This window comes from Rhinatrema bivittatum, chromosome 1 (assembly GCF_901001135.1).
Source record: "Rhinatrema bivittatum chromosome 1, aRhiBiv1.1, whole genome shotgun sequence".
In the NCBI taxonomy this organism is placed as follows: domain Eukaryota; kingdom Metazoa; phylum Chordata; class Amphibia; order Gymnophiona; family Rhinatrematidae; genus Rhinatrema; species Rhinatrema bivittatum.
The window spans coordinates 757,554,791-757,698,969 of record NC_042615.1 but is presented as its reverse complement, the minus strand read 5'-3'; the positions used below and the strand labels follow the sequence as shown (position 1 = coordinate 757,698,969).

Here is a 144,179-nt window from a genome sequence, read left to right as displayed (position 1 = left end):
AGGGTTCCCCATTTCAATCATTTCATTAATTGCATTTACATGCCGCTATATACACCAGGCCCTAGGCAGCTTACAACATCGCATGCATAATAAAGTTAATCAGGGAAGGACCCAAAAAGCACAAAGGAAGGCGATCTATGAAAGCCGTTAGGAAATACAAAGAGATAGATGCCTGTAGTCTTTTTCAATTCCTTTATTGAAGTGGAGAAGTAAAAAATAATAGCCCGACTCTGGCCGAGTTTCGCCGCTTGTGATGGCTGCCTCAGGGGCTAAAAAATGAATAATATAAAACAATGTTACAAAGAATCCAATCATACAACAATAAATGAAGAAATTAATAGATACAAGAATTCAAAATTTGTATATAAAAACTTTTTTTTAAGGATATTGTAAAAACGGTGACATATGGAAAAGTCTATAGTAAATCTTAAAAAGTCTTCACGGTTAATACAAATGTACTAACTAAATAAAACAACCACAATTAACAAATAAGTTCATGACTTGAACTAAATCAAGAGCCCATGATTGTACATACAAGGTAATATAGTCCCTTAGTATTCGGATGATTGTATTAATACACAATACCAATATTGTTTTATTTAGTTAGTACATTTGTATTAACCGTGAAGACTTTTTAGATTTACTATAGACTTTTCCATATGTCACCGTTTTTACAATATCCTTAAAAAAAAGTTTTTATATACAAATTTTGAATTCTTGTATCTATTAATTTCTTCATTTATTGTTGTATGATTGGATTCTTTGTAACATTGTTTTATATTATTCATTTTTTAGCCCCTGAGGCAGCCGTCACAAGCGGCGAAACTTGGCCAGAGTCGGGCTATTATTTTTTACGTCTCCACTTCAATAAAGGAATTGAAAAAGACTACAGGCATCTATCTCTTTGTATTTCCTAATAAAGTTAATCATACATAAAGCAATATTACAATTCTGTACAAAAATCCGTAAAAACAGCACTGAGGGAAAAACAATATTTAATGGATCTGCTTAAAAAAAAAAAAAACCCTCATAAAAAAAGCCTGTCTGAAGAAATAAGTTTTTGATAACCCCTTGAATGACTCAGTACACATTGTAAGCCAAAGTTCTTGTGACAGGGAATTCCAAAATACTGGGGCAGCAAATGAGAATGATCTCTCTTTAGTTTTAGCTAGATGGGCCTGATGCACCAAAGGGCCATCTAGCAAACCTCGTTGAGATGACCATGGTTGTCTAGTAGGATTATAAACATGTAAGACGGCATTGACCCATGGGAATGAGTCCAAAGATAAGAAATTATGGACCAGCAAAGCAGTCTTGTACTTGATTCGCCACTCGACTGGTAACCAGTGAAAATCAGACAGGTTTGGGGTGATATGGTCCCACCTGCTAACCTTAGAGATTACTCAAGCAGCAGCATTTACAAAATGCTGTTCCCCACCAGCTGACTATCGACCATGGCCCATGGCACTATCCATCAGGAAGTGTTGACTGGTGCAAATCTAACAGGCATAATACAAATATGAGAAATATTTCTCCTATTGACTATATCCTGCTGGAAATTTTCTTTATTTCTAACTAAAGTGCTTTTCCTTTGGGTGCATTTGTGAGCTGTGCTGGATTCTTCCAATGCGCAACCTGCAAAGGAGTTAGCCTGTTGTGACTGGTTATTTCCACAAACAGCCATAAGTTCTTACTCCTTTTTGTACAACCCATTTGATAAAATCAAAGTTGCAATCATGAATGCAACCTATTATTTTAATGCTTTATGCCAATTCTGAGAATTAACTTTGGGCGCTCAGGATGCCACATTATTTTAGCAGGTTGCATGGCTGCTGCATTTCTGTGGCTGGATTAGCAGAAGATATTACTATATTACACTTAGCCGGCTAACTTAACCAGGATATTTAGCGGCGTGGCAGCACTTCTGACTGTACCTGGCTATCTTAAAGTTAGGACAGCTCTATGGCATGACCAGAGTTAACAGGATAAGTTAACTGGCGGCTAACTCCGAACCTCGCAGTTAGATGGTAAACTTATCCAGCCAGCTCCGCTGCTCCCTGGAACGTCTCCCTCCCACTACAGAACGCTCCTGCTCCAGATAAGTCATTTAAGTTAGCCATCTAAACGGCTTTTGAATATCAACCTCATTATGTTAACAAAATAAATCCACTATATATAATCATCAGCTGTGCCTTCCTGCAAAGCTAAGATGATGTCAATTATTAAAAAGCTTGTTTTGACTTTTTAGCAGATTCCAGCTAATAAAATCCTGCTGACTGCAACTGACTGGGCTGAGGTTTGTGCATGTGACAAGCGCTGCCGGAGTGCTGCATGAAGCCATCTGTTACACAAAGCCCCTTTTGAGCAGGTCACAATGGTGGCAGATTGACTGATGCAGCAAAGTATTCATCAATAGTGATGGCAGGCTGCTCTTGGTGGTGAACTGATCTGGTTTCGGAAGAGGATGTCTCTCCTCCAGCTGCTTTTGCACAGTGACAGGTTTAGGATTTTAGTGCCCCCTAATCATTGTTGGTGATAGAACCATGTGTCACCTCCCCTCCTGCTCCCCCCCCCCCCCACCCTGAAAAAGATTGGACAACAGGGAGCATTCCCCTAGCTTTCTGTGACAGCTCAGGGGTAGATCCCTTGGCAAAAAACTTAAAAATTCTTAAACAAATTTGCAAATATTTTCCATTTTAAATTACATTGTAAAAATAAAGTAGTTTAACACTATAATTATTGGCATCATTTACTGTATTTTATTTTGATTAGGTGAAGAAAAGTGATTTTAAGTATCAGTACAGGGAGGAGACCTCAGGGATGGGGGTAGAAGGGAGGAGAATCAGGAAAACACACACTCACGCGCACGCACCTCCTCTACTCGGCTACTTCTCATCTCCCCCTGCTCAGTCTGCCACAAGCTCTCCTGGAGGGGAGGGCTGGATCAGGAAACAGGGTGGTGGTCTCTGCTGAGTGAGATGCAGCACCGCTAAAAGGCAGCAAGTCTTCAGCCTGCTGCTGCCCAGGTTTCTGCTACCCAGCTGTCAGAGTTGGTGAATCATTTCTTTGCCTCCTTAGGATATGGAGAATGGAGAGGGAAACTGGAGCCCCTCCTATTCAGGGTGGTCAAGCTTGTTCTTCCCTAGGAGAGCTCCTGGAGTTAGGAGAAAATCCTCAATGCAGTGAGTTAGGTTCTCAGCCTCCACGGGGGTTTCCTTATGAGTCAGAGTGTGATGAATAAGACTGCTCATTCCAGGTCCCTACTGCTTTTTTTTCTCTATCTGTCCAACAGAAGTCTCCTTCTAGATCACCTACCTTCTACTTGGAGTTTTGGCCTGCTGTTCCCCTATGGTTGGAGATGGAGGACGATTCCATGGGGATTCAATCTAATCCCCAGCATGCTTTTCTCCAGAGGATCTCTGTTACTCACATTCTTTGTTAAGCTGGACGGGATGCTGTCTATCAACTTCAGGAAAGAAAAGGATCCAAGGTGCACAAGCTCCTTCAGGATCTTCAGATATGGATGTGGCAGATGCTGACTTTTTGCATCCTTGTGGCCTGGAATTTGGATTTGAAGTACAGGTCCAAGCTGCTCCAGGGTTTGGGGTGGTCCAGCTCACACACCACTCGGCATGATGAAGTCAGCACTGAAATGCACTAAGCGTGTGCATGTTTACTCTAACACACCTCCTGGGAAACATCAGAAGGCACTGAACACTTTGGGGAAGTCCACATTTCAGAGATCCATGCTGATTGCCTGAACTGTGGCTCATCAGATTTACATGGTGCAGTATCTCCATAAATGCATGCAAAAGCTTCTACTGAGGGACTCAGTGGACCCAAAGGAGATTAAACTTCTACCGAACAGTGGACGATGTGGGAAAATGTGAGAAACATTTCCCCAAGAATGTGCAGGCAGCAGCAGCCTTCACAGCATCAGGACACCTCCTCTCTCTCCTGTTTGTGGATCTGATGCTGCTCCAGCTGCTCTCTTTGGCCATCACTGCCCCACTTATCTCTTTGGCCAAGAGACTAAGCCACTGCTGCTCCATCCTGCTTCTGCAGTGGCACCACCAGCGCACAGTTTAAACATCAGCTCGTTGAATCTCGTAAGCTACGGAGGCCTGCACAGTTCAAACCGCTGATGTTTGAACTGTGTGCTGCAAGAAGGACTGTACCCCTGGGCAGCATTTAGTTGAGGTCTCCAAGATGCTGGGCTGGAGACGGAGCAGCATGCCATGGACCCCTAAGATGGCAGGCCATGGTAGAGGATTGGTAGGAGTAGACTGCAGCTGGACTTGGAGAGCTAAAATCCAGATATTTTCTGGACATTTTACTCCTCCTTCTGGCTTTCAGACAGTACCCCTAATATCCATACTGTCCAGAGAAAATCAGGAAAGTTGTCAATGCTATCCATGAACCATGCCAACTTAGGCCCCTACTTACCAAAGCATTTTGCCTATCTGTGTTTATAGGGGCAGGAATAGTTAATTAAATCCTGATTTATCCTGAGTTGTCTTGGGGGAGGGGAGAGCAGAAGCTGTGTATTGTATCTTAAGATATGTAAACATTTTTAATAAAAATAAAATTTAGAAGCTGAGGGGTTATACAATGGGAGCAAGAGGCTAGGAAGTTGTTGGGGGTAAGAAGTGAGGATTTTTGTGGATATATTTGGGGGCTGAGTGATGGGCACAATGTGTGGGGGATAGAGATGGTTAGAAATGTGCAAAAAGCAGTAAGGGTGTTGTGTGTTCCAGATGGTGAATGAGATTGAAATACATTGAACCACCAGGCTAGTCTCCTTTATGCATGTTTCAGTGAGACAGATCATGCATTCTGCTCCACAGAGAGATGTCTGCATAAAATCCCTCACAGTATGCTAATCAACCTAATCACACATATGCCAACTCCCGAGGAGTCTTGTTTCAAATTGAGGATAGAGTTTAAGATATTCACCTAATCCTCCAGAATAGCTATTTGCCTCAGTCTTCTTGCTGAACTCTAAATGGATAAATTTTAACCTTGAAGAAAGAATTACAAAGGACCTCAAGGTCATACAGTATTTGTAAAATAATAACCACAACATGACAATATGTTGAAAATTGCTGCAATATAAGCAATTGATTGTCAAGGTTATACCTGTGTAACCCCTTTTTTGGAAGTAGTAACTTCTTTCAGGGCACACAACTTATTTATATGTTCAGGGCTTCTCTGGCTAGCACTCCTCCCAGATCCTGAGGTCTCTATCCCAGAGGGGGATTCTTTTTATGGGGGAGACTTTTGCCTATGGCCAGATAATGGTGTGATTTATCCTTTGTGTGCATTGGTAGCTGAGGCAACCCCAGGAGGACGTTACTTTAACAAAACAGCCAAGACCAGGCACTGGGTGTTAAATAAAAATTTACCGATTGGTTAAAATCAAACTTAAAGTCCATCTTTAAATAAGTGAGCAGTTACAGTTGATCCTTTCTACAATTAGGATGTCTCAGTCTGGCCAGCGCCATCTTTAAAAATGTCGCGGGCCATCCAGTGCTCCTACCATGTGACAGGGGCCGGCCAATGGCACGGATACCCTGTCACATGGTAAGGGCAAAGGGCCAGCGGCGCCATTTTTATTAGTGGCAGCCGATGCCCCGAGAGTGGGAGATCGCTCCCGGGACCCCCACTGGATCACCAGGTAATTTTAAAATGTTTTGGGGGGGGTCAGGAGGGTGGGGGAAGCTAAGGGAGCTGTTTTAAAGGGTCGGGGTGGGTTTAGAGGTTGTTTTTGTGTGCTGTTTTTCCCGCCCTCCCCTAAAACGATAAGAGAACCCCACGAACAATTTTGTGGGGGTTTTCCTATCGGTTTCGGGGAGCCCCCGATTTCTGACGACTTTGAAAATATCGTATGATATTTTCAATCGTCAGAAAAACAATTCACATCCCTAAACACAATCCTTTCAAAAAATAGGATTCTTCTAGCCTTCAAATGCCTCACACAGCCTAGCCTATCACAGGTGCTTGCCACATTCACAGGCTGATGCAATAAGATGCATGTAAGAACATGCATCCAAACTGGTTGCCCTTTTTTAAACATGTGTACAGCCTCCTCTCTGTGGCGCCCGATGTTATATTTAAATGAACTGGTGCATTAAAAGGGACATGCTAGGAAGAAACTGTGCATCCCTGGTGCCCAGGAGACACGACTGTGCGCTTATTGCTATGGGCACTCAATATGAACCATAGAGAACACTATCAACTAAAGAATTAATGAAATGGATCCATTATTTAAAAAACAAAACCTTTTCTGGACACACAATATACATGCACAATAGCAATGTGCATCCAGAAAGATCTTTAGTAGAGAAGCCACAGAGAACAGTATTTTTTTTTTTTTCATAAGTTCATGACTCACGAATGACTTAAGGCTAGCTCCGGAGCTAGCATTAAATTTTGCCAGGTTAAAAAGTATGTGTTGGGAGTCCTGGGATTCACTGCATTAAGAGGTAAAAGCTAATAGCCTCATCTAAGTGGAATTTCCATGTGATGAACGCTATTAACCTCGTGTTTGGGCGTGCATTTTGGACACGCTAATCCCCTTATTGCATCGGGTGTTACTCTAGCGTGCCCAGAACGCATGTCCAACTGCGGGTAAACGTGCGCTCTAGGCTGGACGCACTTTATTGCATCGACCCCTCAGGGTGTGAATGGGCTCCCTCTGGTCTTCAGTCCTGGAGAGGGAGCAGGGCCGGTGATAGCTTTTTTGCTGCCCTGTGCGAAAAATTATTGTGCTGCACCCCCCCCCCCCCCACCCCCCGATTCATTCAGTGTCTGTCCTGGGCCCATCAAATAAAGCCCAGCTCTGTCCTGCAATCTATATTTTTTAAAACTGACAGGCCTCCCCCACCCCAGAACCCATGGTTAGGGAAGGGTACTAGGCAAACTGTACAGCGTTGCATACACGCCACCCCTCACACCCCGTCATCCTTTACAGACACACACAATTAAATTATGCATTTATAATACATTTTATATGAAAAAGAACATGCAAGAGCACAGTCTACTGAGACATAAATAACACAACATGCATATTATATTTACATGCACTCCTGTGGTGCCAACCAGAAAACTCTGCAAAAAAGACACTTGGAACTCCTATGGAATTAGACTTTTTGTAATGCGCATTGTGTGTGAACTAGGCCTTCAGAAAGCGATGAACAAACAGAATTACCATTACATTATAGTAAACCTCCCATACCGAAAAACCCTAACAACCTTATCTATGAAAAGGCAACACTGCACATATTACACCAGGCCCTAGAACACCAACAAAACTCTTATGAGGAAACCATAAGAACATAAGAAATTGCCATGCTGGGTCAGACCAAGGGTCCATCAAGCCCAGCATCCTATTTCCAACAGAGGCCAAAACCAGGCCACAAGAACCTGGCAATTACCCATCATAATTGCATCAGTAGCATTCCCATGCTACTGATGCAATTAATAGCAGTGGCTATTCCCTAAGTAAATTTGATTTATAGCCATTAATAGACTTCTCCTCCAAGAACTTATCCAAACCTTTTTTGAACCCAGCTACACTAACTTCACTAACCACATCCTCTGGCAACAAATTCCAGAGCTTTATTGTGCGTTGAGTGAAAAAGAATTTTCTCCGATTAGTCTTAAATGTGCTACTTGCTAACTTCATGGAATGCCCCCTAGTCCTTCTATTATTCGAAAGTGTAAATAACCGAGTCACATCTACTCGTTCAAGACCTCTCATGATCTTAAAGACCTCTATCATATCCCCCCTCAACCGTCTCTTCTCCAAGCTGAACAGCCCTAACCTCTTCAGCCTTTCCTCATAGGGGAGCTGCTATATAGATCCCTACACATTGAACCTTGCATACGGACATTCAAGAAAAAGTTGAAAACCTGGCTATTCACGGAGGCCTTCACATTCATATTTATTGTCCTCCATGCATAATTCTTCATTGCTCCACATACTCTATGTTTACCCTGTTTGTTGAATGCTCACTTTTTTTTGAGTTCTATTGTACTTTATTATTATTATTTCATTATTAGTATTTTATTATTATTATTATTATTATTATTATTACTAACATTATTACTATTATTATATAATTTACATTTGTATTAGTTGTTTAATGTTTATTGTTCCATGCCCATGGTATTTCTAATTCTGGTTATCTGTAAACCGAAGCGATATGTACTTGTACATGATCTTCGGTATATAAAAACTTTTAAATAAATAAATAAATAAATAAATACACAGAAATTACATGCCAGCAAAATATCTCTCCTTGGTCACATATGCAGAACACAGAGAGACCCTGACCAAATACAGAATAAAGAGATCAGAAAGTATAAATAGAAATGTGCTGAGAAGAACTGAACTGAAATCTGCAATCAGTCAGCCTCTATGTGCAGAGTAACAATGGAAAAACAGAAAAATTGCTATTCTTCATAAAAATATTAAATATAAAATCAATAAATATAAAACAATCATAATAGTAAAATCATATTCATAAAAAGAATAAATAGTTCAAACAGTTAATGAATAGAATATACAAAATTTCCCTAACAACAAGAAAATATTTCAAAATATCTGATGAATAAAAAAATCCAATAATTAAAAAATGTTCTATTCTCCCCCCAAAAATTAAATATTTCGAATGAGCAGAATTATCAAATTACACCCAATAGTTAAAAATAATAAGGATTAAAAAATCTCCAGCTCTCCATACCTGTGATCTTCTGATTTCCTGTCACCCTGAGATTGTCATGGATTGGGAGAGGTAGGGATACCTAAATTTTATGTTCTCTCTCACACACACAAAAACAGATTCATTCCCTCATACACTCCCTCTGTCTAACATACACAGGCTCCCTCTCCCTCATAGATACATTGTGAGTGTGTGTGTGCCTGTGAGAACCTATATGTGACACAAGGCTCTCACATAGACACACACATGCCCTGTCACTCACACACTTGGCCTCCTATTGTCTTCAGGTCATGGGGAGATGAGCTCTACTATGGCCCCACGGGCGTCCTGATGTCTTCGAGCTGTGGTGGGATGAGCTCCACTACAGCCTGCAGGCCTCCTGATGATTTCGGGCTGTGGTTGGATGAGCTCCACCACAGCCCTGTGGGCCTTCCTGTTGGGGGGAGGAAAGCAGAAGCTGTGCATGTGCGCAAACAGAAGACGAGCCTCTCCAATGGCCGATGGCGGCTTGCAGCCTCTCTCCTTCTTCGACTGCCGGCAGCCCCGGGGCCTCTCCTGCTGCTGCTGGCTCGCCGCCTTCCCCGGGTGTGTCGCCCCATGGAAGACCTGCAGGGATTTCAGCACAAGGAAGTCCTTACTATAACTAAACTCCAAGAGACCCTCTGGTAGGGTGTGCACAGAGGAGTCTCCCTTCAAAAAGCAAAAACCTGATGAGGCAGGGAGACCACTAGGAAGGGGAAAACAGACATCCTTACTGGTCTCTGTCTGCCCTGAACTGATTTTAGCCACACCTTAAACTGCAAAATGGCTGTTTTATAAAGCAAGGAGCAACCAATCCCAGCTGTCCTAGGTGAGAAGAGAGCAAAAAGATTGGAAAGCTCAAGAGAGTTAACTAACTGGAATGGAACCAAGGGCATTTAGTGGCAGAATGGGGGGTCCTGCATATACCTGCAAGTGCACTTAACACGGGTCAATGGACTTTTGAAAATTGCTATGCTAATATGTTACATTTACATTTTTCTTTGAAAATTACCTCTATAGTCTTTCAAGTAATTGTAGCAGGTAAGCTTTCCTTTGTTGGCTGAATAGAAAAAAATTGCCCATTTGGAAAACTAATAGTGCCTCGCACCACTAGCATAGTCCCCTCCAATAATAGCCCCTTCCCTGGAATTGTGGAGACATTCTATCAAATTGCAAGCAAACATTTCTATGCAATTTGGTTCTCTTTCCAATGTGCATATTTGCTCCTCACTAAGGCTAATAAAGTTCTTTGTGACTGAGCAGGGCCTGGCCTCACAAATCTTGTAGACCCCTGCTGTTGCTAAGATATGAGATACTTCTCCTCTTTGATATTCTAATTTGGAATGCAATTTTTTTTACTTTCCACATAATTTCTAAGTTCCAGTTAAAAGTACCAAATTGCAAATGAAAAATACATCTGCTATACCAGCATATGAGAAATGCACCATACAAGGTAAGCTTGAAAGGAAAATATCATATTCAGCAGTATTAACCTGCTTGCAAAAGAGATAAATCGACAGGTTCCCATACTGCCCATACTGTTTAGATCAGTGGTTCTCAACAGGTGTGTCGGGACACACTAGTGTGTTGCGAGGTCATGGAAGGTGTGTCGCAGACCCAGCAGAAGGCTGCTTTTTCCTCATCAATCTGGACAGGAGCTGGCTGATTTCTCCTTTATTGGGTATGAGAGGAAGCTGCTCTTTCTTCCTTATCCTCTTCCTGGCTCATTGGGAGATTATTCTCTTCTCTTTCACCCAGATCAAAGTGAGATATCACCAACTCCTGTTCATATGGGCATGGCAGGACATCAACTTTATCTTCCTCTGCCTGGCCTGGCAGAGAGGCTGCTGATGCTCTCTTCACCCCATGGGGCATGGACATGAAAGCAGGAGCATGAAGAAGAGAGGTGCGTGCTCTATAGATCCCCTGCCGACTTCCACTGCTGCTGCCTCATCTTCCTCTCCTCAATGCTTCTTGCTCTCATCTGTTGCTGGTAAAGCAGGAGGGAGATTCTGGATTGGAATGAAGGTTTATGCTGGCTGGGACCAGGGGGAAGAGGAAATGTGCTGGGCAGGAAGGCCACGGGACATGGGGAGTCAGGAGTCTGCTGGATAGGAAGGGGTAGGGGAAAGGAGGTTGGGGTTGCTGGGTAGGGAGAGGTGGAAGAAGGATGTGCTGGTGGTTGCTGGGCAGGGAGGAGAGGGGCGTGGAAGGAGAAATGGAGGTGTGGGGCCTGCTGGGTTGGGGGAGAAGGGAAGTCAGGAGATGCTGAGCAGGAAGGGGTATGCTGGGTAGGGAAGGGGAGAGGGAACGGCAGGGGAGAGAGGCGGCACAGGGAAGAGGATGCAGAGACGGGGGTGTTGGAAATGTTGGACAGGGATATGAGCATGTGAAGGGATGATTGAGTAGTTGGGAGAAGTGAGGGGTGTTGGGGGCATGAGGGGAGTACAATTTTGAGAATATGCATTTCTTCTATCTTTGAAATTTGCTTAGTGTAGGAGGAAATATATTTCTGTTTCTAGTTCTCCAGTTTTGCACTGCATGCAGAAGGTCTTCTTTCCATTCCAGTTGTTGTTTCCACATTTGCAATTTTTGGTATTTTATTCTATATTAGGTGAAGGTAGGTTTGTCCATGTTTTGTGTATATGTGACTGATATGAGGTACCGGTACTTTTCTAGCAAGTAGGGATTTGTATCAGCCTTATTTGTTGTATTTTCTCAATATGATATTGCACTGGTGGTGAATTGCTGCCTTTTCGTGGATAGGGCTATTGCTGTTTCATTTCTTGGAGTTAGAGTTGCTTCGATATGGCAGGTTTGATAAACATGTATAGAGTGGGGTTCGTTTGTTTTTTTTCCATATTTTATATTATTTTACAATGCACTTGGTATCAGAGAGAGTTTGTGATGCTGTTATTGAGATGACACCAGAATCAGAATATCTATTTTGTATAGTGAGTTGTACAGGGAAATGTCTTAGTTCTGCTCTTCACCCAATGTTAGGAAGCGGGAGATTCCTGTGGATGCAGAGAATATGATTAGATTTAGTCTCATGATGGTCATGTGTTCAGCGTGTCACGCATATGTCATTTCTCAGGTGTATCCTGATAGAAAAAATGTTGAGAACCACTGGTTTAGATACTTTGGCTTTCTTTATTGACTTCCACTCAAATTTATATGAAACACATATGGAATTTGACCATAAGTGAATATCAATTAAAAGCACATTCTTGCTAGTGCTTCGAATATTTTGAACTGTCAATATGTTTCCAGGTATAGAGAAATGAAGGTCAACAAATAATTGTAATCAATACATTTTTATTGGATTAAATTAATATATTTATGACTCCCAAGCCCAGTCCCAACCCCCTAACACTCTTGACCACTGTAAGCAATAGATCTACTTCTTCTTATCTGCCGACATGCTGGGTACTTATGACTCAGATTGTCCTCTGTTGGAGGATGCTAGGCTCGATGGACCTTGGTCTGTCCCAGCATGGCGTATCTTACCTTATGCTCATATATATGCTGAACAAGAAAGATAACAAGTCTGGGATGAGTCCAGAGCAAGAAAACAACCACAACAATATTCTCTCTCAGGCTGATAATGACAAATATCAAGAATTTGCAGAGACCAACAAAACTGGAATTGCTCATCCAAAATGATAGGTAAAAATGTCTTCTCTTAGAAGTCCTCCCCCACTCTCTGACACAAATTTAATCCTAATGGTCTCTTGACCCCAGCAATCTCTGTTTTCTCTAGTCCAACTCTAGCACTCTCGCAACAGCCAAAGCACCAGACTCTCTGGACCCCAGAACTTTCCCACTCACTTCAGCCTGACCCCAATGCTCTCTCCCCAGCCCAATCCTAGCCAGCACTTTCTTTTCCCCTCCTCACAGCACAGAAAGTCAGTGATAGAAGCATTGGATCTTAAAGAAAATGTGGAAATTTGTTCTGATTTAATTCACACTTCCCTACACTAGGGATGTGCATTCGATTAAAAGGAAAATGCAAAACGCAATGAATATGTCTAATTTGTTTCATTTGGGAGTCCCGAATCGAATCAGGTGCCCCCCCCCCCCCCCCAAATGAACGAACCTTATTTGTTTGTTTCTTTTAAACAAATGCATTGGGTCTAGGTCTAGGCCCAAAACTAGGTCCAAATCAGAGGCTGTGGACTATGCCCTAGGCGAGGCCCCGGCATTGCACTGGGGCATAGGCTGAGGCCCCAAAGCAGGGATTGCGGCCTAGGCCCGAGTGCAACGCCAGGGTCTCGGCGGAGGTACAGGCTGATGCTGGGGTCTTGGCCGAGACCCCCGAAAAACAAAAAAAAATCAAATTTACCTGATCCATCGGGTATCCATCGAATGCCAGGTCCCAATGCAGGGGCCTCAGTCCAGGCCAGGGCCCGAGTCCAGGCCCAACACTGCGACCTGACCCAGTGGCCAGGTCCCAATGCCGTGACCTGACCCAGTGACCAGTTCCTGACACTGGGGCCTATGGCCGGACCCAGGCCCAACGACATGACCCGACCCAGAGGCCAGGTACCAGGGTCCAAACCCAGGCCCAATGCCGCAACCCGACCCAGAAGCTGGGACCCTGACACTGCAACCCAACCCATGCCAGGGCCTCAGCCTGACACTGCCACCCAACCTGGAGGCTGGGTCCTGACACCAGGACCTTGGCCTGAACCCAGGCCCGATGCCACAACCCGACCCGGAGGCTGAGTTCCAATGCCAGGGCCTCTGTCCGGACCCAGACCAGACGCTGCGACCTGACTCGGGCGCTGGGTTCCATCGCCTTGGTCTCAGCCCAGGGAAAGCTCAGGCCTTGGTATTTAGGCCTGGGAGCTCTGTGGTCCATCGTCTTTCTTCTTCGGCTCTTCAGTGCCAAATGAAGGGCATCCGCTGGGATCACACCAGAGTTAATTAACTCTGGTGTATTCACCCCACCAGACTGCGCCATTTTAATGTACGGCAATGTCTATGCAAGTCCAAGGCTTTGACCTAGCCACCACTGGCGGATCCCCACCGGACCGGGTAAGTGAGGGCCGGGTACATCCTGGCCTCAGCATTTTTCCACGGGGGTGGGAGGGAGGCGTAGTTTTCATTATTTGGCCATTCTGGGTTTGTTTTTTTTTAATTGTTTGATTCTTTTTTTTTTTTTCACAAAAATCAGACAAATTAAACAATCCATGAACTGAATTTCATGGGAGAAAAATCTTCCAAAAAATGAACCGAATAACAAAAACAATTTTTTTCCCCTGCATATCCCTACCCTACACTTGAACAAGGTGGTAGAATATGTGGGACTGGAATACGGGGAATAGGAAGCCTATTCTGTTAAACTTCGTGGACCCCTGGGCCGATCAGGACAGGAGATGGTGCGCTGTGAAGGATCACAGCAAGCGTCCTGAGCGGGAGGCGGCCATACGGACTGGGAGAAGACTTGGGCAGTGGACCAAGGTGGAGCCCTATGCGACCAAGGGCTCGGCAGCGAAGAGGAGAGTGGTAGATGCTGGACCCAGGATTGGAAGACCTTCACCCTGGAGACCGGTACCCTCCCGAGAGGAGCTCGTAGGAGTCCGGCCGCTGGGACTTTTGGAGATTCGCCCTGGAAGCCGGAGCCCCCCCAGGAGGAGCCCGTAGAGGCCCGGCCGCTGGGACTTAGGAGAACCTTCGGGCCCGTGGAGTGAAGAATCGAGGAACAATGAAAGGTCCGAGACGGGATCCAGGAACCAAGCCGCAGGAGCAGACGGAAGCGTGGTCAGGATTCAAGCCGGGTCAGAGCCAAGGGTCAGATATGGAAGCCACAGCCGGAGGAGCAGGCGGAAGCGTAGTCAGGAGTCAGCCGGGTCAGAACCAAGGATCAGATGAGGAAGCCAAAGCCGGAGGAGCAGGCGGAAGCGTAGTCAGGAGTCAGCTGGGTCAACAGGAGAAGGATCAGCAGAACGCAGCAACTAGATGACAGGAAAGCCCCTGTGGAACCTCGTTGCAAGGCAGGGAAGGCTTGTAACTGCAGGGCTTAAGTAGCCCTGCAGCGTCTGACGTCAGCAGAGGAGGATCAGGGCTTTCCCGCGCTGGCCCCTTTAAATTTAGGGCTCAGACGCGCGCGCCTAAAGGGGCGGGGCCAGCCGCGGAAGAACGCCGAGTGCTCCTCCGGAGCAGGAGTGCAGCGTCAGAGGCCCGTGCAGGCCCGAGCGAGGCGGGGACGGACCGGGACCGCGTCGCGGGTGAGTGCCGGTCCCGGGGCCGACCCGGGGTCGCAACATATTCCCCATTGCAGGCAAGAGAAAAGGCACGACAAAAAGCAAGTTAGAAAGACCCCCAGCTCCTTCCCCCATTGATGCTTTAGGGAATTTACATCAGGACCCCTACTGCACTCCTACAGAATTCCCTCTGGCTTGTGCTCCCTGTTCATGATCTTTTGCCCCCCTCACAATGCCTGTGACTATTCTTTCCACCATGATACACTGGAGAAATGTTTGTTCTGGATCGGGATGCTTAACTTAACTGGTTGGGTTTTCAAGATATCCCTAATGCATGAGGAATATTTTCATACATAGGAGGTAGTGCATGCAAACAAATCTCATGCATATTTGCTAGAGAGAGTCTGAAAATATGACTGGCTGGGTAGTGGGGCAAGTAGCGGTTTGGGCATCCCTGCTCTGGATTATCAGCCACTGCTGGTGCTTCTGTGCCCCTCTTGTGGTGCATTAGGGTGCTTAGGCCTCTGCGTGGTCTACCTTGCTCCCTTCATTGACTTGGGATGCTCTTGCTATTGTTGGTGCTGCTGTGCTTTTCTTTTGGTGCCTCGGGGTCTTTATGCCACTGTTGTTCATGCACTTTGCCCCTTTCAGTACTGCCTTTGGGAGTTCCTACCACTGTTGATGCTGCTTTGTTCTTCTCATGGGCTATTTATCAAGTCACTCTTGGTGCCACTTTGACCCGCTTTTGTTGCCTTTTGGAATACTGTTCCCTCTGCTGCTGCTGTCTGCCTGCAAGAAAACCCCAATTTTTGAGCCACAATTGACATGAGAAAATGAATAATTTTTTTAGCCCAAAACCAAATGAACCAAATCTACATTTTTTTTTCAATGCATATCCTTAGTTTAAAGCCTCCGACAAAACAGGCTCTCGTTGTAGCTCTGTGATAAAATTGTATTAATTAAAAGTGCTTTCCCAGTTTTAGTTTAATTCCAAGGATCTCATCTGAAAGCATGAGCAAGAGATTTTAGGACCAGATTTGTTCTGACCATCAGCAAAAATGTTTGGTTTTATATTAGACCTATTTACAAACAAAAGTAATTCAAACCTACAGTTCAAAGCTGCAAATGTTCTCAATGTAGGCTGAAGAAAAGAACTTGACAATTTATTCTTGTTGCACAATATCCCCGAGGTCTGAGAGAATGTGCATAAAATGTGCATAATGCAATCAAGATGAACAGCACTGCACACCAAGGAATCATTAAACTGAAGGAATAACCCTCAGAACTGCTTAGAAATCAGTTTAGAAACAGATTCATCTTGAGCTTAGACACAGGTAAACTACCCTGATGTACAGGGAACTGACTCATGTAAAGTATTCTGGTTAATATATATACTTTAAATTATGAGCTCCCTAACTGAAATAGCTAAATTAGCATTTGCAATCCCTGAGAGCAACCTTAATTCAAGCAAACAAAATGCTGTATAACCCTGAGGGAAACAGGAGAAACAGCAGCTATAGCAGCAAACTATACTGTATTCTGACAAATACCAGCAGAGAAATGTAATATGATCAGAGACAAAATCAACAGAACCAAATATCTACTTGGATGCAATTTTTTTTTAATTTATCAATAAATAAATAAAAACCAACAGAACCATTCTTATTCAGAGACAGAGGGGGAGTAGATTGAGAGTGGAAGTGAGTCACTGAGTATGTGTGAGAGTGTGAGCCCGTGTGAATCTAAGCATCTGTAAATGCATGTCTGCCAGTGAGCATACGTGAGAGTGCATGTTAGTCAGTATGCATGTGTGTAAGAGCATGTATGAGTGTATGTGAGTACATGTATGTCAATGATCATATATGTCAGCACATGTACGTGTGTCAGTGAGAATGTGTGTCAGCATGTGTGTGTGTGTGAGTCAGTGAGCATATGTGAGAGCGTGTTTGTGAGGACCCATAAGAGAATGAACATTTGTGTATATAAGAGAGAAAAGAGAGTTTGTGTGCACTTTTCCATCTAACTGATCCACGACAATCTCAGTGTGATAGGAATCAAAAGTTCCTAGGATTTTTATCCTTATTAGTTTAAATTATTAGGTGTTATTAGATGATGTGTGCTGTTTTAAAATATTTTCTTGGTGTTTAGGACATATTTACAAATCTTTTGTTTTTAGTTATTGAATGTTCCATTTGTCAGCTGTTTTGAAATATTTATTCTTTTTATTAATATGGTTTTACTGTTATGATTGAAGTTTTAGTTTTTTATTTAATTTTCATATTTTATGAGGAATGATGGTGATTCTTTTTTTCCATTGTTACTCTGCATACAGGATTGGACTTGTTGTGGTTTCCGCTTCAGTTTTTGTCTGCACGTTTCTGTTTATATCTTATGGGCTCTTTATTCTGTGTTTGAAGATAGCAAACACAGAATAAAGCCTCTTTTCCCAAAAGGAAGTGTATTGGTGTTTTAGGGTCTGGTGTTGCCTTTTCATAGGTGGGGTTTTAACTATTTGCATGCTGGCAGTTAGTGCTGTTTTGGTATGGAGATTTATTGTATTGTAATTGTAATTCAGTTTACTCATAGCTTTCAGAAGGCCGGGTCCAACACCCAACATGTGTTATTATAGACCTAAAATGTGCTCTACTACTTATTTATAGAAAATATGAAATCTATGTTGGAGACGTTTTGGCTCAGTTCTGCCAGGTTCCAATTCACATTCGGGCGGATTTTAAAAGCCCTGCTCGCGTAAATCCGCCCGGATTTACAAGAGCAGGGCCTTGCGCGCCGGCGCGCCTATTTTCCATAGGCCGCCGGCGCGCACAGAGCCCCAGGACGCGCGTAGGTCCCGGGGTTTTTGGAAGGGGGCGTGTCGGGGGCGGGACCCGATGATGCAGCGTTTCGGGGGCGGGACCGGGGGCGTGGTTTCAGCCCGGGGCGTTTTGGGGGCGTGGCCGCACCCTCCGGAACCACCCCCGGGTCGAGTCTCGGTGCGCCAGCAGCCCGCTGGCGCGCGTGGATTTACGTCTCCCTCCGGGAGGCGTACATCCGTGGATAAAGGTAGGGGGGGTTAGATAGGGCCGGTGGGGTGGGTTAGGTAGGGGAAGGGAGGGGAAGGTGAGGGGAGGGCGAAAGAAAGTTCCCTCCGAGGCTGCTCCGCTCCGGCGCGCGCCGGCTGCCCAAAATCGGCAGCCTTGCACACACCGATCCAGGATTTTAGAAGATATGCGCGGCTACGCGCGTATCTTATAAAATCCAGCGTACTTTTGTTTGCGCCTGCTGCGCAAACAAAAGTACGCGATTGCGCAGTTTTTAAAAATCTACCCCATTATGTACTTCTCAAAAGGCTAGCTTTTGGGAGCTCTTGAAGCCTGTGCTGTAGGAAAAGCGCACGAGGAAGTTACACACCCTGTGGGCTGGTTCTGAAAAAATCCCCTGGACTAATATTTTCCTGCAATCCACCTTTCCCAGAAAGATCCTGTAAAAACACATCATTATACTTTAGACATATAAATTTTTTCAGAAATCATGTTACAGTGTCTGATGAATGTATCATCTGTGATTTCTAGGGTTAGACTGAAAATAAAATCCAGAAATTCATATATTTAAAAATTAAAAGGAATCCATACCACATTGGCTAAAGGAAAGCTCTGAAATAGCTGGCTGGGCTCAGGTAGGATGTGTTCCCTTAGTACTTACCGTAAGAAAAAAAATAATGTCAAATTTTAGTGTCAATTCAGTAACAGTGACACAAATGCCCTCCATTGCCAGACACGTTGTGAAATAACACAAAACCTTACAAAAAAGACACTCAGAATCTAAATAGCAAACTTGCCATATCAAAACAGCACTATTGTTTTTGCTGTAGCTGCTCTTCGGTGTCTCCTAGAAGCTGACACCCCTGGAGTGGCCAACCTGTGTCCCTGGAGCCACATGTGGCTCTTTTATGTGCAAAATATGGCTCTTGTCTTCCTGTCCACATGTCAACTGAGCACCACTGCAGAGGTCAGGAGGGTCAGGGAGGGAGCACACAGAGCAGAGAAGAACCATCCTGCTTCCTGCTCCAGCTCCTCCCCTCCTGTCCTCACAGTGTGGCTGATTGCAGTGAAAAAAAAGAGAGGGGGCTGAAGCAGGGAGCAAAGGCTTTTCTCTGCTCATCCCTGCTTTGCCTCTTTGCTCCTGTCTGAATGTAGCAGTACTGGACAGGAGGGGAAGGGGTGAGGCTGTGGCTGACAGGACAGCAAAGAAGATCCAGTCAACTCCCTGCTTCAGCCCTCCCCATCCTATCCACCCCACCTTCATTTGCTCCCTGGAGCAGAGGGCTCTTCTCTTGTCTGCTGACTGGAGGAGAGAGACTTTAGTGAACATTGCCTCAGATCCAGCAGATCACTGTGCTCCCAGGACTTGGGATTCAGTTAACACTAGCAGAAGTTAAGATGGAGTCACCCAGAGCTCCAGTCAGGCCAGAATAATTTGTACCAGGGTAAGGGGATGAATATTTCAGGGAGGGGGAGAGCAGTGTAAGAAAAGGTGAATGTTGGGGAAGTGAGAGGAGTGAATGCTTGGAGGAGGGCGGTGAAGAGGGGATGAATGCTTCTGGGAACAGTCATGTGAAAGGGGTGAATACTGAAAGAATTGAGGGGGATAAATACAAGGAGGAGGTGAAAAGAGAGCTGATTGCAGGGAACAGCACAAAGAGAAGCTAAATGCTGTGGGGAAAGTGAGGAAGGGTGAATTTCTTCCTGATCCCCTGAAGTCAGGAATAAAAATCGGACTGTCTGGCTCCTTATTCCTGCCCAATGTCCATGATGCCATGTATTATTACTGCAGGTATGAGGAGTAAAGGGGCTAGGGTAGGAGTAATGGAGAGCTGGCTAGGATAGAAAGATGCATGAGAGACATATGAGAGTGGGAATGTATGTGAAATAGTCTGATTTAACCAGGGACTGGGGTAGAAGGGGTTTGGAAGAACTGGGGAAAGGCAGTAGGAGTTCAAGAAAGCCACAGGGGGGAAGTATGTGTGAAAGAAAGCCAGAGGTGGTTTCTGGGAGGGTTGGGTGAAAAAGCCAGAAATGTTCCTAGGGTGGTGGGGCAAAGGTGGTGAGAAAGAGAGTCAGAGGTGGTGAAAGGGAACAAAGATGACAGAGAGCCATGGGGGGAGGGGAGAGTGACAGAGCTAGAAGTGAAGGGGAAGAGGGAGGATACTGGAGCCAGAAGTAGTGATGGAAAGGGAGTGTGAGAGCCAGAGGTGTGATGGGGCTGGAGGGGTGTTTGAGAACCAGAGATGGTGATTAGGAATGGGGAAGAGTTTGAGTGAGACACCCACAGAAGGGTGATGGGGCGGAGCTGATAGCTAGAAGGGATAATCACAGAGAGTGCATATGAGAGACCAGAGAGGTAATGATGGGGAGGTAGAGAGAGGGGGGGGAGGAGTTGGGGGCAGGGAGATGCTAGTATTGGTCAAAGGGTAGGGGAAGAGAGAGCATATCAGGATACTGGTGCTGGGCAGAGGGTGGTAAAGTAGCACAAGGAATGGAGTGAGAGACATTGCGGTGGGGTCATTGAGCCCCATCATTGTTCTTGTAGGGGATGGGAATGTTATTCTGTGGGTGGGGACAAAATAGGGGTTGAGAAAGAGACTGAGGAAGATTGTGAGAGACCCTACCCCCAGTTCTTGAAAATGTGAGGCTCTTAGGTACGATGCATTCTGATTCTTTGGCTTGAGGTGTAAAAGGTTCGCCACCCCTGCCCTAGGAGTCTGCTTAGTTTGCCTAATAGTTAAGCCAGCCCTGTGCATACGTAAGAAAATCAGAGTAGATTTCTTGCCTTGCTGTTGGTTTTCAGATCAACTACATGCAGGCCAAATATAAAGAACAAACAGACTCAGTAGCAATCTTTATTGGATAAAACCAATTTATAATATGAAGAACATATATATGCAAATATCTTAACATATCTGAAAAAATACTGCTATGTTTTAGAATGTATAACATATGTTTACTTCATATTATATACATTAATATATTTATTTCAATCAATGCAACTGAGAATATCTTTTCTATTTTCAAAGGCATGCCCCAGGGATACTAGAATTAACAATCTAAGCACTATTGATTTTATGCTGAAAACTCTTAATAGAACAATGATACATCAAGATGTGAAGAAAACTAAAAATCCATTGGATAATTCTTCATACAGTATGTCAATATTTTACATATAGACAATATAAGGAAAGTATCTTGCGGCTCATCCATACTTCCACACATACTACATAAGTCCTGAGGGAATGTTTCTGTGACTGTCAATAATTATAGCAGGTGTAAGTTTGATATTTAAGAGAATGTGCTATTGAAATCTGGAGATGCTTGACATAATCAAGAGGAATTTTCTTAGGCAGGTAGCAAACTTGCAATTAAGAACAGCTAAACATAAAACAAACAGTTTGACTAGAACATGTCACACACAAGGCCATTGTAGTTTTAAAGAAAATGCAACATATTGAAATATTTAAATTCCCTAAATTTGATGGCAGGTATCTATAATCTCAGATAGCATGTGCCAAAGTTTTTCAGTGGAACACGTGTATAATCAGAAGCTCAAAGCAGGATGCTGTGCTTGCTGTTATCTAGCTGGATCATCAAGCAACTATTTTTTATGTGAAACTTATTAATATAATTCCCCTAATCTATTTGGCATAGAAAATCTGATTTCAAAAAAGCTCTAAAGGCTAGAGAAGTTTTCCACATTAAATAATGTTTTGTTTTGTTTTCTAAAGAAGTGTATTTAGCCCTCACAGTCCTGATCTCTAAAAACGTGTGACCAGCTATAAGGAATCATTCAAAATAATAATACAAAAACATAGTCAAAGAACATGGGGGAAGATCTTTATCATAGGTCACTGGTTTTGTGGATTTAAAAAAAAATGTTTCCCAGTATATATTTGGGCATCTAGAGCACGATGAAAATTACAGAATTGATCCCAGTGCTTTATAAATTAATTTTCCCTAGAAGACAGAAGGCAATGGCTGAATGGAACAGCCTCCCAAGGGAAGTGGTAGAGGCACAAACAGAGCATGCAAGATAACCTCAAATAAGCAAAGAGGATTATTTGTTATGCACTGGAACAGGAATGAAACTGTACACCTTAGCCACTTTGGGTTTTCTACTGTACTTTCATAGGTTCAAAATATTCTTGGTATGATAGGAGAAGACAGAAGGGGGCACTATGAGTCCCACAAAATGAAATGAAAACAACTTCAATTTTATGTAATGGAATCATTTGGAAATTAATCTGATTCACTGAAATGTAAACAAGGAGTTCATTTCCCCATTTATTTTGAAGAAAAATATGATGCCCTCCCTTGTAAATGATTGTCAACCATCCATCTCTGCTTCCTCTACTTTTTTTTTTTCATAAAGCTGGACTTGCAGATAGATGTGAAAATGTGAACTCTGCTGAAAACTCTGCACAATGGAGATTTTATGAACATGTGTTCTTTAAAAACTTAGAGGTCAATATTCAGAACCACTTAGTAGGCTACATTTGGACTTTCCTGGCTAAGAGACAGCGTTTGAATAGTAGGTATGTGCATTCGTTTAAAACAAATCTGCAAAATTCAACGAATAAGGCTAATTTGTTTCCTTTGGGGGGAGCCTGAACCAAATTGGGGATCCCCTGAATGAAGCAAACCTTATTTATTCATTTTGTTATACATAATGATTCAGGCCTAGGTCTAAACCCAAAGCCAGGGCCTCGCCTAGGGCATAGGCTGAGGCCCAAAGCAGGGGCTGTGATCTAGGCCCAAGCATGATACCGGAGTCTCAGTGGTAGCATGGGCCAATGCAGGGGGGACCTTGGCCGAGACCCCTGAAAATTAAACAAAAAAAAAATTAACTGATCTGTCGGGCTGGGTTGTGAAATTGGGCCTGAGTCCGGGCCCCAGCCTAAGCTGAGGCTCAGGTGTTGGGATTCAGTCTCTGGGTTAGGTTAAAGCCTCAGCCTTGAGTAGGCCAAGGTCGTATCATAGGCCAAAGGTCCCATAGGCACCTTTGGCCTATGGGAAGCCGAGGCTTCAGCCTGTACCTAAGCCGAAGCCAGCAGATCCCCACTGGCCTGGGTAAGGGAGGCTTCGTTTTCATTTTTTGTCCCTTTTGGCTTTTTTTTTTAATTGTTTGATTCGTTTTTTTTCTCATGAATAAAAATGAATCAAACAATCCATAAACCAAAATTCATGGAAAAAAGCCTACCAAAAACGAACTGAAAACAATTTTTTTTCTCCTGCACATCCTTTTTGAATAGTCGGCCACATTCAACAGCTGCTACATAGCTGGATAACTAAGTGGTGGGTAGAATGGGGGTATTCTGGGGTGTGGCTACTTATCCAGCTAACTTAGGGCCGGATTTTAAAAGGGTTACGCGCGTAAATCTGTCTTAAAAAGGCCCGGTGTAAGTCCCGGGGCTTTACTAAAGGGGCGGTGTGGGGGCGGGGCCAGAGGCCTCCGACAGAACGGACATTCCCGGAGGCAGGCGCAAAAGGTAAGACAAGAGTCAGGGAGGTTTGAGTAGGGCTGGGGGGAAAGGTTAGGGGAAGGGGTGGGAAGGTTTGCTTAGGGGGAGGGAACAGAGGAAGGCAGCGTGGCTCAGCACATGCAAAGTGCACAATTGTGCACCCCCTTGCGCGCACCGACCCAGGATTTTATAAAATGCGTGCGCATGTTATAAAATCGGGCCTACATGTGTGCGCGCCATGTAGCGTGCACACATGTAGGCCACGCGCACTTCTTTTAAAATCTACCCCTGAGGGTTTTTCCCATAGACACAAAATGGGAGAAAAGCCAGGGATGGTAACTTTTAAACAGGTGGGCGATGCACATGTGCACATGTTTGCTGGCTCGCCCCCATGGACACGGCAATTTCATAACATATGTGCATATATGTGCAAATGTTATAAAATAGACTGAGCACACGCAATTTTAAGTGGGGTACGTGCATGTGCATGAAAATCCCGCTTCTACCGCGTAAGTGGCGGGATTTTAAAAGAGGCACGCTTCCACGCCATTTCCAGTTTCACCACTTCATTCCCAGTTCACCCAGGCAAGGGATAGGACTTCCAGATCCTCCTATTTTAATAGCCTCCCTTTTCCCCTGTTAACCCTGACCCTTAAAACCCTGCTACATTGCCCATATGTTTTTGTTTTATAACTTACACAGCATGCACAGCAGAAGTAAAATGACGCGGTAGGGGACCCCAGCGTGCGCTTGTACATGTAAGCTTTTCCGCAGTGGTTTGAGAAATCCAGGAATGCCCTTGCTCCGCCTAGACCTCGCCCACACCCTGTTCCTTTTTGGGGACTTTTCATTTGTGCATGCAGCAGGAAATACACGCGTACTCAGGCGGCTTTTAAAATCTGCTCAGTGCACGCCAGCCCGACATATTCACATATCTCCCAGGCATGGCACACATCGGGCTTTTTAAAATTCAGTTTTAAAATTCAATGTTTCTGAATCTGGCCCTTAGCCAGATAAGTTGGACCTGCTATCGAGTAGGTCTAAAGTTAGCTTCATAAACTTATCTGGCTTACCCAGACTCATCTGTCCCTCAAACTACCAGGGGCGGTAACTTTCAAACTGGTATATGTGTGTGTATATTTGCGCACATATAATGTCGGCCCACACCCAGGGATTTGGCCATTTTATAACATACGCGCGCATGTGCTTGCATGTTATAAAATAGCCTGGCCGCGCGCACCGTGTGAGCCAAATTTTAAGTGGGCATGCGCATGTGCGCACAAATGATGATCCTACTGTGTAAACGGGGGTATTTTAAAAGGGGTGCGCGCTGACGCTATTTCCAGTTTTACCAGTTCATCCTCAATTCGCCCAGTTAAGAGACAGGTCCTCCAAACCCTCCCTAGTGTAATGGCCTTCATTCCCCCAGTGAGCCCCGACCCTTAAAACCCCGCAGATCTGCCTATTTTTCTTTATTTTTTAACTTACACGCCATCCCTAGCAGAAATAAAGTTACACAGCAGAGGGCCTCAGCTAGCGCCAGATCATGTAAGTATTTACACAAACATCTAAGGTTCCTGCCCCGAAATGCCCATGTCCCACACCCAGACCGAGCCCACATCACGCCCCTTTTTGAAAACTTCCAAGATGTGCGCGCTCCAGAAGATTCGGGCATTTCTGAACGGCTTTTTAAAATCCTCTTGGTGCATGCGAGCCCAACATATTTGTGCATCCCCTAATTCATGTGCGCGTTGGGCTTTTAAAATTCACCTTAAAGCTTTTATTTCCTTCCCAAAAACCTCAACCTTGAATATAGTTTCTTCTGCCTAGGGTAAGAGTAAAATCTGGACTGACCTTCTTTTTCTGTGCAATTCTCATTATGGTTTTTTGTGTCAAATTCCATGGAGTATCATGGGAGACATGTCATGCTACCTTCTGTCTTTTTACTGTTTCATATTCTATTCACATGAAAAATGAAAAAAGTCTCAAGAAAAATATCTCAAAAGGTACCATTTAGGCAGCCTTTCATGCTACTTTTAAAAAGACAGTAGCACTTTCTTCACCAAAGATTGCAACACTCATCTTTTAAAAGCAATCTGATAGAGCACCCATAATTATACAAGCATCTTAACACTCTCCATAACCATGCATGTATCTCACTATTATACCTCATCCACATATCTTCTCTTATATATAATACTTGCACTCACACTGTACCCTTGCAATAAAACTCATACACTTATCATTCATGCTCACATTACACTGAACCTATCAGCAAAAAAAACACAGAAGGCCAGTCTGACGGCTTAGTGGCAGTGTTGTGCATGGTCATGTGGGAGACCTAGGGCTCAGTTCCAAAGCCTAGATTGGGCGCTTTCTGTTTTAACTATTTCTTTAGCCAGAGAACCAGAATGTTAGGCTAAGGCTGAAAGGGAAAAAAAAAATCAGCTTAGCACTTATGATCTCAATACTTCTATCATGAAGCAAAAAAGAATGAATGAAAAGAAAAGCATGATAGTGGGAGGCATATCTAAAGGGCCATCATTAACACTCCAGATTATATCCCAGTGCATGCATGCATGCCCTGGTACAGATCCTTGGTGGGAGGACTCAGACCCTCTAAAGGAGTATCAACATGTTCTCTTTACACTCCAGCTTTTTTCAAAACACAGAAACAAACAAAACTACAGTAATAAAAGTAGAAACCATATAAAATATAAAAAGAACACCAACAGGGAAGCTAGAATCCACAGAAAAGAAAAAATAGACAATGTAACAAAACACAGGCCAGTCTGTAGCCATATTAACAACTCCATGCACAAACATGAAGTGTCTTTCCATTGAATACAAGTGAATTAGGTCAAAAGTACAGAACTGATACAACAATGCACACATACAAAGGCACAAAGGAAAGGTGGGTCAGTGGAAATGCAGCATGTCAAAGTGTGATACAGACAAAATAACAGCCACAGCACAGCTCCTGCCTCATCAATATGCAAGATAGGTACAGAGATCATGAGAAAATACAATTTCAGTCACACAAACAGAAGCAGCCATGAGAAAAAAATTAGATTCATGTTAAAATCCACAGGGGAATTGGGATTGAATGATGTGTTCCCAGCTCATATCCAACACAAAGGGGTCCTTGCTAGTTGCCCTGGATAAGGAATTTGTAGGCACAAATCCCTGCTCATTCTGAAAAACACAAGAGAAAACATTCAGCTTGCACATGAATAGACTTTGTAGCTTGGTGTAAAACCACATTTATTGCTCACTCTTGCTCAACCAATACATATGTGATACATGAAAAATGGGTGAGAACACTAAAAATCACATTTTTCAAGCTTATGGATTATTATCTCTTATTGCAGATGGGAAAAGGAACTCCTAGGGCATGTCATTGGGGTCCCAGCTGCTAAAATGGGGGATCTGGTGGCTATGCTGCTGTCCAATGTCACTATGTCCAGTCTTCAGTCAAGCAATGACTCCACATGACTCCAATGTTTTTATTAGGGATGTGCAGAGGAAAAAAAAATCAGATTAGTTAATTCATTCATTTCATAGGGCACTTAGATTTATTTCATTTCAAATGAAAAAAATATTTGTTTTATTTGTTTATTTGCCGCCATATTAAATGGGAAAGCAGTGCAGCCTATTTTGGGCTCCCAAATCTGAATTTTATAATAATTTCTAATGAAATTGATGGACAGACATCATTAGAAAGGTGAAGGCATACCAACGTATTAATGCTGTATCAATGTGGCACCAAAAGTGTAAGGAAGAGCCTTATGCATCATAAAGAGGCAAAGAGGTGGCAGGGGTTATCCAAGGACTGTCAGAGGAGCAAATAAGCAGCTAGAGTAGGGAAAACACACTAAGGCTTCAAAAGAGGTCACCAACAACAGTGGCATGAGTGCTTGAAGGTAGCATGAGAGGAAAAATGGCACCAAAAGTGACAATTTTCTAAAGTATCATGAAGAGGGAATGAAGCAGAAAAGGTGGCAGGAAAAAACCCATAGAAAAGAAAAGGACAAAGCAGTACAAAGAGTGGCATCAATACACCACAGCACTATGAGAGGTGCAAAGCATCTCCCAGAATAGCAAGAACACCTCAAAGTGTACAGTCTGGGATATGACAGAAAGGAAGAGTGAAAGCAAGACCCTCAAGGTGCAAAATACTGGGTATGGCAGCAATGCTGAGTGGCAGGGGAGATGTCTGTCTTCCTTTGAAAGCACTTGCCACTTCTCAGGTGTAGATAAATAAATGATCTATTATCAGTAGCATTTTTATTACATGATTTTTATTTTATTCTCTACTTGAACTTGATTTTGCTGCTGGGTAGAAATTTGGCTTTCTTGTGAAATTTGCTCTCCAATTGAAACTTTAGTCTCAGTGTGGCTTTCCTGGTAATTTAGGAGGTTTGCTTTATTAAGAAAGCTTTTCCCATATTATATAGCTGAACACAATTATTTTCTGGTGTTGCATTAATTCTCTCTTCCTTCTGAAACTTTTTCCACATTCAGAACATGTTAAATGTCTCTCCTCATTACGCCTTCTGTTCTGACTGTATTTCTTCCTTTTGATTATGGGTTTTACGGACACTATACTAGGGATATGCATCATTTTTATGATGAAAGGAAATATTGTATGATATTTCCTTTTTTGTCATGTATCGGGTGTCCCCGAAAATGGTAAGAAAACCCCACAAACTTTAATGTGGTTTTCTTATCATTTTGGGGGGGAGAAAGGGCACACAGAAAAAAAACACCTAACCCTTCAGATCTAATTTATTTATAATCCCCCACCCTCCTGACCCCCCAAAAACTTGCCTAAAGTCCCTGGTGGTCCAGCGGGGGTCCTGGGAGCGATCTCCCACTGTTTGCTGCCAGTAAACAAAATGGTGCCAATGGCCTTTTGCCCTTACCATGTGACAGGGGCTATTGGTGCCATTGGCTGGCCCCTGTCACATGGTAGGAGCAATGGATGGCCCGCACCATTTTTAAGATGGCACCGGCCATCCATTGCTCCTACCATGTGACAGGGACCGGCCAATGGCACTGATAGCCTCTGTCACATGGTAAGGGCAAAGTGCCACCGGCGCCATTTTGTTTACTGGCAGCCAACGGCCCGAGAGTGGGAGATCACTCCCAGGACCCTCACTGGACCACCAGGGACTTTAGGCAAGTTTTGGGGGAGGTCGGGAGGGTGGGGGATTGTAAATAATTAGATCTGGTTGGGTGGATTTGGGGTTTTTTTGGTAAATAATTGTAAATAATTAAATGTGGATTGGGGTGTGCGCTAACGGGTCTGTGTTAGTGCACGCTAAACTGAAAATGATTTTATATGAAAAAAAAAATGCCAATCCGCAGGAATACAAACGTTTCCCGTGGGTATACGAAACTGAAAGCGGAAACAATCGGGCACCCGATGCACATCTCTACAATATACCCCTGTATAACCAACAAAGAAAAGGATGGGAGAACCAGGCTGGGACTGTAGAAGGGTAGAACATTTTTTGAAGGAGTTAATAAATGTGTGAATAAAGGTGAACTGATAGATATGGTGCATTTGGATTTTCAGAAGGCGTTTGACAAAATCTCTCATGAGAGTCTCCCACCCAGACCCTCTCCTAATTAAGAGAAAAATCAGCAGCAAGTTCCACTGCCTATCTTTCTCTGATGACTGGCACAGCACAGAGAAAATTAGTAACTCAGTGCAAAAAGCTTAAGCTATTTTTTTTAAAACTGTGAGAGCTATCTCCTAGCATGTTCTTCTCTGACCAAAGTTAGAGAGGAACTACAGCACTTCTCGTGCATGTTCAGATCTTAGGGTGGGAGTGGATCAGTGTCACTTAATCTAGATAGCAGCAATATGTTATGCTTCCAGCTCCCCCTCTATCAGCAGACTCCAAGGAGCCCTGCTCTGAACTGCACTCTCTAGCACATCCCTGATTTCTTGCCTTAGACGGTCTTAAGACTCTGCTCCACCAAGGAACCTCCATGAGCACACTGGCTGGTCAAGCTCACCTGCCTGCACCACACCCAGACTTCAACCCTACTTAACCCTGTCTGTCCCTTGCCTCAATGCTTCGGCATTGAGCTCTATTTGGCTCCTTACTCTAGCCAATTCTGCCTTGTGGTCTTATCAGGTCTTTCCTTTGTTTGTGTCGTGGCCTTCTGACTACAGTCTTGGGCCTTCTGACTACAGTCTTGCCCTGTCTTTCCTCATGGCCTCTGGGTAGTCTCTGCCTTGTGGCCTCCTGGCCTTCAGCTCTGTCCATGCCTAGCTCTGAGGTCCCTCTTGGCCTCTTCCTGACTCTAAGCCTCTCTCTGTCTCCCTGACCTCCAGCTTATCCAGAACCAGCCTAGCCTTGAGGCTTCCCTTGACCTCTCCCTGTTGCTAGACCTCTCCCTGCTTTGCCCCTTAGGGTCCTTTCTTGCCTACGCTGCCTTCAGGCTTTCCTGTTGTATGTCCTGTTTTTCCCTACCCCTTTTTTTCTTGTCTTGTCTTAGTCTGTCTGTGCTCTAGCCTTTGTTCCAGTTCTCTTTCCTATACTCTGTTCCAGTTGTTCCAGTTCTACTCTTACCACCACGAAGCTCCAGTCTGTTCCTGTGTTCCAGTTCTCTTACCTCCGTGGAGCGTTAGTCTGTTCCTGTGTTCCAGCTCACTCTTTTCTCCACGCAGCTCCAATCTGTTCCTGAATTCTATTTCACTCTTACCTCCATTCAGCTCCAGTCTGTTCCTGAGTTCCAGTTCCCTCTTACCTGCACAGCTCCAGCCCATTCCTGACCTCCAGCCCAGCCTGCACTCCAATCCTGAGGCCCAGCCCAGCCTGCATTCCATTACTGAGCCTCAGCCTAGCCTGCACACTGTTCCTGAGATCCAGCCATATCTGCACATCATTTCTGTGCTCCAGCCCAGCCTACACAGCCTGCCTTCCTCCAGCCTCACCGGACTGCCCAAGCTCAAGCTCCAGCTCTAGCCATCTTGCACCACTCCGGAGATGGTATCCACCATGCTCTGCCAACACTGGAGCCTCAACACAAAAGGCTGGTTAGGAATATGTTTCACTGTGATTTGTTGTATATGTAGTTTCCTTGTCAATTTGCCCTGACTCCACTCTGACAAGGTGGTAAAATCACACAGGGAAAGGCTGGTTGGTATAGTTACTTGCACCTGCTGCAGAGCCATAGACCAATGGGCCATATAAATGAATGGGAAACATAAATGAACGGGATGAATAATATTTATTTTATTCGTGGAACCCCTCTATTTGTTTCATGGCCCCCAAGTGAAATGAAAAGAGACCTATTCTTTATGTTGTGCCCATTTATTTCAACTGAACGTACATCCCTAGTTTTTATTCTATGCAGTGCATTCACAAGTTTGGTGCTGCAAAGCCATTCAAAGTGTCCCCAATTGATAATGTAAAGTTCACACTGTAAGAACATATCCTGCAATATATTTTCCCATTAAAGTGTTGCTTCTATAACAAGGGTAGAAAGAATGAGTGTCAGCTGTCACTGATCTGACACCAGATGGGTCAAGTGCTTTCTACATGCCGTGCTTACCTACATGTCTTGCTGCATCATATACTTTTGTACAGAACAGAAGAAGAATGCTTTCTCTCATAAGTGATTTTGCCCAGGCTGGATCCTGGCAAGAATCGTATATACAGTATGAAGAGAGATTCCACCCCTGCCATGAGGATATGATTACTGGTAATGTTCGATATAGAGTCCTGCAGGGTAGGTGATTCCCCTATGTGAGGAAGATGAGGTTTCCAATGTCCTCTATTCTTGCTGTCCTGTTTGCTAGGCTGACTACCATTTTAACATCACACTAAGGTGCCAACACCATTTTATTTGTCACGCTATGGCACTGGCCACAAGTACCATTGCCACTAGACTTCAGTGGGGCAGAAGGTGGTTCACGGGGGTGAAGGGAAATGGAGGTCTGGTTAGAGGGCCTAAAGGTAGTTCTGGTGTTCCCTAGAGGGATTTTTATTTTTTTATACATTTAAAATGAAACAGAAGTAAACCAATTAAATTTTTTTGGTTTCGGGGGAGTGGAGGACAGGACCTATGTGTTTGGAGGACCTCAAAGCCTGCTGTTGCCTCTGAGTGTTGAGAGAGAGAAAAATCTCACTACTAACGAGGGAGAGAGGGAGGCCTGGCACCGGAGACAGCCCCCGTGTGACATCATCAGCAGGAGCCCCGGGACAGCTTAAAAGTAAGGGCCCTGTGGTGCGCAGGTCGGGGAGTGGAGGACAGGACCTGTGTGTTTGGAGGACCTCGAAGCTTGCTGTTGCCTCTGAGTGCTGAGAGAGAGAGAGATCTCGCTGCTAACGAGGGAGAGAGGCCTGGCACTGGAGATGGCCCCCATGGGACATCATCATCAGCATTTGACAAAGTCCCTCATGAGTGACTTCTTAGGAAATTAAAAAGTCTTGGGATAGGGGCAGTGTCCTACTGTGGATTGTGAACTGGTTAAAAGATAGAAAACAGTGAGTAGGGCTAAATGATAAATTTTCCTAATGGAGAAGTGAATAGTCGACTGCCCCAGGGATCTATTTCGGGACCACTGCTTTTTAATATATTTATAAAATACCTTGAAATGGGAAAAATGAGTGATGCAATCAAATTTGCAGATGACACAAAGTTATTCAAAGTTGTTATTGTGTCCGTCAGTCTCAGATGGCTTCGACCTCTGTGCCTCACCTTTCTTCCTTCTCTCTCCTCAAGACTTGGGAAGCTGGCTGCCACCGCGTCTATATGCCACTCTCACTGGCGTCCCCAGCTCGGCAATGGCGATGGCGTTCACCATGTTTTCCTAAGGGCTTCCTAGGGTGCGCGCTGCACACCACCCACGTCTATATCCACGTCATGGCGGGAACCTCGGGGGCGTCCCCTCCGAGTGACATCATCTCATCCTGGTATTTAGCCTGCCCTTCATTTGCTAACAAACTGAGTTAGTAAGGATTGGAATGCTCCAGTCTAAGCTGCTCTGCCGCTTCCCAGCAGCCACTGGAAGCTCTCTCTCTCTATCCTTCAGGGTAATTCATCGCTAACCTGGGTACCCGCTCCTTGGGGGACCCTTCTTTTCTCTTTCAGGTAACTATCTGGGAAACCGGGTACTCGCTCCTCGAGGGCCTGCGTTCCTTACTCTGGTGCCTGCATCTGATCTGCTTCTGCCTGCCAGGATCTTCTTCAATACAGTCAATTGCTCAGTGAGTACTAACACTCTCAGTCTGTCTCACCTTCAGCTTCAGCACTTGGAGTCTACATCCGGGTCCTGCCTTTCATCTACCAAGTGTGGGACTGGTCTCCTCTGCCGCGGACCCCTGGACTGCTTCTACTGAGTACCTTCACTGCTGACCAACCCGGGCAGTACCATCAAGCTGTATAATAAATACAAATTCTCTGTGTCTGCGTGTATAGATTCTAGCCTAGTACTGCGGTTCATCACGGGGCTCCTCTCCATGGGAGTGGCCATCATCGCAGTACCCAAGAATCCATTTCAACACCTCAAAATGATAACAGATTGCTAACTCCATGGATTTGGCTCAGCTCACCGCCTTACAGGCCATTTCGGGCCTGGCCCAGCGAATCTCCGAACAACAGAATTCTCTGGACAACTTGACTGTTGCCTTCAATCAATTACACGCACAGATGAATACATCGACAACCACAGGTAAAGAAGCTACATGCCAGAAGTGACAGTCAAGTCTACAGTGCCTATAACTGCTCCGACACGCTTCTCAAGTGAAGCTTGGAAATGTAGAGGATTTATTAATCAAGTTGCATGCACTTCTCTCTGCAACCTAATCATTTTCCTACAGCGTATGCCAAGATCACCTATATTCTTTCGTATCTGGATGGAAGAGTGCTGGCGTGGGCCTCACCACTGTGGGAGCGCAATGACCCTATCCTGAATGATCTTGCCGGGTTTCTTGAACTGTATAAGTCAGTCTTTGATGACCCTGCCCGGTACCCGACAGCAGGATCAACTTTGGTTCATCTACAACAAGGTAATAAACCTTTACCAGACTTCACCATAGAATTCAAGACGCTGGCTTCTGAATTACACTGGGACCCGAGGTTCCTGAAAACCCTATTTTTTGAAGGCCTGAACTCCCGGTTGAAAGATGAACTGGTGACTCGTGAGATGCCTGAGACCTTAGCGGAACTGATGAACTTGGCAGCAAGGATTGAACGCCGAATTCGTGACAAGGTCCTAGAGGTCAAGAGTTCTAGAAGACCACTTCAGGGAGAGACTCATGTCAAGTCTATACCCAGGCCTTCACACCCAGGGCCTGTAGCTGGCGAAGAAGAACCAATGCAATTAGGCCGCAGTCATTCGACTTCTAAAGAGAGACGATTTCGAAAGAGGTTAGGACTATGCATGTATTGTGGACAAGCTGGCCATGCTGTACAAACATTCCCGATATGTCCGGGAAACTGGCAGACCTAAGTCCTGTGGGAGGACTCTTCTTAGGTCTAACTGCAGCCTTTCCTGCACTCTCTCTTCCAGTATCTTTAATCTGCGGGCCGTTGGAATACCAGACCCTTGCCTTAGTGGACTCTGGGGCAGGGGGAAATTTCATTTTGAAACGTCTAGTGGAACATTTGCGTATCCCTACCACTACTATGATGCCTCCATTACTTTTGTCCTCTATTCACCTTACCGGGTGAAGTTCCCCTGCTGACAGCCAGTGAGCTTATGCACTGGTGCTCTTCATACTGAGACTATTTCCTTCTTTGTGCTAGAGAAGGCCATGCACCCCTTGGTACTTGGGTTACCGTGGCTGCAGAAACACATGGCACAATTCAACTGGGCCACCTTGGAGCTTTCACATTGGGGTCCTTATTGTCATGGCAAATGCTTGATGGAAGTCTCTCCAATACCCTGCATGCCAACTATCCCCGGGCCCGCCCCAAATGCCGCGTCCCGCCCCGAAAACGCCGCGCCGATCGGCCCCGCCCCTGACACGCCCCCTCGGAAAACCCCGGGACTTACGCGAGTCCCGGGGCTCTGCGCGCGCCGGTAGGCCTATTGAACATAGGCGCACCGGCGCGCAGGGCCCTGCTCGCGTATATCCGGGCGGATTTACGCGAGCAGGGCTCTTAAAATCCGCCCCTATATTTCAGTTTCTCTACAGTTCAGCCTCCAGGGATCGCTGTTCCAGTATCTGAGGGACTACAGCCCAGCCGGGCATTCCAGCTCACTACTGCCACCTCTGGTGGTTCAGTATACTGTCTAATAAAAGAACTAGTGTGTGTCTGTCTCCTAACTCTGAGTCTGACCGGTGGTCCCTCTCGGGATCTTTCCCTGGGGGTGTGGTCATTTGCCACTGGTCCAAGGATCCACCCACAACTCTCCTAAATAGTGACAGAATTACTCTTCTTTGACTGTGCCGTTAACATCTATGACTAAGAAAGGAGCCAACATTGCCAATTGGTCTACGGAAGCTGTGACCACATTCCAGAAGTTAAAAGATGCCTTCTCAAGCAAACCATATCTCCTCCATCCGGACCCTACACGACCCTTCATTGTGGAAGTCGATGCCTCTGATGTAGGCGTAGGGGCCGTGCTAAGCCAGACCAGTGATTCAAAGATCTTGCATCCCTGTTCATTCTTTTTCCGATGCTTCTCACCAGTGGAGAAGAACTACGGCATTGGGGATAAAGAACTGTTGGCAATAAAAATGGCATTTGAAGAATGGCGCCCCTGGCTTGAAGGTGCACAACATCAGATCACTGTTTACACTGATCATAAAAATCTGGAGTATCTCCGTCACGCCCAACGCCTTAACCATAGACAGGCGAGGGGGTCCCTGTTCTTCAACAGATTCAATTTCTGCTGAAATATCGCCCTGATGACAAGAATGTTAGAGCAGACGCATTATCTCGCTCTTTTCTCTCAGAGGACGTACTTGATGAACCCCAGCATATCATCGACCCAAAGAGAGTGATTCTCACAGCTACACATCCAGTACCCTGGGGCAAGACCATTGTACCCCACAACCTAAGAAAGAAATTGCTAACATGGGCTCATGATTCAAGATTGGCTGGATACCCTGGTCAATGGAGAACACTGGCTAAGCTACAAAAGTACTATTGGTGGCCCACCATGAAGGAAGATACTCATGCGTACAAAGCCTCCTGTTCCAATTGTGCCAGACAGAAACCTCCACCCGGACATCCTTGGGGCCTGCTTCAACCCTTGCCAGCACCAGACGAGCCCTGGACTCACATTGCAACAGACTTTGTGGTAGACCTGCCATTTTCTGGAGGTAACAATACCATTTGGGTTACAGTAGATCAATTCTCGAAGATGGCTCACTTCATGGCTCTCCCTGGATTGCCTTCAGCCATGGAACTTGCTAAGTTATTCATCAGTCACATCTTTCGCTTGCATGGCATGCCTAAGCACATTGTGTCTAACAGGGGAGCTCAATTTACAGCCAAGTACGGGAAAGCCTTGTGTAAGAAATTCGTCATCACTCTTGATTTCACCTCTGCATACCATCCTCAGTCGAATGGCCAAACTGAGAGAATGAATAGAACTCTCAAACAGTTCCTCTGTGCCTATGTAGGTTCACAACAGAATGACTGGGCTGAACTGTTGCCCTGGGCTGAATTTGCCATCAATTCCCATCCAGCATCATCTACTGGATCTACACAATTTGAAGTGGTCTACGGACGACAAACTTTACCACCTTTACCACTTCCACTTTCAGTGTTGTCCCTGGCAGCTCAATCTACTGCCAAAGATATACAGCAGCTCTGGAGAAAGACTAAAGAGATGCTCCAAAAAGCAGGACAAAGAGCAAAGAAAGGCCATGATGCTCACCGAAGTAAGGCTCCTGAATTCCAGCCTGGTGATAAAGTTTGGCTGTCTACCAAACATCTGAAACTTAAGCTTCTATCTGTTAGATTTGTTCCATGCTTTGTCGGACCCTTCCCCATTCTCCGACGTATAGGCTCACTGACCTATAGTCTGAAACTACCTCCAGCTATGAAGGTCCATAATGCATTCCATGTTTCGCTGCTGAAACTGCTTGTCCTGAGCGAGTTGTACACCAAGACACCTGAACCTACTCCTGTTAATGCAGAAGAAGACATCGAGTATAAGGTTGATGCCATCCTTGATGTAAGAAAAAGAAGCAGAGTTTGGGAATACCTCCTGTCATGGGAGGGATACGGACCAGGAGAAAACTCTTGGGAACCATTGACTAATATGGACAAAGAGATGCTTCGACAATTGCATCGATCGCATCCTCAAAAACCAAGACCAGGGAGGGGTCTGGAGGGGGCCCTTTGAAGGGGGGTACTGTTGCATCCGTCGGTCTCAGACAGCTTCAACCTCTGCCCCTCACCTTCCTTCTTAAGCCTTGGGAAGCTGGCTGCCACCGCATCTACATGCCGCTCTCACCGGCATCCCCGGCTCAGCAATGGTGATGGCGTTCGCCATGCTTTTCCTAGGGTGCATGTGCGCATGCCACCCACATCTTTATCCACGTCATGGCGAGAACCTCGGGGGCATCCCCTCCGAGTGACGTCATCTCATCCTGGTATTCAGTCTGCCCTTCATTTGCTAACAAACTGAGTTAGCAAGGATTGGAATGCTCCGGTCTAAGCTGCTCTGCCGCTTCCCAGCAGCCGCTGGAAGCTCTCTCTCTGCCCTTCGGGGTAATTCATCGCTAACCTGGGTACTCGCTCCTCGAGGGCCCTTCTTCTCTCTTTCATGTACCTATCTGGGAAACCGGGTACTCGCTCCTCGAGGGCCTGCGTTCCTTACTCTGGTGACTGCATCTGATCTGCTTCTTCCTACCAGGATCTTTTTCAATACAGTCAACTGCTCAGTGAGTACTAACACTCTCAGTCTGTCTCATCTTCAGCTTCAGCATTTGGAGTCTACATCTGGGTCCTGCCTTTCATCTACCAAGTGTGGGACTGCCGAGGACCCCTGGACTGCTTCTACTGAGTACCTTCACTGCTGTCCAACCCGGGCAGTACCATCAAGCTGTATAATAAATACAAATTCTCTGTGTCTGTGTGTATAGAGTCTAGCCTAGTACTGCGGTTCCTCATGGGGCTCCTCCCCGTGGGAGTGGCCATCACTGCAGTACCCAAGAATCCACTTCAACACCTCAAAATGATAACAGTTGTTAAATCACAAGAGGACTGTAAAAAATTGCAAGAGGGCCTTGCAAAACTGGGAGACTGGGCATGCAAATGGAAAATGAAATTTAATGTGGACAAGTGCAAAGTGATGTACTTAGGGAAGAATAGCCGAAGTTTAAGATACACAATGCACAGTTCAACATTAGGAGTCACTATTCAAGAAAAGGATCTAGGCGTCATTGTTGAGAATACATTGAAATCTTCTGCACAGTTTGCAGCAGCAGCCAAAAAGCAAATAGAATACTAGGAATTTAGAATAAAACAAAGAATATTGTAATGCCTCTGTATCGCTCCATGTTGCATCTGCACCTTGAAATTTGTGTGCAGTTCTGGTCACCACACCTCAAAAAAGATATAGCAGAATTAGAAAAGGTACAGAGAAGGACAACCAAAATGATAAAGGGGATGGAACGATTCTCTAGAGATGTGATTCGACTGAACCTTTTGGTTCGGCCTTTGTTATTGGCCCACAACAGGAAATTTCGTTTTCCCGCGGTTCGGGCCGATTTTATTTCGGCTGCCCCCGAAACGAAAGCCGAAACCCACCCCAACCCTTCAAATTTAATTAATTACAACCCCCCCCCCAAAAAAAAAACTTGCCGAAAGTCCCTGTTGATCCAGCAGGGATCCCGGGAGTGATCTCCCGCTCTTGGGCTGTCGGTTGCCAATAATCAAAATGGCGCCGATGGCCCTTTGCCCTTACCATGTGACAGGAGCTATTGGTGCCATTGGCCAACTTCTGTCACATGGTAGGAGCAATGGACGGCCGGTGCCATCTTAAAAAATGTCACGGGCCATCCATTACTCTTACCATGTGACAGGGGCCGCCGACCAATGGCACTGATAGCCCCTGTCAAATGTTAAGGGCAAAGGGCCATCGGCGCCATTTTGATTAGTGGCAGCTGACAGCCTGAGAGGGGGAGATCACTCCCGGGACCCAACTGAACCACCAGGGACTTTTTGTAAGTTTTTTGGGGGGGTTGGGGCAAGTCTTGGGGGGTTGCAATTAATTAAATTTGAAGGGTTGGGGTGGGTTTGGGTTTGTTTTTTTTTAATGTGCACTTTCTCCCCCCTAAAAAGCAATAAGAAAACCATATGAAATTTTGTGGGTTTTCCTATCATTTTGTCGCTCCCTGAAACGCAACGAAATAGGAAATATCATCTTTATTTCCTATTTTGTTGCAAACAAATGCACATCTCTATGATTCCCCTATGAGGAAAGGCTAAAGACGTTTGAGCTCTTCAGCCTGGAAAAAAGACAGCTGAGGGGAGATATGATAGAGGTCTATAAAATAATGAAGGGAATGGAACGAGTAATTGTCAATTTATTGTTTCCTCTTTCAAAGAGTTCAAAGACTAGGGGACACACAATGAAGTTACTAGGGAATACATTTAAAACTATTAAGAGAAAATTATTTTTTACTCAAATCATAATTAAACTCTGGAATACATTGCCAGAGGACGTGGTGAAAGCTGTTGGTGTAGCTGTATTTAAAAAAAGATTTGGAGAAGTTTCTGGAGGAAAAGTCCATAAACCATTATTAAGGTGGAGTTGCAGAAATCCCTGGGATAAGCAGCATGGAATCTATCTAACCTTTGGGATCCTGCCAGGTACTTATGACCTGGATTGGCCACTGTTGGAAACAGGATACTGGGTTTGATGGACCTTCAGTCTGACACAATACGTAAAATCTTATGCACTGATGAGAATACTCCTTGCACTTCCTCCTCTCGATTCCAGATGTTGCTGACATTATGAGAGCTAATGAGCTCTAGGCAATTTATAATGAGGCAAATAATACATTCCTTGCCTCAGGGTGGGCGTTGAATAAAGTTCTTCATTATTAGTCTATTTGGCCCATTCAGGCTCCAGAGAAGCATCTTTCTAAACTCAGAATTGCATATATTTACCCAATTCGTACCACAGCTTTTTTTGCAGTTTAAAATAGGTGAATTGACCGCACTGAAAGCACTTCTGATTCAAGTCTGAGGGACTCTATTAGAATGCATAGAATGTGAATCTAAAAGTCTTTAAATTTGTTATACTGTGTTAATTATTTTTGCTACATTTTAAAAAAAACCTTCTAGCTAGAAGCAATGTTAATTAGAAGTCCTAGAAATCTACAGTTAAGATCAAACATAAGGTCTGAGGTCCCTCCTTGACTTTTTATTAGAGTTTAAAGATCTGTATGATATTTTCAGTCATGTAGATCTTGACCACATCAGGAGGATTAAATATCCAGTAAAGAAAATAAAACACAATAAATGTTATTTAACCTTCTAATTCTTCAAGAAAATGTGAGATCCTATGTACCAAATGGCGCTTTACACATTAAAGCCTAAAGCAGTATGGATTATTTGTAATAGTGCACATACTATTTTGAGTTTTAGAGCTCAAAGTGCCATTCAAAACATTTTATCCCTTTGCAGTGTATAAAACTTTGAGCATAGTTTTCCACATGCAAAATTGTATTCAAATCAATCAACAGTGAACTAATGCAATGAAAAGTTATATATTGAAGTTCAAGAATTAATTACCACGTGAGTAAACTATGTGTGAAATTGGCTTTGCAGAACTTTTCTACAAAAAAAATAACTATTTTTCTACAGGACTCATTTGTATTCATAGAAAAATATCAAAGGGCTGATATTCAGCACCACTTGAATTTAGCACCACTTAGCCGGATAAGTGGTGACTTATCCAGCTAAATGGTGGCGTTTAAATACTCGGTTACAATCAGCAGCTGCCAAGTAGTTATCTGGTTAAGTGGTGGGCAAGACAGGGCTTAATAGGGAGAAGCTACTAGTCTTTGCTAACTCTAAAATTATCTGGTTATATTTAGTGATGCTACTGTGCTGCTGAATATCCCAGCTGAGTTAGCCAGATAAGTTTATCCTGCTAACATAGGCCTAGACTCATCAAAATGTGATAAATTTCACCTGAATAAAACCTGTGATAAGGAAAAGGGGTGTGGCTATGATAATTTGAGAGTTACCACACCATTTAGAAAGTCTACGGCACAATAGTTGTACTTTGCAAGTTGTGAAGGAGAGCAAAAAAGAGATAGAGAGAGAGGGAGAGACCCTTATTTTAATAAGGGTTACATAGTAGTCAACTCTTTATACCACTATAGGAGGGCCAGCTAGTAACTCGAGGTGAAGTTTTGGTGGTGGTCTAGGGTTTTTGGGCTAGTTTTACATGCACAGTGAGATGTACAAACAGCACAGTACACATCAGTGAAGATTTGATATGATTTGGAGTGAGGAAAGTCACACAAAGATGAGATTTCTACAGTGTTCTCTCATCCTAGCTTGATGAACTCTCTATCTACCAGGGTACTATCAACTAGGATGAGAGAACATTGTAGAAATCTCATCTTTGTGTGACTTTCCTCACTCCAAATCATGTCAAATATTCACTGATGTGTACTGTGCTGTTCATACGTCTCAATGTGCATGTAAAACTGGCCTCAAAACCCTAGACCATCACCAAACCTCACCTCGAGTTACTAACTGGCCCTCCTATAGTGGTATAAAGAGTTGACTACTAGGTGTGTTGGCCCAGAGGCTCTTTCTTTCTCTCTCTCTCTACTCTACTCAACTCTGCACTCTCTCTCTCCTGCCCCTTGAATAAATTTAAAAAATTTACATGCATTATGGCGTTATCACAGGTATTAGGGCCATAACAAATTTTGATGAATGACCCTGATAGCTAGCTGGCTAGCTTTTAAATATCAACCCCTAAGTGAAAATCATGGAGGGTTCTAGCTAACAGTCACAGCTGTCAATCAAGTGGATCCAAAAAAATGTTTTAAAATTGCTATCTTGTGCAGTCATGCATCCAAAGTTGTAGATTTGAAGTGGTATCCTATAAAGAGGTCTGCAGTCATACAACTGAGTGCCAATGTTGCAGCACAATTATAATTGCTGACCTCTTTAAAGGACAACATTACAAATCTGCAACTTTGGATGCCCAGCTGCACAAGACAGAGACCAGTCAACAAAAAATGTTTTTGTGGACCTACTTGTTCGGCAGTTTTTCCATCACAGGTCACTTCTGATTTGTTCAACCTTCACTTACAGATACAGCGCAGTAGCAAAGATGTGCAAACTGAAAATAGAGATTCTGCAGCAGCTGTAGGGAAACAGGCTCTTCATTAAATCAGTCCTGCTGCTTCTGTTTGTATTTCTTTGTTGTTGTGCCTTTGCTGTAAATAAAATGTCTATGATGATCAAAGTCCCAGTGTACCAACCCAGGTAGCATCCTCTTAGCAGGCAAATCTTCTTTTTCTCCCAAGATTAAACTTGATCATTTTTTTTGGAGTGAGTTCCCATAATTCAAAACCCTGTGGCATTTTAATGAAGGATGATGAGTTTAGGGCTCCACTTAGTTTGACAGCATTCATTAAATCTAGTTTTATATAAATATGTAACTTAATAGTGCCTTCAGGTCTTTACAAATTGGTTTCTTAGGCAATAAGTGTTATCTTGGCAAGTAAATTAGTTTTGTTGTGTTTGAGTGGCAAAAATCCATGAAAGAATGTGACCCTACAAACAGTTATAATCAGGCCGCCAAGCCTGCTTTGCACAGGTTATTTTCTCCTGGTCTCACTACCTAATACATTTTATCCCCACCTCACAATGATAGTGTATCGATTAGAGATGTGAATCATGTGCCCGATCGTTTTAACGATCAGGTTCGAATGGAGGGAGAAAAAAATCGAATCGTTAGAGATGTGAATTGGAATCGGTTCCAATTCCAATTCACATCATTAATTTTTTAGTGAGGCCTGAGCAGATAAAAAAAACCCCACCCCCGACCCTTTACAAATGACCCCTTTGCTCTCCCACCCTCCCGAACCCCCCCCAAAATGTTAAATTACCTGGTGGTCCAGTGGGGGGGGGGGGGAGGGGTCCCGGTGCGATCTCCCGCTCTCGGGCCATCGGCGCCATTTTGGCTACCACTGATAAAAATGGCGCCGATGGCCCAATAAAAAAAACCCACCCGACCCTTTACAAATTACCCCTTTGCTTCTCCCACCCTCCCAACCCCCCCAAAAACCTTTTACATGTACCTGGTGGTCTAGCGGGGGGTCCGAGAGCCATCCCTTCAATCATACTCTCGGTGCCGGTGCTGGACTAGTTCACAGGGAGCGACCGTCGCTCCCTGTGACATAGTGAGGGCAAAAGCGATCGGCGCCATTTTGAAACCAGTCCAGCACTGACACCGAGGGTACGATTGAAGGGATGGCTCTCGGACCCCCCGCTAGACCACCAGGTACATGTATAAGGTTTTTTGGGGGGTGGGGAGGGTGGGAGAAGCAAAAGGGTAATTTGTAAAGGGTCGGGGTGGGGTTTTTTTATCGGGCCATCGGCACCATTTTTATCAGTGGTAGCCAAAATGCCGCTGATGGCCCGAGAGCGGGAGATCGCGCTGGGACCCCTCCACTGGACCACCAAGTAATTTAACATTTTGGGGGGGGTTCGGGAGGGTGGGGGAGGGTAAAGGATTGGTTTTAAAGGGTTGGGGTGGGTTGTTTTGTTATGCCGGTTTTCCCGCCCTCCCCCCAAATAATTCCCGTACTTGATTTAACGATTTTTCACGATAAATCGAGGGAATTCCTATTGTATTGAGTCCCTTACCGATTAATGACGATTTTAAAATTATCGGACGATAATTTAAATCGTTAAAAAATGATTCACATCCCTAGTATCAATCATTCCAGTCAGGAGAGAGTTCATGAAAATATTCTACCTTCAGAAGGGACTCTTTCATTTTGTTTCAAAAAGAAGAAAACCGGCAAAAGTACAGTAACGTTGATGATCTCCGTGTAGTGCGCCAGATCCCATGCGGAGCCAAACTTCATCATCTTTTGAGAGTTTCAGTACAGCGCTGTTTCCCGAAGTGTCTTGCTTTCCTTTCGCTTCGTAGCTGCAATTCAATAGCACGCAAAGAGCTAAGCTTTTCTTTGACAGTGGTGCTTTCTAGATGAAAATAAAGAACTTTAAAGATCTTGCCTGGGGGTTTACATTGCAATGGCAACTTTAACTCCAGCAACCTGACTGGCTAGTGTTTAGCATGCAATTGTATGCAGCGCAATAGCAGGAATATTGCACCTCGGACCTCCTTTTCTCAAGGTCAGGTCCATTGCAGAATTACCCATTTTAAAATACGTAAGCATAGCACAGGCAGAGAAACGTTGCCTGAAAGTGTATTAATGAAAGCAGCGCAACTTTATAATGCCAACAAAGCAATCCTAGCAGTGTGATGGGGTTTCACAATTACCTTTATCAGCTCTTTTAAGCCACTTTACTTTTAACCACATAATTTACAAGATATCTGTGGCATGTGACTGTCATGCATTAATGTTAAGACAAACCATCAGTTTGCTCATTACAGTCATTGAACTTACCTGTACAGGCTTATAATTGTGTTCCCATTGTGCATTAAGTACACAAAAACATCATCCACATCTTCATGCTTTAGCATGCTGAACGTGAAGAAATATACCCCTGGAAGGTGCAATGTACATCAGTTAATTACATACAGTAACTTAAACAGATTCTGGTGTGTTGCAAATAACATTTCACATTTAGAACCAATAAGTATACAGCAAGATGGGGCCAACTGAAGCAGAGACGGAATGCCATATATTACAATCATCTTAATCTGCATTCTTATAATCTATCACTTGATGAATGAAGTTATAGTATTCCCATGTGGCACAATATAATTGGACTGCATACCTCCTAATTGTGAAAAACATTATCAATAAAATAGACCAGGCCATGTTTCCAGACAAAACCAATTACTACTTTATGCAGCAATTTAAAAAGTCAGCGATGTTGGAATGCTCTCCAAGAGAGCATAGCACTGAAAAAGTATGCTACACCTGGAAATGAAATGAAGTTTCATGCATGATTCTGGAAATTGTTTCGAGTGCTGCGCAGCCGGCTGCCCTTTAAACCCCTTGCACAATCTTAGAAGGAAAGCACGGGGAAATTAAGTACTTCCCAGCAGGCACCACAGGAGGCTGCATCATCAAGGCAAGAGCGCTAGCATGCATCTGATCATGTTATATTTTAAACTAAATGCTCATCCACATTTTGAGGCAGCATGTTGCTGATTTTTTTCTGTTGCTCTAGTGAGAACACAAATTTTAGAGACTGAAATGCTGCCATCTAAGATCTACTACCATAGGTTAAAATCAAATTTTACAAAGGATACAATTTTAAAATATTTTAATTCTTTAGAGGCACATATTCAAAAGCATTTAGCCAGCTAACTCAGAGGTTAGTCAGCTAAATGAATATTTGGGCAGTTATCTGGCTAAATTCTAACTGGTTAATAAGGTAACTGGCTATATTATGAAAGAGAGAGAGAGAGAGAAAACCTCTGTATAAAGGCAGTCTGACACTCTCTAGATAAGCACTATGTAGAGGGACACTTTGAATCGGGGCGAGTTTTGGAAGGTGGGAGGGTTGGGGGGGGTGGTGTTACAGAAATATTCTGAGGTATTCATAGTAAAATTGACATCACTAAAGATTTGTATTCATTATAATGGATGAAAAGTATAAGAGTTAGCCGATAACAAAGTCGGCTAAGTCTAGTCAGGCCAAAAAGTTGCCCTAAAGATAGCCGGATATTTTCAATAGCACGATTTCACTATTGAATATACTCCTTTGCTAGCTGGACTGTGTCTGAATTTGGACCTCTTAGGGTTTCAGTTTAGCACTGTGGTGAAACAGGACTCTTATTATTTATAATTTTTATTGATTTTCACATTGCATTAACAACACAATAATACAAGAAAAGAAAATATACATATCAATATAATAATTCGTATAATCATAATCATTCGGAAATTAACATCCTTATTAAAGAATCATATTTCTTGTAGAAACAAAACATTTCTATGATTATACATCCATTTATAAGGTAATAGGGAGATCCTTAATTCTTAATTCTAGGCAAGCAAGAAATTACAGATAATAAGGAAAAAAAAAGGAGGTAGATCAGTATATACCTCTATAACCCGTGGGAAGTTCAGGTAGCATTATTTAAGGCAATTCGAGAATCAAGAAAATTACGTAAATCTTGCGGGTCAAAGTACACATATCTTTGAGAATCAATTTTTAATACACATTTACTAGGATAGCGAACAACCATATATGCACCCAGGTTTTTAACTTCCTGGGCCATACGAAGAAATTGTTTTCTACGAGTTTGCGTATCCCTGAATAAGTCAGGATAGATCCAAACTTTCTCACCTAAAGAGGTTTTATCCCTATTTCTCAAGAATATCCTCAAAATAGTGTCTCTATCTGAGGAAAAGACAAATCTAATACAAAGAGTTCCCCGAAACTCAATTTGTTCTTCCGTTGACTGTTCCAGGAAGCCTGTTAGATTTCCCAAATCTTGCGATTGTATCTCCATATCCTGTTGTTTTCCTGCCTTCTTCCCAGTATTTACATAAAAAATCTTTTCAATAGGTGGTATACCTTCCATAGGTAATTGCAGATTTTCCTGTAAGTATTTTTTAAGTTGTTCCAAAGGCGAAATCAACTTTACACAAGGGAAGTTCAATATTCTCAGGTTTTTATACCTGGCCTGGTTCTCCATGTTTTCAATTTTCCTTGTGTTATTCTTATCAGATTTTATTAATCCAGACTGAACTTCCTTTATCTGATCCATTTGTTCTTGTACATTTTCAATTTTTTCTATATGTTGATTAACAACAGGGTCCAATCTTTGTATTTGCAACTGTGTAGAAGAAATCATAGATGACATATTCACTATTTGGGTTTTTAGTTCTAATAAGACTGTCCAGACATTCTCCAGGGTGATATTTTGCACTTGATCCGAGAAAGTAGGTAGAATAATGCTTACCGGAGCTTCTCGGCGGCGTTCATGCCTATCTTCCAAGGCCGCCGCCATTTCTTCCAGCCTCTCCGGCGTTGATGTTTGTGGTGCAGCTTTAGAATCTTTTCCTCCAACCTCACTCGGCCGCAATTGCTGAGGGTCCGCTGCTACCACTGCTTCCGGACCTATCTCCACATTTGTATCCCTCTTTTCCACTCCGTGGGGGCCAGGTGCCGCACACACTTCGGACTGGGCATTCTGACCCGGAAGGAGGGATTGTATGTAGGTCGGAGGCTGGGGAGCCACGGGAGCTCCGGGGCTTAGCGTGGTATTCAAGTCCAAAGCCGCTGAAACTTGCTCCAATCCAGCGGCTATCGCGGACACCTCACCCGGAGAACGAGTGACCGGCGAGAAGAAGCCCTCTATCACAGATTGAGGTAGGGCCGAAATCGGGGTGATCGGAGCCTCCCCTCGAAGTCTCCCTTTTCTTTTTGTGTGAGGCATTTTTCTTAGGAAATGGTTTCAACTCTGGGAGCTCTTCCTCACGCTGCCTCCTAGCTGGACCAAACAGGACTCTTAAATGTGAAACTCCCTTTGAGAACATATTTTTCTAATGATCTTGAGCTGGACAGCAGGTGGCAGCATAATGCAGTGTTCCACAGGTGGCAGCAACTGAAGCTGACAGGGGATGGAGGGGGGGGGGGGGGGGGGGGAGAGGGGGCAGAGTTAATCCCAGAGCCAGAACAAATTGCTGAGGTCGCTCTGCTGCTGTGAGTCCCTTAATCAGGCCCGGTGCAGCCGGGTGTGCAAACCGTACAATTGCACAGGGCAGCAGTGTCAGAATCAAGGAGGGGCTCATGCTACTGCCGTTGGACCCAATCCCATCAGCAGCAGAAGAATCAGAAAGCCCGCGCGGCTGCCAGCAGGCTCCATTCTACTGGCAGCGGAAGAAGCACATCCCACAGCTCCTCCTCAAGTGTTGTATTCTCAGATGAGAATACAGGAAGTGCTAGCACCAGGAGTGTTGAATTACCACAGGGTCAGCGTGCAGGAGATAGTGCAGAACAGCTGCTCTCCCCAACAAAGAAGATTCAGGCTGGCAGCAGCAACAGCAGAGGAGGAATGACCAGTGAATCCGGCCTGCCTTGTCTGCATGTGTTACGCCTGTTGGTCGTAGACGGCTGCGACCTCTCATGCTCACCTCTTTTTTCTCTGCTCCATCAAGTTTGGGAAGAATGGCGGTCTCTGCTAATCCCTGCCGACCTCTCCGGCGTTCCCGGGACAGCATGGGCGCTGCCGACCGCCATCCTGGACCTGGAATTACTTAGGCGCACGTGCAAGGGCCTCTTTTGAAACACGTCATGGCGGGAACCTCAGGGCGTCCCCTCCTGATGTCGTCAACCTGCTAGTATATTTAATCTGACCAGCCCTTGCCTTGAGTTAGCAAGGAGTTCCGTCTTGCTGAATCCACTTCATTCAAGGACTTCCTGTTCCTGACTTTGGTCTTGGCATTTAACGCTCTGAGTACTCGCTCCTCAGGGGCTCCCCTGCGTTCCCGGTTATCCGCTCCTCGGAGGGCCTACCTGCCTGACTGCTATTAGACCTGCTTCTCAGGTCTCTCTCTCTCTCCAGGAACCATCTATTGTGAGTACCTCTACTGACTTCTACTATATGAACTGTATTGAGGATTTCATGTGATGAACCCCGAGCCTCGGGCCACTACCGCCTTTCTTCAGTAGAAGCTATTCAGCCTTCCTGCACTGCAGAGTATTGACATACCAACTACGTGAGCCACTTCCGGGTTCCGGCATGTCTACCAGTTCTTCAACATCTACTGTACAGACATCCTCGGCATACTCCGCTCCACGGGACACTATCGGATCTGTATTCCTGAGGTGCCTACACTCGTCAGAGGGGATCCCCGGCGTACCCAGCTCCACGGATCACTACCGGATCTTCTCATCTGTGGCCTCGCTCTGGGTATTCCCCATTGCTCATGTCTGTACTACTACATCTCTAACTCTGTGGACATTACTTTTTCCTTCCTTCATAATAAAGTCTACTTCTAGCTGTGTCCCTTGCCACTGAGACTACACCTGCTGACGGTGAGACTCACAGGACTCCTCCCTGAGGGTGGAGACAACTCTCATTTCAGCCCAGGGTTCACATTCTTACAAAAACATAACAGCATGTGTATGTGAGTAAATGGGAGGCTTCCTGAGATGTGTGTGTGTGTGTGTGTGTGTGTGTGTGTGTGTGTGAATGGGACCTTGCCTGGGGTGTGTGTGTTGCAATGGGAGCATGTCTGGGTTGTGTGTGTGAGAGTGAATGGAAGGCTGCCTGGGATGGGTGTGTGTGTGTGTGTGTGTGTGTATGAATGGGAGGCTGCCTGGGATGAGTGGGTGTGTGTGAATGGGATGCTGCCTGGGATGGCCATGTGTGTGTGAATGAGAAGCTGCCTGGGATGGGTGCATGTGTGAATGAGAGGCTGCCTGGGATGCATGCATGTGTGTGAACAGGAGCCTTCCTGGGATGGGTGCATGTGTGTGTATGCTTGTGCACATGCATGCTTGGGAGCCTTCTGGGATGGGCAGGGTATGTATATGTGAGAATGGGAGCCTGCTGGCAGTTGGGTGGATGTGAATGGGAGCTTACCTGGGGTTATGTGTGTGAGAAAGAATGGGAACTGCCTGGGTTTTGTGTGTGTGTGTGTGTATGAGAGAGAGAGAGAGAATGGGGCTGCTGCAGGTGGATCCCATCCTGCCAGCAGCTGAAATGAAGATGAGGGCCTGGCGGCGCTGCTGGTAGATCCCAACCAAAGAAGAGATGGAGATGCCTGTGGGTTTGTCTGAGAGGGAGTGTATATGTGAATGAGTCTGTGTGTGCATTTGTGTGTTTGTGTGTATGTGTGTAAATATAAGAAAGAGAGGAGAAAGTTTGTGCACCCCATTCCCACTAATCCACGACAATCTCAGGGGGACTGGAAATCAAAAGTTCCCAGGTATAGAGCGTGTAAATTAAAAAAAAAAACTTTTTAGTTGTATTTTACGGATGTTATTTGATGTGTTTCTTATTTTAAAATATTGTATTGGTGTTTGGGACATTAAAAAAAATTGTATGTGAGTTTTTAATTATTCGATCTTTTATTTGTCACTTGTTTTTGGAATATTATTATTAATAATATGTCTTTACTATTATGATTAAGTATTTATTTTATTTCTTGATTTTATTGTTTGATGTTTGAGGAATGTTGATGGTTCTCGTTTTTATTGTTCCAATGCATAGAGAGTCTGGTTTTATGTGGTTACCAGTTCAGGTTTGTTACTTTATATTTCTACTTTATGGTTGATCTATTCTGTATTTGGTGAGGGTCTATTTATGTTCTGCATGTGTGACTGAGGTGAGGTACTCTCCTAATAGTAAATATATTAGTGTTTTAGGGCTTTTGGAGGGTCAAGCTCACACACAACACATTATAATAGGCCCAATACCATATGAGTTCCAAGTGCGTTTTCTACAGGATTTCTGGTTAGTATCACAGCAGTGCATGGACGCGTGGATAGTAGCAGGCTGGGCATGCTCAGTCTGCTGGTCAAAGCTTCTAGAAACTTTGACAAAAGTTTTCCATGCCAGGCTCAATCGGATGATATCACCCACATGTGAGGACTACCATCCTGCTTGTCCTAGGAGAAGAAAATAGTTTCAGAGGCAGTTTGAGCTTGGTAGCTTTTTGCTAATAAACTGCAGCCAGTCAGTGATCAGTGCCTGAGCTGACCCTGTCTGGATTCTCCCAGCAGACTGAAAAAGGTGCAGTGTTTAGCTCTGCAGGCAGATTCAGTTAAATCAGTGTCTTAGGGGCGGATTTTCAGAGCCCTGCTCGCGTAAATCCGCCCAAAACCGGGCGGATTTACGCGAGCAGGGCCCTGCGCGCCGGGAAGCCTATTTTACATAGGCCTCCCGGCGCGCGCAGAGCCCCAGGACTCGCGTAAGTCCCGGGGTTCTCCGAGGGGGGCGTGTCGGGGGCGGGCCCGGTCGTCGCGGCGTTTCGGGGGCGTGTCGGCAGCGTTTTGGGGGCGGGTACGGGGGCGTGGCTACGGCCCGGGGCGGTCCGGGGGCGTGGCCGCGCCCTCCGTACCCGCCCCCAGGTCGCAGCCCGGCGCGCAGGAGGCCCGCTCGCGCGCGGGGATTTACGCCTCCCTCTGGGAGGCGTAAATCCCCCGACAAAGGTAAGGGGGGGTTTTAGACAGGGCCGGGTGGGTGGGTTAGGTAGGGGAAGGGAGGGGAAGGTGAGGGGAGGGCAAAGGAAAGTTCCCTCCGAGGCCGCTCCGATTTCGGAGCGGCCTTGGAGGGAACGGGGGTAGGCTGCGCGGCTCGGCGCGCGCCGGCTATACAAAATCCATAGCCTTGCGCGCGCCGATCCAGGTTTTTAGCAGATACGCGCGGCTCCGCGCGTATCTACTAAAATCCAGCGTACTTTTGTTTGCGCCTGGAGCGCAAACAAAAGTAGGCTATTCGCGCGCCTTTTAAAATCCGCCCCTTACTGTGAAATTCATTTTCCCTTCCTATTGTAATTCAGTTTTACTTGTGTGCTAGGAAAAGTACATGTACATTTTTACCATGAACATACTTTTTCCCTCTTGAAAAGAAGAGCAGAGTTAAGTCCAGAGAGTGAAAGTATGTGTGGAGATTTCATTTTCAAATATCTACATTGTGGGGTAGATTTTAAAACAATGCGCGTTTGCGTACTTTTGTTGGCGCACCAGTCGCAAACAAAAGTACGCTGGATTTTAGTAGATACGCGCGTAGCCGCGCGTATCTGCTAAAATCCAGGATCGGCGCACGCAAGGCTGCCGATTTTGGGCAGCTGGCGCGCGCCGAGCCGCTCAGCCTGCCTCCGTTCCCTCCGAGGCCGCTCCGAAATCGCTGAAAGCAGGCGTAAATCTGCGCGCGCCAGCGGACTGCTGGCACGCCATCACCCGACCTGGGGGCTGGTCCGGAGGCCTTGACCACGCCCCCGGGCCTTGACCACGCCCCCGGGCCCGCCCCCGAAATGCCGCATCACGCCCCCGAAACGCCGCGTCATTCTTCAACGCCCCTCGACACGCCCCGGCACGCCCCTTTTACGAAGCCCCGGGACTTACGCGCGTCCCGGGGCTCTGCGCGCGCCAGCGGCCTATGCAAAATAGGCGCACCGGCGCGCAAGGGCCCTGCACGCATAAATCCGGCCGGATTTACGCGCGCAGGGCATTTAAAATCCGCCCCAAAGTGTACAAATGTAATCTTGTGTATGACAGCTGCATTTTCAAAGGGAAAACTGTGAGGAGTTTTCCATTTGAAAGTGAGTTTGCAATTCCATAGGTATAAAGTACACCCAGAGGAAAGTATCAAAATTGCCCCCTATGTTTGGTGCTGCTTTCCTATCAATGCTTATCATGTAGCATGATCATGCTACCCCTAACACCCACCAGGGGTTAAACCCATGGCCTTGAGAATCCAAGCAAGCACTGCACACACCTTGCCTGCACTTGCTAATGTGCTTTTATGCTGGCAACCTCCCACCTGCCAATTTTGTTTCTGCTTGCCTCTGAAAAAATACCCTGTTCAGAAGCTACTCCCATAAAGGTAAAATTTTAAAGCAGCGCGCGGGGGCACATGTACTCACATATGCCGGCTCGTGCAAAAGGACCTTGCCATTTTATAACATACACTTGTATATGCATGCATGTTATAAAATTGGCTGACCGTGCATACATGTATGCACAAGTTTATAATGGGCACACGTCCCTAATTTTATTAGGGACGTGTGCCGACTCAATTGGCCATTTTCCCAGTTCACCCAGATAAGGGATAGGACTTCCTAACGCTCCTAGTTAAATAGCCTCCCTATTACCCTGTTAATCCCAACCCTTAAAACCCTGTTCACCTCTTTACTTGTTTTTGTTTTAGGACTTACATGCCATCCATAGCAGAAGTGAATTTACGCAGTAGGGGACCCCAGCGAGCATTTGTGCATGTAAGTCTTTACACGCTGGATTTATTGAGAAATCCAGGAATGCCCATGCCTCACACAGACCATGCCTGTGCCCCGCCCCTTTTTTGAGAAAATTGTTTTGTGTGCATAGAGGGAGATACATGCATACTCAGGCAGCTTTTAAAATCTGCTCAGCATGCACTGGCCAGAGATACTCACATATCTCCCAGTTTTGGTGTGCACAGGGCTTTTAAAATTCACCTGTAAGGGTTTTATGAAGACTCCAAAAACCTGGGATCTCAGAGATCCCAGAAAATACTCACAAGGTGCCCATCCAAAAACATTGGGATCATTCAGTGATTCAATTACCCGGGATAATAAGCCATAATCAAAATGCTAATAAACTGAAAGGTTATTTTTAAAAGGGTGGAACAGTGAACACAAAGGTTTTTAAATAAATAGATGTTTACCAGTATAAAAACCTTTGATTATTTCCCTTGTAATGAGTAGGATTGCCAGTTTAATTAAGTGCACCCCCCTCACTGATGGTACCTTTAATTGTGTTTAATGGTGGGACTGACCCAGTAGCTAAATGGCAAGTGCTGTATACTGCAATGCAGAAGATCTGGGGTCAGTTCTTGGGCCAGGCTTTTATTCACCAGGTTGTCCAGGGCTGGAGTTGCTGTGGAGGCAGCATCCACTGCCCTTTGGGGGGAGAAAGTCTCAGTCATCACTCAACAGCACCATCTCTACTGGCCAGATTTAGGGTCCAAATTGGTCAAGTTCTGAAGAGAGCCACATTTTGTAAGCCCTGGCCAAGGACTGTTGCTGCAATGGCTGAGATAGGCTGAGTTGGGAAAAAACTAACAAAATAAAGGAAAAAAAAACCTAGGTAGTTATGAATGGTACCATAGTTCAATAGAGAACAGTTCTAATTAAGCTGGAAGCCCGATGGAGCAGGAGTAAACTACCAAACCAAAGGAACAAAAAAGTTATGTATTGGGATAAAACTTAGTAAAGAAAATTAAAGATTATCTTGGGGATAGTTACATAACCACAATAGCATCTATTTGAAAAGACAAGTCCCCACCACTTCCATTTCCAAAATTCTAACACATTCACAAATACCCCAATAATTTCTGACCCATGCCAAAACTCACAAATGACATTATAAGAGACTGTGTGTATGTCTTGCATAATTGTTTTGTGACAATGAGGAGGAATAAACATCACCATTGAAGAAAGACTGCAGAAATTCAATGGTCTAACCAGCCTGTTCTCCTGGAGCATCAGGCAGATAGTCCTGTGTTCTGTTTGAATGTATATAAATCCAACACACCACTGAGGGTAATTTTCAAAATCATTTAAAAAAATGTCCTACCTAATATGCAAGTAGACTTATGTACATATGTCATGTTTGCACATCAGTTTAATACAGACTAAGCAGAGGTGTTCCTAGAAGTGGTTAAGGAAAGGTTTGCATTTACGTAAACATGTTTGAAAATTCAAATGTATGTGTTTACAGTTTCCCTACAAATTTATACCTGCTAAATAGCAGGTATAAGTTAAGAACATAAGAACATAAGAAATTGCCATGCTGGGTCAGACCAAGGGTCCATCAAGCCCAGCATGCTGTTTCCAACAGAGGCTGAAACCAGGCCACAAAAACTGGCAATTACCCAAACACTAAGAAGATCCCATGCTACTGATGCAATCAATAGCAGTGGCTATTCCCTAAGTAAAATTGATTAATAGCCATTAATGGACTTCTCCTCCAAGAACCTATCCAAACCTTTTTTGAACCCAGCTACACTAACTGCACTAACCACATCCTCTGGCAACAAATTCCAGAGCTTTTATCCAAAGTGGGTAGCTTTGGTAGGATTATTTTCAAAGTGGACTTATGTGCATAAGTCTGCTTTGAAAATTGGTGTAACTTATGCATCTATTTTCTGGCTAATTTACGCACAATTTATCAAGAACAAATATAAGAACTTAAGATATGCCATACTGGGTCAGACCAAGGGTCCATCAAGCCCAGTATCCAGTTTCCAACAGTGGCCAATCCGTCACAAGTACCTGGCAAGTACCCAAACATTAGACAGATCACAAGCTAGTTGTTGCGCTTGGAGGTGGACCCTTGTCCTGGAGCAGTGGAGAACGGCTCTCTGGTAGGGACCAGGAAGCACCTGCCCCCAGGGGGCAGAGCATAGGAGGAGACAGAGGCTAGGATGAGCTTCACCACTGGAAGCCCGAGGTCCCCCCGGGTGGAGCAGTAGGGACCCGGGTCACTTGGACATAGGTGGGCCTCGCAGGGTCTCCCGGAGAGGTAGCAGAGAAGTGTGCCCATGAACAGGAAGGGAGCGTGGTCGGACTCTAGGCTGTAGGTCTGATGGAGCAAGGAAGACCAGAACAGCGTAGGCGATGAGAAGGCAAGGGAGAGAGCCAGAATCAGGAGATGTGGTCAATGGCAGCCGAGGATCAATCCGAGGATCAATCCGAGGTGTAGTGAACAAGGCAGGGGTCAGGTTCTGGAGGTCAGAAAAGGTCACAAGGCAGGCAGAGGTCAGGATCCAAGCAGCAGACAGAATGGTCAAGGAGCAAGCTGAGGTCAGTACCAGAGAGACTGTCCGAGGATACTACTTGGGGAGAAAGGACAGACAGATGCTGGAACAGAAGGACACTGGAACAGAAGGACATTGAACAAGGCTGGAACAGTAGGATGCTGGACAAGGCTGGAACAGTAGGACGCTGGAACAAGACTGTAACAAGGCTGGAACAAGACTGGAACAAGACTGGATCCGAGGATCAATCCGAGGTGTAGTGAACGAGGCAGGGGTCAGGTTCTGGAGGTCAGAAGAGGTCACAAGGCAGGCAGAGGTCAGGATCCAAGCAGCAGACAGAATGGTCAAGGAGCAAGCTGAGGTCAGTACCAGAGAGACTGTCCGAGGATACTACTTGGGGAGAAAGGACAGACAGATGCTGGAACAGAAGGACGCTGGAACAGAAGGACATTGAACAAGGCTGGAACAGTAGGACGCTGGAACAGTAGGATGCTGGACAAGGCTGGAACAGTAGGACGCTGGAACAAGACTGGAACAAGACTGGAACAAGACTGTTAACACGGAGGCAAATTAGTACACATACAGTGCCAACCCGATTGCCAAGGCAAGGAAGTGCAGGCAGGGACTTCCTTATACTGAACATCAATCAGGGCACACCGCGGAGCTAGGACCCACCCCTGGCCCTACAAGAGGCCGGGAGGTCCACACACGCTAGTGTAGGGGCATGGCTAACGCCACTGGAGATGCCGATCTCCGGCATGAGGCCTGGTGCGCAGTGGAAGGCCCGGCGACCGCCACCGCAGGACGCTGAGGCCTGGAAGAGCTCGCGGCTGCCACTGGGGAGGCCGTCCCATGACCTGCAGAGGAGCCAGCGAAGTGAGCAGGCCCGTGCGCGGGCCAAGCGTGGATAGTGCGCATAACACTAGTATTGCTTATTGATTACTGTTATAGCAGTTTATGGATTTATCCTCTAGGAACTTATCCAAACCTTTTTTAAACTCAATTACATTAACTGCTGTAACCACATCCTCTGGCAATGAATTCCAGAGCTTAACTATGTGCTGAGTGAAAAATAATTTTCTTTGATCTGTTTTAAATTAGCTACTTTCTAACTTCATGGAGTGCTCCCTGGTCTTTCTATTATCTGAGAGAGTAAATAACCGATTTATATTAACTTGTTCAAGTCCTTTCATAATTTTGTAGACTTCTATCATATCCCCCCTCAGTCATCTCTTCTCCAAACTGATTAGCCCTAACTTCTTTAGCCTTTCCTCATAGGGCAGACGTTCCATGTCCCTTATCATTTTGGATGCCCTTCTCTGCACTTTCTCTAGTGCAGCTATATCCTTTTTGAGATGCGGTGACCAGAACTGCACACAGTATTCAAGGTACGGTCTCACCATGGAGCGATACAAATGCATTATGACATCATCCGTTTTATTTTCCATTCCCTTCTTAATAATTTCTAACATTCTGTTTGCTTTTTTGATTGACACATCACACTGGGCTGATGATTTCATTGTATTATCCACTTTGATGCCTAGATCTCTTTCCTGGGTGGTAACTCCTAAGATAGAACCTAACATTGTGTAACTACAGCAAGGGCGGATTTACTAACTACTATCGTAGTTTTATCCTGAACTTTCTAAGCTGGCTGCTCCTCTCATTGCTCTTACTCGTAAGGGGGCAAACATCAAGGCCTGGCCTTTGGAGTCTGAAGAAGCCTTCCAGGCTCTCAAGAAGTCCTTCCTACAGCAACCGTGCCTCCGGCATCCAGATCCCAGATACCCATTTACAGTGGAGGTAGACGCCTCCGCTGAAGGAGTAGGAGCTGTCCTGAGCCATAACAACACATCGGGAACCTCTCATCCCTGTTCCTATTTCTCTAAAAAATTCTCTCCGGCAGAATGCAACTATTCCATTGGCAACAAAGAGCTCCTAGCCATTAAGCTTGCATTCGATGAGTGGCGACAATGGCTGGAGGGAGCATAACATCCTATAACAGTCTACACTGACCATAATAACTTGGTGTATTTCCAGCAAGCACAGTGTCTGAATCCGCGCCAAGCTCGCTGGGGGCTCTTTTTCACATGTTTTGACTTTGAACTCCGATATCAACTAGCTAACAAGAACATTAAGACAGATGCCTTATCTCGATCTTTCTCCTTTGAAGACACGGATGAGCCTATTCAGCACATCATAGATCCAGCTCGCATCATCCTCTCTGCTACACTCACTGTCCCACCTGGTAAAACTGTGGTGCCGAAGAGGCTTTGTAGCAAGGTCTTAGTCTGGGCTCATGATTCCCAGTTAGCTGGACATCCAGGACGAGCTCGGACCCAAACCCTTCTCCAACGGCATTATTGATGGCCTGAGATGCGCAAAGACATACAAGCATATGTTGATTCGTGCCCAATCTGTGCTCAGCACACGATTCCAGCAGGGAAAACTTGGGGGCTATTACAACCTCTTCCAATACCCATGAAGCCTTGGAACACATTTCCACGGACTTCATTGTGGACCTTCCGCCTTCTGAGGGCAACACAGTGATATGGGTAGTAGTGAATCGATTTTCCAAAATGGCCCACTTCACCCCGCTACCCTCCCTCCCGTCGGCTCCCCTTCTGGCCCAACTGTTCATGCTACATATCTTCCGCCTCCAAAGAATACCACAGCACATCACATCTGATTGCAGTCTTCAATTCACGGCCTGATACTGGCTCAACCTCTGTAAGAGGTTTTGTGTTGCCCTGGACTTTATCACCATGTTTCACCCTCAAGCCAATGGTCAGGCAGAACGTACGAATCGTACCTTGAAACAATTTCTACGACTGGACAGCACTTCTCCCCTGGGCTGAGTTCTCCCACAACTCACAAGCCTGTACCCTCGACTGGGGCCTCACCCTTTCAAATTGTTTTTGGGTGACAACCCAGGCCGCCCTTGCCTTTGCCACTGCCTGTTTCCTCGCCAGCAGCACAGCTAACAGCTACATAACTGAAGAGACTCTGGGTCCATACCCAGCAGATACTCCTTAAGGTGGCTCACACCGCGAAGAAATCTGCTGACAAGCATCGAAGACCGGCTCCCCGGTTCTGTCCGGGAGAGAAGGTGTGGCTCAGCACCCGGCATATCTGTCTGAGAGCCCCGTCGATGAGATTAGCACCTCGTTACATTGGTCCCTTCCCGGTGATACGGCAACTTGGTTCCGTGACCTATCAACTTTGTCTGCCTGCCATACTAAGAATCCATAATTCCTTCCACGTTTCCCTTTTGAAATCCCTGGTCCTCACCTGGCCTACTCGGAAGGCTCCTGATGTTCCGCAACCCAGGGCGGAGGAGGAAACCATATACCAGGTCCGTGAGATCCTCAATGTTCGGAGATGAGGCCGCAAGTGGGAGTACCTCCTAGCCTGGGAGGGGTTTGGGCCCGAAGAGAATTCTTGGGAACCTGCTACTAACATCCTAGATAAGGATCTCATCAAGAGATTTCATGCCAATCACTCAGGAAAACCCAAGCCTTCTAGGTGGAGGCCTAAAGGAGGGGGTACTGTTATGGCCGCCAGCTGCGGCGGTCCGTGACCGGTGCCGGCCACTCACGCCACTCCCGGGGTGCTAACTTCTGCTGGCAGCCGCCCCCAACATCTCTCTTCGCGGCAGTCCCAGCCACCGCTGAGCCTGGCCGCGTCTCCGGCCGGCCTTCCTTCCTGATGTCAGCTCCTCTTCCTCATTTAAAGGGGCCCCAACAGGAAATTGTCGCGGTCCCTCCCTGGGACTCCTTATGGCATTTTTCCTATTTAAAGGCAAGGTCTGCTCCTCAGACCTTGCCTTGGTTTCTTGGTTTCTTGGCTCCTGACTCTGTGTTGTTCCTGAGTTCCTGATCCTGAGTTCTTATTTCCTGTGCTCCACTGCCTGCCCTCCTTGGACCTGTTCCTGTCCTCCTGTCTGGTTCCTGCTTCCATTCCCTTCCTCCTTGGATGATTCTTCTGGCTTCGACCCCTGGTCCGGCTTCCGACCATTCTCCTGGCACCGACGTCTGGACTGGCCTCTGACCTCCCTCAGGTTTTTGACCTCGGACTGTATATTGACTTTTCTCTTGTCTTCACGGAGGTCCACCTAAGTCCAGCCGATCTCACGTACTCAAGGGCTCAACCTGGGGGGAACGGGGCTGGTACTGGTGAAACTCCAGTCGATTCTCGCTTCTGTTCAGCCTTGCCTTCCGACAGTAGGGACCTGTGAGGGTTTCCTCTCTCAGGTAGCGCCAGCTCTACCTCAGACTAAGGATCCACCTCTCAGATCGTAACACTGTCTCTCAGAATACGTAAAATAAGGGAGGTGTCTGATGCCTGTTTGAACACTAAACACCAGTCACTCTGTGGGATCACATAAAATAAAAACGGTCAAGTAGATGGTGTTCTGGGTTTTATTCCTCAAACTAGATAGGGAAAACTGCACAAAACATGTATTTCCCCTCTGTCTGTACCCCAACTTCCTCCAGGCCTCTCTTAAACTCATACTTTAGGATTAAGGTGGGGTTGGGGAGGATCTCACACAAAAGGTTTCTTCAACAAAACATAATTTTTATTTCTGGCGTGTCCAGCAGTCAGAGATGAGTAACATTTAAATTAACTGATGAAACTAGGTTCACAGCATGGATTTGCAGCAACATCATCATCAAAATAAAGCTTTTCCTCCAAAAACAGAAGAGGCTTTAGTATTCACATCCCCACACAGAATTCTTTTCAGTCATAGTAGTCCCATCAGTGCAGCTTATGCACTTTCCAAAAAGTGTCCACAAGGCTGTTTTGGTCCCTAATCTTCCTGTGTTGTCACTGGACACAATCCCAGTCCACATTAATCATTTACTGGTCTCCCATGCTTGGACCTTGCTGGACTGAGTAGACCAGCTGCCCTGTAAAGCAGGGACACACCTAGCCAGTCAGGTTTTCAGGATATGGATGAGGCTGGTTTGTATGCCCTGCTTCCATTGTATGTAAATCTACCTCATGCATATTCATGGTGGATATCCTGAAAATCTGAATGGCTAGGCACGTCCCAAGGACTGGGTTGAGAACCCCTGCCCTAAGGAGCAGTAAGACCTCCCCACACCAAAAGAAGGACAAACCAGAGATAAAAGAAGAGAGAACTTTCCCACTCTGAGCACCATTTTATATTGACCCAAAGAAGGTCCCCCTTGTGATTATCCCTTTAAAGGAATATACAAAATCCCCTTAATAAACATTTGCCACAATGACTCAAAAACATAACCTACAAGTAGAGGTTAAGTGACATTCCTGAACTTCTTGGCCAGAAGCAAATTTCTAGTGACCAGGACATGATTTAGGGCCCCTGTCCAGAGGCGGATTCCCGCTGACGACCGGCCCAGGGATTCGCCGCCCCAGCCAGCCCAGGAGATATCACATGGTCTGCCGAGCGTGGCAGACCAGGTGACTAGAGCGATCGGCCCGCCGGGGAATGCCTGATCCCCCGATAGTCCAATCCGCCCCTGCCCCTGTCACACATATATTGGCCATCTGTAAAGCACCTAATTGTAAATGGCACTGATGCAGAACAGGCTCACAAAAGGTTTGAAGGGAAAACAAACACTACCAACTAGAACTGTGTGAAAACATGAAAGCTGGGAAATTTGCTTGTTTTCAATTCTTCAGCCCAGGTTCAAAAGGCACTGTTTTAAATACATAGGCTGGCCGAATGGTAAGGTCTATGATGGAGTGGGTAACTCTGGTCCTCAAGGGCTGAAAACAGGTCGGATTTTCAGGATATCCATAATTAATATGCATGAAATAGATTGCAAACAACTGAGGTAGTGTACATGTACATCTCTCTCATGTATATTCTTTAGAGATCTCCTGAGAACCCAACCGGTAACCCAAATGGTAAAATTAAAGCATTTTGATTCAGCAAACTTTTCTAGAAAAGGCCTTATAGCCAAAATAATTTTTGCTCTCCCATTATTCTTATCCAGTTAGAAGCAAAGGCTTGATTTTGTCAGATCAGTGGCATGAAATGAAAATAAAAACACATATAGTTGTATTGGGGCAATTAATGAATAAAATAATTTTTATTCCAAATTCAAATATCAGTTATTTATGACATGCCTTTCCAGCGTGGGGGTTTAAAGCATTTTACATATGGAATGATAGAAGTAGTACAGCATAGTAATTGTTGTGCACGATACTCATTAAATATATATATATGTAGATGATTTCCGAGATAAAATATGTGCCAACCCCATGGGTTGGCCACTAGATGTCACTGGAGGTCTAGATCGAATGCCTCAATCCTATTTAGCCCAGCCATTTTAGAACTCTGTGGAATCAGTTTGAGGAAGCCTTGGAACAGAAAGGATGTTTAAGTTTTACATTCTGGTGAGGCCTCCCAGCTTCAACCAGGAGTTTCAGTTAGAAGTGATTCCTCACTGTGGACTCCCTGCCAGAGGGACCTATTTCCACTAATTTACAGGAGAGCTAGATTTTGGTGCCAGATACCTTCTTGGTATGAGAAGGCTCTCATTCAGAGGACTGAAGACCTTTAAGTCCATTGTAAACTCTTAAGTGGAAAAGTACCAGTGATAGATCCTGCTGAGAGAGACCATGTTGGCTGAAGGTATATCCAGTTTACCATTAGAAGTGTTTTTTTGAATCTAAATAAAGTGGGGAGGCTTTTGGATCTCCCCTCCCCACAGGGATTGCAGTGCTTAGGTAGCTTGATGCTATTTTGATTTTTCCCTAAGAGAAGTCCCCAGAAATATCAACTAAGGATGAAAGACCAAGATTGAGAGGCCTCAACCAGATCTCCACTTGTGGGTCCAGGATGGGATGGCTGTCCAGGAAGGTGATGGAGTAAGATAGGACTGTTTTTGCTGTGAAGTTGGGGACCCCTCAAAAAGGATTCCCGGTTTGCTTCTGGGTGAGCTTGTGCACTTAAAATCACCATGGGAGCTCTACCCAGATGCCTGAAATAAAAGGACACCCGCCTACAGAGAAATACACTCATGTACCAGCAGCCAGATGTAACTATAACCTTATTGACAAATGTACTTTAATTTAATTATTACCAATCAGTAAACTTTAATTTAACACCCAGAGCCTGGTCCTGTCTTATTTGTCCCAGCATCTCACCCTATGGGATGCACATACAATCTACACACACTGAAAGCAACACGCCATCTTCTGGGCCATAACTGAGAGCTACTCCCCATAAAAAGAATACCCCCAGGATTTAAAAATTGAGCATGGGATGTAGATTGCTAGCCAGAGCAGAAGAAGAATAAATAAGTTTGTGTGCCCTTGGGATAAAAATGCCACTAAGGGTTACAGGAACATCATATAAATAGTGCAATAATATGTTTAAAAAACATAACTATATTGCAGGAGGGATGCTATGTATCTCTGCAGAAGCGAGAAACGGGTGCTTACACAGCTCTTGGTTCATTTCATTCTCTCCCATCAATTTGAACAAAGCTTTGCAATTCCTGCTTGCAGAGAAAGAGGTTTATTTCTGTCTTGATTAGGAGTGAATATATTGGTTATAGAAGCATCCCTGCCAATGATTTGACTGAATAATTCTGAAATTCCCTGTAAGGGAGCACAGTTGTGACATATTCTATAGAAGCTACATTTATTTCACACCTGAATTATCTTGTTCTATGCTTGTTGAATATTAGGAGATTCAAACCAAATATAGTTTTGCTTTTTTTTTTTTTTTTTGTTGGATGAAAATAATATTCAAAATCTTTAAGATTTGGTGTAATTTGCAGAGCTAGTTTTAGCTTTCAACACCCAGGCAAACCTATAGTTTTGCTGCTCCATCTGCTGGTCTTCTCCCTGCAACTTCATCTTCCCTTTTGGCCTTCTGTCACTCACAAGCGCACCATACTAGCACCAGTTCATGTCTCTGGCAACTGGTTCAGCTCCTTCCATGGCCCCCATGAGGGGCTCTGATTCCAATCCACCTGCCAGGCCACAGCCTCTGTACTTTCTACAGCTCTGCCAAGGGCTGCAGTTCTACTCTTCTTATTGGCTCTGTTCTTCCCATGGCCCAGCCAAAGGCTCTGACAATTCACTCCTCTCATAAACCTACTAGGGATGGAGAAGGTACAGAGAAGGGCGACCAAAATGATAAGGGAATGGAACAGCTCCCCTATGAGGAAAGACTAAAGGGGTTAGGACTTTTCAGCTTGGAGAAGAGTCGGCTGAGGGGGGATATGATAGAGGTGTTTAAAATCATGAGAGGTCTAGATGTGAATCAGTTATTTACTCTTTCAGATAATAAAAGACTAGGGTGCACTCCATGAAGTTAGCATGTGGCACATTTAAAACTAATCGGAGAAAGTTCTTTTTCACTCAAACACAATTAAACTCTGGAATTTGTTGCCAGAGGATTTGGTTAGTGCAGTTAGTATAGCTGTGTTTAAAAAAGGATTGGATAAGTTCTTGGAGGAGAAGTCCATTACCTGCTATTAAGTAAACTTAGAAAATAGCCACTGCTATTACTAGCAACAGAAACATGGAATAGACTTAGTTTTTGGGTACTTGCCAGGTTCTTATGGCCTGGATTGGCCACTGTTGGAAACAGGATGCTGGGCTTGATGGACCCTTGGTCTGACCCAGTATGGCATGTTCTTATGTTCTTATGACTTCTACTAAAACAGTCAAGGGTCTTCATAATAAAACATATGGGGATAGACTTAAAGATCTAAACATGTATACCCTGGAGAAAAGGAGGGAAAGGTGAGATATGACAGGGAAATATATGTACCTTCAAGGAATAAATGCATAGGAGGTGGGCCTCTTTAAACCAAAAGGAACAGGGGCATAGCCAGAACTGAATTTTTTGTGGGCTTACGGTTAATATGGATGGGCACTGTGGCCAGTCCCCACCATGCACCCATCCCTTACCCCCATCCCCTGTGGGCCTTCATGGCAGTAGCTTCAAAAGCCTTTTTATTTCTGATAACACACTGCTATCTCTTCACTGTCTTTTCACTCGCTCCCTGCCCTCCCTGTAGCTGCTCTGTGATTAAGGCAGCTACCTTTTTATAAGGAGTAATCTCTCAGGCTACTGAAGCGCAATTATGTAAATTGGTTTCCATCCAGCCCAGGCATTCCTGAATTTTTAAGGGGCTGAGAAAAAAAAAGGGGGGGTGGACAAATAATTACCTGCCAAAAGTAAACAGAAAGACATTGAGGGTCTCAAACATTTTACATTTCTAGCCCAAGAGTAGTGGCGGTTCCTATTTACGTTAGCCCAATTAAAGGTGCACGGGATCATGGACTGGCAGTGATTCCAGTGCCTCCAGACCCTTTAACTGCTGTATCTTTCAGGGGCTGACTCGGACGGGACATCAGACTGCTACTAGGGGTGGAAGCCTGAGCCAAGAAGGCTTTGGAATGAGGGGACATTGGATAAGAGTAAAAGGGGGTAGACTCAGGAATATTCTAAATAAACATTTCTTTACAGACTGGACGATAGATGCATGGAACAGTCTCCCTGTGGAGGAGGTAAAGATAAGGACAGTATCAGAATTAAACAAGCACAGAAACACGATGGTAGAAGAAGACCATTACAGCCTACCTAGTCTGCCCATTCACAACAGCTATTCAGTTTTACAATCCCTTCCGTTCCCTCAGAAATCTCCTGTGTTTATCCCATGCTTTCTTGAATTCAGATACTGTTCTCTGAGTCTCTACCACTTCCACAGAAAGGTTGTTCCATGCATCCACTATTGTTTTTGTAAAGAAATGTTTCCTTTGATTACTCCTGAATCTATCCCTTTCACCCTCATCCCATGACTCCTCATTGTAGAGCCTCTTTTCCTTTGAAAGTGTGGCGACTGTCACTTCCCGACGGCTTCACTCTGCCTACCTTTCCTTGTTTGCGGCTCCTCCTGCTCTTCCTGGACGCCTGGCTGCCGCGGTGTCCGCTGGCATCCCCGGACTGGCTTGGGCGCTGCCTCCTGCCATGTTCTACAGTTATCTTAGGGCCCGCGCGCCACGTGGCCCTCATTCTTATTTCCTCATTGGCGCATTCCTCAGGGGCATCCCCCTGTGATGATGTCTCGCTGCCCGGATATTTAAGCCTACAGTTTATTGCTAGCCGTTGAGTTAGAAAGGGGAATCTTACGGATGGGATTCACTCTCCGTACCCAGCTACTCTGCCTCTCCAACTTCCATTGGACTCTTTCTGCTAAAGGGGTACCCGCTCCTCGGGGGCCTCTTTAGCTTCTTTCAGGTCGCTATTAGGTAACCGGTACTCGCTCCTCAAGGGCCCATGTTCCCTGACCCGCTGCCTGTATCTATCTCCTCTTCTACTTGGAAGAATTTGCTACAGACACGATCAGTGAATACTATTATCATCTACTCCTCAGAGCTGTCTCCCTGGAACCAGGTACTCGCTCCTCGAAGGCCTGCCTCCGTTCCAACGCCAGTGCCATCTCCTACATGGAACCACTGTGTGAGTACTTTGCCAACAAGTCTCTCTACCTCCAGAGATCTGGTACTCACTCCTCGAGGGCCAGCTCTCCCCATCTCGGGGCTTCTCCATACTTGGGACTCTGTGAATGTTCTATTGTACTCACTTTCTCAGTTCTCTCCATTACAGCACTGCTACCGGAGAAACCGCTGTTCCAGCGCCCTGGGGAATACTAGCCCAGCCGGGCTACATCTTCTACTCACTACTGCCACCTCTCGTGGCTTCTCAAACTGTCTAAATAAAGAACTATCTGTGTTTGTGTGGCCAGAGCTGAGCCTGACCTGTGGCCCCTCACAGAACTTCCCCCCGTGGGCTTGGTCAGCTGCCACAGTGTCCAAGGGTCCACCCAAACCTCACTAATTATAACAGAAAGAGGCTTGCCTGTTCTGCATGAAAAATTGGAGATATTTAAATGTATATAATATCTCCCCTTTCCTGCCTTTCCTCTAACATATGAATGTTTAGATTTTTAAGTCTAGCCCTGTATACTTTAAAATGAAAACTACTGACTGCTTTAGTAGCCACCCTCTGGACTAACTCCAACCAGTTTACATCCTATTGAAGATACATTCTACAGAATTGTATACAGTATTCCAAATGAGGTCTCACCAGGGACTTATACAGGGGCAATATCACCTTCTCTTTTCTGCTGATCATTCTTCTCCCTATGTACTCAAGCATCTTTCTAGCTTTTGCTGTCTTGGTGTATCTGTGGATCCTTGGGCCAAGGCAGGATTGACCCCACCTACAGGGAGGAGCCCTGCAAGTTTCCACCTTTTGATAAGTGGACCCAAACGAGGCAGAGACCATTCAGGACTTTCACCTATACCAGCCCCCTTTCCCCTCGGGTTGAGCTTTTAGGTGCCGGGGCTGGCAGATCTTAGGTGGGGTCTCTGCTGATGGAAGAAGGGTAGGGCGGTGGTTGGTAAGGGTTGTAGGCTGGTGGCAGTTAGGTGTAGGTGAGGTCTAAGCAATTATTCAGAGGCAGGCAGCAGTCAGTTATATCCAAGTTCCAAGCAATGGTCAAGCCAAGTATCCGTCCAAGGAAAGAGAAGAGTGATGCAAGGGCAGGGAAGACAGGCCAAGATGAGGACAAGTGGGCAATGTGGATGGACTGAAATGAAGACAGAAGACAACCTGAAGACAGCAGGAGAAAGACCGTGAAGCTGGAACAAAGACTGAAGACAAGGCTAGAACAAAGAGAGGAACAGTGGAAAGCATCACGCACTACTTAGCAAGTACTTGAACCTGTTGCTGAGGCAAATTGTATCTGGAGCTCTGCCATTTTATACGGCCTGGGTACTGATGTTATCAGGGGCCGCGGGGGATTTCCCGCCATAGCCCCTTTAAGTGCTGGCAAGAGGCACGCGAATGTGCCTAGGGAGAGGCACAATGCTCAGAGGCTGGTGGCGTCCAGCATCATGTGTTGGTGGCATCTCTGGGGTACCATGGCTAGTTAGGCCGGCAGTCTCCTGCTGCATTGGAGAGTGGCATCTTGCCACATAGAGGGCTGCCAGTATGGGCCATGTTGGAAACCAGCGGGGACCCAGCTGAGAAAATCCAGGGAGGAGGAATAGCCTAGTGGTTAGCGCAGTGGGCTACGAACCAGGAGATCAGGATTCCAGTCCTGCTGTCACGCCTTGTGACCTTGAGCAAGTCACTTTACTCTCCATTGCCTCATGTACAAAACTTAGACTGTAAGCCCTCTGGGGATAGGGAAATACCTACAGTATCTGACTGTAAACCAACATGATATCTCAGATTGAATGTCGGTATATAAAAAAAATAATAATAATAAATAAGGTGAGTGCAGCAGTTCACAAAAGCAGCCTGTGGACCACCAAGCATAACACTGCACCTTATCCACCTAAGGATCATAAGTTACAATCACCCCTAAATCTCACTCTTATTTCATACTTAGAAGAATTTGACCCACTAAACTGTATTTGCCCTTGGGTTTTTGAAGCCTAAATGCATTACTTTTCATTTTTTAGCATTAAATCTTAGCTGCCAGACCTGAGACCATTCCTCGAGTTTCACTAGATTCAGCCTCATGTTTTCCACACCGACCTGGCTGTCTACCCTGTTGCAGATTTTGGAATCATCAGCAAAAAGACAAACCTTTCCTGATAATCCTTCCACAATGTCGCTCACAAAAATGTCGAAAATAACTGGTCCAAGAGCTGATCCTCCTGGCACCCTGCTAGTAGCATCCCTCTCCTTGGAGTGAACATTTATCACTACCCTTTGTCCCCTCCCACTCAACCAATTTCTAACCCATTCAGTCACTTTAGAGCTCATACCAAGGGGGCTCGATTTATTTATGACTCCTATTCAGAGCTGTGTCAAAGACATTACTGAAGTCCAAGTATACTACATCTTGCGCTCTCCCCTGATCCAAAGAAATTGATCAGATTCATCCGATCTGATAAAGCTGTGCTGTCTCAGATCTTGTAATCCATTTGATTCAGGAAACTACATTCACCTCTCTTTTAGCAGCGATTATATTAATTTGCTGACCACAGACTAACTGGCTTGTAGTTCCCAGCCTCCTCCTTACTTCCACTTTTGTGAATAAGAACTACATCTGCCTGCCTGTCTCCAGTCCTCTGTAACTACTCTCAGCTCTAAAGAAGCACTGAAAAGGTCAACCAGCAGAGGTGCCAGAACTTCTCTAACTTCCTTTAAAACTCTTGGATGTTTCACTTTAAGTTTAAGTTATTCCTTTCAGGAACATATTTTTCTGAAAATTGATTGAGTTTTACTAACCTGACTTCCAATCTTGTGTTCGCTTTATGAGATCCTGCTCCTGACACTTCCAGAATGAACATTGAACAGAAATATTTGCTAAGCAATTTTGCTTTTTACTCGTCGGCCTCTACACATAACTCTCCTTCACTTTTGAGTCTCACAATGCCATGTTTGCACTTCTTTCTATCACTAACATATCTAAAAAAACAAAGTCTTATCCTCCCCATTTTACCATATTGCTATTTTTTCTTCCATTAGGATTCCAATGTTCCTGGTTTTTCTTAGCTTTTTTCAGATTTTGTCACCTGTCTTCCTCTTTCTGTGATCTCTTGTACTGCTAACCTTATTTTCCTTACCGTTTCAGCTACTTCTTGCATGGCTCCACAGCATGCAAATTTTATCTCATGCATATTCATTGTTGGCATCCTAAAAACCTGACTGGCTGGGGGGTGGGGGGTTCCCCCAGAACAGGTTTGGGAACCTCTGCATTACACCAATATAAACATGTTCCATTTCATATTTCCAGACCTACCCTTAGTGCCTCCTCCTTAACTTGCAAGCCCTGAAATTGTTTTGCTTTAATATTTTTTATTTATTACTTTATTTAATGCCATGTGACAGGGTGCCTGCCCAAAGGTTTTTCCCAGCTGGACAATTGCGAAGCTCAAAGTTGAATATAGAAAAGAACAAAGCCCATTGGGCTTGATGGGCGTTAAGACGCTGGGCATGGCTCAAATGTTCTAGATTCTTGTGATCCGTGAATACGGTGAACTTATGTTGAGCACCTTCTAGCCATGGGCGCCATTCTTCAAGGGCCAATTTAATGGCAAGTAACTCGCGATCTCCCATGCTGTAATTTTGTTCCACTGCAGAGAATTTGCGAGAGTAGAACAAACACGGGACTAGGGATCCAGAAGCAGAACGTTGGCTCAAGACTGCCCCGGCCCTGATAGCAGAGGCATCCACCTTGACCTGGAAGGGGCGATTCGGGTCTGGATGGTGCAGACAGGATCCTGCTAGAAAGGCCTCTTTGAGACGACGGAAAGCAGTAATGGCTTTCGGGGTCCAGTTCCGGGTGTCTTGGCTCTTGTGGGTCAACACGGTGAGAGGATCCACCAATGTGGAATAATGTGGAATGAAATGGTAGAGATGTGCTTCATTTTACACTTTCAGGTCGGGCTTCGGGTCGGGCGCTTCGTGGGAAAATTCGTTTTCCTATGGTTCTTTTTTTTTTCTGCAAAACGAATAAAAAAAATCACCCCACCCCAACCCTTCATATTTATTTAATTACTGAAGATAACCTGGATTAAATAACTAAATAATAAATTAGTGGAACAGTTTTGCACAAGAGAAGGAATGTGTTTTTGTTTTTAACAGGCTTTGCATAAAAGATGCAAGCAGTTTGTGTGGAGCCAGCTCAAGGCCTAGCGTACCAAGATAACGGTACTTTTACATCATTAGTTTAGGTAAAAGGTTTAGTCCAAATAAGGAAGTCATCCCAAAACAAAAAACAGACGCTGTTAGCAAAATCTGTATATAAGAATGTAATGTGTAACTTGAAAACTGAGAAGGCTTTGATGCGTCACTGTTAAGATGCTACAAGTCACTCCCAGGAAACGCTGTATCTTTCCTGAATTCTTCTTCTGGCTTTCCTTTGCTTACTATAATAAAGAGTATTATTGAGACATATAAAAACTGTGAGTGTTTTCTATAACAAACCAGCCTGCGCAGCGAAACCTCTGAGTGCCATAAGCCTCAGAAATGAGAGGAACATGTCCCAGAAACTGAAGAGACTTGCACCGGGGCACACCCTACACAGCCGCCAGTGGCTGGTCACGGACCACGCTAGCACGGCACAGGTTCTGGCAGAGAATTTGACATGGATGGAGCAGGAGCAAGGAACTCCATAGACCAGGGACAAGGATACAAGCGGAAGTCTCCCGGAGGCTTCAGCTGCGGTAGTGAGGAAGGCATTGTACCACAAAACACCCTACTCAGCCAGCCCGTGGGGCTGGTCGCGGACCACGACATGGCACGCCAGGAAAGGTGGCGACGAGGAACCAGGGGTACAGGACATCTGGACTGCATCATGGACATCAGGAACAGGAGACGGATATCTGAACTGGAACACGGACATCAGGAATGGAAGTCGGAGATCTGGACTGGATCAAGAACATCAGGACAAGACAAGGAGCTCCCACGAAGGACCTTGAAGAAGCGATGGAACAGCGAGGACTCCTGGAGCGAAGGACAGGAACATCCAGGAGTGTCAACTCCTTGCGAAGGCAAAGCTTGAATGAACGCTGGGCCCTTTTGTAGGGCTGAAGAGGACTATGCCCACGGAGGAGCTTGCAGAGGGCAACATCTGACTGGCCCTTTAAATACAGAGGAGAGGCACGTGCCCGCACCTTAGGAGATCCAGGATAAGAGCAGGAAGCAGAGCAGGGTCGTTGGTGGCGTCCCTGCCATGTGGAAAGAAGAAGGAAGAGCAGGCAGGCTGCAGGCACAGGCAGGGACGGCTCCCTGCCATCAGAAGGAAAAAGGAAGGCAGGCTGCAGGCACTGGCAGGGATGGCTTCCCTGCCAGCTGAGGACCCCTGGAGCGGCTCGAGCCATGAAGAGACTCGTCGGGGAGCAAGAGAAGAAGCAGCAGCATCAGCATCGGCCGCGAGAGAAGGCTCCTGGGAGAGCACAGCCCTGCCGCGCAGGGCAGAAGACTGCTGTGGCCTCTGGACCGCAGAGGACGGTGGCGGCAGCAGACTGCCGCGCTGGAACACATCAGTGGCCCAACTGGACGTGAAGGTAGGGGGCCTGCCCACGCTTGTCACGGGCAGGTTCACAACACCAAGTCAGGGTGACAGGCAAGGACAACCGAGGGGCCGGAGACATTGCGCCCAAGTTCAGGACTCCAGCTGAATTTAGGCCGGGTAGTTTCCCGGACAGACTGGGCAGGCCTGTAGGTGATGGCCGGGTGCTCCGCAGTACAGACACAGGCCTTTTTGTCTCCACGGAGGCACTCTTCCGGGGACAACTGCCCACGGCCTAACTGCATGGGTTCTTCCGTCTTAGCCACAATAGGGGCCCTATTGGAGGCAGGGCTAGTGGCTGGTGGTGAGCGGGAACGAACCCGAGAGGGTTTCTTGGGCATACGATTCTACCGGTGGCACTCTTGGAGACGATGATCAATTCGTCCAGTTAGATCGATGAGCTGCCAATTCATCCTTTAGCTGTGGGGAAAGTCCATCCAGGTAGATAGTTCATAGGCAGTCTTCCTGCCAGGAGAGTTCTGTAGCTAAGGTCCGGAATTTGATCGTATAATCAAATAAACTTCTTTGATCTTGTCGAAGATGCAACAAATTCGTGCATGCCGCCCAGGGTCATCAAAAGTCCGTCAGAACACAGTCACAAATCAAGACAGTTCCAGAGGAGCGAATCCGATTGCTTCCATAAGGGCGAAGCCCAAGCCAATGCCTTCCTTTCAAGATGGGACAAGATGAAGGTGACTTTCATGAGTTCATCTTGAAAGATGGAGGACTGCAGAGCAAACTGCATGTAGCATTGGTTGATGAACCCTCTGCAGAATTTGGAGTCACCAATGAAATGAACCGGAGCTGGTAGGGCCAGCACAGCTCTAGGAGTAGAGGGAGTCAGCTGTTGGTGAGAGGAAGCTGGTACTGGAACTGAATTAACGGACAGGGCATCAAGCCGGGTGTGGAGACGCTCAAGGGAAGAGGCCAGTGCCTCGAGAAACTGTCGCTGTTCTCGTACCTTTGAAGCCAGGCTTGGTATAGCCAGGAGGGCACATAGCTCTGCCGAGTCCATGGCCTTTGCAACCTGTTGCACCAGTGGTGGACACCTGGGCTGAGGTGGGGCTGACGCTACCCATAGGAGGGATCCTACAGGTCCCCACCATCGGCAGGCAGAGTGGGCTGAAGGACGGAGGCCAGCTGGCACTTCACCAATACCAGCCCTCGTTCCCCACGGGTTGAGCCTTTGGGTACCTAGGTGGGCCTCCGTATGTCGCCGTCAATGGATGGATCGAAGGGTCAGCCCAGAGGCAGCAATAGTGATGAGAAGAAGTCTGTAATGGATGAGGCAGAGTCCTGGAGACCCGGGCACCAATAGGAACAGAGTCAGACAGAAGGCACTCGAGCAAGAACAGGCCGAAGCCTGAATAAGCCAAGTCCAGGACGTAGTCTGAGGGAGCGTCGTAGGCAAGCTAGTGTCAGGGCTGGTGGCAATCAGGAGGCAGTGGCAAGCAGGCTGAGGTCTGGATAAGGAGAGAGTCAAAGACATAGTCAGACAATGCAGAGGTCTGGGCTTGGAGAGAGGCAACGGCGTAGTCAGGCAATGCAGAGGTCCGGGCTTGGAAAGAGGCAACGACGTAGTCAGGCAAAGCAGAGGTCCGGGCTTGGAGAGAGGCAATGGCGTAGTCAGGCAATGCAGAGGTCCGGGATTGGAGAGAGGCAACGGCGTAGTCAGGCAATGCAGAGGTCCGGGCTTGGAGAGAGGCAATGGCGTAGTCAGGCAAAGCAGAGGCCGTGTCCGAGGAAGCAGTCCAAAGGTAGAAGGAATCAGGAACGTGGATCAAGGAGAATTGGAACAGGAGACAACGAAGGACAGAAACCAGGAACGCAGGGAGGATCACCAGGAGGCAACGAATACACGACCAGCGTGGAGACCTGTTGCAAAGGCAGTCCTAGGGAGTGGAGCCCGGACTTAAATACCGGAGCTCCATTGATGGCATCATCCGGGTCGCGGGCAAGTTCCCGCCACGGGCCCTTCATAAGTCGTAGTGGTGCGCGCGTGCCTAGGGAGGGGCGCAGAAATGAACGGTGGTGTCTCTCCACGGACCAAACAGAGAGGCCTGACGCGGAGCAGGAGCACAGGGATCCGTAGCTGAGCCGGAGTCACCAGGGGTGGCCCGAGGACGGAGCCTGTGGCCCACCACCGCCAGGGATGAGGAACCAGGCACTGGATTCAACTGAGATAGGTGAGGGGCCGGGCTGCGGATCTGCTGCGGCCGGCACACATAACACTGTCCCATTCATAGCATGCTAGTGGGCATCTTAGTTCATCCAAATGCTTGAACTCTTCCTGCAATTGATACCTACCAACTGCCCTGGTAAGAATACCTCTCTAAGACTGTCCATGTACATTCAGATAACACCTACCGGTTACCCTTCTAAAAATACCTCTCTAGAACACTCCCCATCTTTCGAACTATTGGTGTCTTAGAGCTAGATTCATCAAAAAAAGTGGTTGTGGCATGGCTAGGCAAATTTTCAGCCTGCCACATCGCATCACAAATTAAAACATGTGGCGTTGCAGCATTGTATGCTGTGTTTTTGGTTGTGCTAATACCTTTTTCCCCCATAGTGCCCAGAAGAAAGATGTAGGTATTTCCAGCGAAATTTCCTGCACTAAAGTGCGATAACGCATGCAGTGCTACCAGCCCCTAGTTTTCTATAACCCCGCCCAAACTCCTCCCACTTTACTAGAAATTTAGAATTTGCATATGCAATTTGTGATGCACTGTTTATCACGGGCTCCAGATCCCCCCCCCCCCCAATGCCCACCCCAACTCTTTCTCTTCCACGCCCTCTCCTCCGGGTATGCTTCCATCGTAGTAGCCTAGAAATGGCAGAAGCTCCAGCAGAAACGTCAGTCCCGGATCGTGGTATGAGGCTACTGCGATCTGGCAGAACAACTACAAATAGAAGTATAGGCATGGAGGGTAGAAGGGAAAGAATTAGAGTGGGCCTTGGGGGGAATCTGGAGCCCGTGAGATGCGATTAAAAAAATAAAAGGGGAAGTAGGAGCAGGGGGTGGGGGAGGGGGAACTCTCGGCCCTAATATTTTTTTTTTAAACATGAAATGGGCCATTTTGGGGAGAGGGTGGCAAGTTCGACCCTATAGGGCCTTTACAACTCAGATGTGAGGGATTTAGCCAGTTAAGTCTAAACTGCAGCCACACGAGGCCGGATAACATTAGACTTGCTTCCAAGCAGGTCTAAAGTTATGTGGTTAACTTAGCCAGATATACCCAATATTTGTCTAAGTTAGCTAGATAACAGGACCCCTCCCTGGAATGCCTCCAAAACACCCCTTTTATATTTGGCTAAATAATAGCTGGATAACAACATATCTGGCTATAATTTAGCCAGATCTTATCTGGCTATAATTATCTGGCTATAATTTAGCCAGATAAGAGGCTCAATAAGCCCTCTAACAAATTTAGACAGATAACTTGTGAATCATCCATCTAAATGGCTTTTGAATTTCAACCTCTTAAGGTTTGATTATGATTTAAACTATGCGCATGGCCTAGAAAATGATCTTCTTCCTGGCAGGGAATCTTGGACCCCAGTTGTGACTTAACAATAGGAGTGCACTCTAGTTTAAACCTTATTTGATGTATGGTCTTTAGGTTTTGTGATGGGACACTAGCCCAGGGGTTACACTAAGGCAACAGAAGACAAAATGATTTGCCCAAGGTCACAAAAGTGTCAGTGGGAGAAGTGCGATTTGAATCCTGATATCCCTGATTCACAGACTATTGTTTTAACCTTAGGGAATGATATGAGGGAAAGAGAGAGAGTTAGCATTGGCATAATTAGGAACGAGGGGAGACTTTGAGAGTCAGAAAAAAGGCAGCTGTTTGTTGGGGAGGAAAGGGAGCCAGACTGCTGGAGATTGATAATGGTATTTGCCTAGTGAGGGGGAAGAGAATGGCCAAGATGAGGGAATAGAGGGGAGAATTGAGAAGGCGATGGGCTAGGTCAGAGAAAACTGGTAGAAAGAAGGAGGAATGAAATCTAGCTATAAATATTCAGATGTAGAGCTCTCATTCATCAAATTTTTCTCCATAAGAGAAAGATCAATGTTAAAGAAATATAGGGAAGAAAGTGAAGACAGGGAGAGAGAATAAATAAAAAATGGAAAAGAGATGCTGGACAAGGAATAAGGAGAAGAGTGACAAGAGGTTCGCAAAAAACAGACCAAGACCAATGTAATTAGAAAAATAAAATGCCTAAACAAAAGGTATAAAAATAAGCATTATATGTTTTTAATTTAGCAAATGGAATATGTTAGTTTTGGGAATGTACATCTCTATATCTTTGTATTTTGCACAGTATAGAAGGAAATGACTCTGTGCACTCCTCTGGGTCGGAGGATGGCGCGCCAGCAGTCTGCTGGCGCGCATAGATTTACGTCTGCTTCTCGCAGGCTTAAATCTACGGACAAAGGTAAGGGGGGGTTTAGATAGGGCCGGGGGGGGGGGGGGGTTAGGTAGAGGAAGGGAGGGGAAGGTGAGGGGAGGGTGAAAGGGAGTTCCCTCCGAGGCCGCTCCGATTTCGGAGCGGCCTCGGAGGGAACGGAGGCAGGCTGCACGGCTCGGCGCGCGCCGGCTGCCCAAAATCGGCAGCCTTGCACGCGCCGATCCAGGATTTTAGAGGATACGCGCGGCTATGCGCGTATCTTATAAAATCCAGGGTACTTTTGTTTGCGCCTGCTGCGCAAACAAAAGTACGCGATCGCGCAGTTTTTAAAAATCTACCCCTATATAATCAGTGCAAAAATACCAAATTTGCATATAGGAAATATTCTAAGTAAACATCTTAATTAATGCATCAAGCCCACAGAGTTCACAAAATATATTGTTAATGAAAATTATAGACTTCTTTTCTTGATTAAGAACATGAATGAATATTGCCTACTTTACATCTTCAAAGAGTCAGCTCATAGGTCAGTAATGAATAAAGAATAAGAAATAAGGCCTTTCATACCTTCACAAAGTCATGTGTTAAGCCAGCAGTGAGTGAAAATTCAAAATGTATGTAGTAGTTACAATCTCCAAAGATGAAATGAAGTCCCTATTGAATCAAATAGACTGAAAGGGTTTGATAATATAGCCCTGACAAATGTCCTCTGGTTCACCAGCTAGTAGCTTCTTCAAGGGGAAATTAAATGGAGCAACATTAAAGAGAATTCCCAAAAGCAAAAGGACTGCATCATGACTGACTGTAATCACACTATCACAACTCCATTTGTGAATGACTAATGATTTTAAACAAAAAGCACTTATCTGGTTATGTTCATCAGTTCTTTTGTTTTACTTGTCCAAGCCATGATTAAAATCAAAGCTTTCAAATGCAAAAACGGCAGACTCTCAGAATGCAGTAAACATGCTTGCCTAATCCAGGTTTTCAAATACTAAGATGACAAACTCGCAAAAGACTGTAGACCTGTTCAATCATGCTCCCAGAGCAATAGGAACCCACTCTCTGAGTTGACCTCCAAAGCATTTGAAAGAAGTATGCAGGTGGGCTACAACCTCCCAAGTACCTGGCCGACTGCTCTAAGAAGAGGGATGGGTGCATATTCAGGCCTGAAGTTGGTTGTGATGGTTTCTGGAGTTGACTACCGAGGCAGCTGGAAGAAGTATACAGGTGAGCTGCAATCTCCCTGGTACAGCTGTTGGGGGTGAGGTTGAGAAAAGATGAGAAGGTAAAAAACTGTGGGCATATCTCATGCTGTCTACTCTCTGAGGGATGCTGTTGGCCCATTGTCTCCATGGTTATGTGGCTGCTCACTGGATATGACACTTTTTTTTAAGTCTATGCCTGGTCAGGCTTCCAGACTTAAAGCTCTCAAATGAGTGAGGGACCAAACCAGAGTCACCTCAGGAGCTCAAGCTGTGTGTCTGAATCTTCTTCTAGTCTTCTATCTTTTTTCTTTTTTTTTTTTTAGAGTTATCCAGCTAATTAGCAGAGTCTAAAATCCAGCCCTGTTCACCTATCTAAATAAGTAGTTAGTCGGCTAAGTGGTGGAGGGAAAGGGTCATAACAGGGAGTAGCTACTTATCCAGCTGACTTAGCCAGATATGTATTGATATTCACACTTACCCAGCTAAGTTTATCGGATAGGTTTGTCCTGCTATTCAGTTTTGTAGCCCTGTGGGAAGAACAATTCATAAACCTAATAAATAAATGTTCAGAGGCACAGCTGCACCCTGAATATCCTGGCTAAGTTAGTCGGATAAATTTATCTGACTAACTTGCAGGGTCATTCATCAAAATGCATTATGGCATTATTGCAGATGTTAGGGCCCTTACGCCTGTGATAACGCCATAACGCATGCATTATTTATCATATCGTGAGATGTGTATGCACATTTTGTTACGGTCTGGATGTGGATCCTTGGGCCGACCGGCTGGAAGAGACGGTCGGAAGGCAGACACGCTCAGTGAGGGATGGATCTTCACCTGGAAACCCGTGACCCTACCAGAGGAGCTGTTAAGGCCCGGGTCGCTAGGACTTAGGTGGCTTCGCCCTGGAAGTCCGAGGTCCCCCCAGGAGGAGCCCATAGGGACCCGGACCGCTGGGACTTAGGAGAGTCACTGGCGTGGACGAATACCCGGAGTGGACTGGGGTCAGGACTGGCGGCAGAAGACAGGAACGAGGTGGCGTACCGGAGTCTGGGCAGGCAGCAAGAAGCGGATCCGTGAGGCGAACCAGGATCAGGACAGGCAGCAATCAGGCAGAATCGTGAGACAAACCAGGATCAGGACAGGCAGCAATCAGGCAGAATCATGAGACAAACCAGGATCAGGAACTCAGGATCAGCAACTAACTCTCTCCAAGGAGTGACCACGTTGCAAGGCAAAGCTGAGGAGCCAGGTGCCGGTTTAAATAGTCTGCCGGCGTCTGACGTCAAGAGAGGGGTGGTTCAGCACTTCCGGGTGCTGGACCTACAAAGGCTGGCCCTTCGCGCGCGCGCGCGTTCCCCAGCGGGGGGAGGAGCCGAGAACAGGACGCGACGGCGTCTCCACGAGGGAGACGCCGCTGCCATGCGGCCAGGGAGGCCTCTTGCCACGCGGCTCGGGGTGCGGTCGGGGAGCCCGGAGGCCAGGTAAGGACCCGGTCGCTGCGCAGGCGACTGGGGTCGCAACACATTTTTAAATTTTAGTCAAAGGGGAGGAGTTCGGGCAGGGTTTATGAAAATGAGGGACATTTAATGTGCATGCGATACCGTAATGCACATTAACACAGTGAAAATAACTACACCTTTTTTTCCTGGCATTAAGCTGTGCGATTTGCCTGAAATGGGATTTGTGATATTTATCGCAAATCCTGTTTCGGGTGGAAGGGGAAGAAGTGGGGAGAGAGAGAGAGAGAGAGCCTCTGGGGTGGCACACATATTAAGCATCTATTTATACCATTATAGGTGGGTCAACTAGTAACTTGACGTGATGTTTTGGTGGTGGTCTAGGGTTTTGGGGCCAGCTTTACATGCACAGTCAGATGTAAAAACAGCACAGTACACATTAGTGAAGATTTGATGTGATTTTGAATGAAGAAAGCTACACAAAGATGAGATTTCTACAATGTACTCTCGCCCTAGCTTGATAGCCTCACTTAGATAGGGGAACAGATGTGTTGCTGGCAGGGCCAGAGGAACCACTAGGTGAGCTAGGCCTGTGCCTAGGGCACCGAGACTTAGGGGGCGCCGCGGCAGGTGGCAGAATTTTGAAAGGGCAAAAATGTCCTTTCAAAACTCTGCCAGCCCCCGACTCACCCTCCCTCCCCCCCAGTGCTACCCTCCCAATGCCCCCCTGGTGGTCCAGCAGAGGGCCCGGGAGCAATCTGCCTCTCCTGGGGCCTTGGCTGCCACTAACCAAAATGGTGCCAGTGAACTTTAGCCCCTACCATGTGACAGGGGCCAGCCAATGGCACCGGTAGCCCCTGTCACATGGTAGGGGCTGAAGGCCACCGGCGTCAGGGGAGGATTGGCCTATCAGGGGATCAGGCTTCCCCCGGTGGGCCGGTCTAGCTGATCACGTGGCCGAAGTCTCCGGCTGTGCTGATCTTCTTTCTATGTGTGTGTGTGTTTCTGTATGGGTGTATGTGAGGTATGTTATGTGAGAAAGGAATGGAGCTTCTGTGTGTGTGTATGTGGTATGTATATCAGAAAGGAATGGAGCTTCTATGAGTGTGTATGGGAGAAAGGAATCTGCCAGTGTAAAAAAATGAAATGTGATAATACATATACCTCAACTTTTGTGCTGGTAGCGCAACTTTTGAAAAGTTGGATGAAAGATGAAATTACTGAATTTTAAGCATCCTTCTGGAAAATAAAATTTAACAAAGTGGGTAGAGACAAATACTTAAGCAAAAAAAAAATTAAAGTATTTAAAATGTTCATCTCAGCAAAATCACAAATTTAAGATACTGATGCCAGGTGGGGTTTTTTATTGTTTTGGTTTTTTTTAAGCATAATTTAAGCATGAAGACTAGAATAGTTCCAATCTGAAATGGTTTTGCTTTTTTTTTTTTTTTTAAGCCTTTAGAAAATGTATATTTTTAAATGACTAAGACTGGAATCTTCCCATTTAAAAGGGAAGCTGACTAAGGATGTCTTTCTGTTCCATATCTCCCACATGAATAATCATACGACTGATAGTTTGAAGAAAGACACTTGCTTTATTGCCTGAAAGTGTAAAACAAGGGAAGCTGTACGGTGTGGGTGGCTGTCCCTTGGGAGGACAGAACCTGAAGGAAGGGTGTCATTTTGCCTTCTAATAGGAATGTGGTTTTCTTATTTAAGGGTTGGGAGCATCACTTTCACTTTTAGTAAAAGTGAAAAATCATGCAAGTCTGAAAGCAAGGTGTTTCTGTGAAAGTGTAATGTGTATGTGAGACAGGGAGGGTGCTTCTTGAATGTGAAACAGGGAGGGTGCTTCTGTATGTGTGTAGTGTATATGTGAGACAGGGAGGGTGCTCCTGTATGTGTGTGGTGTATATGTGTGTCAGGGAGGGTGCTTGTATGTGTCAATGTGTGTGTGCGAGAGAGATGGAGAATGTTTTTGGCTGGCTTGTGGCTGTGAGAGAGGGCATGTGTGTGATTGAAAGCCTGTGTGTAAGTAAGAGAGCGAGAGCATTGTGTGATTGAGAGAGACTGGCCAGAGAGGTGACATGTGTATGTGTGAGAAAGACTGATCAGGGAGATGACTGGTATGTGTGGGCTTGTGTGTGTGAGAGAGACTGGTTGGGGAGATGATTGGATTGTGAGAGACAGAAACTGGTCCTGAGGGTGTGACTGGTGTGTGTGTGTGTGTGAGAGAGAGAAGAGACTGGTTGTGGTCCCTAAGGAAGAGGACTGTGAAGACAGCTTCAGCAGCTACTGCTGCTTCTGGTATGACCTGCAAGGGAAATGAGTAGGAGAATTTCTGGAGAGGGTAAGTAAAGGTGGCTTTTTAAGTTCATTTTTCTTGATTGACTACCATTTTAATTATTGGGTAGTATGTGATGTGTCTGCTGTTATAAATATTTTATTGGTGTTTGGTAAAGCTTTCAAAATTTGCATGAGTCTTTAATTATTGGATATTCTGTTCATCAGCTGTTTTGAAATTATTTTATTTGTATTATTTTATAATTATGATTAATGATTTATATATCTTGATTTTATTGATTTGTTTCACGAGGAATGGTGAAATTTTTGTTTTTCCATTGTTACACTGTATAGAGTCTGGCGTGATGCGTTTTACAGTTCAGATTTTGTCTGCATATTTCTATTTATACTTTATGTGGCTTTATTCTGTATTTGGTGAGGGTTTGTGTTCTGCATGCAAAGACTAAGATGAAGCATTCTTTTAGCATGTGGTTTCTCTGTAAGGATCTATAGTAGCTTGGCCTGTTCTGTTTTCCTGATAGGATAGTGTATTGATATTTTAGATTCTGGTGTAATATTTGTGATATTCTTTTTCATAAGTAGGGTTGTTATTCTTTGAGTATTGGCAAATAGTACTGTGTTGATACGGGAGGACCATGCCAAAATATATCACAATAGGTATGATGCCATACGAATTCCAAGATGCAAAGTTTTCTTGTTGGCATCACAACAGTGCATGAAAGTATCATAATAACTTGTATATTAATTTTACCTCAATGTCATTTTTCATGTAAAATATGTTATAAATGAATAATTTAAAATTGTGTATGGGGAGGGGACGCCAGACTGTAAGGTTTGCCTAGGGTGCCTAATACCCTTGCACCGGCCCTGGTTGCTGGTATTCTTGGCTCTGTCCAGTGCATTTGACTTGGTGACCATGAAATTTTAATTGCACACTGTCAATCTTTGGGATCGGGGGGTTTGGTTTTAAAATGGATTAGCAGCTTTCTAGCAGATAGAAGGCAAGTAATGTTTTTTCAGGGTCACTATTCTTTGCTACGATTGGTACAGTGGGGTGTGCCCCAAAGCTCTTCTTTATCGCTGCTTTTATTCAATATTTACCTGTCCCCTTTGGGTGCTCTCATTCACTCCTTTGGTTTCATTCCATTTATTTATGCGGACAATGTACAAATTGTTTTTCCATTGGGTAAGGACCCTCAACAGATCCTTTTTCACTTAGTAAATATTTGAAAGCCACAGAAGGAGTAAGAGGATATAAAGGGGTGGCAATTCTCAATTTTTTTGTTTTTTCATTTGTTTATTTCAGTTCAGCAAACAAACCAAACTGAAATACACATTAAGGGGTAGATTTTATAAATTTACGCATGCGCGTACTTTTGTTCGTGCACCAGGTGCGAACAAAAGTACGCTGGATTTTATAAGATACGCGTGTAGCCGCGCGTATCTTATAAAATCCGGGGTCGGCGCACGCAAGGCTGTACACATTTGTGCAACCTGCGCGCGCCGAGCTCAGCGCGCACTGGCTGTTCCCTCCAAGACCGCTCCGAAATCGGAGCGGCCTCGGAGGGAACTTTCCTCCTGCCTCCCCTCCCTTCCCCTACCTAACCCCCCCCCCCCCCCCCCGGCCCTATCTAACTCCCCCTACCTTTGTTGGCAGATTTACACCTGCCGAAAGCAGGCGTAAATCTGCGTGCGCTCAAGCCCCCAGCGTAAATCTGCGCGCACTCAAGCCCCCAGCTCAAGCACCCAGCTGAAGGCGTTACCAGCACCTCCTCCTTCACCAGAGGAAACTATGCAGATCAATCGCGGGTGCTTGTCTCCTGAAGAGTGCCTCTGACGAAAGAAAGAAGGCCTTTGCCTATACTGTGGTGGTTCCGGACACCTTCTGCAATCCTGCCCCGTGCGACCGGGAAACTACAAAGCCTAAGCCTGGTGGGGGTCCCGAGCTTGGGTGCTACTGTTACTGGCCCCCAATTACTACTCCCTGTGCCCCTCTTTAGGGAATCTTGCCACTATCGCACTCGTGGACACTGGGGCGAGTGGCAACTTTATTCTGGAGGACATTGTCACACTCCTCCAGATTCTACTTCAACCTCTGGATGTGCCCCTCTGCATTGCATCCATCCAGGGAAAGCACCTCCCTGGATGCATTACTCATCGCACTGTGGCCTTCCACCTCACTGTGGGAACCTTCCATGAAGAGGAGATTTCCCTGTTTGTCTTGAAGCATTCCACGCATCCAGTAATCTTAGGACTTCCGTGGCTCCAGGTCCATGCACCTCATTTTGACTGGCAATCCCTGCAGTTAATTCAGTGGGGATCCCAGTGCCAGAACCACTGTCTGCGACAGGTGTCTCCAGTGGTTACCGTTCTGAACTCTGCAACCCTTTCCGGATTTCCTGCTCCGTATTCTGACTTCAAAGATGTGTTCTCCAAACAAAATGCTGACATCCTGACTACACTCAGAAAGTTCAGTTGTCCCATTGAGCTCCTGCCAGGCATCACATCTCCCAAGGGCAGAGCCTACCCCCTCTCGCTTCCGGAGACCCAAGCGTTGTCAGAGTACATTAAGGAGAATCTAGATAAAGGATTCATTAGACCGTCCGATTCCCCAGCAGGAGCCAGATTCTTCTTCGTGAAGAAGAAAGATGGCAGTCTACGTCCTTGCATAGACTACCATGGGCTAAACGCCGTGACTCGCAAGGATCGTTACTGTTACGGCTATGGCTGCTGTGTAACCGCCTCACCACCAGGGGTCCCTCTAGAGCTGGCTCTCCTGACAGACCCAGTCCATCTCTCTTGTTCACTCTATCTTCTAGTCTTGCCTTTATAACCCTGCCTGACAGTTCCCTTGGTGCTTCGGCATCGAGTTCGCCTGGGCTCCCTGCTCTAGCCTTCCTTCCTTGCTTGCTTGCTGTGCGTTTGGTCCCTGGACCTTGCCTTGCGCGGCCTTCGGGCCTTATTCCTTGCCTTGCGCGGCCTTCGGGCCTTATTCCTTGCCTTGCCTGGCCTTCGGGCCTTCTTCCTTGCTTTCCATACCTGGCCTACGGGCCTTCTGACCTGCCTTGCCCTGCTTGCTATGTGTGGCCTTCGGGCCTTCTGACCTGCCTTGCCCTGCTTACGATGTGTGGCCTACGGGCCTTCTGTGTGTGTGTGTGGCCTACGGGCCTTCTGACCTGCCTTGCCCCGCTTACGGTGTGTGGCCTACGGGCCTTCTGTGTGTGTGTGGCCTACGGGCCTTCTGACCTGCCTTGCCCCGCTTACGGTGTGTGGCCTATGGGCCTTCTGTGTGTGTGTGGCCTACGGGCCTTCTGACCTGCCTTGCCCTGCTTACGGTGTGTGGCCTACGGGCCTTCTATGTGTGTGTGGCCTACGGGCCTTCTGACCTGCCTTGCCCCGCTTACAGTGTGTGGCCTACGGGCCTTCTGACCTGCCTTGCCCCGCTTACAGTGTGTGGCCTACGGGCCTTCTGTGTGTGTGTGGCCTACGGGCCTTCTGACCTGCCTTGCCCTACCTCCTGCCCTGACCCAGCCTGAACTCAGACACTGCTATCTGCCGCCTGCCCTGACCCAGCCTGGACCCAGACACTGCTACTTGCCGCCTGCTCTGACCCAGCCTGGACCCAGACACTGCTACTTGCCTCCTGCCCTGACCCAGCCTGGACCCAGACACTGCTACTTGCCGCCTGCCCTGACCCAGCCTGGACCCAGACACTGCTACTTGCCGCCTGCCCTGACCCAGCCTGGACCCAGACACTGCTACTTGCCGCCTGCCCTGACCCAGCCTGGACCCAGACACTGTTTCTAGCCATTCCTGTCTCTCTCCACCTGGAGCCACCCTTCTGGGTGGTGCTCACTACTCCAGAACTCAGCCCAAGCGTAACAGTATGCCGAAGCCACCAATTTCCAGGGGAAGAGATAGGTCTTGGTACTACCGGTGAGCCAATTTTTTCTTTGTCCTTCTACTCACAGTATGCCACAGCCTCCAAGTTTTTATGTCTGTGCTTGTTGCCAGACTTTGAACTATCCCAGTTACAAGAACTGTCTGGCCTGTCAACTCTCAGACCAAGAACACTGGGTATGCAGCAGTTGTTGTAAGAGGAACGTCTCAGTCTATCAGGAATGTTTAAATTGTCTAACTCCAAAACCAGGGTGGTGGAAATGCTCCTGTATTCCATGTTTGTTACCACCAGGCAAACCCTGCCCCCATTGTGCTGCTCTAGGACCAGCTGTTCCATTAGAAAAAACAATCAGCCCTCCTAACCGGTATTCTGCTTCTGGCTCAACTAAAACAGACATTTTAACTGGCAGTTTGTGGATAGAAAAACCCAGGACTTACCTGGCCAAGAAGGCTTCTGTGATACCAGTGCTAGAGCCTCGGGAACAGGTTTCTCTAAAACGGAGAGAGTTGATTAACTCTAGCAGGGCTCTGCTTCCCACAGCTGCTGTTGAGACACTAACGAGCACCTTCCCTAGACGTCCTAGAACTGCCTGTGCCTTCTCTAAACTGCTCCTCCAGAAACAAAATCAGGAGCTTCAGACTTTGGCTCGAGGTATCAAGCTCATGGCAGTACAATCTGTGTCTTCCATGCGCACTACTTCTAACCTTGCTGCTCTGCCATCTGAGCCTGCCGCATCACCCCAAGAGGGGTCCAAGCCTGCTGCATCACCCCGAGAGGGGCCCGAGTCTGCTGCATCACCCCGAGAAGGGCCCGAGTCTGCTGCATCACCCCAAGAAGGGTCCAAGCCTGCTGCATCACCCCGAGAGGGGCCCAAGCCTGCTGCATCACCCCGAGAGGGGTCCGAGCCTGCTACATCACCCCGAGAGGGGTCCAAGCCTGCTGTTTCACCCCGTGAGGGGTCCAAGCCTGTTGTTTTACCCCGAGAGGGGTCCGAGCCTGCTACCTCACCCCGAGAGGGGTCCGAGTCTGCAACATCGCCCTGAGAGGGGTCCAAGCATGCTGTTTTACCCCGAGAGGGGTCCGAGCCTGCAACATCACCCCGAGAGGGGTTTGAGCCTGCTGTTTCGCCCCGAGAGGGGTCCAAGCCTGCTGTTTCGCCCCGAGAAGGGTCCAAGCCTGCTTCATCGCCCCGAGAGGGGTCCGAGTCTGCTTCATCACCCCGAGAGGGGTCCGAGTCTGCTTCATCGCCCCGAGAGGGGTCCGAGCTTGCTGTATCGCCCCGAGAGGGGTCCAAGCCTGCTACAATGCCCGGAGAGGTGTTCAAGCCTGCTGTTTCATCCCGAGAGGGGCCCGAGCCTGCTGCACTACCCCGAGAAGAGCCTGCTGAACCGGTCCTGCTGCCGCCCCCGGAGGGGCTCGAACCGGTCCTGCTGCCGCCCCCGGAGGGGCTCGAACCGGTCCTGCTGCCGCCACCTGAGGGGTCCGAACCGGTCCTGCTACCGTCCCCTGAGGGGTCCGAACCGGTCCTACTGACAGACTTTCTGACCCAGCCATCTGAGCCTGCCGAACCAGCCCTGCAGCCGCCCCCGGAGGGGCTTGAACCGGCCCTGCTGCCGCCGCCGGAGGGGCTCGATCCAGTCCTGCTGCTGCCCCCGGAGGGGTTCAAACCGGTCCTGCTGCCACCCCTGGAGGGGCTCGAACCGGTCCCACTGACAGACTTTCTGACTCAGCCATCTGAGCCTGTTGAACCGCTCCAGCTGCTGCTGCCCCCGGAGGGGTCCATACCGGTCCAGCTGCCACCCCCGGAGGGGTCCGGACTGGCCCTGCTGTCGTCCCAGGAGGGGTTATGGACTATTTTGCTGCCCAAGGTGGGGTTCTTGTCTACTGTATCACCCCAGGAGGGGTTCTGGACTGCTTTGCTGCCTCGGGAACGAGTTGAACCTGCCGCATCGCCCTCGGAGGGGACTAATTTCATTATTGAGTACCCCCTGCACAAATGGGACCCAGGAGGAGGGGGAGGCCTTGAGGAGGGGGTACTGTTACGGCTATGGCTGCTGTGTAACCGCCTCACCACCAGGGGTCCCTCTAGAGCTGGCTCTCCTGACAGACCCAGTCCATCTCTCTTGTTCACTCTATCTTCTAGTCCTGCCTTTATAACCCTGCCTGACAGTTCCCTCGGTGCTTCGGCATCGAGCTCGCCTGGGCTCCCTGCTCTAGCCTTCCTTCCTTGCTTGCTTGCTGTGCGTTTGGTCCCTGGACCTTGCCTTGCGCGGCCTTCGGGCCTTATTCCTTGCCTTGCGCGGCCTTCGGGCCTTTTTCCTTGCCTTGCCTTGCGCGGCCTTCGGGCCTTCTGACCTGCCTTGCCCTGCTTGCTATGTGTGGCCTACGGACCTTCTGACCTGCCTTGCCCCGCTTACGGTGTGTGGCCTACGGGCCTTCTGTGTGTGTGTGGCCTACGGGCCTTCTGACCTGCCTTGCCCCGCTTACGGTGTGTGGCCTACGGGCCTTCTGTGTGTGTGTGGCCTACTGGCCTTCTGACCTGCCTTGCCCTACCTCCTGCCCTGACCCAGCCTGAACCCAGACACTGCTATCTGCCGCCTGCCCTGACCCAGCCTGGACCCAGACACTGCTACTTGCCGCCTGCCCTGACCCAGCCTGGACCCAGACACTGCTACTTGCCGCCTGCCCTGACCCAGCCTGGACCCAGACACTGCTACTTGCCGCCTGCCCTGACCCAGCCTGGACCCAGACACTGTTTCTAGCCATTCCTGTCTCTCTCCACCTGGAGCCACCCTTCTGGGTGGTGCTCACTACTCCAGAACTCAGCCCAAGCGTAACAGTTACCCTCTGCCCCTCATCAGCGAACTTTTTGATTGCTTAAAAGGAGCTAAGATCTTTACAAAATTAGATCTCCGAGGGGCATACAATCTTGTACGAATCCAGCCAGAGGACTACGAGTACATAGTAATACCTTTTGGACTTTGTAACGACCCTGCGGTCTTTCAGCTTTTGATGAATGAGATCTTCCGGGACCTACTATGCTCATTTGTCATGGTATATCTGGACGATATACTGATCTTTTCCAAAGACCTGAATTCCCACCGTTCACATGTTCAGACAGTCCTCCAACGCCTCAGAGACAACCACCTCTATGCAAAATTAGAGAAGTGCATCTTCGAACAAACCCGCCTTCCATTCCTGGGCTACATCATCTCCAATCGTGGCTTCACCATGGACCCTGAGAAACTTGAAGGTATTTGAGATTGGACTCAGCAAGTAGGCCTCCAAGCCTTACAAAGATTCCTTGGGTTTACAAACTTTTACAGGAACTTCATCGCTAACTACTCCACACTAGCTGCTCCACTCATGGCCATGACTAGGAAAGGTAGTAACCTCCAAGTCTGGAGCCCCAAGGCTCAATCTGCTTTCCTCGCCTTGAAAGAGGCCTTCTGTACCGGACCATGTCTATGACACCCAGATCCCAACCATCCCTTCGTCGTCGAAGTTGACGCCTCCGCCATTGGGGCAGGGGTGGTCCTGAGCCAATATTCTTCCAAGGGGGTCTTAATACCCTGCTCCTTCTACTCACACAAGTTTTCTGCCACAGAGCAAAACTACACGACTGGGTATTGTGAACTCTTAGCTGTGAAATTGGCCCTTCTAGAATGGCACCCCTGGTTAGAAGGAGCGCAGCATAAATTCACGATATTTACAGACCACAAGAACTTCGAACACTTAAAGGAGGCCCAGCTCTTGAATCCAAGACAGGCTCACTGGGCGCTGTTCTTTGAATGATTCCACTTTGAACTCCGCTACCACCCAGCAGCAAAGAATACCCGAGCAGGTGCTCCCTTGAGCCAGAAGATACACCCGAGACTCCTAGACACATCTTAGACCCAGCATGCATATCCCTCGCAGTTAACAGCATGGTACCCGCCGGGAAGACGATGGTCCCATACCGACTCCGGGAGCGTGTCCTTCACTGGGCCCACGACTCGAAGTTGGCCGGGCATCCTGGCCGGGCTCGGACCCTTGAGATGTTAAGAAGACATTACTGGTGGCCTAGCATGGTTAAAGACTCCCGTAGTTATGTGGACTCTTGGCCCATCTGTGCACAGCAAAAACCCCCGACTGGTCGTCCGTGGGGACTCCTCCCTCTTCTGGCTCCCAACTAACCCTGGTCAAGCATCTCTACTGACTTCATTGTCGAGCTGCCTCCATCAAAGGGCAATGCAGTCATTTGGGTTATTATTGACCGCTTTTCAAAGATGGCACATTTTGTTCCACTACCCAGTCTCCCTCGGCTCCTGAACTGGCAAAATTCTTCCTAAATAACATATTCCGCCTACATGGGTTACCCAAAGAGATTGTTTACAATCGAGGGCCACAATTCGCCGCCAAGTATTGGCAGTCACTTTGGGAGGAGAGCCCAGGCCGGTAAGGGGGAGGCCTAGAAGGGGGGGTACTGTTGCGCATCCCGGCCGTGTCTGCTCTGTGGCCGGCCCTGTTCACCTCGCTCTCCCGTCCATGAGCTCTGGGCTCTCCTCCCAAAGAGACCCAAAGAGATTGTTTACAATCGAGGGCCACAATTTGCCAGCAAGTATTGGCAGTCACTTTGCAAAAGGTTTGGCATTACCTTAAATCTGACATCGGCCTACCACCCTCAAGCGAATGGACAAGATGAGAGGACAAACCGCTCTCTGAAAATGTTCCTAAGAACTTACGTCCGATCAGCAGGATAACTGGGCCGACCTCTTGCCCTGGGCCAAGTTATCCCACAATACTCATGTTGCCTCTACTACTGACACCTCGCCCTTCTCTGTGGTCTTTGGCCGCCAGCCACACCTGCCTCTACCTGTACCGCTCTCTGTTCCCTCACCTGCAGCCCAGTATACTGCACAGACAATATGCTGCATATGGAATCAAGTCAAGGAAAGACTGACCCAGGCGGCCGAGTGAGCCAAACACTTCTTGGACACTGATCGTCGCACCGCACCCCTGTTCCGACCCGGCCAGAAGGTTTGGCTGAGCACTAAACACATTCCGACACAATGACTGGCCCCTAGATTCATCAGGCCATTCCCTGTCATCCAGCGCACAGGAGCGGTCACATATCAACTACAGTTTCCCGCTTCCATGGGGATCCACAACACGTTTCATGTGTCCCTTTTAAAACCATTAATCCTGTCTTGGCCTTCCCAAAGGCCTCCTGCACCCACACAGCATGATACTGAACCCGAGAACACCTTACAAGTGAAGGAGGTATTGGACGTCAGACGATGGAAGGGTCATTGGGAATACTTCCTCTCGTGGGATGGCTTCGGACCGGAGGAGAACTTGTGGGAGCCCTCCCACCACATCTATGACAAAGATCTCCTGTCGGAATTCCATCGGGCTCACCCTGACAAGCCCAGGCCAGTAAGGGGAAGGCCTAGAAGGGGGGGTACTGTTGTGCGTCCCGGCCGTGTCTGCTCTGCGGCCGGCCCTGTTCACCTCGCTCTCCCATCCATGAGATCTGGGCTCTCCTCCTCCACAGCCGCAGCCAGTTTGCGGTGTCCCCAGCTCTCCCGCTCTCAGTCTCCAATGCAGGCCTCACAGCGGAGCTCCCGTTGGGGCTCTGCGTCCTCGGCCCCGCCCCTAGGTGCGCACGTGGCCAACCTGCAGCCCTTTAAAGGGCCAAGCACGGGAAACCCCGCGAGGTGCACGCTGATGACATCATAGAGACTCCATATATAAGGCAGGGCTCAAACCCATGATCCCTGCCTTGGCAATCAGGTCATACACTCTGGTGTTATCTAGTTTGACTGTTCCAGTATCTCCTGTTCCAGTGTCTCCTGTTCCTGCATCTCCTGCTCCTTCGTCTCTCCATTCCGGGTAGTACCCTTCGGACTGATCTCATGGTACTGACCTTTGCTTTGATCCTGACCTCGTCTGACTGCTGCCCGGATCTTGACTTCTGCCTGTTCACTGACCACGTCTGACCGCTGCCTGGAACCTGACCGCTGCCTGGAACTTGACCTCTGCCTGACCTGACTACTCCCAGATTGACTAAAGGTATTGACCCCTGCTTCAGCTGACCATTCTGGACTGACACTCTGTCCTTGATCCTCGCTATCCACTTGGACTCTCTATTCTGGCATCCTGTGACCTCTGGACACTCTTGTTTGAACATCGACCGCGCACCCTTGTTCATGGTGGGCACGCCCCTGTGCTTCCTCTCAAGGAGACCCAGTGAGGGCCACCTAAGACCAAGGGCTCAACCTGAGTGAACCCTGAGTTGCTATTGGCGAAGCTCCAGCTAGCCTCTGTCTCCTCCTGTGCTCCGCCTCCTGGTGGCAGGCGCTCTCTGGGTCCAACCGGAGGGCTGAACCAATCCTGCACCAGGCCAAGGGTCCACCTCCAGCACAACACATGGCACAAGGAAAGCTAGCATTTTTCATGGGGTAAGGGGCAAATTTCAGTTTTCACACAGAATGTTGTTTTATATGAAGACTAGAACGTTTATTATATCCAATCTATGGTGACATGTTTTGTGCCTTTTGTTTATCATCAATTGAAAGGCATTTTGAGATAATTTTTCAAAGGTTTAATCAGCATCTAGTAGTGCCTTGGAGGAAGAAGATCTCATGATCAGATAGCATGAACCTAGTGCAGCAGGAAATGATCCTGTAGCAAGGACCTGCTTTCCAGTTGGTGCATTGTCCTCTAGTACCAAGAATGTGTCTCCCAGGGCTACTGACCAGGAGGGAAGGGTAAGGTCAGCCGTCATAGTTGATTATTAGGAATGTAGACAACTGGTGGACGTGAGGATCACCTGGTAAAATGTCTACCTGGTGCGAAGGTGGTGGACCTGATGCGTCACCTAGATAGAATTTTAGACAGTGCTGGGGAGGAGCCGGATGTCGTGGTACATGTGGGCACCAATGACATAGGAAAATGTGGGAGGGAGGTTCTGGAAGCCAAACACCATGCCTCCTGTATATAACATTTATTTTGTATACTATACTTAAATTGTATATTATTTAACCATTTCTATTCTCTCCTATCTTCTTCCCTCTCCAAGTTAGGCTACCCTTGTTAAATGTAACTGTACCTTCAATCACCACAGTTCTAGTTTCCTATGTATATAATGCACTCCTGTTTTATGTAAACCAGCAAGATATGTTCTCATGATTGCCGGTATATAAAAATTCTAAATAAATAAAATAAATAAATAAATTTAGGCTCTTAGGTAGAAAGTTAAAATTCAGAACTTCCAGGATAGCATTCTCTGACATGCTCCCTGTTCCACGTGCAAGACTCCAGAGGCAGGCAGAGCTCCAGAGTCTCAGAGCATGGATGAGACGATGGTGCAAGGAAGAGAGATTCAGTTTTGTAAGAAACTAGGGATCCTTTTGGGGAAGGGGAAGTCTTTCCAAAGGGATGGGCTCCACTTAACTAGGGTGGAGCCAGGCTGCTGGCACTAACCTTTAAAAAAGAGAGAGAGCATCTTTTAAACTAGAACAAAGGGGAAAGCCAACAGTTGCTCAGCAGCATATTATTACGTGTGCCGCCCACGGCAGACCCGCAGCATGGCCCTCTCACCTTCTTACATGGACTCCAGCTCCTGGTTCCTCTTCACTGGCGGCGGTGGGCCACCAGTTCCAACCTCGGGTCGCCTCCGGTGCCTCCGGCTCTGCCATGGTCCTCAGTGTTGCCAGCCAAGATGCCCTTGCTCGTCGGGCCTCTCCGTGTGGCCTGCGGAGAGATGCCGCCATCTGCACCACACCCCTCCCTAGGCGCACACGCATTACTAATCCTTTTAAGGGGCCCGTGGCAGAAACCTGGCCATGGCCCCGGATGTTGACGTCAGACTCCTCCGTGTATATAAGCTCAGGCCGTGCTCCATAGCATTGTCTTTGCAACAGGTCTCCTCGTACTTCGAGTACTCATTGCTGATAGAGAATCCTCTCTACTTCATGTTCCTGACTCCCGTGGTTCACGGTTCCTATCTTCCTCATTCCTGCCAAAGCACCGTTTAAGCTGTTAACTCGTACGTTCCATGGTAACACTACTTATTTATTACCGGCCTTTCTTCTTTCCAGCTTGTTGTAAGCTTCCAAGTTCTCTCTCCCTGTTGATTGTAACTTTGACTTATTCCTACCATTGTTATCTTTCATTTTACTTGAATTGCTACTCCAGTTATTCCCTTGTTATATTGTAAACCGATCCGATATGGTTATTTACTATGAAGGTCGGTATAAAAAACTGTTAAATAAATAAAATAAATAAATGTGTTGGATTGACTCTGGAATTCGACTCTGCTTCACCTGACTACTCTTCAGCCTATCTCCAGCCCTGGACCTCTGCTACGTCCTACTCTTCAGCTTATCTCCAGCCCCAAACCTCTGCTATGCCTGACTATGCCTGCCTTCTCTGTGCCCTGACCATTGCCTTGATTGACTATGCTACAGACTTCTCCATGTCCAGAATTCTACATTGCTTGCCACTACCTCTGCTTGCCGCCAGCCCTGATCCAAACCTGTCAGTGCCGCTTCCTTTAGCCTACTCCCTGGATGTGGACTTACAAGACTCCGGCCTTTCTTTGCTTGAGTGCCTCCAGTTACTCTCTGATTCCATTGGCACCTAAGTTCCTGTACCAAACCCAGACCAGGGTAGGACTATGCCACCTATCGACTGCTGTCTCTGGGCTGAACTACTTCTCCTCTCAAACCAACCTCGAGGCCCAGCTAGGTCCTGCTGGCCCAGGCACCCAAAGGTTCAACCCGCGGGGATCGAGGGCTGGTATAGGTGAAGCTCCAGCGGCCTCTACCTTCAGCCCACTCCATCTGCCGATGGTGGGAACCATAGGTCGCTACTTACGGATTGTATCAACCCCACCTTGGCCCAAGGATCCACTTCTGACGCATCACGCATGGTTTGGAGGGTGGTATCTTCAAAGAATACTAATGAAGCATTACAGTTAGGGCATTCCAACAGAGAGGTTCCTTCCAATAATAAGAAAAGTAGTCCAAGTGCCTATAATTAAAAACTCACCTGAGCTAAAAGCTTTCAATTTATCCCTGTCAACTGAAAAGCAGAATGTAAATACAAACAAAAAACACACTTTGAAATGTTTGTATGCTAATGCCAGACGTCTAATGGGAGAGTGTATAGCAGTGAATGTTGACATAGACTTAATTGGCATCTCAGAGACATGGTGAAAAAAGGATAACCAATGGGATAGTGCTATTCCGGGGAACAAATTATATCACAATGATATAGAGGAGCAACTCAGTGGCGGGGTGGCACTTTATGTCCGGGATGGCTTAGAGTCCGACAGGATAAAGTTCCTGCATGAGACTAAATGCACAATTGAATCTTTATGAGTAGAAATCCCTTATGAGTTGGGGAAGAGTATAATGATAGGAGTATACTACCGTCCACCTGGCCAAAATGGTGAGATGGACAGTGAAATGATAAGAGAAATTAGGGAAGCTAACCAAACCAGTAGTACAGTAATAATGGGAGATTTCAATTACCCCAATATTGACTGGGTAAGTGAAACATCAGGACATGCTAGAGAGATAAAGTTCCTGGATGGAATAAATGACAGTTTTATAGAGCAATTGGTTCAGGAACCAATGAGAGAGGGAACAATTTTAGATCTAATTCTCAGTGGAGCGCAGGATTTGGTAAGAGAGGTAATGGAGGTGGGGCCGCTTGGCATTAGTGATCATTGTACAATCAAATTTGATTGACTGGAAGGGGGACAGTAAGTAGATCAATGGCTCTAGCACTAAACTTTCAAAAGGGAAACTGATAAAATGATAAAAATAGAAAAAAACTGAAAGGTACAGCTACAAAGGTAAAAAGTGTGCAACAGGCATGGACATTGTTACAAAATACCATCATAGAAGCACAGTCTAGATGTATTCCGTGCATTAAGAAAGGTGGAAGGAAGGCAAAACAATTACTGGCATGGTTTAAAGGTAAGGTGAAGCAGGCTATTTTAGCCAAAAGATCTTCATTCAAAAATTGGAAGAAGGATCCATCAGAAGAAAATAGGTTAAAGCATAAGCATTGGCAAGTTAAATGTAAGACATGGATAAGAAAGGCTAAGAGAGAATTTGAAAAGAAGTTGGCCATAGAGGCAAAAATCTCACAATTAAAAGTTTCTAAAATATATCTGAAGTCAAAAGTCTGTGAGGGAGTTGGTTGGACCATTATATGATCAAGGGGTTAAAGGGGCACTTAGAGAAGATAAGGCCATTGCAGAAAGATTAAACGATTTCTTTGCTTCGGCGTTTATTGAAGAATATGTTGGAGAGATACCCGTTCCGGAGAAGGTTTTCATGGGTGATGATTCATATCAACTGAAGCAAATCACAGTGAATCTGGAAGGTGTGGTAGGCCTGATTGACAAACTGAAGACTAGTAAATCACCTGGACTGGATGGTATACACCGCAGAGTTTATTTATTTATTTATAACTTTTTTTATACCGATATTCGTGGAGACATCATGTTGGTTTTCAGTGGAGTTCTGAAAGAACTGAAAAATGAAATGTCAGCCCTATTTTAATTAATTTATAACTTATCATTAAAATCATCCGAAGTAGCTGAAGACTGGAAGATGGCCAATGTAACCCCTATATTTAAAAAGGGATCCAGGGGTGATCCTGGAAACCTGACATCAGTGCAAGGAAAAATCATGGAAAGTGTTATAAAGAATAAAATTTGATCACATCACTCATTATGCTTCTTTCCAGATCATTTATAAATATATTAAAAAGCACCGGTCCAAGTACATATCCCTGAGGCACTCCCCTGTTTACCTTTCTTTTTAGTTTTCTTAGAACTTAGATAGTCATGTTTAATGGGACACAGCCAACATGGATTTACCCAAGAGAAGTCTTGCCTGACAAAGGTGAACCAGTAGATGTGTTGTATTTGGATTTTCAGAACGCATTTGACAAAGTTCTGCATGAGAGGTTCTAAGAAAACTAAAAAGTCATGGGATAGGAGGCGCTATCCTTTTGTGGACTGCAAGCTGGTTAAAAGACAGGAAACAGAGAGTAGGATTAAATGGTCAGTTTTCATAATGGAGAAAGGTATATGTACTTGGACCGGTGCTTTTTAATATATTTATAAATGATCTGGAAAGAGGCATAATGAGTGATGTGATCAAATTTGCAGATAACACAAAATTATGCAGAGTAGTTATATCTCAAGTGGATTGTGATGAATTGCAGGAGGATCTTGTGAGACTGCGCCAACACGGGTCCGTGTTTCAAACTGTCGTTCTTCATCAGGGCAATTATATCCCAGTCGGTTACAGCAGTTACATTTGATCAGGAAATGAGTCATTTCCTGTGTTGGCTGAGTTTTGAAAAGTGGCACAGAGTTTTGCTAACTGCTTTTGGACAGTGTCTCATGACAAGTGAAGCCTGAAATTATCTGTACAGAGTCCTCAATAGAGAACATTAACCATGGGAACTGATTTATCAGATAAGTTACGACATTGTTCTGAATGCTACATTGTATTTGCAATTGCTTTTTAAGTGCAAAGAAAAACCAAAAAAGATGTGGGACACTAACATAGTCTGATTATATATAAGGCTGACGGTTTTTGTAGTGTTTTGGTACACTCTACTGATGAAGCCTGGTATGATGGTCTATTAACATATACATTGAAAAGTGTGTTATAGGTGGAGTATTTTGTAGGTGGTTCATATGTACTATTAGCCATATAACAAGCAGATGATCAAAGACAATATATGCAGATATCTCATATTTCAAAATAGGTTGGGTTTGTAAAGGCTGAAAAGTATATACATACTTTGTAAATTAGGTGCCATATTGGATATGTGCCCTTCTATGTGCTTACCTGTCACTGGGGCACCAAATCTTCCAGTCATAACATCAAAGAAGCTACCAATGTTAGTCTCCACACTGCTGAAGATTATCCCACTGTTCTGATTACTAAAGTGGGTTGCCATGGATGCCATAAATGCAACCTAGAATAGAGATGGTATACAAAGTATAATTTTACAGGTGAAAGGAGATATAAGAGGTAATAGAAAAGACACATAACAACAATAAGAGAAACTTTGTTCCAATTTCATTAATTTCTATGATCATCACAGATTTCTGAATTTATATGATAGATTATTTATGGTATAAAAATTCCCGATAGTCCACGAAACGCTGCGCGTGTCAGCAAAAAGTCTCGGCGTGTCACCTCTGACACGCGTGTCATAGGTTAGCCATCACTGACCTAGGGCATGTAGGAGAGGCCACCCTAGGTCAACCTAATACCTCTCCCAAGATTTTAGTCCCAGTCTCTTTGTCCTATGGGGACACCTGCTTCACCTTCAGTCCTTCTTGGACACCGGTGTAGCTGGAAACCTTTTCAATGAAACAATAGTACAAATGATACAGGCCCCCTTGGACCTTCTATAGACCCTCCTCATGGTATCCTCAGTATCAGGAGAACCGTTACTAGGCCGAATGATCAAAACCACGGCACTGCTCCTGATACAAACAGGACTGCTCCACCAGGAGTGGATCAGTTTCTATATCTTGCCAAAGGCAATCAATGGCTTGATCCTGGGCCTATCCTGGTTGGTGCAACACTGTCTGCAAATTGATAGGGCCTCCTTGCACATTGACAAGTGGAGTTCCTCTTGTCATGAACACTGCCTGTCTTGAGTCCAGCCATCTACCCTTGGGGTGCAACGCTGTATTCCATGGCTACTAGGACTCCCACCATATGCCAAGCTCAGTGATATGTTCAACAAACAGGTGAAGGTCTTGCCACCTTACTGCTCCTTCAGTTGTGCCACAGACTTGCTCCCTGGCAAGGTTCTGTCCAGAGGCAGAATGTACCCATGATTTGCTCCTACTTTTCAAGGAAGTTCTCCCCCGAAGAGAAAAAAACGATTCTATTAGAAACTATGAGCTGCTAGTGGTCAAGTTGGCCCTGGAAGAATAGCGACATCTGCTGGAAGGAGCTACGCACCCAATAACCAAATACATGGATCACAAAAACCTTGAACATCTGGCACAAGCTCAGAGATTAAACCCCAGGCAAGCCGCTTGTCTTTTTTATTCAATTGTTTTGACTTAGAGTTGCAATACTGACTCGCTGATAAGAACCGTAGAGCCAATGCACTCTCCCAATCTTTCAACACTGAAGGAACTTTGGATCCTCCACAGCATATCATTGACCCTATTAAAATTGTACTTGCAGCCACTTTCACCATCCCCCCTGGGAAGACTGTCATACCCTGGCAACTAAGCAGAATAGGCACATGACTCCTGCCTGTCTGGTCATCCTGGCATCACCAAAACATTGGAATTAATCATGTGACACTACTGGTGATCTCATATGAAAGCCGACATTCAGTGTTATGTAGGGTCCTGCCCTATGTGTGCCATGCATAAAGTGTCAGAGCATGACCATGGGGGTTGTTACAGCAGCTGCTGGCCCCTACAGAACCCTGGATCCATGTTGCCATAGATTTTGCCTGTGACCTTCCCCTCTCTAGCGGCAAAACCACCATATGGGTATTCGTGGACAGATTCTCAAAGATGGCGCATTTCATTCCTCTCCCAGGTCTTTCATCTGTGCCAGAACTAGCCAAGCTCTTTGTTAAACACATCTTCCACTTGCATGACTACCGCACCAAATCCTCACAGACCAGGGGGTACAGTTTACTGCCTGTTATTGGAGAAGCCTATGCCAAAAGTTTGGAATAACATTGGATTTTACTTCCACTTTTCATCCCCAAAGCAATTGTCAAACAGAGCGGGTGAATCAAAACCTCAAGGCCTTCTTTCACGCTTACGTAAGCCAAAGGCAAGATAATTGGGCCTCCCTACTTCCATGGGCCAAGTTCATTTTATAACAATCATACAAACAGCTCTTTGGGGCTCTCACCCTTTTATATCATTCTTGGGCACCATCCCTGGGTACCTAGATCCATCTCTATCCTGGACAACTGCCCAGCAGCTACCTTGACAGGGCAAGAACTCTAGGAGTTGTGGCAAAAGACCCACTTACTAGACCATGCAGCCAACCACTTTAAAAAACAAGCTGACCAAAAACATCGGCCAGCACCTCCATTTCATCCAGGAAGTCTAGTCTGGCTCAGCATCAAAAATCTTTGTCTGAAGATGCCCTCTATAAAATTCGCTCTGTGATTCATAGGGCCTTTTCCTGTGGAACGAAAGCTGGGTCCCAAGGTCTATAAACTGTCTGCCAGCATCTCTGAGAATTCCTGGTGCATTCCCTGTCTTTCTATTAAAACCTGCAACTTTCTCTTGGCCAGGTAGGCTGCACCCGCGGACCGCCAAAGTTTCCATACATGAAGAAAATATTATTTTTGTATATTTATTTATTTACAAAATCTTAATATCCTGCCTTCTTACCAAAATAATTTGTTCAAGGCAGATCATAACATCAAAGACACATAATTATAATGTAAAATAATCAAAATAAAAGATACTTCCAGGTACAAGAGATCTTAGACTCTTGCAGGGTCCAAAATCAGCTACAGTATCTTATCACCTGGAAAAATTAGGGCCTGAGGAAAACTCTTGGGAACTAGCATCCAACCTCCAACCCCCCAACTGGTACATGAATTTCATCTAAGATTCCCCAGGAAACCCAAGCCCAGAGGACAGGAGAGGGGGCTTTGAGAGAGGGTACTGTTAGCATCCACAGCCCGCAGGTTACCCCTGTGAACCGCCAAACTCAGCCCCGATACTATTTGGGCCATGTAGGCTGTTGCCCCACCAGTTGTTCCAAGAGCGCTCCCAGATGCACATTGCCTACTCCTCCCTGTGAGCTCCTTAGGTGCACAGTACCTCTTAAAGGTGCCATGATGGGAAAAGACCCGAGACACACCTTGATGACATTGACAGCTCTGCCATTTATAGAAGGCTCCCGGACATCTCTGCCTTGCCTCAGCAATGGATCTTCTACCTAGAGTAGTGTGTATTGCCAACATTCTTGAGTTCCTGCAGATTCCTAGACCAATCTTGTCTTCTCCAGCTTGCCTTGCCCACCTTGTGCAGCTTTGTCTTCTCCAGCTTGCCTTGCCCACCTCAACCAGCTTAACTTGCCTGCCTCATCTAGACTTCCTTGTCCATCTTGTCTAGTGTCTTCATTGTGTCTCTGTCCAACCTTGGCCTGACCTCTAGATTCTAACCTCTTGTCTGGACCTGACCACGTTTTGCCTACCACCTGGACCTGACCACTTGCCTGGACCTGACCACTGTTGACTTCCACCTGCCTGTGACTCTTGCTTGGCCCTGGACCATTCTCATCCCTGGTCCCTCAGAGAGTCTCGCCTAAATCCTGCCTGCCCCTGGAACCCATGGGCTCAACCTGCGGGGAAAGGGGCTGTAAAGATGAAGCTATAGACCAGTCTTTTGGTGAAGAACATCCACTAGTTGTTGGTGAGGGCCCACGGGGTTCGCCTCTTATGCTGTTTCAACTTAAGGTAGATACTGCAATGGGGCAAGATGGGATCCATGCAAGGGTTTTAAGGGAACTTAAGGAAATTCTTGCAGCTACTCTAGCTGACGTTTCCAATGCTTCTTTAGAGTCATGAGTAGTATCTGAATACTGGACACAGGTGGATGTAGTTCCTTTTCACAAAAAAGGAAGTAAGATGAAGGCTGGAAACTACAGACCAGATAGTCTGACCTCTGTGGTGAGTAAATTAATGGACTCACTTCTAAAAGAGGATAGTGCAGTTTCTGGAATCCAATGGATTACAAGATCTGAGACAGCATAGTTTTTACCAGAGGTAAGTCTTGTCAGACGAATCAATTCAACTTCTTTGACTGGGTAACCAGGAGATCAAGGGAGAGTGCACTTAGATTTCAGTAAGGTCTTTGCCACAGTTCACATAGATAACTTATAAATAAACCAAGTGCCCTAGATATAGGCCCTAAAGTGACTGATTGAATTAGAAACTGAATGCGAAGTGACAAAGGGTAGTATTAAACAGAGCTCTCGCCAAAGAAAGGGACATTACTAGTAGTGTGCCATAGGGATCGGTGCTTGGACTGGTTCTTTTCAACATTTTTCATAAGCAATATTGCAGAAGAACTGTCAGGAAAGGAGTATCTTTTTGTGGATGATATCAAAATCCGCAACAGGGTAGACAGCCTGGAAAGTGTGGAAAACATGAGGATGGCTCTAGCAAAGCTTGAGGAGTGTTTTAGAGTCTGGCAGCTAAGATTTAATCCTTTAAAATGCAGAGTCATGCATTTGGGCTTCAAAAACTCAAGGAAGTGGTGCAGAATCTACTAGGGATGATCATATTTGCTAATCTCAAGGTAGCCAAACAGTTGGATAAGGCAGCAGCAAAAGCCAGAACAAAGTTTGGGTGCAAGGGGAAATGTCTGGTCACCAGCAAACATAAGGTAATATTGCCCCTGTATAAGTCCCTGGTGAGACCTCATTTGGAATAAGTGTACAGTTTTGGAGACCTTATCCTCAAATGGATATAAACAGGCTGGAGTCAGTCCAGATGGTGGCTACTAAAATGGTCAGTAATCTTTATTGTAAAGCATATGGCAACAGACTTATTAAAAATCTAAAAATGCGTACCCTAGAAGAAAAGAGAGATATGATAGAGACATTTAAATACCTCAGAAGTATCAACACACAGGAGGTGAGTCTCTGTAAACTGAAAGAGGAGTCTGGAATGGAGTGTCATGGGATGGGGGTGAAAGGGAATAGATTGAGAAGTAATCTAAGGAAGTATTTCTTTACAGAAAATGTGGTGGATGCATGGAACAGCCTCCCTGTAGAGGTGATAGAGAAAAGGGGAGTATTTGAAATCAAGGGGATCTCTAAGGAAGGGTTAGGGATTGCAGAAACGAGCAGTTGTGTGAATGAGCAGACTAGATAGGCTGTACAGTCTTTTAGGGATGTGAATCGTTTTCCATATCGTCTTAACGATAGAAATCGTGTGGCAGGGCAAGAAAATCGTCTTAGGCACGATTTTTTAGTTAAAAAATCGTTAAAAATCGTTTTTTCCGATTAGTGCGCACTAACTCGAGTTAGTGCGCACTAACGGGAGTTAGTGCGCACTAACTGGGAGTTAGTGCGCACTAACTGAAAATGATACAATTTGACACTTTTCAGGTCAGTTAAGGTCAGTTTAGGAATGAATATGTATTCCTATTGGCTGCCCTCTTATTTATTCATGTTACCAAGTTTCCTACTGACAGTATATGGGGGATGGGAAATGGAAACAGTTGGTAGCTTGACAAAACAAGTAATGTGATCAGTCAATGTGACTAGAACTTGTGCCCTAACCCTGATACCAGGGGTATTGTGATCTTCCTGCACACAGTGCCCTATCCCTATTAATACCAGGAGTGTTGTGATCTTCCTGCACACAGTGCCCTATTCCTGATACTGGGGGTGTTGTGATCTTCCTGCACGCAGTGCCCTATTCCTGATACCGGGGGTGTTGTGATCTTCTTGCACACATCCCGATATCAGGGATAGGGCACTGCATGCAGGAAGATCACAACACTCCTGGTATTAATAGGGATAGGGCACTGCATGCAGGAAGATCACAACACTCCTGGTATTAATAGGGATAGGGCACTGCATGCAGGAAGATCACAACACCCCTGGTATCAGGGATAGGGCACTGTGTGCAGGAAGATCACAATACCCCGGAGGAGTGAGGGTCAGGCAGCTCCCCCCTGTCTGTGAAGCCAGCCTCTCACTAGTAATGCAGGGAGGGAGCTGTCTCAGACTTCACCATCCTCCCCCCCCCCCTCACCCACACACCATTCACTAGCTGGGACATGGGGGAAGTCAGGAGTGAGGGTCAGGCAGCTCCCCCCTGTCTGTGAAGCCAGCCTCTCACTAGTAATGCAGGGAGGGAGCTGTCTCAGACTTCACCATCCTCCCCCCCCCCCCTCACCCACACACCATTCACTAGCTGGGACATGGGGGAAGTCAGGAGTGAGGGTCAGGCAGCTCCCCCCTGTCTGTGAAGCCAGCCTCTCACTAGTAATGCAGGGAGGGAGCTGTCTCAGACTTCACCATCCTCCCCCCCCCTCACCCACACACCATTCACTAGCTGGGACATGGGGGAAGTCAGGAGTGAGGGTCAGGCAGCTCCCCCCTGTCTGCGAAGCCAGCCTCTCACTAGTAATGCAGGGAGGGAGCTGTCTCAGACTTCACCATCCTCCCCCCCCCCCTCACCCACACACCATTCACTAGCTGGGACATGGGGGAAGTCAGGAGTGAGGGTCAGGCAGCTCCCCCCCCTGTCTGTGAAGCCAGCCTCTCACTAGTAATGCAGGGAGGGAGCTGTCTCAGACTTCACCATCCTCCCCCCCCCCCCTCACCCACACACCATTCACTAGCTGGGACATGGGGGAAGTCAGGAGTGAGGGTCAGGCAGCTCCCCCCTGTCTGTGAAGTCAGCCTCTCACTAGTAATGCAGGGAGGGAGCTGTCTCAGACTTCACCATCCACCCCCCCCCCCCTCACCCACACACCATTCACTAGCTGGGACATGGGGGAAGTCAGGAGTGAGGGTCAGGCAGCTCCCCCCTGTCTGTGAAGCCAGCCTCTCACTAGTAATGCAGGGAGGGAGCTGTCTCAGACTTCACCATCCTCCCCCCCCCCCCCTCACCCACACACCATTCACTAGCTGGGACATGGGGGAAGTCAGGAGTGAGGGTCAGGCAGCTCCCCCCTGTCTGTGAAGCCAGCCTCTCACTAGTAATGCAGGGAGGGAGCTGTCTCAGACTTCACCATCCTCCCCCCCCCCCCCCTCACCCACACACCATTCACTAGCTGGGACATGGGGGAAGTCAGGAGTGAGGGTCAGGCAGCTCCCCCCTGTCTGTGAAGCCAGCCTCTCACTAGTAATGCAGGGAGGGAGCTGTCTCAGACTTCACCATCCTCCCCCCCCCCCCCTCACCCACACACCATTCACTAGCTGGGACATGGGGGAAGTCAGGAGTGAGGGTCAGGCAGCTCCCCCCTGTCTGTGAAGCCAGCCTCTCACTAGTAATGCAGGGAGGGAGCTGTCTCAGACTGGTATCAGGGTTAGGGCACTGTGTGCAGGAAGATCACAACACTCCTGGTATTAATAGGGATAGGGCACTGTAAGAGATGACTGTAGTAGATTGAATAAAGATCTGATGTTTCTGCTCTCTTCACACCAATCAAAAACAACACACAAGCAGAGAAGCCCTTCTTACAAAGCTGAGCTAGTGAGTTAAGTAGGAGGAAAAGTAAACATACTGGTGCCAGTGTGGCTACTTAAAAAATACACTTACCAACAATCAATTACATATATTTGAACTGTGTACAGTTCCAGCCAGGACCACCTTTCTAAAATGCACAGTGATTGGCAAATTCAACATGCACTAGCATTTCAGGTGCCTGCTAACAAAAATAATAAACAAACAAGTTCTAGTCACGTGAGTGCTGATCATTACATTACTTTTTTTGTCAAGCTTCCAACTGTTTCCATTTCACATCCCCCCAACCATATTGGTAACATCAATAGATAAGAGCACAGCCAGCCAATAGGAATACATACATACATATTCATTCCTAAGTGACCTTTACTGACCTGGGAAGTGTGAACACTTTGTTTCATTTTCTGTTGGTGTTCGTTAGTTTCCAGTTCCATTTCCCATCCCCCCAACCATCACCTCAGTGGTAACCTTGGTAACATCAATAGATAAGAGGGCAGCCAGCCAATAGGAACACATATTCATTCCTAACTGACCTTCAGTGACCTGGAAAGTGTTTATTTGTATCATTTTCAGTTAGTGCGCACTAACTCGAGTTAGTGCGCACTAACACGATTTAACGATTTTTAACGATAAATCGTTAGAATTTCTATTGTATCGTGTTCTATAACGATTTAAGACGATATAAACATTATCGGACGATAATTTTAATCGTTGAAAAACGATTCACATCCCTACAGTCTTTATCTGCTGTCATGTTTCTACATTTCTGTTTGTAGTCAATAATAACATATTAGCCTATCTGGATGACTTTCTGGTCTCCAAGGTTTGTTTGGATTCATTGCATATTTTGGCATTATTACCATCCTTGCAGTTAATTCCCCTCACAAAAGTAGCAACAATAAAGAATGGAGCATTGTAAAGAGGTGAGAAATAGAGCTGAAAAGCAGAAAAGGTGATAGAGGACTAGGAGGGGTTGCAAAACAGAGGCAGATGAATGGCTGGGAGGAGATGAGAGAGAAAGAGTGAGATGGAGGGCTAGGAAGGATAAAGATGGTAAGATGCCAGGTGTTGGGGGGACTTGGGTGGGGCGGGAACTGGGGAAGTAGATGGGAGCAATGGCTTGAGAAGAACATATGGAAGTCATGAGGTAAGGCAATAGGAGTAAGCGACAGAAGTGGGAATGTGGGAAATGGAGAAATAACATAGAAACTTAGAATATGATGGCAAATTAGGATCATGAGGCCTATTCAGTCTGCCTAGTTTCATTTCTGGTGCAATGCCATTGACTCCAGGTGATTTCTGGCATATGCCTCACATCTTCACAGTTAGGGATCTTCTATGCTTATCGCATGCTTTCTAGAATCCTGTTATTGTTTTTGCCTCCATCGCCTCCACTGAGAAGTCATTCCATGCATCCACCACCCTTTGTGGGAAAACATATGTTCTGATGTTGATCCTGAGTCTTGGAACATTGTACTGTGACCTCTTGATTTAGAGCAGGGGAGGCAACTCCGGGCCTGGAGCTCCACAAACAGTTCTAATTTTCAGGATATCCATAATGAATATGCATGAGGTATATTTGCATGCACTGCTTCCATTGTGTGCAAATAAATCCTCATGCATATTCATCGTGGACGTCCTTAAAGCTAACTTGTTTGTGGCACTCCACTAATAAAGGTTTGCTTCTTCTGCATTATTTATACATTTGAGGAACTGAAAAATCTGTTATATTCTTCCGTCTCTCCTCTCCCCTAGGGTAAATATATTTAGGCCCTTAAGTCATCTTATAGGTCTTTTGAATATAGTGGGAGATAAATGGATAAGAAACAGATAAATATTATGGGGACAGATAAAAGGGATAGAAATGGTAATGGAAGGAAGAGAGACAGAGGCAGAATAGAAAGAAGAAATGGAGAAAAGTGATATGAAAGAATAAATGTGATGGCAGGAAAGGAAATGGAGTCAGAAGTCAGACAATATGAAAACAGAGGAGAGACTGAAATCAGTAAACTAGTAGCAAACAGGACCAATGTTAGACACCTGGGGGCTTAGAGCAGAAATGAAGCAATGGGCACAGTGTTAGGCATCCTGAAGCTTGACCTTGGTGACTTCACTCAGTTTTTCCAAAGCAGTCTCTTGTGGTGCTGGGTTCCCTGGCAATTGCCCTATTCCCCCCTTCCAAAAAAAATACCCAGCTCAGGCAGCATATGTTGACCCACAATGGCCAGCACTTGTACTTATGTTGCTACATTTGAGCATGTAGACTGCTTGTACAACTCATGCAAAAATTGTGCTTATGCTCACATTGTAAAAGTGCAAATGAGTTGAATTATACACTGAGAAAACGTGCAGCAATGAACCAGTCAGTAGCAAAAAGGTATACGTGCTCAACTCATCCTTCTAAATGAATAAAAAATACCATGACTTTATTGCTTTCCCATTTTAAAAGCAATCGATTTTTGGCAGGGCTAGACTGGAGTAAATCAATGTGTATTTCATATTTAAAAAAAAGCACAATATGGACACTGCTGGTTTTCTAACTGTGCAAAGCCTAAATAAGTTCAGGAATGTAGGATGTTCATCAATGTAATAGACCCATAGCAGAAAATGAACAAAAAATATCAGTCAGTTATTACCAAAGGCTCAGAAAGTGCCTTCAAGAAATATAGGACATTGTAACAAGTGTATTTATTTCAGTCCATTATACTATTAAAATTGCTCTCAACTGAGAATCATTGAATCTTCTGGATACTTGTATTACAGCTAGCTGCTAGACTTGAATAAGTTTACAATGGAGGCAGAATAAAACATTAACAAGGTTATTTTAGAGGCCACCATGAACTTTTTGAAAGGTGCATAATTGCTTTGCTCCCTTTTCCCACATCATCAAGTGTTGCAGTTCTGGCCGCGAGCACCGCGGCCAGGCCCTTACCTCCGGGCTCCCGGACCTGCTCCCGCTTTCAGAGGCCTGGTTGGCGGCATCCCCGCTGGGGCTGCGCCGCTGCGAGCTCTCCCATGAACGCCCGGCTCCTAGGTGCGCGAGCACGCCACTTGGGCGCTTTTCTAGGCTGTTTCCACGACAGAGACCTGTGCGCCACAGTGGGACTCTCCAAGTGGTCAGCGGAGAGACACCACCGTCCCACGCCGCGCCCTTCCCTAGGAGTGCCCATCTCAGTTCCTTATGAAGGACCCACGGTGGGAACCTAGCCGCGGCCCCGGATGATGACTTCATTGAATCTCCGGTATATAAGGCCGGGCTCATCTCCTGTTAGTTGCCTTTGCAATAGGTCTCCATGCTAGGTGTGTACTTTGTTGCCTCCTGGTGATTCCCTTGTGTTCCTGGTTCCTGTTCCCTTCGAATTCCTGTTCCTGGTTCTGTCTTCTCCGTTCCTGTGCTTTGTGCTACTCAGCTTATCCCTACAGACTGATCTCCTGGACCCGACCACTGTTTTGCCTGACTACGCTATTGATCTTCTCGGGAACCCAACCACTGCTTTGCCTGACCTTGCTACTGATCATCTCCTAGTCCAGACCTCTGCTTCACCTGACCATGCTACTGATCATGTTCTAGTCCAGACCTCTGCTTCGCCTGACCACGTTACTGATCATCTCCTAGTCCTGACCTCTGCTTTGTCTGACCATGCCATTGCTTCTCTCCTGGATTTGACTTCAGCCTTGCCTTGCCACCGCTCCTTGATTGCCGCCTATCCTGACTTCAGCCTGTTCTACAACGCCTCTTTAAAAATGGCGCGGGCCATCCAGTGCTCCTACCATGTGACAGGGGCCGGCCAATGGCACGGATACCCTGTCACATGGTAAGGGCAAAGAGCCATCGGCGCCATTTTTATTAGTGGTAGTCGATGGCCTAAGAGCGGGAGATCGCTCCCCGTGCCCCCACTGGATCACCAGGTAATTTTAAAATGTTTTTTGGGAGGTCGGGAGAGTGGGGGAAGCTAAGGGGTCGATTTTTAAAGGGTCGGTGGTTTTTTTTTTTATCGGGCCATCGGCACCATTTTTATTAGTGGCATCAAAATGGCGCCGATGGCCCTGAGGCGGCAACCCAGGCATCAATGGGGTAATAGGTATGCAGGGCATAGGAGAGACCTCCATCAGACATCTACCCTGGCACTCTGGACCCCAACTTGAAAGCTATTATTCGAAAGCGTAAATAACCGATTGACATCTACCCGTTCTAGACCTCTCATGATTTTAAACACCTCTATCATATCCCCCCTCAACTGTCTCTTCTCCAAGCTGAAAAGTTCCAACCTCTTTAGTCTTTCCTCATAGGGGAGCTGTTCCATTCCCCTTATCATTTTGGTAGCCCTTCTCTGTACCTTCTCCATCGCTTATATGCCAAGCTGTCAAAATGCGAGTTCCACAAGGAATCAGTACCTTTCTTAGGGTACATTGTTTCCAATCAAGGCTTTCAGATGCACCCACAGAAGCTGGAGAGTATTCAGAAATGGACACAACCCACAGGTCTCAATGCTCTCAGACGTTTTCTGGGATTTAAGAATTATTACAGAACTTTCATCAAGAACTACTCCTCACTAACTGTCCCACTGACAACAATGACCAAGAAAGGTGCCAACGTCACCAATTGGTCTCTGGAGGCAGTAACAGCATTCCAGAAATTGAAAGACGCCTTTTCAAGCAAGCCATGCCTCCAACATCCGGATCCGAACTGGCCCTTCATCGTAGAGGTTGATGCCTCTGACGTGGGCGTCGGGGCCGTGTTAAGCCAGTCCGGTGATTCCAAGACTCTACACCCATGCTCATTTTTCTCCCATCGCTTCTTGCCAGCAGAGAAGAACTACGGCATAGGGGATAAAGAATTACTGGCAATAAAGATGGCATTCAAAGAATGGCGACCCTGGCTTCAACGTGCACAACATCAGATCACAGTCTTCATGGATCAGAAGAATCTGGAGTATCTCTGCCACGCTCAATGCCTAAACCATAGGCAAGCAAGATGGTCCCTGTTCTTTAACAGGTTTGACTTTGTGCTGAAATACCACCCTGGAGATAAGAACATCAGAGCAGATGCCCTATCTTGCTCATTCCTCTTCGAGGATGTACCAGAGGAACCTCAACACATCATTGACCCGAAGAAAGTTATCTTGTCAGCTACTCACCTCATACCTGCGGGTAAGACCATTGAACCCAAGAACCAAAGGAAAAAGCTATTAGCTTGGGCTCACAACTTTAAACTGGCTGGACACCCTGGCCAACACATAACCCTAACAAAATTACAGAGGTACTACTGGTGGCCCACCATGAAGGAAGACACGTTCTCCTCCATTGCCTCATGTACCAATTGTGCTAGACAGAAACTACCACCCGGCTGACCCTGGAGCCTTCTCCAACCGCTGCCAGTGCCCGACGAGCCATGGACTCACATTGCTACAGCCACATTCTGGAAGGCATTGTGCAAGAAGTTTGATATCTCTCTCGACTTCACCTCTGCATACCATCCTCAGTCAAACGGGCAAACAGAGAGAATGAATGGAACCCTCAAACAGTTCATTCGCGCCTACGTTGGCTCTTGTCAAAATGATTGGGCTGAACTGTTGCCCTGGGCTGAATTCACCATCAACTCTCATCTAGCAACATCTACTGGATCAACACCATTTGAAGTGGTCTACAGACTACCAGCTGCACCCTTACCACTTCCACTTTCCATGTCATCCTTAGCAGCTCAATCTACTGCCACAAATATTAAACAAATTTGGACTAAAACTCAAGAGATGCTTCACAAAGCAGGACAAAGAGCAAAGAAAAGCTATGATATTCATCACGTCAAGGCTCCAGAATTTCAGCCTGGTGAAAAAGTCTGTCTACTAAACACCTAAGACTCAAGCTACCTTCAGCTCGTTTTGCTCCTCGCTTCGTCAGACCCTTCCCCATTCTCCGATAACGTGGTACTCTTATCTATAGTCTAAAACTACCACCAGCATTGAAGATTCATAATGCGTTCCATGTTTCACTATTGAAACCATTAATTCTTAGAGAGTTTTCAACTAAGACACCTGATCCTACACCTATTGATGCAGAAGAAGACATTGAATACAAGGTAGATGCTATCCTTGATGTCAGGAAATGAGGCAGAGTATGGGAATACTTCCTGTCATGGGAGGGTTATGGACCAGAAAATAATTCTTGGGAACCTTAAGCAAATATCATGGATAAAGAGATGTTTCAACAATTCCATAGAATGCATCCTCAGAAACCAAGACCAGGTAGGAAGCCTGGAGGGCACCCTTTGAAGGGGGGTACTGTTGCGTCCATCGGTCTCAGACGGCTTCGCCCCGTATGCCTCACCTTGTTCTCAGCTCCTCCCGCTTATCTTGGGAGGATGGCTACCGCCGTGCCTGCAGGCCGCCCTCTCCTGCATCCCCGCAACTGCTATGGCTTTGCTTCCCACCATGTTCCTCCCAAGGACCTACTAGGGTGCACGCGCGCATTACCCACATCTTTATTCTGACTATGGCGCAAACCTCTGGGGCGTCCCCCTCGAGTGACGTCACATCATCCAAGTATTTAGCTTGCCCGCATTTGCTAGCTATTGAGTTAGCAAGGACTGGATTTTGGATTTGACTCCTCAGGTCTACGCTGCTCTGCCGCTTCCATGCAGCCACTTGAAGCTTTCTCTTTGCCCTTCGGGGTATCTACTAACCTGGGTACCTGCTCCTCGAGGGCCCTTCTTCTTCTTTCAGGTGCCTTACTGGGATCAGGTACTCGCTCCTCGAGGGCCTGCTCTCCCTGCTTCGGTGCCTGGAACCATCTACTTCTGCCTGGTGGAAACCTTCTACATCACAGCTACCATCTAGTGAGTAATCTAATTCTCAGTCTATCTCATCTACAGCTTTGCCGTGCTGGGAACCCTACACCGGAACCTCCCTATACCAACTTGGTGAGAAGGGTCCCTCTGCCGAGGGTCCCTGGACTGCAACTTCAGAACCTGCTCACTACTGCCACCTCTGGTGGATTACATCAGCTGTAATAAAAGACAATTCAGTGTTTGTGCGTCCTGAGTCTAGCCCAGTACTGTGGCTCCCCACGGGGCTCCTCCCCATGGGCGTGATCATCTGCCACAGTACCTAAGAATCCACCCAACACCTCAAAACGCTAACACTAGGGTTTTCGGGCCAGTTTTACATGCACAGTGAGACGTACGAACAGCACAGTACACATCAGTGAAGATTTGATGTGTTTTTGTGTGAGGAAAGTCATACAACGATGAGATTTCTACAATGTTCTCTTGTTCTAGTTTGATAGTACCCTGGTGGAGAGTGCCTGGAAGGCTGAAGAGCAGAATGAAGACTGACCACAAAAAAAGGAGTCAAGGACTGGAGACGAGAACTGAAGACTGACAACGAAGAATCGAAGACAAGCCAGGGACCAGATGTGGACTCAAGACCACAAACCAGGAATGCAAGAACAGAAGCGGAAACTACAGAACAAGGATCAGGAACACTGGAGCAAGCTGAGGCAATTAGCTCTAACTGGAGGTAGTCAACCTATTGCCAAGGCATTGGAGAGGTGTCCAAGGCAGCCATATTTAATATAGGATTGATGTCCTCAGTAGGGGCCACTCGTGGTTTCCTGCTGCTGGCCCTTTAAATTGAAAGCGATTGTCATGCATGCATCCTAAGGGGAGCAGTGCTATAATTGGCGGCATTCTGCTGCATTATTAGAGTGGCGTGCGGCCGCACTATGGCATGGGCTGCTGGCATGCCGAAGGAAAGAGGCCTGTGTTGAGGCACACCCCAGGGAACTCCGGCCAGAGGTAAGTGTGGTGGTTCATGGAAGGGATCTATGAGCCACCAAATGCAACACCAATAGGTTTTGTTTCTTCTTTATACATGGAGGTCCATATTCAACCACTGTGTAGCTGTGCTAGTTAGCCAGTTATATATAATCGGCTAACTAGCAGAGTATATTCAGCAGTATGGTTGTGCCGCTGAATATTCCCAGCTATCTTAAAGTTAGCCAGTATATCTCCTGCCCGCATCCAGATTGCCCCTTCTTATCTGGCTAAATTCTAGCTGGGTAATTAGTTACCCAGCTAGAATTAAACTGAATAAGGGCTAAATATAGCCAGGTAAGCCATTTAGATGGATAACTATTACATTATTCGTCTAAATGGCTTTTGAATATGGACCTCTTAATATATAGTGTTCCCCCCTTAATATGAGGACTTGTGATGATTATAATGTCATAATGCCTCTGTATCGCTCCATGGTGAGACCGCACCTTGAATACTGTGTACAATTCTGGTCGCCGCATCTCAAAAAAGATATAGTTGCGATGGAGAAGGTACAGAGAAGGGCGACCAAAATGATAAAGGGAATGAACAGCTCCCCTATGAGGAAAGACTAAAGAGGTTAAGACTTTTCAGCTTGGAGAAGAGATGGCTGAGGGGGGATATGATAGAGGTGTTTAAAATCATGAGAGGTCTAGAACGGATTAATGTGAATCAGTTGTTTACTCTTTCGGATAATAGAAAGACTAGGGGGTACTCCTTGAAGTTAGCATGTGGCACATTTAAAACTAATCGGAGAAAGTTCTTTTTCACTCAACGCATGATTAAACTCTGGAATATGTTGCCAGAGGATGTGGTTAGTGCAGTTAGTGTAGCTGTATTTAAAAAAGGATTGGATAGTTACAGTAACTAAATAAAAGAAAAGCTGGCAAATATTAAGACATTAAATCGCTAAAAACAATACAATTCAAGCCAAAAAAGGGTGAAATTGTCCAAGGTAAGGGCTGTGAGACTTTTGGCAACTCTTGGGTGCAGAGTCGAACAGTCTTATGAACTAGATCCAAGACACTTTTACTATAAATTAGAATTGAACGTATGTTACTGTGTTAACGTGTTGCCTTTGATACCACTTTCTGCTACTGTTCAATGTGTTAAATATGTACCATGTTGGAAATATTTGGATTTTCTCTAAAACTCAATAAAAATATGTAAAATAAAATAAAAAAAGGATTGGATAAGTTCTTGGAAGAGAAGTCCATTTCCTTCTATTAATTAAGTTGACTTAGAAAATAGCCACTGCTAATACTAACAGTAGCATGGAATAGACTTAAGGGCGGATTTTAAGAGCCCTGCTCGCCTAAATCTGCCCAAATCCAGGCGGATTTAGGCGAGCAGGGCCCTGCGCGCCGGTGAGCCTATTTTACATAGGCCTACCGGCGCGCGCAGAGCCCCGGGACTCGCGTAAGTCCCGGGGTTTTCTGAGGGTGGCATGTCGGGGGCGTGTCGGGGGGCGGGCCCGAACCGCGCAGCGTTTTCGGGGCGTGTCGGGAGCGTTCCGGGGGAGGGCCCGGGGGCGTGGCTACGGCCCGGGGCGGTCCGGGGGCATGGCCGCGCCCTCCGGACCCGCCCCAGGTAAGGGGGGGGGTTTAGACAGGGCCGGGCGGGTGGGTTAGGTAGGGGAAGGGAGGGGAAGGTGAGGGGAGGGCAAAAGAAAGTTCCCTCCGAGGCCGCTCCGATTTCGGAGCGGCCTCGGAGGGAATGGGGGTAGGCTGCGCGGCTCGGCACGCGCCGGCTATACGGAATTGATAGCCTTGCGCGCGCCGATCCAGGATTTTAGCGGATAAGCGCGGCTACGCGCGTCTCTACTAAAAGCCCGCGTACTTTTGCTTGCGCCTGATGCGCCAGCAAAAGTACGCCAATTCGCGCGGTCTGAAAATCTACCCCTTAGTTTTTGGGTACTTGCCAGGTTCTATGGCCTGGATTGGCCACTGTTGGAAACAGGATGCTGGGCTTGATGGACCCTTGGTCTAACCCAGTATGGCATGTTCTTATGTTCTTATATTGTTTTCCCTTAATGATTATGTTCAGTTCTATTGCAATAATTCATCTTTTCTTTGGTTTTATTTTATTTATATGATTTAAAATGTAAAAAAATTAAATTAAAAAAAAAAGTAAGACATGAGAGAACTGAAACTTGTCCTTCAATATTTAACACCAAAATATAGTTACATTTTGGGAAAGACAAGCAAGTAAACAAAAAGAGTAGGTGCTTAATTTTAATTTACTTTCTTAATTGTTTTCATATTCCGCTTTTTGGCACTTCAAAGCGAATTATATTCAGGAACTGTAGGTGTTTCCCTATCCCCAAAGGGCTTACAATCAGGGAAGGCAACTTTCAAAGGGGCGTGTGGGTGCATATTGATGTGTGTGCATCAATGTGTACGCAGGGATGCAGCAATTTTATAACATATGTGCACGTATGAGCACATGTTCTAAAATACCCTAGGTGCGCCTATCTGTGCGTCCAATTTTGCAACTGGGCACGAAAAGCCACACACTTGCAGGTATGAGCTACGCAAGTGGGGGAATTTTATAACTGGCGCACGTCCATGCCATGACCAGATGCACCAGTTCATCTAACAGTTTGCTCAGTCTAATCGTCTGAAAAGCTCGTTATTTATCTTGTACTCCCCCCAATTACCCTAGACCCCTCAAACTCTTCATAGATGCCTGGTTTTTTTGTTTGTTTTTTTAAACATTCACCTCCGCCATAGCAGAAGTAAACTTACTTGGCACTGGACCTGGGCGCGTGCCCAGGCGCATAGGCACTTGCACGCACATCTCTTGGCCCCGCCCTGGAATGCCCATGCCCTGCCCACACCATGCCCCTTTTTCATTCGAAGTGAGATATTCACACATCAAAACATGTGCATGTAGGCAGCTTTTAGAATTGGGTGGACACACACATGTCCTACAATCGTGTACATCTTCCGATTTTGGCACACACCCGGCTTTTAAAATTCACCTCAAAGTTTATATCTAGTTTGTACTTAGCTAGAGGGTTGGCATAACCTGGTTTTAAAAAAAAAAGTACAGTTTGGTGTATTTTAGAAATAGCTTTTCAACAAAGTTAACAAGGAAGATGGAGAAGAGAGCAATAAAGGGGAAACAGAAGAATAGCAGAACAAAATAATAATAGCTTGCCACTGTCTCAGCAAACCCCCTAATGCACTCTGTAATGGCAATTTTAGAGCAGATTCAACTTAGTTAATGACCGGCCCTAGAGAATTCATAATAGCCTTATATGTGCTGGTGATCAGAATTAGATGAAGGACCCAGAAATTACATCCACTACCTGTTAAAGAAGTACAGCTGACTGGCGTGAGGAAGGGCAGTTACAATCTGGACTTGGGAGAAATGTGGGATACTAAAACTGAGATATGAAAGAAGTGATACATGACAAGAACAGGTTGCTCTTTCTTTTTATTTCAGTGTTAACAATTTATTAAAGAGAGGTCTCAGTGCCTTTGAAGCCAATGGGAAGAGGAGAACACAACAGGAAAGGATCTACTCATGCACATTGCCCAGCATGGGCTCGAGAAGCAAGCAGGCACCGATTGTTAGTCCAAATGCTGTACTTATTTCTATGTATTGATTTTATTTCTAGAGTCAGGGAAAGGAATATTAGGAACAAAATTCCAGAGAATGTTCTTACATTTGTTATTTTCCATTTTTGATAAATCTGTTTCATTGCAAAACAAGGAAGGAAATGAAAACCATGCTTATGTATGGATTTTCAATTGCTTTTCAAGTTTGACCTTACCGAAAACGTCACCCTTATCAGATCAAGATCAATTTTAATAGGATAAGTGTCAGGCACATGCTTCAATTCCACCCCCCCCCCACACACACACACACACACACACACACTGTCCCACTCCAGTCCTGATTGGTGAATTTGTTTTGCAGTTATCATGCCTCCAGATGGATAAAATGATGTGTAAAGTCAGCCCCTACACACATTTTATGCATGAGTTGAAAATCACTCGATAGAAACAAAGCAAGGGTTATAGATTGTACCCCGAGGAAGTTATGTCCACATAAAGCTCTGCTTTTAAGCTACTACCAGAGACTCATTTTCTAAGGTCCTTCTCTTGATCAAAATGTTAATTATGAAAACAAATTCTAATTTCCCTGTAAGACACGATAAACTAATTTTCTTGGAAACATGGAATGCTTGTGAATTAAATGTCAACAGCGTGGTAAGCCAGAGACATAATGAATGAAATTTAGGAGATTAAATGCCAAAATACATAAAGGAATATCTCTATGAATAAAAACTGTGATGATTATTAAAGGTCATGGTAAAAAACATTTTAACATTTTAAATCATATGTGCAGAGAGTGTACCTGGAGCTCTGGTGGAATGCCTGGATGGCCTTTCTCCCCTTTTAGGCCTTGATTTCCACGTTCCCCTCTTGATCCCATGTCGCCTTTGTCTCCTTTCTCACCTTTTTGTCCTTCTTGTCCAGTTGCACCATTATTTCCATTGTTCCCATGATTTCCTGATTGTTAACCAAGAAGCCCACAACTTGTTTAAAATGTGAATATGTGAACAGCCCCGAGAAGTAATTGAACACCCATTCTTTATATATCCACCTCCCCCCTCCCAAAACTCAAACTTCACACCCATGCTTTTGTGGTAGATTTAACATTTGGTATTTTACCGGCAGGACATTTGCTACGTGTGTCAGAGATATTGCACAGAATGTTAATAGGGATATTAAGCAATGTACATACTTGATTTTAATGAAATGTAGAAAGTTAAAAGGACATAGTATTTATTCATTAGGGGCTGGATTTTAAAAGGGTTACGTGCACCGGCCTATTTTAAAAAGGCCCAGCGACACGTGTAAAGCCCCGGGACGCGTATAAGTCCCGGGGCTTGCAAAAAGAAGCAGGGAGGGGGCAGGGCATGGGTGGGGCGGAGTCAGGCTACCGGCACAGCGGCCATATTTGCCGCTGTGCTGAGGATCGCGTGCCGGCTGACTGCCCCAGGGCTGAAGTAAGTTTTGGAACAAAACTAAGGAAAACAAAGGGTGGGGGGGTAGGAAAGTTCCCTCCGAGGCCTGGAAGGGAACAGGGGAGGCAGCGCGGCTCAGAGAGAGGTCGGTGCGTGCAAGGGAGTGCACAAGTCCCGGCATATAAGCCCCAGGGCTTTACTAAAGGGGTGGTCTGGGGGTGGTGCGGGGCAGTCTGGGGAGGGGCATGGGCGGGGCCAGAAGCCTCCAACAGAGCGGCATGCGCAACTTGTGCATGGCAGGCGCAAAGAGTAAGACAAGGCTTGGCGGGATTAGAGTAGGGCTAGGGGGGAAAGGTTAGGGGTAGATTTTAAAAGGATAACTGATATTTAAGCTCTACTGCCATTGACGTAGCATACTCGTCCATCTAATCCCAGGCTTCAGGTTGGCGGGACTGGAAATGTTGGGGGGTTGAGGGGGGGGAGGGAGTTATGGCCCTTATTAAAAGCAACATCTGGTGGCTGAATTTTTAGCTCACAATACTGGGTCCTGGAAAATTCATGACTCCCAGCCTCAGGACCATTTTGCAATGACCAAACTAAGAGCAAGGGGAGGGAGGGTGTATTAACATAGGGGAAAAATCTCCAGGCAGTTATGAAGGAAGACTCATAGTGGAAGATCTCAGCCTTGGTTAAATAGATTAGATATCAGTTCTTGAGATGTAAAATGACCCAGCTTCAGGAGGAAGTCTTTTCTTCATTCCTGATTTTCATCTTGTATCCCCATGCTTCTTCCATTGGAAAACAGTACTACAGAGTACAGACAGCAAAATGCATCAGGAAGAAGTGTCACAAAACAAGTATTCATTCACAGCCCCTGTTCTGAAAAAGACCCCAAAATTATTTAATGGCAGTGTTTAGCTAGGGGATCACAACTGCAATCTTGCAGAGCTCCAGTGCATGACTCGAGGCAGAGGGTTGACTGGGATAGGTAAGTGGGAGGAGATATAAAATAGGGAGGAAACCCTAATAATGGCAAATGACAGTCCAACAGAGACCAGTTCTGATTGAGCTCCTCGCCCAACAGAGCAAGAGGAAAATTATGGGGTTCCAAGCAAATTGTTTAAAAGAAAGCAAGAGAAAAAAGTGAGCACTGGACTAAAGTCGTCCTCCAGAAACCAGGTCACTTGGAAGTTTTTCTGTTCGGTGTGAGCATACCTAATGACATCATCACAGACAGGCAGGCACACATCATATATGCAGAATTAAAGGGGGGAGGCAACCTGCAACAGCTGATGGGTTGAAACAAAGAGCAAATGGAAAACAAGTAATGCTCTGGATTTAGTAATGCAGTCCAAAGCACTGTTCTGTGCAACAATCCATTAAATGGAACTGTAGCGAGGAGAAATGGGAATCATTTCATGTTCGGAGTAGCTTTAAGCATCATTCTTACCTGGCATACCAGGAGGTCCAGGTGGTCCAGATGTTCCTTGGTATCCTCGGAATGCAAAGTCCCCTCGACAGCAATTACTGCACTCTGGAAGTTCTTGTCCATTGTTAGGTGCCTTAAGTAGAAATGCAGATTATTTATACACTGTGCTTGGCCTGCCATACGTCTCTTTGCAAACATCTAGTAGTCTGAAATATTTAACATAATTAATAACAAAACCGGGAAGGAGGAATTAGCCAAGGCTGCATGGCTATGGACTGGTTTACTGACATGTATGAAAATGAGAGTTGAATGGGACTTCTAAAAAAATAAGAAATTTATGTTACTTCATACTGAATGTACCACAGTCTCATGTTTTAGCCTGTTTAAAGCGTCTCCATTTCTCATAATCATCAAAGACAGAGTATGACCCCTATCCAATGTGGTTAGTTGTGATTGCTCATCGCACAACAGCTGCCTTATCCTGTCTTTTCATTATATAAGCTGTCAAACATGGGGATGTTGATTTTGTCTACACGCATGCATAAATACAGACTTCTAAATATAACAAGCACAAATTTCTATGATTTTTGTTATAATGAATACATTTAATAAACTGTATATATAAATTATAATTGAGTAGGATGTGCAATAATTCAGTTTGCAGGTAAAGATCAGTGTCTCGCTATCTCTCAACCTTTCATGCAACTAACTAGCTATCATAAACACTTGTTTTCTCCAGTACTGATTACTGCAATGCACTCTTACTAGGACTCCCCAGCTCAACAATAAGACCACTCCAAATACTTCCAAATATTGCAGCCAGAATACTAACAGGAAAAAAAAGAAGGGACCATATAACAGAAACTTTAGCAGAACTACATTGGTTACCAATCGAATACAGGATAAAGTACAAAGCCTTATGCACCATACACAAATTAATATATGATAAAGAAGCAGACTGGCTAAATACAGCCCTATGAGTCCATGTCCCACAAAGGAACCTTCGTTCAGCTAACAAGGCACTACTAACAATCCCTACAGTAAAATCGGCAAAACTAACCCAAGTAAGAGAAAGGGCCTTATCACTGGCTGGGCCCATTCTATGGAACACAATGCCCACTGAACTCAGATTACAGAGTGATATCAAATCCATTAAGAAAACCTTAAAGACATGGCTCTATAAGCAAGCCTTTCCAAAAGAAACAGTGGGGTAGAGAGGGAGAGAGAGAATGAAAAATACAGAAAAGCACAGCTAAGAATAAATGACATCACAATATTATAAATATATAATACAGTTAAGAAGTAGACCGAAATAAAAGTTATCTCAATAACTTTCCTGGACTAATCCACCACTACCCAAAATATTTGATTTTATTAATGATATTGTAACCGTTCTTAATTGGCACTTGTTAGAATGTACGATAAACTACCTATATATACCTTATTTTGTGCCTATTTGTAAACCGTTGCGATGGTACATGACTTAGCGACGGTATAGAAAAGTTTTTAAATAAATAAATAAATAAATAATAAGAATTATAATTACATACTTGTATTGATATGGGGCCTTTCATTCAAACAAGATTCTAACATACTTTGTAAGATAACATGTCAGAGATATACATATATATTATTAGTGTTTTAATAAACCATAGAAATATAGAATTACAGTCAGTGAGATAATTACTTTATTTTTCTTTAATGGAACACTGAGGCATAACAATGAAAACTTAAAATTTAGATAGAAATATAAGGATTATCATTCTTTACTGCTATAAAATGATTGCCTTCTTATTATTTCACTTTAAAAAAATACATTTTTCCCACACATTTATTTTGTTTTGTTTTATAAATATTTTTATACTGCTTTTCTGATCAAAGATCATGCAAGGCAATGTGTAAATCATAAAATGCAAAAGCACTTATAATAAAATAAAAAGAACAATAATAACAGCAAAACAAATAAAGTGGATCAATAGCTGTTATTGATAGAATACATCCTATACTGTAACCCATCATAGTTAAGCAGACTACCGTCACTTCAGGTGAAAAACCAGCCACCAGCACAGTACATTACGTACCAGTATTGTAAACAATAAATGGAATAGTTAATATAATGAAGTAGAAGAGACAGCCATGTGATTGCAATATCTGTATTGAATGAGGTACTATCTTCTTTATTGGGAGGTGTAAAATACTGTGTGTATAGTTTGACATTCTGTACTAAAGACAGGGATTATTTCCAGTCTCCTCTTTCAACTGAATCTGGATTTGCCTCTGTAAACCACTTTGAATGTTTTTATAAAAGGAGGATGATATAGAAATTATTTAAAATTAAGAAACACCTCTGAGCATCAAAAATATGATTAACACATTTTGCTATTTTTCTTATTTAGATCCAGAATTAAATATTATTGCTAAGATAGCAGATTATAATACAATCTATTTTCTGTAAGGGTTAAACAACTTAATAAAACATAGCACCATAGGTAGTCAGATGGACAAAAGTGATAACTTACAAAGAATATTAGAATCCTGTTTTGATGAAAGGCCCTATATAAATTAAAGTATGTAATAATAATTCTTATTATGATAATTAGCTAGCTAATGGACAGACAGGTAGACATTGATCTAATCTTTAATTCGAATTATTGCATATCTTTCTGAATTTGCTTACTGAATCATAATTTATATTAATATTATACAGTTTAATAAGTTTATGCATTATAACAAAAAATCTTTGAACATTGTACTTGATATATTTAGAGATCTGCAATTGTAATATTATATTATACCTTACCTGGCTATGCTATTAGCAAAACTGTTGGATCACCAGTGTAAGCTCACCAATTTATAATTAGCTTTGTAAGTTAACAGTATAATATACAACAGTAGTAAGCCGACTTTAAATAACATATCCTTAGCTTTACATTACTAATCTGAAAAAAAGAGTCATTAATATTTTTGAAGTTGGCAAAAATTGGTTCAGAGTACCTGGACTCTGTATGTGGTAGTCTGTATTAGATCATCTACAGGTACTTCTGGTCTCAGCCATTTTGGATCAGAAGATGTGTTATCATCAACAGTCCTATTTATAGGTTGATTCCGTTTTCCTACTATTTTCATGCTGGAGCTGCTATTACCCATCAGCTGGTGGTGGCTTTGAGTTACTCTGGCCACAGGTTTATAATATCTTCTCCTCACCTCTATGTGCTCATCTTCACACAGGCAAAATGGAAGAATAAGTAAGACCAGCAAGTGCCACCTGATGAAATTCTCCAGTGCCATGCTCCTCAGAAAACTAATGTTTGTTAGGTAGGGAGTTCTCCTGCTGAAGCAGACATACGGTGGTATGCAATCCTTTCAGATATGTTTGACTGTCAAGGGTGATGCCTTGTCTTTCATTAGGTTTTATATGTTTGCAAGCAGCTAGTGCAACAACGGGCAAACATGCCAAAATGGCAGGAAACGTTGTCCAAAATCAGTCATGCCTTCCAACACAAGGCAGTCATCAATCATCACTTTAGCATCACAAGCAAAATTGATTTTTGATGCATTGAATGCCTCGCTTTTTAAATGTACTCCCATGATTCTTATTTGGGGACACGTACAAATGGCATGTTTTTGCTTAAGTGTGAAAAATGTGATGAGAACTGAGAACGTGTCTAATGGGTTTGCTACCCATGATTAGACATGGAAATGCTGGGAATTCAAAGTATAAAATCCTTTTGGAACCATTCACCTTGATTACTGCCAGAAAGCTCTCAGAATTGTACAGAGGAAGTAAAGTCATTCAATAACAATTATGAAACAAAAGCATTAACATTTTCAAATGATTCTGGCCTTGGCCAGTTACTCTTTTACTTCGTATCTGCTTCCACAAGACAAGGGAAATAGATTTCTTTTTAACCTCCCATGAAATGAAGATGAGAGTAAACTGAATCATGCACACAGTAAAAAGCAAGTATCACTTAAGACTTCTACAGTGCAAACTATTCCATACAGTTTCTTGCCCCAAAATTCTAACTGAAGTAAATTAGAAAATAACAGACACATACCATGCAGATATACTGTACAATGACAAGCAAATAACAGAAGTCTGACAAAGACTAAGGGCTATTAAAAAGAAGACAAATTGTGGACAAAGTTCTAGAGCAGTAAACTAATTTTTTTTATAACTCTTTATTTATAAATATTTTGGCATACAAAAAAAAAACCATACAGGAATAAAGAAATACCATACAAGTAGTATAATTTTAGATAGAGTGCTGTTGATAAGTGTCCCAAATCAAGTGATATTTAAATGTCTGACCGTAAACTAATTTAACAGTCTTCTTTCGTTAACTTTTATTTTCTTTAACGTAATAAAGTACACCAGATGCATACAGATAAACTTGGTTTTAGGAATAGCTGTTGGTGAAAGCTATTTTCAGCTGGGGAGCTTAACTTGGTGTGAAATAGTTGAAAAGGCTTCAGTAATAATTGCCATATCCATCAGCATTGGGACTTCAGCATATAAAGGAGTTACCTCGGTGAACATCTAAGCCAGCTATCAGCTAGGAGCAGAGTAGCAGTGATAAATACCTATCTAGCGTGAGGGCATTACAGCTAGTCTCTCTCTCTCTCTCTCCCCATTCCATTTAAGGGCCTCTACACAATTATGGCATAACAAAACTTTTATTGTCAAAAAGGTAATTACTACAACACTTCTTCAATACAAATAATCTGGAACATGCTACATTTTCTTCTTGTTGCATCCATAATATGCTTGCTGATAGTTCATCAATGGGGTTTCTGATCCTTATTTGCCACCTTATTGGATTCTCTTCTCTTATCTGCTGGAAATTAAGTCCCTCTTAGTCTAGAGGTGGGTTCCCTCTTCCTGGGATACCCTATTGCACCATTTCAATGCTCATTTTTGTTGCATTCTTCTTTCTCCTCAGACAAGAACCAGATGTATAACTCTCTCTCTCTCTCTTCCCCTCTCCAGTTTCTGACACATGGGTGGTACGTTTGGGAATATCAGCTGGATTAGCTGACAATACAGTCCTTCACCTATTTCCAGATCACACCTCCATAAATCACTTTGCCTTGCTTGGGCTGCCAAGAAAATAATCACAGGGGATATTCATTGTGGGGCTCCTTGCTACCTACTGCTACTTGAATTCAGCCTTCTTCCTTCCCCAGCCCCTTCTACCAACCGCAACTACTGATAACTCACAACTCCAGAAACATCATTTGGGTTACTATCTTAATCACTGGATTTTACCATCTAGGCCACTGTTAGAGGGAGGACCTAACAAATATGGTTTAATCTCTTCACTATTCTTCCAACCTCAATATGTTCTCCTGTGGAAGGAGCATAGACCCTAGAAAGGGTCTCCCTTACACAGTATTGTCTGAAGTACTTTCATTGCCATGAATAAGCAAGCAGAAGGTGATTAGCAAGATCACAGTGCTATAGGAAAAAATGCAGAGTCCAGGTATCCGGAATGTCTCACGCCACTTTATCAGAATCTTCTGGGGATGAGTATGATTAGTTAGATGATGTATTGAAAAAATTATGAAAGTTGGGGAAAGAAATAAAGAAAAATGATAGTTGTATATCAAAAGCAGATTAGTTGATGAAGGGATATACAGGGTAGGTGCAGGAAAAACACAGGCATTTTCAGACAGCATTAAAGAAAAGAATACTCTCAAAAGATACCAAACATAAGATTGATAAAGATGTACCTTATATTAAAAATGATGAGTTCAAAAGGAATATATTCAGGTATAACAAGGAAATATTTATTTGCAGAAGAGGTAGTGAATCCCTCGAACAGCCTCTCAATGAAGGTGGTAACTGTAAAACAATATCCAAATACAAGAAAATATGACATAAGATCATAGGACAAGATGTGAAGATGAAGCCTATAATCAAGTAGAATCTATGGTATTTCAAAATGAAAGGAAAGGAGGCAGAGGAGGCAAGATAGCATCCTGAAGGGAGCCACGTTTGAGCGCTGCTCCTATACCTTTCTGTTTGGTGCCGGGCAAAGTGAGGGGGTTTTCCTCTATTCCTACTTACTTTGGGGAGCAGGCGCTGATTACCACCTTCATGGACCCCAGAGCTGCATTGGTCGGGGAGTGAACCCCATTCTGGAACCGGTTGGAGGAGAGCTGTCTTCGCTTGGGAGTGAGGTCTCCCTCAGTCCCCCCAACACTAGATCGCCAATGGCTTGGGAGATTCAGCTTCGGGCACATTGCAGACATCGCTGAATGATGTTGTCAGCGTCTTGTTACTGCAGGAGGGAGCACCCGGAGCATTCCCGGAGGCAGTGTTTTTGCCATCTTCGCAGCTGGGGAAAGAAGGAGACTCCCCTGAGTTTGGACCTTCCACTCGTGGGGGTCCCCCAATGTCCTTCCATCCTGATAGAGCCCCCCCCCCCCCCAACACTGGGTGAGCTAAACCTATCTCCGATTAAACCTGTGGTGGTAAAATTAGATTCTCCGTGGGGGCTCACCTCTGGGTTGTCAGTTGCTATTAAATCTTGCAATAGCAAGATGGATTTGCTTACTACCTCTTTAGATTCCAAAATTAAAGCTCGAGGAAACCTTACAATCTTTAAAGTCCTCTGTTAAGCTGGAAGGAGACATTCAGCAAATGAGGCAACTATCAAGGATAGAAATGCTTTATCCAGAAGGCTCGTTATTGGAGAATTTGAATCACTGCTTGAACCTTAGATTAACTAAGTTCCCTAGAATTATGGGAGAACTTCCTTTATCCACATTTAAAAGATACCTTCAGGAGGTGCTTCTTATTCCTGAGACTGAATTTCCCTTGATAAATAAAGTGTATTTTTTACCTATTTCTTCAGTCGAAAGATGCCCACCTGTGGATTCTGGGGATTTTCCATTGGATATGCAGAATGTCACTAATTTTCTTGAATCTTCTGGTTTTGAAATTATCGATCGTCCTACTTTACTTGTTTCACTGATATCTGAACAAGAAATCAGTAAATTAGGGCCGGATTTTAAAAGGGTTATAGGTAGGCTAGTGCACCCTGCGTGCGATGATGCCCGCGGCCTTCCCCCTTTCCCTCCCAGGCCTGTAAGGGAACTTCCCTTCCCCCTAATCTGACCTTCCCACCCCTTCCCCTAATCTATCCCCCCCATGCCCTATCCTAAACCTCCCCACATTTTTATCTCACGTTTGGCTTCTGGCCATGCCCCCACCCCACCCCTGGACTGCCCCGCCCTGCCCCCACCCCGCCCCGGACCACCCCTTTTGTAAAGCCCCGGGACTTAGACACGCCCCGGGGCTTTACGCGCATCACCGGGCCTTTATAAAATTGGCCCGGTGCACGTAACCCCCCCCTACGTGCGTAAATCCTCTTGATTTACATGCATAGGGCTTTTAAAATCAGCCCCATAATATTTTAGCATTCACTCATGAAATAATTGGGAGGATAATTTTCAAAAGAATTTGCCTGAATAATTAAGTTGTTAACCAGATACATTCCTAAGGCTGAAAACTGACATCCCTTCAGTGCTTTTTCCTCTTGGTGAAAAGAGATGGGGTTAGAGCAAAGAAAGCAAAGTACTCACAAATATTTCAGTTTGCAATCCATGGAGTTGATTTTAAAACTAGCATGCATGGTTCCCGGCACGCACACATGGACGCGCCAATTTTATAATATCCGTGTGCACATGCATGTCCGATTTTATAATCAGCGTGCGCATGTGCGGGCAGGTTCGCAACAGGGAGGGATTTTGTAAACCAATGCACGGCGACGAGAGTAGGCCTTCCTCAGTTCCCTCCCAGTCCACTCCTTAATTGGAATGGACTGGGAGGGAACTGGGACTGGAAGGGAACTGGGAACTTCCCTATACCTCTACCTAACCTTTCTACCTTTTCCCCTTTCCTCTCCAATCCCTAACCCCTACCTACCCACCCACCCTATTTTTTTTTGTTTTCTAACTTACCTGCTCCTTTGGAGCAGAAGTAAGTTATTCACACCAGCTGGCTGCCGGGAAGCGCTTCCCCGGGACAGGGCCTATTGGCCAGCAACTGTCCCAGCCGGCCCCCGCCCAGACCACACCTCCAGCCCGCCCCTTTTCTCTGACCCAGCACTTCTACGTGTATCGGGGGTTACGCGCGTGGCCAGGCCCTTTCTAAAATGCGCTCGGTGCGCACATGGCCCGGCTACATGAGTAAGCCCCCATTTTAATGCACACAGGCCATTGAAAATTCAGGCGCATATGCATATTTTCTGCTTGTACTTTAGATCTGCTATAAAATAGGTACAAATTCCTATGATAACCTTTAGCTGCTATGCTCCCAAACTCTGGAATGAGGTCCCTCAACCCATTTGTGGTGAAACATCCTAACTTACCTTCTGGAAGAAAACTAAAGCATGGTTATTCAACCAGACCTTCCTTCAGTCCAATCTTACTAGCTAGTACTCTTCACTAGTGTTTTAATCAGTCCCGCTTCAGTTCAACCTATTACGCCAGTCCTACCAATGAGGACTTCTGTTGTAAGGTACTTAATCCCTTCCTCCCCACATGACAGCAGTCCACTCATAGAGAATATATGCAGTAGATATTCTATTCGGCACCATCCAACCACTCCTAACATCTTCCCAATTGACAACTTATCACAAGGTGGTAAATATCAAATTTCAACTAGAATGAATAAAAGGCTTTAGAACTCAGGTGTCCATATAAACTGGCATATAGCCAACAACAGCAAGTTGCTTCTACTTGACTCCATTTCACTTGGCTCCATTTCTTGTCCTGTTTATTGTCCTGGTTTTTAACCCTTGTTTAATGGTTCTTAAATAGTTCTTCCAGTTTAATGTCTGAATGATCTGTTGGATGTACATTGCTTTGAGAGATTACTATAATCTATAAGGTGATTCATAAGCATTCCTAAATAAATAACAATCCCTGTAAAAAAAAAAAAAAGACTAGAGAAATGGATTCAGATTATAAACCCTGCTCACTATGGGGCGGATTTTAAGAGCCCTGCTCGCCTAAATCCACCCAAAACCGGGCGGATTTAGGCGAGCAGGGCCCTGCGCGCCGGTGAGCCTATTTTACATAGGCCTACCGGCGCGCGCAGAGCCCCGGGACTCGCGTAAGTCCCGGGGTTTTCGGAGGGGGGCGTGTCGGGGGCGTGTCGGGGGTGGGGCCGAGCGCCGCGCCGTTTTCGGGGCGTGTCGACAGCGTTTTGGGGGTGGGCCCGGGGGCGTGGTTACGGCCCGGGGCGGTCCGGGGGCGTGGCCGCGCCCTCCGTACCCGCCCCCAGGTCGCGTCCCGGCGCGCTAGGGGCCCGCTGGCACGCGGGGATTTACGTCTCCCTCCGGGAGGCATAAATCCCCCGACAAAGGTAAGGGGGGGGGTTTAGACAGGGCCAGGGGGGTGGGTTAGGTAGAGGAAGGGAGGGGAAGGTGAGGGGAGGGCGTTAGAGGATTCCCTCCAAGGCCGCTCCGATTTCGGAGCGGCCTTGGAGGGAACAGGGGTAGGCTGCGCAGCTCGGCGCTCGCCGGCTATATGTAATCGATAGCCTTGCGCGCGCCGATCCAGGATTTTAGCAGATACGCGCGACTACGCGCGTATCTACTAAAATCCCGCGTACTTTTGCTTGCACCTGATGCGCCAGCAAAAGTACACGAACGCGCCGTGTTTGAAAATCTACCCCTATCTGTTGGGCCATCTGTACGATTCTTATTCTTTTTTTTCCACCATCACTCACCTTACAACTCAGACAAAGCCTGATCCAACCCTGCTCACTACTAGTTATGACAAGGAAGCATGAAATTGAATTGTCATAGCCTTCATTCATACCCACTGGGGATAGAGGGGTTCCCAACTGGGCCTCTTCCATGCCTACTACTATTACTATTATTTTTTCTGTGCTACTATTAGACATAAGTGAAACACTAAAATGAGGGAAAAATAAACACTATACCATATAAATAAATAATTAATAATTTATAAACAATTTACAATAACTTTATTTATCAAAATTATATGGATATAAAACAATTTATAAATATCCTACAGTTAGATCGCAGGAAGTGTCATCCCAATATACCCAATTTAAAAATGTCACCGTTGTGACATTTGATGCTCCTGATCCTGTGCCTGTTCCTGTTCCCAACAAAGAATTCTCTGTTTCACACTTGCATACAGTTCTTCTTCAGAGGAAATACGATTCTCACTCCAATTCTCCATGTCAGTATATAATTAATAAATAAATAAATATCTACAATGATAAACCCCAATATTTCAATAAAGGTAATATTACTATCTAACATCAATAAATCAAAAACTCATTCATATTTATCAAATATAGACCATCTTCTTTTAATTCTTCGTCAAACTACCAACATAATATAAAGGGAATGACTGCATATTGCTAAAACAATATTCACTATCCAGGGGAATTCATATTCCAACTGTAAAGCAAATAAGGAAACAAAAGATTAAACCTTAAATATGAAAATATAAACTAAGAAAATATTTAATTTGCCACTCTCAAAAAACATGGATCATGATGACATCACAATGCAGCATCAACATCTGTCATACGTCCATTAAATAGCAATACTAATTATCATTAATCAACTTTTAATCACTTAAATAAATTCCATCAGCCTTAATAACTAATGAATTTTAGAAAGGCAGACCATCTTTTATTTTTTTGTTGCTATTAGACATACATAGCAGGCCAAACATAAGACTCATCTTCACAAATTCAAGCATACTCACCACTAAAACCCCATCCTGCTCCCCAATACCCTAGTCCGACCACACACTTATAAACACAATCCTCTCTATACAGAAATTGGCAACCACCCCTACACACCTCAATCATTCCTCCCAATTCCGAAAACCTTGCTCCAGAGAGGACCTAATCACTTCCTGCACTGACATCTTCAATAAAATTGATCTCACAAACCCTTAATCAGCACTTGCCTCATGGAACAAAACCACTAAAGACATTGCCGACAAAATCTGCCCGCTTACTACAAAAAATGTAAACCCATCCCGCAGCAACAATAAAGCATGGTTTTCACCGGAACTAAAAAAAACTCAAAAACAACTTAAGAATCAAAGAAAGAAAATGGCGAAAACATCGCCCTCATTGCTTGCCTCATACAAGACATCCATGCATGAGTATAGGATTACAATCCTCAAAACAGAATGTGATTTCTACGCCCTCAAAGTTCACGATTTTCAGTACAATGCCAAGGCCCTCTTCTCACTCATATTCGACCTAACCAAAACTGTCCCCTCACAGAGTTCAATATCTGACTCCAAAAGCAAATGTGATGACCTAGCATCTTTCTTCCACAACAAAATCTCCAAGTTTACAGTAAATTTTGACACCGCCTTCTCCAATGCCTTACCCACTAACACTATGGTCAGCCTTGACTGCCTCAAAACCACATCTTCATCTGAAATAGAATCCCTACTAAAGAAAACCAAATCTTCTACACACCCCTCTGACATCATCCTGACCAAAATGCTTTTAACCATTCCCAAAATAATAGCCAAAATCCTCTCCAAGATCATCAACTGCTCCCTCACCCATGGCAGAGTCCCCACCGCCCTTAAACAAGCAATTGTGAAATCCATCCTAAAGAAACCCAGCCTCGACCCATTAGAACTCTTTAATTATCGCCCAATTTCAAACCTCCCTTTCATAGCCAAAATCACAGAAAAGGTAGTCAGCCTTCGCCTCTCAGAATACTTATATACACACAGTATTCTTTCCCCGTCTCAGTTTGGTTTCCATAAATTCTTCAGTACAGAAACTCTCCTAATATACCTCACAGACACCTTACTCAAAGGCATGGACAACGGTCACTCTTACCTCCTTGCTATGGTCGATATTTCATCCACTTTTGACACTTTGACAAAATTCTACTAAACCAACTCACTGATATAGGTATTACAGGAACTGCTCTCCGCTGGTTTGAATCTTACCTTGAAAATAGACACTTCAAGGTCAATTGGGCAATAGTGAATCTAACCCCATCAACCTAACCTGAGGTGTACCCCAAGGCTCCACTCTATCATCTACCCTCTTCAACATCTACTTTTTACCCCTCTGCCATCTCCTATATAACTTAGGCATCATCCACTTCTTATACGCGGATGATGTCCAAATTATTATCCCTATCACTGACACATTAGCCAAGTCTTTAAAGATCTGGGACAACTGCATCAACTTGATCAACCACCTCCTCACTAAACTTAATCTTGCACTCAACACCACCAAAACAGAACTCCTCATCATTTCTCACAATACACCCACCTCCAACCCCACACTCTCTAATACCGTGCCCCTCCCAGCTCCTGTCTCACAACATGTACGTAATCTTGGTGTTACCATTGTCAACCAATTGAACCTAAAAACCTTCATAAAATCCACTTTGAACTTCATGTTTTAAAGAAACTAAGACCCCTATTACATTTCAATGACTTTCGCACTGTCCTACAAACCATTATTTTCTCTAAGATTGTCTACTGTAACTCCCTCCTCCTGGGCCTCCCGTCCGCTACCATCAAACCCCTCCAAATTTACAGAATGTGGCCTCCAGAATACTTACTAATACTCATAGAAAAGACCACATCACGCCCATCCTAAGAGACCTCCACTGGCTCCCTATCTCCTCCAGAATTCTCTACAAAACCCTCAACCTTATACACAAGACCATACACAATCAGAACATCAACTGGCTAAATGACTCACTCCATTTCAATACATCCAGCAGACCAACCAGATCTGCTTATAAAGGAACCCTTCACATACCCTCTCCTAAAATCACACAACGCTCCTCCACTAGGGACAGAGCACTCTCAATAGCAGGTCCCATAAACTGGAACTCAATGCCAACTGACCTCCGCATTGAACTTTTCACACAGAAATTTAAAAAAAAAAAATTAAATGCGGCTCTTCAAGCTAGCCTACACCTAATCCTCCACCACCCCTCAGCACCCTCCTTTCTCATCCGTGCCCCCCCCTGCCATCCCCTACTCCATCCTTTCCTATCACTTATTAAGTTATAGGTACAATGCCCTCAACCCCTCCCCCCTTGTCAACTGCTTATTTTCTGCTCTAGAAATTTCGATCCCCCTTTCACGTTTATTTAGCACTGTCCAAAGTTACTAGTTATTACTATTTTATTGTTACTACTATATTAACAGTTATTCATCTTTCTCTCATCATGTTATGAACCTTTTCTTATCATGCTATGCAACCAAATTGTTCCATGTAACTGTTTCACTCATTATTTTATCTAAACTGTTCCATGTAAACCGATTCTATGTGCAAACGGTTATCAGTATATAAAAACCTCTAAATAAATAAATAAATAAATAAATAAATAAACAAACATCTAAATAAACCTCTAAATAAATAAATAAATAAATAAACATAAAAATGTTGCTGTCGTTGCTGTCATTGCTGTCATTGCTGTCATTGCTGTGCTGGAATCTGCTAGGATTGTGTACAAACATGCAACAATCCCAGGGACATAAGGGCCTTTGCTAAAGTACCATGTGAGTAGGAGGGCAAGTTTTGAAGTAGGGGGAGGGAGGGAAAGGAAAGAATGGAAAGAGGCATTGGGTGGCTTGGGTACTTGCCGGGTACTTGCCAGGTTCTTATGGCCTGGATTGGCCACTGTTGGAAACAGGATGCTGGGCTTGATGGACCCTTGGTCTGACCCAGCATGGCATGTTCATATGTTCTTATGCATTTGTCTGACCAGAGAGGGGTTGGACAGTGGCAACAGAGAGCTCAAAATTCAAAGAGATCTCAGTGCTTGATTTAAGGCACCTATATTCAACATTTTAAGGTGCCTTAAAATAGCTGACTATATATGTCTAAATGCTTTTTAATTAAGATGTCTTGAACAGTTGAATATAGGCATGTAAATAAGGCTTTTAATTAAGGTAGCTAATCTTAGGCTCTTTAAATCAGTTATGGTTACATCTGTTGTTAGGATAATTGTGGTTATTATAGAATCAATAGAAAACATTCATCTGTACATTCACTTTCACTTAAACCAAATATTTTAAAGAGGGACCATCATACTACCCCGCAAATACTGAGGCCAATATTTAAAGGCTTTCAGTCTTTTCACCGCTCGGGGTGCACCTTAATCATAGGTCCAAAAATGTAATTTACAGTTTTCTTTTAATTTAAAAAATGTTTATATAAAAAGAGATACTTCCCCCATTTGGCATAACCCGACATGATATCACGTTTCGCATATGCTACCTCAGGGGCTGCCAGTATAACCTCTTCAATTGGTGGAACAATGTATCTCAAAAGGCTATTGCTCTGAAATAAAAAGAATATTTTTATATTATAAAATGTAAACAACCTTTAAATTACATTTTTGGACCTAGGATTAAAGTACACCCCAAGTGGTGAAAAGACTGAAAGCATATAAAAATTGACCACGGGGTAGTATGATGCTTGCTCATGAAAATATTTGGTTTAAGTGAAAGTGAACGTACAGACGTCTGTTTCCTATTGCTTATTGACATCTCGTCTACATTGTTTTTTATTCTATTATATGATATATCTATTGTAGAATCAATACATGCTAAGTGCTGATCCAAACACATAGTGCAGGGAATTGCAAGTAATATATAGACATCAAAACCAACAAGGCATAGAGTTTTTATAATCATAAACAGCACAAAAGCATCAAAACATCCAAGTCATAGAGTGCAGGTAATTGCAAACAGCACACAGACATAAAAATGGCTTGGCAACTGTTAGAAACAGGATACTGGGCTTGAAGGACCTTTGATCTGAACTAGTATGGCAAGTCTTATGTTCTTATGTTTAATGTAAAAATCCTAAGGCACAGAGCACATGAAATCAGAAATAGCACATAGGCATGAAAACTCCCAAGGTATACAGTGTGTGGAATTTTAAACAGCACAGAGGCATCAAAACTCACAAAGTATAGAATGTAGGAAAACACAAACAGCACAAAGGCCTAGAAAGCAAGGAAAGAAAAGCAGGAAAGAGGTGGGTGAGAGGAGAAACTTGTAGTATTTTTCTTTTTTTTCCAATTTTTATTTTGGATACAAAATACCCCAGTATAACTAAGAAAGAAGTAGAGGAGGAGAACAAAGCTGGGATTATAGAGAAGTAGAACAAAATAGTAAGGTGGAGAACCATAAAAGAGGAGGGATGGAAGGAAAAACTTGAATGGGTTTTTCTTTTTTCACATTTTTATTTTAGGAACAAAACACTCCAGTATAACCAATAAAGAAGTAGGGTAGGAGAATTAGGCTGGGATACAAACAGAAAAAAAGACAGAGGCCTCAATACCTGTGATACACTAGGGGAATGGTAGCTAGACATAGTGGCAGCTTACCTCCAAGGTGGTATATCTCGGTAATGGCAGGTAGGCAGAGAATCAGAAAAACCTCCTAGAATCAGAAAAACCTGCCTAGCTGCCATCTAAAACATGGCAGCTAGGCAGAGTGGCAGCAAGACCTCCAAGGAGGTACACCTGGGGTATGGCAACTAGACATAGTGACTACAGGATCCCTAAGGTGGTACATCTGAGGCATGGCAACTAGGCAGAATTTCAGCAAGACCCCTAATGTGTAGCGTTAGAGGCATGACAGCTAGGCAGATTGGCAGAAAGAACACCAAAGAGGTTCCATATCAGGAATGGCAGGTAGGCAGAGCAGCAACAAGTTCTCTAAGGAGATTTCAGTCATCTTGCCATTTGTATGGGAATTCTGGAAAGCCTAGGAAAAGCAGATTGATTTTCAAAAGAACAAATTCTCTATCAACTCTAGTGCTAGCATTGAACGATGAGGACTCATGATGCCCTCTGCCACTAAGAAGACACATTCACTAGGCATACTGGTTGGTGGGTAGTAAAGATAATGCTGATCCAGTTAGTGTAGCTGGGTTTAAAAAAGGTTTGGATAAGTTCTTAGAGGAGAAGTCCATTAACTGCTACTAATCAAGTTGACTTAGGGAATGACCTCTGCTATTACTGGCATCAGTAGCATGGGATCCTCTTAGTGTTTGGGTACTTGCCAGGTTCTTGTAGCCTGGTTTGGTCTCTTTGGAAACAGGATGCTGAGCTTGATGGACCCTTGGCAATTTCTTATGTTCTTAAGTTCTTATCTTGGCCAGGTCTGTCCAGAAAAGTGGAATTGTGTGCCCAGTATGCCAGCGGATCTGTGTCCATGTCCTTTATGGTCTCTGGTAGATAGCATGTCACAGAAATTTCTGCTGGGGTTTCCTTTGCTGAGGTGGAATGAGCATCTCTCTTGCCAGCTACTTTAGCTATGGCCTATGTCAGAAGAGATGATTCTCTAGGGGCAACATGGTTTTGGGGTATTGAGGTGGGGTAGGAAGGGTAGCTGACAGGTTGCTGCTCCTACTTGTTCTACTCTCTGGGGAGGCCACTCTTTCCTGTGCTACATCCCCACTGTGCCTCTTCTGGTGCTCTTGTTCATGCACCCTAGCTGCCAGTATCTCTTTCCACTTGTGTACCAGTTATGCTGCTGCAGTGAATCCAGAAATTGCAACATCTTTGCTTCCATTCCCTCTTGCTCATGGAAACCCTCTAACTTTTCCTCCAGAATATTTACCACGGGAATGACCGTTCCCAGAGTGGTTCTTCTGGAACTCAGATCCTCCATGGTTTCCGAGAAAAGCTTCAGGTTTTGTATCAGCTGCCTCATCACTACTAATTCATGATGGCCCAGGGGACGATGTACACCTATCTCTGTTTCCAGAGATCATGAAGTTATGTCTGCTGCTCCACTAACCACTACAGCATCAGATAATTGGAATTCCAGTGGGTACCAATATATTAATCAGTTTCTTATGAGGCTTCCCAAATTCTTCCTACTTCTCTTGGAGAAGCTGCCCCCTGCCTTTCACACTTCAATGGAAATGCCCTGCTATTTTTCTGCACCACTCTATCATGTCCTTCAGGCTGAATTCCCATGGTCCTTGGGCCCCAGCTCCAGGGCATCCATCACTGCCAGGTAGAGCAAGTGTGCAAAGCAATGAGAAAGCCCCCATCTTCCATGCCTGCATCATATTTTCCCCATTGTCTGTCATAAAGAAAACTGTGTGAAGACTCCTAGACTCTTTGGTCTAGTTACTAATTCTACATTATCTTTTAATGACTGATAGAATATTGCAAGAGGTACGAGGGATATCCATCACCTGGGTGTGCTTCAAAGCCCACCTGCACCCTGATGCTCAGTCCCCACTAGAGCTGCTGCCTGCCCCTGCCTCAGCTGGGTAACACCAGTGTGTTGTCAGGATAAGATAAGCATGTGTAGCATTCGCGCTGGTCCAGATATATCTGTGAAATGCATGCTACTCCCACCTTAGCCAGCTGTGTCTGCATGCAACTAAGGTACTGGTTGTATAGGGTGGAGATAACATGCCTACTAAATGTGGTCTTGGAAGCAGAGGCTTAAAGCCCATGTTCTCCACTACCTGGTTATCCAGGGAAATGATTTCCATGATGCCCTGTGGTACTACTTTCGATGCTGCCTGCTTCTTGCCCCAGGACAGTGATATGGCCTAATACTCATTTCCTCTATGGTAGATTGCTGCTGTAGACATGGCAGAGGGCTGTTAGCCTGCCACTTTTCTGGTAGAAAGGGCCATGGAATCACCTTAGGCAAGAGTTTTCTCCATTTCAATTCATTTCATCCTGCTTTTGCTATTAGTTGCAAAATCCCCTGTCTAATACTGCCACCTTCCTCTGATGCCAATGCTAGTGGGGGCTGGTTCTGCAGTTGATGCTGCATATCAGCATTTGTCAGAGGCCCTCGTATCTTCTCTCAACTGATGGCCTTACTGCTATGAGTACACTAACCAAAACATAGGTTCTCCCCTCTGTTTAAAATGATTCCAAACCAGGGATATATTGTACAATCTCTTTTCTGTATTCTTTAGGACTTCTGTTGCCACTGGATTTTTGGTTGAGGGTGGATCATGAAGAAAAAGGCAAGGGGCATTGCTCATGCTCTTTATATGCACTGTCTCTCTTCCTGCATATTTTTTCAGTACCATCAGTATCATCTATCTTCCACATCACCTCACTAAATGATAAGATGCTACTGACTAATCCTTCCAAATTGTCTTCAGCTACTCACTCTTCTATTTCTGATTCAAACAGAGAATCCCAGAGAAGATTCTTTCTCAGAATCAGTTGTTGAAAATAGTGCCTCCATTGCCTCAGAAGCAGTAACCATAGATGTGTGTGCAGCTAGTTTGGGTGTTGCACTTCTGCTGTCCTGTCCATGCCCATGCCCTTGCTCTGATAATGCCAGCCTCAGATGGCTTTCCCACCTTTTGCCCCTGCTCCAAAAAAAGAGGGAATAGGAAACAGTGACATATGCATTCCAAATTTCTATTTCTTCTAGCATGAACTGGCTTTCACTATTTGCATTCTGTGGCTAAAAATGTATCTTTTAAGTTTATGGGCAAGACTCCCTTTTTTCTCACTGTCACTAGAACTACTTGTACCTGTCACTAGTACTACTTGTACCTCTCACAGATTGGGCTGGCTCTTTGCAAATCCTCTACCTTGCCATTTCCTCCAAGGCCCTTTCCTCGCTGTGGCATGATAGAATTTGTAGTGCCTACTTGAGGTTTTGATATCACAAAAGAATTTATTGATACTGTACCACCATTCACTGCGCACTCTAGTGTGTGCAAAAATGTCTGTCACACACTCAAGTACACAGACACATATTTAGTGCATTTATGTATACTATGACTGAATCCTTTTGCACCCACAAAATATCTGTTAGAAACAGAACCAAGAAGGCAGGCAAGCCTCTTCTCTTCAGTCTACGCACAGATAAGTTCACTGTACTGCTGAGTCACATGGAGATAGAAAAATCACTGGCATTGCTTCAATCTCCACTCTACTCTGGCTCTCCCCCCAATGAATATAGAAAGCAGTGCCATTATCTCTCTGTTTCTGTCAGAGTAAGACACCAGTGACCGCAGCAAAGAAGATGAGAAAAATCCTTTTTTCTAGTGCTTTTTTTAAACTTTGAGAGAGCTTCTGAAAAGAGATTCTTCTCTGCAAACTGCCAGAGAACAAGTAGATTTTCTTGCACACGCTCAGTCTTTTCCATGGAAAGATGCCAGCATCACTTAATCTAGATAACAGCTATAGGCTAGTTAAAAAGATTGTTCACCATGATTTGTCCTCCATCTGGTCTCCTTGCCAACTTGCCCCACCTCAGCTCCCAGAAGGCTGTGATGTCACACAGGCAAGCTATAGTTATATACCCTACACTTGTTTATTTGCTCAGCACAGCCATAGCCGTGAATGGGGAACATAAAGAAATATGAAAATTTTTGTTTAAATTCATAGATACACCCTCTATTTCTATTGGCATTCTACAAATGAAACAAAATGGACTCATTCATTGCATCTTACACATTCATTTCAAATGAATATATATCCCTAATAAATTTATAACAATGAAAATATTTATAGCAAACTGTGCTTGAACTATTCCCTGGGATATGGCAGGATAAGGTTACTGATGAGTTAGTATTAGTATAGCTTATCCAAAGCTGAATTTACTCATTGAATTGCTGGTACTGCTTGCTCCACAACCCTCCTCTATGGAATATCTGGATGTTAGGAATAGTTTTGCTTGTTGCTGCAGTTCCTGGCTTTTTTTTCACTGAAAATCACTTTCTTTCTGGCTTTCAAACACTTTGGATTAGGAACTATTTTGGCTTACAACTAGCTCCCCTCTCTCAAGTCTTAGGACTCCTTTTCCCAAGCTGTACTTTCTGCTCTCTGCAAGAGAACTTCTTTCCTCTGTCATGCACATCTTCTGTCTCTGTTTCCTTTCTCTACCTTAGCAAGCTGAAAACACAACTCTTTTCTTCTAAGTTCTCTGTACTGTCACTATCTACTGGCAGAAACCAATAACTGCACTCACTAGTATACTATTCTCTAAACCAGAGAATGTAAATACTCCTGCCTAAGGCAGGTAGTAGGGACAAGGGGTCTCTACATAGAATAGAACATCAAGGGAAGATATTGCAATAAGGCTGAAAATATATTCTGCATTCAAGAACAGGAGCAGAGCTCCCAGTTACAAGATCCTCATGAGATGACAAGTTTTTCTAGTGGCCTAGAGACAGGTCATCCTGTCTCTAACATGCTTAAGCAGTGAGGTTTTATTTTATTTTTGGGAGGCCATATTTGAATTTGGCAGCATCAAATACTTTCCAGTGTTTTAAACAAGCTGAATTTCTTGATCATAGAAGAGAACATAGTTTTGAAAACCTTCAGATTTCACATAGCTGTGACTGAGTCATCGAGAAAACAGAGCATTAATTTCCTCTGGCATTTCAGTCACCAAATCATGAGTTCTCAGATCTCTTAAGTCTAGCCAAAGCCTGGTCTAAGGAGCTTCCTGAATGCGTGAAATTGGAAAGTCTTTCCGCATGAGTAATCAGAGCACACTTGGCCACAAAGAGAAGGAACTGAAAGAGCAGGCAGAGCTTCCAGTAGTTTTATTTTATTTCATAACAATAACAACAACAACAAAAAGAACATTCTTCCTAGGCTTTTACTCGTATGCCTAGGTTTATTTCTTGATTTATATTTTTTCTAACACCACATAAATTGTTTTAGAATTATGCATGTTTTATTATGTACCATCCTAGATAACATGGTTTTACAGGAGGTTTATAATATCAGCATAGTCTTTGTTCCCCCAGCCCCTTCTGTACATAAGTTCCTGTAGAGTTCGTTATTGAAATTTAAATAATCATGATTGTTCACTGTAAGCTCCACTAAGTTCCTCTTTGCGCCTTCACGTTTTTGTTAATTGTTAATTGTTTCAATGTAAACCGCCAACGAGGCGACAGTTTCTTCCTTGTAAACCGGTGTGATATGTATACTTTACAGGAACATCGGTATATAAAAATCAAAAATAAATAAATAAATAAATAATATTTTAATAAATGAAATGAAACGATGTAGCATATATAGCCACACAGTCGGGACCATTACACTTTTTTCTTTAGGGAGGCTCCATTTATAGGGAGGGTAATTTTATAACAACGAAATTCCCGTGGGGGTCTCCGAAACGAAGCCCGACACGAAATTTTTACTCGAAGCACATCTCTATTAGACATTGCTCCACCCACATTCAGTCCCATTCCCAGACCACTATCACACTACTGTCTAGTTTTCAACCTCATTAATGTGGATATATGCATGCTTTATTACATATGGCTTTCAGTACGCGTTTTAGCGCGCATATCTGAATGGATATGTTTTGCATGGATTTTCTGCACTTATCTCATTTGCATACTGTCCCCTTATTATGTCCCATGGAGATGCCTGCTTTTTCTGTTCATGATAAAAAAAAATATATATGAAGACAACTAGCACTAATTTCACTGTGCGTCTTATTACATCGGCATCAAACCGATACTTAAAAACCTAAACTGGCTTCCCATCCATTATAGAATACTGTTCAAGACCTTGACCATCATCCACAAAACCATCTACCATCATTCCTCACTCCAACTCACAATCCCACTCGAATTCCATACTTCCACCAGGCCGATTAGATCCGCTTACAAAGGAACTCTCCAGGCGGACCCACACAAATCCTTCTTCCACAATTCCTTTCAAAAACGAGCACTGTGCTCTGCGGGACCACATTTATGGAACACACTACCCCCAGGTCTACGCCAGGAACAATGTCTTCTCTCCTTTAGAAAGAAACTGAAAACTTGGCTGTTTTCTCAAGCCTTCCCCTGATGAGACACTCCCCAACTAGCAATGACTCTTACACCCCCTTATCACCTTCCCTCCTCGCCTCGAGCCTATAACCCTGCCTGCCACTGCCCCATCTCTAGCCCTTGTCGTCTCCCCGGTATGATGCCTCCCCTACCACTTATCTAAAGGAATCCCTTAAGTTTGAATCTCTTAGTTAATTTAACTGCTAAATTAGCTTCCTGCTAATTAATTGTTTTTTGCTATCTCGAATGACTTTTAGAAGCGTTATGTTAATCTAATTCTTTTCTTTCAATTGTCCTGAATTGTACTCCCTGTTCATTGCAACTTTCTTTCATTCTGTTAATTATGGTTTCCCCTGGTTTTGTTGTAAACCGGTACGATAAGCCTTTGTCTTGAGCATCGGTATATTAAAATAATTTAAATAAATAAATAAATAAATAAATCAAAGAGTTTAGGCTCCTAATTGTTGTAATTAGGCCCCTAAATTGGCCCTTTTTTAAAATTTGCTAGGGCTCGTTCCTAAATTTAGGATCTTCATTTCATTAGGCTCCAAAATTTAGAAAGTGGATGGCTATGGGGGCAGAATTATGATAGGAAAACAAAGTTAGGAGCTTAGCACTGATTTTCAGGAGCTTAAATCTAGGTAAATGACTAGCATTCCTAAACTTTAAAGTCCATATTCAGTCACTGACAAGAAAGCAGAGTTAGCCAGATAAAAAAAATAAAGTTATTCTGGTAACTTTGGAGGGATATTAGGTAGTGCAGCCTTACTATTGAATATAGAAGGCTAGCTGGATAGCCATATAAATTTAACTGATTAACTTTAGGAAAACTCTATTGTAAAACCAGAGTTTTGCAGATATGTTATCTGGCTAACTCTGAATATTAGAGTTATCTACAAAAAACATGGGGCACCAAACTATTGTATCAAAACCCAGAATCGATAATACATTACATACAAATATTCCAGGAATCAATTTATACTTTTATCACAAAGCCATTTATATCACCAAAATGGAAACACAATTTAAAGCAATTTTATTATATTCTTAGTGAGTCCAAAATTGTAGGAAGTATAAAAAACATTTCAAAATAAATTGACAGATAAATAGTACAATCAAGTTGTCAATATCTTTTTGTTATTCTATTATTTTTAAATTCCCCCTCAACACAAACACATCAAATAGGCTTAAGACTTGGTTGCTTAAACAAGCCTTTCCAGACCCTAACTGATTCTTAGCATCAACCATAGAAAGACCCTTCAGTATACTATAAATAATTATACCTCTGTCTGTTAAGTTACTATAGCTTTGTTTCTTCTTCCCCCAGTTGAACAGGCTTGTTTTTATTGTAACTGCATTGTCTCTCTTCACTTGTTCAAGGTTCAAAGTTATCACTCCCCCTGTTATTTTGTAAACCAGTATGATGTGATTGTATCATGATTGCCGGTATAGAAAAAACTCTAAATAAATAAATAAATAAATAAGTAAGTAAGTAAGTAACTTATCCTAAGAAAGTAAACAGTTGCTCCAAAGAAATTCGCAAAACTTGTGCTGTATTCATGCCACTGCTTATTACCAAATTTAGTAGCATGGGATCTTCTTAGTGTTTGGGTAATTGCCAGGTTCTTGTGGCCTGGATTGGTCACTGTTGGAAACAGGATGCTGGGCTTGATGGACCCTTGGTCTGACCCAGTATAGCAACTTATGTTTATATGAATGTTCAAGTTTATGCTCCAAAAACAGCTTTTGAAACAATCATGTTGTTCAAACCTTGCAGCGCTCTAACACAGTTATGTTTCACCTCTTAAGGCGTTTTCAAGGAGGCCCAGTCACACAAAAAAGGACTAGATATATCTCAATGTGTCTTAACAAAGGCACTCTTCCTCACCAGCAACTGTAATTTTCATATTTGCTGTTGTTTGCTCCACTCTAACATCTTTCTCTTGTGTATGTTCAAACAAAGACAATCGATATGCAGCAATCCTTCTTATTGCACCATTGTTTTGATATCCATCATGTGGAGAGAGACGTCTGCTGGATGCAACAGAGTCCTAAAAAGGCAGAGTTAGCCGGCTAACCTAACTCTTCCCAGAAATGCCCCCGGAAAACGCCTACATTATCTGGGTAAATTGTAGCCAGATAATGAGATATCTGGCTAATGTTTAGCTGGATAAGCTTCCTAAAATATTCAAAAGTTGGAATTTAGCTGGAAGTTAATGATGGGTGGGGCAGCTAGTGTACACTTAGGAGGGGTTTCTATACTTAAAAGTAAATGTAACAATTTTGATGAATTCATATGTTCAATCTTCATATTAACATCCATACTCTCTCAGGATTCCCTTTAGCTTTACTGACTATTAGTAGTAGTGAGTAATAAAATAAGACCACCAACCTGGATGAAACCAATAATCTATCAAGCCTAGCATCAAGTCCCTGACAATTGCCAATCTGGGTCACTTAGAAGTGCCTGTTCCATAGAAGTGGGAGGTAGTGACACCTAAGGCTTTCTGACTGATTAATGATTAATATACCTGTCCTCTTTTGGAAACGTATCCAAACATTTTTCAATCTCATCTGCTAGCCTTGATCATAATCTCTGGCAACAAATTCCACAGTTTAATTATGCCTTGACTGAGGAAATACTTTCTAGAATTTGTTTTAAACCTGGTACTAGTTAGTTTCATGGCATGTCCCCTAGACCTAGCACTATTTGAAAGAGTAAACTTCCATTCTCTATCAATCTGTTTCACACTACTTATGATTTTATAAACATCTATCATGTTTGCTTTCAGTCATCTCTTCTGCAAGCTAAAGAGCCCTAATCTTTCTTTATTAAGTAGCTTTTCGATTCCCTTAACCAGTTTGTCATGCTTTTTTGTACCTTTTCTTAGTTCTGCAATATATTTTTTAAGATGTAATGACCAGAACTGCACACAATACTCCAGGTACACTCAAACATGGATCGATATTCCTTAATTTGTTCTCTATTCTTTTCTGAATAATTTATAGCATTCTATTTGCTTTTTTTTAGTCTCTGCCACGCACTGAGCTGAGGATTCAAACCATTATCTACAATGACTTCAAGATCCATTTTCTAAGGTGGGATAGGCAGCTCCGGTCCTGGAGTGCCACAAGCGGGCCTGGTTTTCAGGATAGCCAAAATGAATATGCTTGAGGTATATTTACATACAATGGAGGCAGTGCATGCAAATATACCTCATGCATATTCAATGCGGCCATCCTGAAAAGCAGACCTGTTTGTGGCACTCAAGGACTGACGTTGCCTTCCCCTGCTCTAAAGGTTTCTTTGCACACCTTGGTAATTGACATCCGGTGCTCTTTTCAGCTGTAGCACACAACAGTTTCCTCTCCATACTTCTCTTGTTACCTATGCACCATATTAGACATGCAGTGCTTACTCTCCTCTTTGGGTGTACCAGATGGGCACATTCTCCTTTTCTGAAATAATGCCTAGGTGACACTTGAACATGTTGTTTGAATGAATCGGGTTGTGAACTCCTATTCTACAATGAGAGTCAGCGAGCAGCTGACTGGTTTCCAGATTTGCTACTGACAAACCATGAAAAAAAACCAGAGTACTCCCTTGATCCTCTAATAAGGGACTCTTGGAAGAAACAGAAATTTGAAGGGGAATTGCTGTCTTCCGATTCAACATAGACAATGAGAATCGGACGATCAGAAGAAGCCCTTTATTTCAATGCCCGACTCTGGCCGAGTTTCGCTCATAGAGCTGCCTCAGGGGCAATTCAATTAGCAGGACTTAAAATATGCCTGCAGGGCTGCTCACACTGTCACAATGTCACAATATCATTAGTGTCTGCAGAGCACTCTGACATTCCTTCTGCTAGTGTCCTAATGTATATGCGTGCATGTTAAAGAATAGGCTGAACGTGCGGACATGTGCGCATAATTAATGGATGCATAAATCACGCTTCTACCATGTAAGTCAGGGAAATTTTACAAGGGACGCGTTCCCGACGCCATAGGTAGTTTTCCCGTTTCATTCCCAGTTTGCCTCCCTAATTTTATAACCACCCTTCCCCCCTGTTAACCCCGACCCTTAAAACCCTGCTGCCTGGCCTAAATATTTTTTCATTTTACCACTTACACGTCTTCCATATCAGAAGTAAATTTATGCGGCAGGGGACCCCGGCGTGTGGCTGTACACGTAAGTATTTACACACACACGCCCAGATCTCACCCAGACCCCGCCTATGCTCTGCCCCTTTTTAGAGACGTTTCACTTTAGCACACAGCGGGAGATACACATGTCCATGGGCGGCTTGAAAAATCTGCTCAGTGCGCACTGGCCCAACTCATGCTCTTATCTCCCACTTTTGGTGCATACAGGGCTTTTAAAATCTAGCTTTCTGTGTTTTCCTGGTGACATTGTTTTCCATCAGGCAAAGAAGGGTAAAAGAGAAGTTGTTGTGGCTTTAATTTGGAGGGATAATTTGAGACTCTCTGACATGCATATTGATAGAGGAAATGGGTGTAAG

The 144,179-nt window shown here is 45.1% G+C and overlaps 1 protein-coding gene across 2 annotated transcripts; it reads right to left on the bottom strand.

Moving 5' to 3' along the window:
* Nucleotides 1-24,410: 24,410 nt before the first annotated feature.
* C1QTNF3 (C1q and TNF related 3) lies at nucleotides 24,411-121,223 on the bottom strand. Of its 2 annotated transcripts, none has more exons than XM_029579079.1 (7): nucleotides 120,846-121,223; nucleotides 117,873-117,984; nucleotides 115,810-115,964; nucleotides 96,260-96,389; nucleotides 44,069-44,168; nucleotides 43,411-43,587; nucleotides 24,411-26,660 (listed from the first exon to the last, which is right to left on the bottom strand). In XM_029579079.1, the coding sequence occupies exons 1-6, from the start codon at nucleotides 121,137-121,139 to the stop codon at nucleotides 43,428-43,430; spliced, it is 951 nt and encodes a 316-aa protein (XP_029434939.1). In that variant the 5' UTR covers nucleotides 121,140-121,223; the 3' UTR covers nucleotides 24,411-26,660; nucleotides 43,411-43,427. The 2 variants fall into 2 exon arrangements, with proteins under 2 accessions (XP_029434939.1, XP_029434947.1); XM_029579087.1 differs by having other exon boundaries at nucleotides 121,056-121,223.
* Between the last annotated feature and the right edge of the window lie 22,956 nt (nucleotides 121,224-144,179).

What these genes read in the sequence shown, in the direction of transcription:
- C1QTNF3 (XM_029579079.1), bottom strand. Translation starts at nt 121,139, where the DNA reads ATGGCACTGGAGAATTTCATCAGGTGGCACTTGCTGGTCTTACTTATT. An exon ending in CTACCACATACAGAGTCCAG is followed by an intron (nt 117,985 to 120,845) that starts GTACTCTGAACC and finishes TTTCTACTTAAG; the next exon opens with GCACCTAACAATGGACAAGA. An exon ending in ATTTGGTGCCCCAGTGACAG is followed by an intron (nt 44,169 to 96,259) that starts GTAAGCACATAG and finishes TGCACCTTCCAG; the next exon opens with GGGTATATTTCTTCACGTTC.